The 121896-nt window shown below is 44.7% G+C and overlaps 6 protein-coding genes across 6 annotated transcripts; 4 read left to right on the forward strand and 2 right to left on the reverse strand.

Annotated features, from left to right (window-relative positions):
• Window positions 1–2615: 2615 nt before the first annotated feature.
• Window positions 2616–7641, reverse strand: zic2a (zic family member 2 (odd-paired homolog, Drosophila), a). Its single transcript, XM_061792959.1, has 3 exons — window positions 6057–7641; window positions 4823–4986; window positions 2616–3767 (listed from the first exon to the last, which is right to left on the reverse strand). Exons 1-3 carry the CDS (start codon window positions 7120–7122, stop codon window positions 3567–3569), a joined length of 1431 nt encoding a protein of 476 aa, XP_061648943.1. The 5' UTR covers window positions 7123–7641; the 3' UTR covers window positions 2616–3566.
• Window positions 7642–11729: 4088 nt separating this feature from the next.
• Window positions 11730–14135, forward strand: zic5 (zic family member 5 (odd-paired homolog, Drosophila)). Its single transcript, XM_061793190.1, has 2 exons — window positions 11730–13086; window positions 13665–14135. The coding sequence occupies exons 1-2, from the start codon at window positions 11991–11993 to the stop codon at window positions 14117–14119; spliced, it is 1551 nt and encodes a 516-aa protein (XP_061649174.1). The 5' UTR covers window positions 11730–11990; the 3' UTR covers window positions 14120–14135.
• A 12057-nt stretch (window positions 14136–26192) lies between these two features.
• On the reverse strand, window positions 26193–81683 carry clybl (citrate lyase beta like). The gene is made up of 8 exons (XM_061792786.1): window positions 81638–81683; window positions 52039–52237; window positions 42191–42379; window positions 37770–37871; window positions 36043–36136; window positions 35195–35362; window positions 30023–30147; window positions 26193–27700 (listed from the first exon to the last, which is right to left on the reverse strand). Exons 1-8 carry the CDS (start codon window positions 81679–81681, stop codon window positions 27578–27580), a joined length of 1044 nt encoding a protein of 347 aa, XP_061648770.1. The 5' UTR covers window positions 81682–81683; the 3' UTR covers window positions 26193–27577.
• Window positions 81684–99935: 18252 nt separating this feature from the next.
• On the forward strand, window positions 99936–102939 carry si:ch211-184m13.4 (uncharacterized protein LOC798560 homolog). The gene is made up of 3 exons (XM_061792578.1): window positions 99936–100377; window positions 101245–101750; window positions 102451–102939. The coding sequence occupies exons 1-3, from the start codon at window positions 100050–100052 to the stop codon at window positions 102610–102612; spliced, it is 996 nt and encodes a 331-aa protein (XP_061648562.1). The 5' UTR covers window positions 99936–100049; the 3' UTR covers window positions 102613–102939.
• A 4790-nt stretch (window positions 102940–107729) lies between these two features.
• gpr183a (G protein-coupled receptor 183a) lies at window positions 107730–113988 on the forward strand. Its single transcript, XM_061793025.1, has 2 exons — window positions 107730–109486; window positions 111655–113988. The coding sequence occupies exon 2, from the start codon at window positions 111658–111660 to the stop codon at window positions 112771–112773; it is 1116 nt and encodes a 371-aa protein (XP_061649009.1). The 5' UTR covers window positions 107730–109486; window positions 111655–111657; the 3' UTR covers window positions 112774–113988.
• Window positions 113989–117270: 3282 nt separating this feature from the next.
• On the forward strand, window positions 117271–121595 carry gpr18 (G protein-coupled receptor 18). The gene is given in 6 exon segments (XM_061793630.1): window positions 117271–117278; window positions 117395–117766; window positions 117768–117953; window positions 117955–118026; window positions 118028–118121; window positions 121491–121595. Coding segments are annotated over 6 exon segments (837 nt in total).
• Window positions 121596–121896: the final 301 nt, after the last annotated feature.

Raw genomic sequence — 121896 nt, forward strand, 5'->3', positions numbered from 1 at the left:
GACTATATTAATGTTAAGTAATTCAGTTGCACTGATAAATTGCACATTTTGTTTCACATTCGAGCCCGGGCACATTTTTACGAGTAAGCTGAATTGCGTTGAACGAACAGGTGGGAATCAACGCGCGCGCACACATGCACACACGCACGCACTCCCAAGCAAAATTATTCAAAAGTACATTTTAATAATTTTTTTTTTTTTTGTGTGTATCTAATTTTTCTGCGTCAAAGGCGATCTTTCGAGCAGTTTATTTGAACATGCACTTCGCCAATGGTGCTTTTCGGGCACGTGAGCCCGCTGCTGCACTTGAAAACATTCACGAATGAATTAAAAGAAAAAAACAAAAAAAAGCTACCTCGAACTTTTGAGCAGAACATTCGTGCTGGAATCGACACACACGCACTCACACATACGCACGCATACAATGTTGTACGTTTTCAATAAAGTTGTGCATTGTGACAAGTGGTGCAAAGAGTCAAAAGTGGCTGATTTAAAAAAAAAATAATAATAATAATAAAGTCACCTTTTACTATATCTGCATATTCAACATAAAAATGTTTCAATCGTGTGACGTCATTGAAAACAGGAAGTTGTGCCAATCTTGAAAAAAAAAAGCATTTTAATTTTTGGTTCCACATGATTCAAATGTGGTACACTTGGGTAATTTTCCCCTCTTTTCCTTGAAAATAATCAAATAATAGATGTTAGGTTAACGCATTTGAATCATGTGCAACTCATTTACATGTTTCAATTAATTCAACATGACTAATTCATTCGTTTTCAGTGGAGGGTTTTCATTCAAAGCCACTTGAACACAAGTTACCATGCACGTGGAATCTCAAGGAGAACACTTGCACTGGGACACCACCAGAGAAGACGACGAAGAAGAAGAAGCAGAAGAAGAAGGAGAAGAAGAAGAAGAAGCTGCATCTCTCCCTTTCCAGTGCGGATCGATGCGAGCGCAGCAGGAGCCCAATAGGAACCGGGCGCCATGTGGAGCCACCGAGCGCGAGCGACCTTTCCCCGCCTCCCTCCCCACCGCGCGTGCGCGCTCACTTATTATATAGAAACCTGATGCTGCTGGCGTCAGCGTCAATATCCGCTCGTCGCCCCCCCCCAAAAAAAAATCACACGTGTTGAAAGTAAAGGAGCATTAAGAAGAAGAGGTGATGCCATGCAAAACGCACATGCGCACATTACATGTGAATAACAAGTCAACATAGCCAAATAGTTCAAGCAAGTTGAAAACCCCAAAGGGCAAAAAATGCGCTCGTGGGCCTGCCGGCAAGCGCCTACGCAACTTTCACACAACAACAACAAAACGTGTCTCGGAAGTCCAGAAGTCGACAATATTGAAGTCAATATTTCGCTTGTAGAAAAGTAGACCAAGTACAGTTCAGTCAAATGCAAGACTTGATTTGATGAGTCTTCTATATTTTACGGTGCCATAAAAATGTTCAATGACAAATATTTGGTAGTTTAACAAGACGCCTGATTGCCGAACTGCACAGACAAGATGTAAGCTAACCGGCACGCGGTTAATACGTTCAAACATCTGATGTTTTTCCATCAACTACAACGTACAGCTTAACAAGCAGCCGCAATAAACCACACACGAAAATTTACTACATGATTTTCTATTGCAATATTTCTAAGTCAACTTCAAGGCTACATTTTTTTTTTTTTTTGCCATTTTCATGTTTATTAGATAAAAGTCTGCAAAATTGCCTGGTAACGTTTTGAAGGGCTCGAACCGAAATGTGCCAATGGCTTGCCTGCTCACTAGCATGCGCAGAACGCCGAGTTCGAGTCTGAAGTCCGAAAGCCGCCTGGCTTGTGGCGGACCGTCCCCCCGTCACGCACCCGAGACAGATTCTGCGGCCTCAGCGTGGAATCTTACGCATCGAGTTCAAGGCTAGCAAAGTACCGATGATACTGGAAAAAATGACCGCGACGATTGCACCAAAATGCTGTAAAATCAGGACAGAAAAAAACTCAATCGAAAAACACATTTACATGAATTATTAACCCATCCAAAAATGCTAATTTGAAAGTAGAAATATGTTTAAAAGAATCAGATTTCTCTGGAGGATTAAACAAAAATATACTATATTTTAAATTACGGCTTGACCAATATGGATTTTTTTTGAGCCCGATTCCGATATTTGGCAGAAAAGAATTCCGATAACCGATTAATCGGTCGATCAATTTAAAAAAAAAATGTAGTGAAGATAATCACGAACAGCAGCCCCGTTGTGGCCCCGAATTGCACACACAAGTTCAAGTTCAAGGCTACGAAAGTATTTTTGCACAATTATTAAAGGACACTATTATATGTTATATGCATATATTGATTGTCATTGTAGATCAATTGAGCAGACACTTAACTGGAATGTACACACAAATGATTAAACCCCCAGAAACAAACCTGGTGTTTGTTTTTTTAATTTAAAGGACATATACGTGATGAGTGTGTGTGTCTTGAAGATTTGAGGACATTTTGTATCGTTTCCAAAGTTTTAGACACCCTCCCGAATTTTCCGCTGTTGATCGCTAGTCCCAACAGGAAATAGCAGGACGCAAACAACACAGAAAGGACGCACAAGGGAGAAAAATTAGCACTTGCAACACTTTTTTTTTTTTTATTATTATATTTAGATGGAGTCAAATGTTTTATCACAGTTAGGATGAAAACACTTCTTTAAAACTTTTTTTCCCAAAACAATAAAAAAAAGCACGACGAAAAAAAAACAACTGCCTCGGGGGGTTTTAAGCTCTTAAATTTTACATATTTATAGTTCAAAACAAAAAGAAACATTCTTTTTATAAATACTGTTTCATCTGTAGTAAGTAAATACCATAATTTAATTACAAATGGATAAATATGGCAGTTGGCTATTTACACTCACACACACACACACACACACACACACAAAACTGGAAGGAGTTACAGGAAAAACAACACAATGTTTCATTTTTCCTCAACAGTCCTTCCACATACGTACGTATAGCATAATTGTTTGTTACAATTTGCAGAGCACAAAAAAAAACGGCACAAGTTCAGCCCGGCAAACTTTTTTTTCTTTTAAAAAAAAAAACAAAAACAAAAAGAAAAGAAATAAAAATGTACATTCACAGGCATGATAAACGTGGTGTGTCCGTGTATTCAAACTTTGGCACGCGTTTCAGTTTGTAGGCGTTTAAAAGTTTCCAGTATAGTACAATCAGTTTGCCCGATCGGGATCACAAAATGGAGTACAATTGTTATTGGATTATGTGCGCTAAGAGTCCAGTTCGAGTGATAGCTACCGTTGAAGAAAAACATCTAGACACCGAGAAAGACAAATCTAGCACAACCAAAGTCAGCCACTATTTACAATATTTTACACATTTTCCTCTCTTGCGGTGGACGAAGCACAACAACAACAACAAAAAGTCATGAAATAAACAATTTGTGTCCCAATCTCATTTTAGGGGGGTGTGGGGTTCCAGTGCTGTGAAATGCGTGTGTGCGTGTGTGTGTCTTCATTTGCGGGGAGGGGAGGGGGGGGGTGGGGGGTGGCGTCCTACACGTACCATTCACTGAAATTGGACGACAGGCCGCTGTGGCTGGTGCTGCTGTGCACGACCGAGGCGGGCGACAGCGTGGTGTTGCTTTGGCTCTCGGTGGCGGGCGACACCAGCCCCGGCGGGGTGGACGACTCGTAGCCCGAGCTGGCGGCCGGCGAGGAGTCGGACGCGGACGCGGGCGGGGACGACTCGTGCACCTGTGGGGTGGGGTGGGGGGTTCATATTAAAAAGTTATTACAAGGACCAAGAGGCTATTACATATATTATCAGTTTATTACACATCTATTACATGTGTAATACAGAGAATGCATTTCATTAGATGCTGACAGCAAGTGACATTGTCTACAGTGTTTTTATTAGGATGTTTTTTTTGTGTAAAATGGGAATTCAAATTTGTATTCCAAATTTGGTATATCTTACATAACCTTTTGTAGTCCGAAAAGGGCTGCATCGTCCATTCAATTTTTACCTCGGTGAAAGTGCGTACAACGTAACTGCTCATTTATTGTACTCTGATCGAATGTTTATTTCGACCTTAATTTAGCCATCGAGAGCAGACTCTCATTTGCAAGGCCGACCTGGCGCATGCATTACATGTTTATTACAGTGAGGATTATCCACTATGTGTTTGTATGCAGATTTTTTTTTTCCTTTTGTATAATGGGAATTCCAAATGTTTTTAATCCAAATTTGGCATATCTTACATAACGTTTTTATCCACTGAAAAGGTGATAGATCATGCATTTCATTTTTATGACTAACTGCGTACAATGTAATGTCTAACTTATTGCACTTTTATCACATTTACTACACATCTGTTACATATAATGCCTTCTACTAGCTGCTGTGCATGAAAGGCACATTGTCCTTTATGTGTTTGTATTAAGATTTCTTTTTCATAAAATGGTCATTTCTCATGTTTTTATTTGGAATTAGCCATATTCTTATACAGCTTTTAACATTGAAAAGGATAAAAAAAAAAAAAAAAAACTCATGTGTTACACATTCATAACACATTTATTACACAGACTGCTTATTATTGGCTATAAACTCCACACAATCACAATGAACTTGATTCTGGATGCTGTGCAAAATGATACATCATAGAGAAAATGCCCACTGTGTGTTTGATTAAGGATGAGTCCTTTTTTTTTTTCTTGTTTTTTCCTTTACAGCTTTTTACACACCGAGAAAAGTTGCAATTCATCATGTCTATTACACTGTTATTACAAGATGATCGTTATTATTTTACCTTCATGTGTTTTCGTAGGGAGCTGGGGTGCGTGTAGGACTTGTCGCACATCTTGCACAGGTAGGGCTTGTCCGAGGTGTGCACGTGCATGTGCTTCTTTCGGTCGCTGCTGTTGGCGAATCTCCTGTCGCAGCCTTCAAACTCGCACTGGAAGGGTTTCTCTCCTATTATTCATTTGAAAATAAGAATAGGAAAGGCAGTCAGGAATTGCCACAAAATGCCTCAGGCTGAAATGCATTCGAAATATTATACCCCCCCCACCCTCCAAAAAAAAAAAAAAGTCACGTAGTTAGAACAAAGATAACAGCACCTTTCCTGCATATGCAAAGCTGAATGGGGGTTAGCTTGACTGGCTAAATAATGCGCATATTGATTTAGGGGAGAGTTGTTTGGGGGGGGGGGGGGGGGGGGGCATCGTCAGTCGGCCCACAGAAGGCGCACCATTTGCTTGCAGGGGAGACAATAAAAATGTAATTAGCAGCTGGCCCTTTTTTCCATGCGAGATGGGCGGACGCGTGAAAGGCCGCCGACGCACACGCGACTCAAAATGTTTCCATTTTCGTCAAACCTCTGCCAGGTTTGCACATGGACAACTCGAAGTGCACCAATGCAAAGCTAGCTTGCGATTAACTATATTTTGTTTTATACGCCCTTGCACAACAAAAAAATAATTTAAAAAAAGAGAACATTTGAAGTATAAAAATACAAACGAGAAAACAATGTGTTTTAGTATCATTCGGCTTATTACAAAACGTTGAAATTAAATTAAGTGGGCAATTACATTTGTTTTAGGTTTGCATGATTAGGGAAAAAAGTGATGTTTTTTTTTTTTTTTTTTAAATCTATTGTTTTAAAAAAGTGAACATAAATAAAGAGTTGACCCGTTATTTTAAACGTTTAACTCAAGAAATGTCTTGAGAATTAGCTTGGGGGGGGGGGGGGGGGGGGGGGGGGGGCAAATGCAATCCATTTTACGAATAGCGAAGAAAAAAAATATGTGCGAGTTTTGTCATGATTGAAAAAGTTACAAGTATCACCGGTAATTCCAGGGGCGATTCGAACGAGAAAAAGCTCCCGCTGTGCTCAACCGTTAACACGGCAAATTGAACGCGGATGTAGAAACGGGACGAATCGGTCTCGAGTCTGAATGATGTGCAGAATATTGTAAATGGTGACTATGTCTCTTTGTTGCTCCGAAGTAAGCGAAAGGCGCATGTTTTGCGTCGCCCGTTACCTGTGTGCGTGCGCTTGTGGATCTTGAGGTTCTCGGAGCGGGCGAAGACTTTTCCGCAGCCGGGGAAGGGGCACGGGAAGGGCTTCTCGCCCGTGTGCACGCGGATGTGGTTGACCAGCTTGTACTTGGCCTTGAAGGGCTTGCTCTCGCGCGGGCACTCCTCCCAGAAGCAGATGTGGTTGGTCTGCTCGGGCCCGCCGACGTGCTCCACGGACACGTGCGTGACCAGCTCGTGCATGGTGCTGAAGGTCTTGTTGCAGCACTTCTTGGGCTCGCTCAGCTGCTCTGGTTCGAGCCACTTGCAGATGAGCTCCTGCTTGATGCACTGCTGGCGCATGTAGCGGAAGAAGGCGCCCGGGTGGTGGTGGTGGTGGTGGTGGTGGTGCGCCTGCGCCGCCGCCGCCGCCGCCGCCGCGTGCACGTTGACGTTGACGGAGCCGTACTGGTTGTGCAGCTGCGCCGCCGAGTACGCGTCGGCACGGGGGCTGGACACCTGGTGGTGGTGGTGGTGGTGGTACTGCTCGGAGCGGCCGAACACCTCCCCCGCCAAGCCCAGCCGCATCTGCCCGTTGAGCACGTTGCCGGCGGCGGAGGACGCGTGGGGGCCGTGCTGCTCGTGGATGCCCGGGAACAAGATGTGGCCCTGCGGCGCGTCCGCGTGGTGGTGGTGCGCGGGGTGCAGCGCGCCCGCCGCGGGGCCGAAGAGCGCGTGCTGGCCCCCGGCCGCCGCCGCCGCGGGGCCCTCGCCGAAGCCGCCGCGGCCGCGAAACAGGAAGTCCCGGGTGGAGTTGAACGGGGAGCCCGCGTACGGCGTGACGTGCGCGCCCAGGGCCGCCGCCGCCGCCGCCGCCGCCGGGTAGCCGCCGGGCGCCTGGCTGCTGAAGGCGGAGCTCTGGCCCGGCGGGGACAGCTCGTGGTTGAGCTTGAAGGCGCCCATGTGGGCCGCCGAGTCCACGAAGGAGTTCTGGGCCAGGCTCAGGTCTCGCTCCTGCATGTCGCCGGCCGCCGGGTGGTGGCGGCCGAACGAGCCCAGGCCGGGGAACTGGTGGCCCGCGTCCAGCAGCATCGCGGTCGAACTGGCTCTCGGGAAACGACGACGACGACGACGACGGCGGCGGCGGCGGCGGCGGCGGCGCTGCGCGGACTTGTCGGCGAGTGAGCGGCGGCGGCGGCGTGGAGGCGCGAGAGTGTCACGCGCAGGGACGCGACATCGCTGACTGCTGAGCTCCGCGCCGAAACAAACACTCACTTCTCTTCAACTTTCATGAAGATGCAACAATCCCAATGTGACGGCCTCGGCCTCCTCTCGGGCGTCCCAAGTCTCCCTGACCCTCACACTAGTTCGAACATGCGCCAAGTGGGCTTTTGTTTTGTTTGGTTTGGTTTTGTTTTGTTTTTCTTTCTGTCCTTGTTGTGCGCCGCGTCTCTCTCGCTCTCGCTCTCGCTCGCTCTCGGGGTCTCGTCTGGCGCCGAGGGTCCCAAAAGCTCCTCGGCGGACTGGCCCTTCCTCCTCTAACGCCCCCTTTAACTGGGGCCACTCGACGGGCTCCTCGCAGCCTCATTGGCCGCCGCGCCTCATCAATCCCAGGTGGCCCTCCAATGGCAGGTAACGCTAATAATTACCGCCTACTTTTTTTTTTTTTTTTTTTTTTACAAGAGGGCTTTGCCAAGAAGGCAGTCGGGTAAAAGAGAGAGAGCGAGGACGTGCGTGTTTTCTACATTTGCATCGGCATGTTGTTGTTTTTATTGCAACTCTCGTGGAGCTTGAAGCACTCATCTTGTTGTTTCCTTTTTTTTAAAAAAAAAAAAACCTGTTACGAAATGTGCACATTTTGCACATACGTGATCCGAGGAGAATTCAAAGTCCTTCAAAGGGGAAACACATCCCAGCGAGCTGCAAACAAAAAACAGAAAAAGCAGCAATCATGGCCCAAAAAGACAAATAAAGGCATTGCGAGTCAAATATTTCTTTTAAATTAGGGATTGCAAACAAATGTTTTACACTGCAAAAAAAAATCAACAACTGTAGTCTAGGCTCCAAGTGGCTGTTAAAACATTTACTACACATTTATTACACGTTTATTACACCTACTGCATCGCAGTGGCCGGGTCCTCTGCACAGTGACAATATCATGATATGTAACAGAGACATTCCGACTATGTGTCATAATAGCAAGACTCTTTAAAAAGTGTCATTTATTACACTGTTAGTACATGATTTTTAATTGTTTTTATTTTTTATTTGACCCCTTCTTGACTTTTTTCTTAGAAGCTGGGATGTGTGCTGGAGTCACACACAAAAAGAAAGAATGTTTAAATGTGTTAAATAACCCAAAATAAAATAAAAATGTCCATCTGGCATTCAGAATAAAGATGTTTTATAAGTGTAAATGTGATCAGAACTGGGGATTGCATCTAGTCATCCCATAAAAATATAGGGATTACATATTTATTGTGACATTAAGGCCTTAGTGGAAGTGAATCATAAAAACGGGATTGAATCTTTTATCTATTTCTCATTAAAAAAATAAAGAGTTCTGATGCATTGTGATTGTGTGTCTACACTGTAAATAAAATCGCAAATACGGATTGCGTGTCATCACAAAAAAATACATCGTGACAAAATGGCCGTACAATGATTACAACTTCTCGGGATTTCATACTGTATTTATATTTGCGCTGCAATAATGCGGATAAGTTCCAGGGCGTGCAAAAAAAATATTGTGGGAAAAATAACCAAAAAAAATTAAAACACTGACGACTTTTTGAAGGAACCTAAAAAAATAAATTAAAAAAAAAGAGTAAACCAAGCCCCCTGCTTCCCAGCATAAGTTCAACTCGTGCCTCATTAGTCTTGTTTTGCAAAAACTCAAGTCAGCTTGCAGTTTATTAAAAAATACAAAATCAAAGTCAAATGTACGGAGGCCAGTGGCTGCGGAGTCAACGCAACACCACACACAAAACACAACGCAAGTGTTAATGCTTGTTTCTTTGCCCCCCCCCCCCCCTCACATGTTCCACTTTGTGGTTTTCCCTTTGACCCCCAACACACACACACACACACACTCGACCGGAGGCGACATGTTGCGGTGGCGCCTCTGAACGATCTTTCAAAACAAAACCACCAGCGAGGTCGAGCACCAGATTCGCGAAGAAGAAAAGTCCAAAAAACAAGGGAGGGCAAAACACGGCCCGTGGGCTGTAAATATGACCCGCGCGAGCATTACATTGGGCCACAAAGCACATTTCAGCCACAAATTGTCAGAAGGTAGAAACATGTGTTTTTCTATACACCCGGCGTGGCCCTGGCAGCGTTTTCCAAAGCCCAAATGTGATGTCAAAGCTGCACAAGCACAAACTAATGAAAGCCATTTTGGCACTTTCCAGTGAAAACCACCAAGACACAAAAAAGTAGGTTGAAATATTGGAAAAAGGGTTCCGGGATCACCATTTGGCACGCAAACTGGCTTTTTTGGGTTTCTCGTCACGTGAACAATGGAGGACGGGAGTTGACTTGTCGATCGCTGGAAAAGAAATCAGAAGATGGGAACTTGTCGCTAGCGGGAGGAGCTGATCCAAGTTCAAAGTCCGGTCCGCCGAGCCCTCCCGGAAGAACTGGTTTCCTTCCTCTGCACGGGTGGGATGGAAAAAAAGGAGCAAGATTCCCAGCGAAGGCGGCGGGAGCGAGGTCCAAGTGTAAGTTTGGGGTCTCGCGTTCCGGCACATCATTTGATGAAAGGCCCCCGCCACGGTGACAACATCGATATGTCCAGACGGCGGGAAGGTGACCGCTGGCTCGGCGTGACCTTGTGCTATTGTGGATCTTTGAACTCTGACCCCCTTAAGACCACATATGCTGCCCTCTGGACTCCTCGCCGTAAAATGAGCCTGTTTGTCACAAAAACGCTTTTGGTTTGGTTTTTGTTTTTCTGGGGGGGGGGGGGGGGGGGTGCTGCCCCTTATGAGACACGATGATATAGATTAATATCAATGAATTTTAAATGCGCAAATTAGGAATCCCACATTTAAATATGGGCAATTAAATATAAATCATCAATAACTTTGCATAATGAATATTTAATGGGGGCCTCTTTTTTTTTTTTAATGCCTCGGAGCCCCCCTGGCAATTTCTTCGATGTCTCTCCTACAGCTAAAGACGCGTTTCCACCACATTCTTGCATGAAAATGTCCATTTCTAGCAAATCTGTGCATATTTTTGTGGCCCCTAAATTGAAATGGATGCTGACAGCAGAGGCGAGCGAAAACATTTTTTATTGACATGTACGCCATTTTTAAAATCATTTTAGGCCAAATGTTTGCAGAAATTGCTCATATTAACCAAATGTGAGCCCCCCCCCCCCAAAAAAAATGGAAGTTTCATACTTATAATTCGTCATTTGGAGGCAAAAGTGGATTGTACACCAAATCTGTGTCAATCTTTTTTGTTTTTTTAATAACAAATCTGTGCCCCCAAAACAGTTGACAGCACATTCAAGCATTTATATATATCAATATAAATATGTATAGGGCCAAATATGTTTCCCACCTGGTTTGCCATATATATATATATATATATATATATGGTGAAAATAATATATACGTGACGTGTTATTCGTACATACACAGTTTTTGGACACAAATGTTCTCTTCTGTGCCGATGGAAATATATTCCACAGTTCTTGATGAACAGAACTAAAAAAAAAAAAAAAAACATTCGTGGGGCTTCTTCGACGTGAAATTTGCAACAGGTCGACACGCGCGCGCCTTTTCTTCACAACACTTCCGGTTGAATGGGTGGCAACCAACGTGGCAAAGATGCCAATGAAGACATTTGAGTGACAGATTCTCGTCCGGCTGTCAACCGGGGACAAATCAAAGTGTGCGCGCGTGCGCAACCCGCCATCCTGATTGCAAATAAGTTGACAGGGGACACACGCACGCGCACGCATTCGCACGCACGCACACATGCTCAAGTGTCGTTTTTTCTTCTTCGCCTCATTGGACGCTGAAATGTTTGTGCCAATGAAGACAAACCCAAATTATTGTCGTTATGTTGTACAAATATTTGCATATTTCAATGACTGGAGTGGAACGAGAAAATAAATATAAATATAAATGCATGCATATGTATAAATACATTGGGTTTTTTTTTTTTTTTTTTTTTTTTTGCAACAAAATATCTGCTTGAGTCTCGATATATGTAGATCATTTACATTTGTGTGCTTACGAAGCACCGGACGTGTAGTGGTACATGCTCCTGGCTTCCGTGCAGACGGCGCAGGTTCGATTCCCCAACAAAACCTGTGACTGACGCTCCCGAGCGCGCCTATTTGAAAAAATAAAAAGGAAAAAAATCAAGGAGAATGTGTGCATTGCGTCAGGAAGGGCGTGAAAAGTGCCAGACGCGACAAGTCCAAAGTCGCACGCAGTCGTGAAGAGGAAGGGCACGGGAAGAGTTCACTGTGGCGATATTACGCGTGAAGTGTGTAAAACCGGCGTGGGGACACGATGACAAAAAGGACGAAGAAGAAATGATTGCAGCCGATCGATCAGCTGTTGATCCGTCAAGCGAAAGGCCAGCAGAGGCGCAACCTGCAACTTTGCCAACTTTTTGTAGTGCGGGGGTGGGGGTGGGGGTGGGGGGGGGGGCACCTTCCCCCCCCCCCCGCCGGGCCCCTCGGCTGAACGGCAGCCAATGGCCTCGTCCGCCGAGCTGCCACTCAGCCAAATCCGTCCAATACCCGCGGCGGCCTTTCTCGAGCGGGCGCCCCCACTGCGTGCTCCAACTGTTGTGCGTTCTGCCCATCGCCGGAGGGCAGAGCGAAGGGGGAAAAGCGGAGTTCGACGCCGGACAAAAGAACTTTCGAGCGCCTCGTAAGCATCTTTCCATGCGCGGTGCATGCGCGAGGCTGAGGGCGCGCGCATGGAGTAGTCATGGAAGCGCCTTTGAGCAAGAGGAACCCCGCGTTAAGATTAGCGGATTTGGCAGCCGCTCAAGTCGTCCCTCAGCAGAACATGACGGGCTTCCCGGGGCTGGGGGGGCATCACCCTCTCTCCCACCATGCCCACCTCCACCCTGGGGAGCTGACCAACGACCCCGGCGCGGCGCTCACTCCATTCGGACCGGAGCACATGGCCCAGAGCGGTGCGCTCAAACTTAGCCCGTCGCAGCACATCCAGAGCCACCACGAGGCGGCGGCGGCGGCGGCGGCGGCGGCGGCGGCGGCGGCGGCGGCGTCGGCGTCCTTCGCTCCGGCGCAGAGCAGCGCGGCTTTCCCCGTGGCGCACCAAACGCACCCGGGCTACTCCAGCAGCAGGGACCTGCTCCTCCGCAGAGAACTGTCAGCCTCCGCCATGCACGCGCTCGGCGATCAGTCCGCCGCCCCCCCCCACCCCCACCACCACCCTCACCACCACCACCACCCCCACCCTCACCCTCACCCTCACCACGGCGTCTTCATCTCCCCAACAGGTGCGTACGGCCACGCGGACGGCGGGGCCCACCCGCTCTTCTCGGGGCTCCACGAGCAGGCGTCCCCGGGCTCGCACCCGCACCCGCACCCGCACCACCACGCCCTCAACGGCCAGATGCGCCTGGGACTCCCGGGGGACCTCTACGGCAGGTCGGAGCACTACGGAGCCTCCGCGCTGCACGGCTACGGCGGCGCCACCGGGCCCGCGGGGGCCTTCCTGCGCTACATGCGGCAGCCCATCAAGCAGGAGCTCATCTGCAAGTGGCTCGAGCCGGAGCCGCGCAGTCCCAAGAAGCCCTGCTCCCAGACCTACGGCACCATGCACGAGCTGGTCAACCACGTGACGGTGGAGCACGTCGGCGGGCCGGAGCAGAGCTCCCACGTCTGCTTCTGGGAGGAGTGCCCGCGCGAGGGCAAGCCCTTCAAGGCCAAGTACAAGCTCATCAACCACATCCGCGTGCACACGGGCGAGAAGCCCTTCCCGTGCCCCTTCCCCGGCTGCGGAAAAGTCTTCGCCCGCTCCGAGAACCTCAAGATCCACAAGCGCACGCACACAGGTCAGTAGCGCACCCCCACCCCCCCACCCCCCCGCCACAAAACAACACGCAATTAGTGCGCGCAATTACGCAAGCTTTGTTGTGGTGTTTGTTGTTTTCCTAACTAGAGCTAATTGACTGAAACTTCAGTCAACGTGGAAAACATGACGCGAGAGCGACATTCCAGCGTTGATTCGTTTTTCGTGTTCGGGCACAAGCTGAAAAGTGAAAACAAAACAAACAACAATAATAATAATAATCATAAACACACACACACACACACACACACACGTTAAAAGCTAAAAAATAAAAAAAAACAGCTGAAAAGGAAACACAAATCTTGAAATCTGAAATGTAAAAAGTGCGCATGTGCAAGATGCGGTTTGCGGCGCATGTGTCCAAGTGTGCGTGCCTCCTCCTCCTCCTCTTCCTCCCCCCCCCCCTCCCCCTCCCCCACCCCCTCCCCGTCACCCGCACGAGGCCTTCAGGCTTTGGTTCCACGCGTTCCCGCTGCAAAACACGCCTTGCACATGTCACTCATGCGCTCGACAGTGTTTCCGAAACAAAAATGTGGTCCGCGTGTCCCTCTTGTCCTGAAGGTGAGAAGCCGTTCAAGTGCGAGTTCGAAGGCTGCGACCGGAAGTTCGCCAACAGCAGCGACCGGAAGAAGCACTCGCACGTGCACACGTCCGACAAGCCCTACTACTGCAAGGTGCGCGGCTGCGACAAGTCCTACACGCACCCGAGCTCCCTGCGCAAGCACATGAAGGTGCACTGCAAGAGCCCCCCGCCCCCGCACGACGCCACCACCTACGTCCCCGGAAACCCGCTCGGGGAGACCCTCACCCCCCCGCCGCCGGCGCAGAGGAACCGCTGCGCCGGCCTCTCCTCGCAGGTGAGCAACCTGAACGAGTGGTACGTGTGCCAAGGCAGCGGAGGGGGCGTCCACCGGCACCCGCAGCAGCACCTGCACTCCCCCTCCAGCGACGTGCCCACCTCCGAGTCTGAGGACGACCACTCGTTTAGAGACCAGGACCCCAGGACGGTGCTCTGATTGACGCAACAGCTGCTGCAAAAAAAAAAAAAAAAAGGGGACGCAGCTGCGTCCGAATTTGAAAGTTCGGGATTGGAATTCCATCATTTTTGTGCAGGCTTGGGCCAACATTTGACTGTTTTCAAAAACTCCCCGAGGGCCAAACTCAATTCATGGAAAAATGTTCATTATCGTCTTGGTTTGGACAAATGATCTTGCAGCCCCAAAACAACCCACTGGCCTTAGGTTTCCCACCCCTCATTTATTGTGTAAACGAACTACTTAAAAAAAAAAAAAAGCAATTCTGAGCTATCTTCTACTTTAAAAAAATAATGAGGTACAGATTTTGCTAACAAGAAAATACGTCTCAAGGGTTGTCATTGTGTTTTGGACGAATTGTTTTTGTAATATTTAAGAGGTATTTAAGTCTATATTTTATGCAAGAACAACAAACGTCCCTGGGGACCCTAAAAAAAAAATAAAACAGACTGACAGGCTTGTTTGGATTTGAACGTTTGTGCGCGTCCTCCTGTTTGTCAATGTTGTAGACTTGAACGAGACAAGAAACACATTTGGGCTTTTTTGTATATTGTAATTTATTTGCTGGTTTCAATGTTGTACTGAAATTACAGACGCACCAAAGAAATAATAGTAATAATAATAATACCAGTTTTTGTGGTAGTACCCTGCTGATATTTTTGTAACTTTTGTTATATATTTTTGAAAAATTATTTGCAGATTTGTTTTTATTAAAATACATTTTTTTCGTCCTGTAAAAATATTGACTTGAATAGGCTGTGTAATGTGAAACTTTCCTTTTTTTTTTTTTGTAGATATCTCTCGCATGCCTTTTTTATTTTTGGAATATTAGTGATGTGTCTCTTTTGTTGAGGTGCACGGTGCCATTTGTACATGATGAATATTTAAAAAAAAAAAAAAAACAACATGAAAAATGGGGAAAAGACGACTGTGCGACCATTGGTGTTCAAATATAAGTTTCCGACATAAAAAAAAAAAAAAAAAAACACAGTACAAAAAAACATGAATAAATTCCAGTTACGAAAGGTAACAAGTGCCACGCGTGACTTTTATTATGGAGCACATTCTTCACTTGTAGCCAAAGAAATGTGTATTATTATTTTCAGAGAGCTCGTCATCTGTAATTGGCGTGCAGGTGTTACAAAGCAGTTGCGTTTTTGTGCCGCAAAAAAAAAAAAAAAAAAATCCACATCGCGCATCGACGATCCGAGCTCGCGGTCGCGTTGAACGCGGAGAAGGCCCGACGCGGCCTTGCGCGTGCGTGGGGCCCACCTCAGCTTCAAAGCCCCTCAAGGGGGGGGGGGGGGGGGGAACTAAAATAAAATACAATAAAATTAAAATGAAATGCGTTCATATGCACGCAACGTTAAGAGTTTGGGCGAAGCAAAAGCAGCTTCCAAAACCTTTTGGCAATCTGCGCGACAAATATTCAACAGTCGACCGAAACATTTTGGAGCACAGAGCTTCAAAAAATAAATAAAAGAAAAAAGAACAAGGGGGAAAAAAAACTGCACGCGAGAGAAGGAGGATTGAGAGTCACGCTTGTTTTTCACACACACACACACACACACACACACAAACATTTGACAGTAATACAGAAAGAAAGAAAGAAAGAAATACATTGCAGACGTGCAGCTGATTGTCTTGTCATAATTTGTCGAATGCACCAGCACAAAAATCGATTTTGATGATGCAGTCCCCCCCCCAAAAAAAAGCAGAATTCACAACTTTCAAGGTGCTCGTCTGCTGTGTTTTCAATGGGATCATCATTACTAGGACATTTCTGGCGCCTGCGCGAAACACACGCACAAAAAGAAAATCACACCGTGCCTTCTGCTGCATTATGGACACGTCATCATAATTAGAAATGTAGTTCTGAAAATAGAGGATCGCAGAGAGTCGCGTGCGTCCATAATATACATTTTTTTTCTCCTTCTGATATATGGATAATCATCATCATTGTTGGTAAAAAAAAAAAGACAAAATGAAATGTAATCAAATTGCAGGGCATATTTGTCATGAAATCCGTCATTGAAAAAACATATTTCAAGATGACGCGCGTGCAGTTTTCTCGTCAATTTCGATGTTTCGTCATCATGATTACTCTCGTCCCAAGACGATTGCAATCTCATGATATGCCCCCCCCCCCCCCCACCCAAAAAAAAAAAAAAATACACGGTTTCACGCATCGTAACAAAACTGCAGAAATCGAAATTTTCCGTTCAAAAACCAAAAAAAACATTTGCGGTTGTTTGCTATACTTGTTCTTTTGGCGTTCCCTCTGAATTTGATGTTGACGCCCACCCAAATACTGATCACGACCCCCTTAAAAGCTTCTTTCTCAATGAAGAAAATAAACAGAAATAGTTGATCGTCTGTGGCGTGAAGAGGAAGGGACTTCATCAAATGGAACGACCAAAAAGAAGAAGAAGAAGAAGAAGAAGAAGAAGAAGCAGCAGCGAGGCGGCGGTCACCCTCCAGTGGGAAAGTCTTTGAAGTGGAACTTATTATCCCGGGAATACTTTTGGGGTTGTCCTAACGACGCCGCTGAATGGGAGAAGGCGCTCCTTTGTCAGCGATTTGTTCTCCTTTCGTGGAAATGTACTTACACGGCCCACCTTGACGCGCCGCCTGCAAATCAGTAACCGGCCGAGGCAGACGCGCAGACGCCACGCAAGGCAGAAGAAAGGGAAGAAAACAGCCCCCCCCCCCCCAAAAAAAAACGTGACAACGGGAAAACGCGCCGTTGTCGCAAGGTTGGGCTTGCAATTATCAATTGGAGCCCACCAGGAAAAAAAAGGAAGAAAGAAATCAATCAATCAATAAATAAAAAAGTAGGGGTCCAAGCACCTGCGCACGGTTGCCTCCTGTTTTTTGGGGGGTTGGGGGGGGGGGAAACAAACAAAGAAACAAACCTTTTTATAGTCACATAACGTCTCTTAGAATAAATATTAATATTAAAAAGATTTTATGCAAAAAAGGGACACCCCTCTTTTCCAGTGTGTGTGTGTGTGTGTTTGTGTGGGGGCGGGGGGGGGTGGTGCACCTTGCAAGGGGTGTGACTTTGTTTTTAGCAGCCTCGGGAAAAGAGGGCATACGCAAACAAAACTTTTGTGACACGTGACCTTTCAAAATTCAAGTTCTCAAGGTGTGCATTGCTAGGGGGGGGGGGAAACAACTCCCCCCGCCCCTGCTTTTTATGGGCTACTGTAAACAGGGTCGTGCACAAACAAAAACATTTGTCTAACTTTTGTGTAAGAGGGTCAACACTTTGTAAAATCTCTTTGGAAGGAGGTACATGCGTTATTGGCACCCAGGGTGGTCCACACTTCCATTTATTTTTTGGGGGAGCGGTTCAGGGGGAAAGGTCGTCTGCAGATATGATATTTCTTCCCACTAGTGTGGTAGTTACGTCATATAGCTTATTTAACTGAGATATATATATATATATATATATTTTTAAGAGTCAAACTTCATATGTGCATTAGGGGGCTTCGTCCATTTTGGGGGGCTTCGATTTGCTTAGGGTGGCCTCCTTTTTAGGGAGGGAAGGAAAACAAAGCGTGTTCAACTTTTTCCACTCTTCAAAAAAGGATTTCGTTGAAAAGAAGTCAAATTTGTCATGTGCAGGAAGGTGGGGGGCACCTTGCCATGGGTAGACATAACTCTCTTTTTTTTTGTGGGGGGGGGGGGGGGGGTGCAGCAAAAAGGGAATCGCACTTCACTTGAACGTGAGGAAATCACATTTGCTTCATTTAAAAACCAAACCAAAAATGCCATTTCTTATGTGTATTTATGGTACCTTCCTACCTGGCAAGGGGGGGCAGGGGGCACTTTCGTTTTGGGTGACAAAAAAATGGCGGCATAAACCTTTTTCCACTTTTTTGAAAGAAAGACACAACACAACACTTTGATGAAAATATGATTGAAAACAAATGTCTTGCGTGCATGAATGACACGCGGCAAGGGGTGACCTCCTCTTGTGCGAGTGGGCACATTTTAGGTGCCGAGGTCCCCGTCCGGACCAGATCGGCCCAGTTGTGAGTTGTCCTCCGAGGCTGAGAGAAGTTGAAACACGTGACACTCCCGGGGGGGGGGGTCACTCCACTGACCTGGACCCTTCCAGGCTTTTCATTGGAACTTCATTAAATCAATTACTCAGTGAGCACATCAGGATTTTTGATTCTTTTTTTTTTTTTTTTTTTTTTGAGGGGGGGGGGGGGGGGGGGGGTCAAATGAGGAAGGAAGAAAAGAAATCCGTTTTGACTTGAGACATGTTTGGTTCACTGTAAAGCAAGACTGTTGTTGAGGAGCACAAATGTATTTGAGCCCCAAACTGAAAATCCTTCCCCCTTTCCATGAGATGCATTATTCCAAATGGTTAACGAGACTTTTTTGTTTGCATCAAAAAGCACACAAAAAGTACGGCCAAAAAGTTCATCTTTGGTTTCTTGACACAAACATTTTTTTGAGAGCTTTCAGGAATATTTTTGCCAAATGTAGCTGGGCTTGGATGTTTTTTTTTTTGCTTCCGCCTTGCCACCCTTGCCTCCACAGCTCAGAGATATGAAGAAGACGGTAGATTGTTGTCACATGTACTTGCCAGAAATTCCTTCAATATTGCTGTTGACCTCCTGGCAAATTCCCGGAGCAGTTTTTTTTTTCTCGTCTTATCAATTTTGGAGGAAAGTCCAGTTTTTGGTAGTGACGCTGCTGTGTCATATTTCCTCCACAATTCCAAGAGATATTTCATGCTTTGGAAATTCTTTTGCACCGTCCTCCTGACGTCTGAACTTTATTTGGGGTCGACCGGAGGCGAGCGTGTGCCGACTCCTGTGTGACATGAGCTTCAATGTGATTCGTCAATGCTGAACACGGTCACATCCCTGGTTTTAAGAGGGGAGGGCGGGAAAAAACTAAACAAAAAAACCAAAAAACAGTCGAACAAATTATAGGCCACATGAATGGCGGAAATGTTTTTTTTCTTTTTTTTTTTAAATGATCCATCAATGCAGTGTCATAATCGGCTCGGTTAGTATACCCAAGTTGTGATCATACACAAGCGTGCAGTTCAGATCGAGTGTAGCTTAAATTTCACTCACGATATGAATCGAGTCTAACTTTCTACATTATTACGATATTACGCGTGTCTACGACTATGCATTTTGTAGGCGTAAGGACTCTCAATAAAGTATGGAAACGATCGACGTTTATGCCGCGTAGCGTGTGAATCCATCTTTCAAACCCTAAACATAAAATGCGCGATCAGTTGCTATAAACCTTATTCTAACGCTCGCCTCGGCAGTCGCGCACGGAGACAATACATCATACGCGGCGGCCGGCTAGCACGACATCTGCGGGGGTAGAGGACTTGGTGCCGGTCCAACGGGCCCCATCCCGAGGACCGGGAGCCGCTCCAAGCCAGCGGGCGAGCGGGCGGAGAGCAAGGTCGTCCGCGGACGAGCCGCGGAGTCCGTAGGAAAGCGCAGAGAGGCGTGAGCCGGCTCGGCCCAGTGGCCTGTCGCTGAATGACCGCGATCCCCTAAAAGCCTCTAAATGCAGGATGTAGGCTTCGGCATACTTGGAAAGAAAGCCAACACGGACAGGTGGAGCGAGATGGAGGGGGCGGCGGCAGAAGGAAAGAGAAGCAGATGGACTCTTTACGGGACGGACACTCTTGATTTGTGCCCAGGGATGAGAGCGGACAGTACGAGGGGGCAGATGAATCGCTCAAGTGTGAACGATATCCTGCGGTGGTCCTTTCGAAAGAAGCCTCGCGCCCGCCACCTCGCTACATCCGGCAAACCGGGAACGCAAACAAACATCGCTGAAGAGTCAACGGAAATCTCAAGAGTGGCAAATTGGCAAACTCAAGGTCCGGGGGCCACATCAGGCCCGCCGCTTCATTTGATACGGCCTGCAAAACGTCCATGATTTCTGCTCAAATATGTCTCAAAATTTCAAATCCTCAGAACGAAAACTCCGATTTTCAAATGCACTCAATGTTATACAGTACGTTTTCACAAATCCAAAGTATTGGTCTGTCCCCATGCGGCTATGTTACATTTACACTTTACTGACCAATACAAAGTGTTATAAAGCGCTCTGACACCGAACAGCACGATTGGCTCCAGAACGCCTTAATAGTCTTGAGATTTCTTTGCAGCCAGCGCAGGTTCAAGACACACCGTGCCGGATTTACCAAAGCGGCCCCACAACATAAGTGAGCCTTCTGTTTGTTTCACAGTGGTTCGTCTTCTTTGCTTTGTACAGTCATAACTACGGCGCCACATTGAAGTTTGGAAAAAGGTGGGCGTGTCCTACTGGAATGCAGCAGCCAGTCATATTGCAGCAGGGCGTGTCCCGCTTACAACAAGTAATCAGCGAGCATCTTTTTTTCTTTTATGTGGAGGGGGGGGCTCCACTTATTCCAAAAGGAACAGCCTTCATCAGTGGTCGTCAAAGAAAAATAATTATTTCCCATAAGTTCCGATGGGGGAAAAAAAAACCAAAACCTTTCAAAAGACAAACAACATTGGAAAACGACAAAATGGTTTTGAGTTAGCGTATCAAAATGATTGCTAACATGAAGCAACACGCAGGACAGAACATTTCCTGACAAAAACGAGACTTTCTAGCAACGAGAGAGCGTCGTTTTTTTTTTTTTTTTGTACACAACATTTCTCGAGCGCCTCCCATTCCCCCTTTTCCGAGCGGCCGTCGCTCCACTCCATTCTACCGGGGCCACGGATCGCTATCTGACGAGCGGCGCTATCATCAGAGGGGAGGCCTCGAATGCATCTCGTTTGCCTGCGGGAAAAGGTCGGCGTTTCCACATGACAGGGAGGACGGAGGACGCCGATGTCCACGATCATACAGAAGAGAAGCTCAGATAAAGCCGCTCGGCCTATTAACATCTCACTGGAAGTCCACCGAGGACCAGCTCCGCCGGGCTGCGAACCAATCGTCTTCGGCCTCGCCGCGGGACCGCTAATCTGTCGTGACAAACCGATGCGCCGGCAAAAAAAATCAAAAAACCTTGAGTGTAGACGCCTCGCACGACCCCCCTCGGACTTCGGCGGATCCCAAACATCACAGGTGGCGCGCGCCCGAATGGCCTGGCTTCGGCAATGACTGATATGGGCCCGGTCGGGCAGAAGAAAATGCGCCGTCTTGATGTTTGCAGCCCGCCTGGGATAAGCCAGAAAGGAAGCACAATTGGCTGGACAGGCAATGAGAGGGAGATACGGGGTCTCCATTTGTGGCTTCAAAGAGATTGAATGAGGCCACAGAAGAGGCTTAGAATAGAAACGATGGAATGGCGTGATGACCTATGGTGTCCACAAAATAGCATCCGCTGTATACTCCACTTGCTGAAAAAGCCCCCCCCAAAAAACAACGCTTGGAGTCGACGGAGCGCTCGTCTGGGACGTTTCTCGTGTGTCCCGAGGGACATTTCGCTCCGGACGGTCCCGATCGCAAGACTAATGATGTCATTAGGACGGCTCGAGCGGGGGAGACGACCACCTTTTGGCCTTCCGCGGACATATTCGCTAGTAAACGACGGCGTCCCTCGTAGACGACATCGCGTCAGATCCATCTCGGCGACGAGCTGAGTGGCGCTCAAGGCCCGAAGATTCCCCGATTTGGATCAGCACCAAAATGCGCGCACGCATTTCACGCACAGATCCGGGAAAAAAATGGCCAAATCGGCGCTGCCGATTGCCGGTCTAGACGGCGACGATTGCTTTCAAAGTAACCGGGCGGGAGAAGTGCACGTCGGGTGTTAAAGTCGACTCCGCAGCCTCGTCCCGGCACTGCAGATGTCCCCTCAACTGCGAGGAGCGTCCGACCTCTCTTACGACCCCTGAAGCCGGAAACGTCGCCTCCATCGCCACATTCTGTTCAAATCGGTGATGAACAGCCACCCTGGAAAAGTCCCGCCAAAGGGGAATCTCTCGTGACTCTGACGCGACTTACAAAGCCAGAAAATCGACGGTTTGACTTCAGCCCACCCTTTCCGTGTCGGTGCTGTTACGTAACCTTTATTTAGCCAGACACGAGCGACAGCAAAAAGTCGGAAAAATGCCAACAAGCAAAGGTGAAAGGTGCTCCTGTTGTGGGTCTGATCGAAGAAGAAGAAGAAGAAGAAGAAGAAGACTACCTCGGAATGCGGAAAATGGCCGGTGACCAAATAGCGACATTCCATAAACGCCGCGAAACGGCAGCTTTGATTCGTTTCCCGTTACGGTTGCGACGGCGGCTCCGAAGGCTAACGGATGTTTCCGATTGGCTCTCGTCAGATTGCGCGTCAAGTTACAGGCTGCGTCATGTGCCCGCCCACAAAGTCGTCAAAACAAACAAAGTCAAACTTGCCCCGCGCACAGTGTGACCACGACCCGAAAGGGCAAGTGCCACTTCATTAACCCTTAGCGCCCCATTTACTGGAGACGCTATTACCCCCCCCCAAAAAAAACGTCTAACATTAAACCTTGATTAAACGGACAGGCCGGGTTTGAGGAGACATTTTGACATCTACAACTGTCATCAATGTAGAAAGAGAACATTACAAAACATTTTGTAATAAAAGCAAAATAGTACTCATGCTTTAGTTTGATCGTAACTAGTGTGGTAAAATGGTCTATTTATGTTCTGCTTGCTAACTTTCTTTGCGTATTAGTTCATCTTATCCCTCATATGCCAATTAAAAAACTACTCCCAAATACATTGTTTTTATATCCTTCATTTGCTTTTGAGCTGCTGGAAAATTGAGGTACTCTCTATTAATGAATTAAAAAAAAAAAAAAAAAAAAAAAAAAAGCATGTATTCCTAAATGCTAAACTCAACATTTCTGTGAATCCTCTTGAATCAAAAGCTGAAAGTCTCCACTTGAATCCCATCTTGACTCTTTTATTTAAACTTCCATCATAAAGGAAAATAAAACAGCGATTGTCCAAACAGTTTTGTTTGACTTTTCCTTCAAACCAACAACGTTCGAGCCACTTAGGAGGACACTGAATACAAAGTGATTATTTAGTGATCCTCATTCAGACAAACTAATAACTGTCACCGCCATTGAATTCAACTCCCCCTCGCCTCCTATTTGCTTGAAGAGCCAAATTAACAGGCTGCCTTGCAGTGTGATGAGCAGCCCTGGAAAAAGAAAAAAAAAAGAAAAAAGAAAAAAAAAAAAGAGGGGTGGGGGTGTCGGGGGCATGATCCATACAAAGCTGGAGGACCAATGAGGGCTTTTCTTTCACCGGTGGTTCGTGGCCGGGATTAAGAGAGAGGGTTCTTGACTCCTTCCTTTCACGCTGGAGCAAATGAGTCCTTGTCAGCGACTCGGGCGAAAAAAGACGACAAGAATACCCGAGTGCGGGTTTATCGTCTTTTTAATTGGATTAACAGGGTGTCGTGTTCGAGTCCCGAGCGTGACAGACATCCACTCTGTCCTCCTCTCATACATCAAATAAAATCCCCCACCCCCTCCAAAAAATAAAAAATTAAATAAAAAAGCAGGGGTTGGAAAAATAGGGCTCGTGGGCCATCTGCAGCTCGTGAGAGCTTTTGATCCGGTCTTCCATGTAATTCTAAAAACAAATAAAATATCCAAATGCCCATTATTTATCACATTTGTTCATAGTTTTTCATACATTTACTACAGCCTTAGGAAGACTTCACCAAAACGTCTTTTTTTAAGGGATACAAACAGGCACGTGCACACATTTGGAGGGGGGGTTGCTCAAGGCCCCCCCCCCCCCCCGCTCCCCCAAAAAAGGCAAACGTTGCCAAAATTATTCATACATTTAAGAAAGAAAAAAAACTGTAGTGTATATATATATATATATATATATATATATAATATATATACAAAAATGACACCAAGCTAAATCATTTTTTAAAAAATCCACTATTAGTTAACCTATAACTTGTACAATTCAATTGAAAACAAAATAGAGAGGGGAAGTAAAAATTAATAACTGAGATAATGTGGTTACACAAGTGCACACACACACTCATAAATGTGTGCAGAATTAAGCAATCATATTCAAATTCATGTTAACCGGGGGTTAAATAATTAAATCAAATAAAATAATTGGGTGGGATTGATGACAGAGAGGGTAATTTCTTTTTTTAAAATACTGATGAATAAAGAAGAAAAAGCTGCAGCACAAAGGGCACTTTTTTTTTTTCCCATCCAAGCCAAAAGGGCAAGTGCTCGAGGACCATTTGGGGTATGTGTGTGCACATGCCTGCATCCAAAGGCAATTACTTATGATACATAAGGGATAGAAATGGCAATAGTTGTCATAAAAAGTGTTTAATTATGATGCTGCAAGTGTTAAGGTGGAGTACAGCAACCAAAAAATGTCACACTCGTGACTATTTAAAAAAAAATAAAATGTATTTCTATTTTAAATTTGACACGCTGACTTAAATGAGTATTTCTATTCAGGCAAGCCGTGCACAGCCTGTTTCGGGGGCCTTCTGCAGGGCCCCATTCAGCCTGGTCAGCAGGTGGGCTCTTTGCACACCTGCCTTATAAAGTCGCCAAAGGAAAGCTTCTTTTCATTTTGCATCCGTTCGAATTGGACAAAGACGAATAATGTTGTCAGAATTCGACATCATCGATTGGTCCACGGTCGAATTTGCGTATTATGTCAAATTATAGAGCAGGTAAAAAAAAAAGCAAAAAAAACAACAACAACTCGCATGCAATAAAAAAAAAAATGACGGACTTGTTAAAATGTCAAATTTGAATAAATGACATGTTAGAGTTTTATGTAATTAATCATATATTTCCAAACATCCAATGATTATTTGGGGCAATAAGAGCCACGCGGGCGCCATTAAGTTGAAGGGGGAAATATGGAAAAGGCGACGTTGGAATTCTCTTCCGACGTGTTTTGCATACATGCGTGCGCTCACTCGGCGCCACTCGGCCCCAGTCGGCGCCACTCGGCCCGACCCATCAGCCGACGCTGCTCGCTGCCTAATTGATTCTCGCCGCAATTTGGGCGAGCTTCTAATCGTGTTAATTGTAATTTACGCTGTCTGTCTGCAGTCTCGCGGGGAAACGTCGAAGAGGGTCGCGCGCGCGCGAGAGCGGGATGACGGCAAGATCATCATCATCATCATCATCATCACTTCCGCGCGTGATTGACACATCACGCGACATTTCCACAGGGACCCGGACAATCTGCACAAATGGAGGAATTGTTTTTGCGGGGCAAAAATACAAGTAAAAAAAGACTGCACTGCTGTGGAAATAACAACCCCCCAAAAAAAAGAAAAAAAAAAAAAAAGATCCAATAAAATGGCCCATTGTTGCCTCGCGTTCCTGCATGTGACGTCTTGCTCCTTGTCGCCATGGAGACACCTGTTGACAACTGGCAAGTTTAGCAAAGTTCAGCAAGTTTTAAATTTGGACGTTGCAATCACCGGTGTCAAAGTCGAGGCCTGGGCGCCAGAGCTGGCCCCCATGTCAATTTATGTGCCGCGCTAAAGTTTATTTCAAAAAATCTGTACCAAAATTGAAAAATTGTTGAGATTAGGGTTGCGGGTTAGGGTTTATTGTCGGAAACTGCGCAAAAAAGTTCAGCCCTGGACAAATTTTCCTTTGCTGCTCACCTCCCACGAAATCAAGCTCACAATGATCAAAACGTGTGCAATGCATTGTGGGCCGCCAAAAACGCTACATTTTGCAAACAAATAACATGAATGCTTCATTGGTCATAATCAAAGCGGTGCTAAAGGTTGAAAATATGCTGCTTTAACCTCTTTTTTTTTTCAATTTCCAAAGGTGTGAGAACATCTCTGAAACAGATTTTAAATTGCTCGAATTGATCATAGAGAAAAAGAAATCAATGGAAAGCGTCTCTTACGTTAGAAAACAAAAACTGCAACGTGCTCCAATAAAAATGCCCAAAAATGAACAAAAACAGTTTGACAAAAATATATTTTCAAAATCAAGTGATTGTCTGTTTTTGACTTTGTGAACAAAAAATAAATAATGAAATATTAAACAATGTCAAACTGAGGAAATCACACAACTTGTCATCTCAACGTCTTTATTTCATTCGAATTGTCAATTGTGATGGGTCTGTGCACTTTTTGTAAAGAATCCTACGCAAGTGCTGCGATTTCATTTCGCAATTATTACCAAAGAATTCATCTGGAAATGGCAACGAAAGTCAACCTCGACAAGCCGAGTGTTTGACATGGCGCTCGGCTTAAAATGGAGACTTCTGCGAAACAAAACTAAACAGAAAATTGCCAACAAAACAGATTACTTGAAGAGATTATGACGAAAGAAATGATTCCAAGAACTTTTTTTGTGTGTGCGCAAACTCCTGCGAGATGTACAATTGACGTGTGTACGTTTAGCTGAGTTGTAGCGTCGCGACGTGCGCGCGGATTGACTTCACGAGAGCCGCGAAGGGCGGCAGCGGTTTTGTGGCCGACCTCGGCGTGGCTCGTGAAAACAAACAAACACAAACGGCGGTGAATAGACGACAGCAAAAAGCGGAGCGGCAGCGGCAGCGGGAGGAATCGCGTGGCCCCGCGCCAGACAGACAGCTTACTGCCGGGGCCTTCGGCTCAGGCGCTGCTCAGCCTTTTTTTTTCTTTTTTTTTTTCCTCTTCTTCTTTTCGGCTGGTCCGGCGTTGGCGCGGACCCGGGCCCGTCCGCGGACACAATACATCATACGGTGGCAAGAAAGCGAGCGGGTGTGGCGGGGTGCGAAGAGAGCTTTTCATCGCCATGGTCACCGGCGACACCCCCCCTCAATTATACTCGGGAGAAGACAAAAGCCGCCATCGCCTCTGCTGGGGCAACGGCGCTCCTCCGCCGCCGAGGTTAGCCCGCGCGCGATTCCACGCCGACGTATTGTAGCGTGATCGTAGCGCACGCAGGCGGCACCGCCGGGGCCCCCCCCGAGTCCCGAGAGAGGCGCCCGCTCCCAATAAAGTGGCTTCACCTTCAACCAGAGATCAGGCAGCTTTTATTCTATTTGTCCACGTTTAAAGCCGCAGGCCGGCCGGCGAGGAGCCACACGACCTTCGCCGAAGGGACCCGCACAAAGGCGCTAAACGGCGAGTTCACGTGGTTCTGCGTGTCTGACGTCGGGGGGGCGCTGAATGGATCTCCCGCAAATCAAAATAGTTTTTGTTTACACTTTTCGTCCAGCAGCGCTGACCATCGAGGTCACCGTGAAAGCATTTTCACGGTGACCTCGAGCACGCGATGACGGAATCGATGGCGCACCACCGCCGCGGGCCCCCGCGGGGCCGGCTCGTCCCCTGGACGACGGCTCCTACCTTTTTTTCGCAAAAAAAAAAAAAAAAAAAAAAAAACAAACAAAAAAAAAAAAAAAACTGAATTGGAACAAAACAGTCCTCTTGGTGTCAGGCGAAGTCCGGTTCCGGAAGCGGCAGCTCTACGTACTTCGCCCCCGGCGGCCACCTTCTTCCTGCGGCACGGCGGCCGACAGCGTCACGATGTTCTGCGCTTGCTTCAGCGAGGGCATGTCGATCATGCTGCCGTGGAACGTGAACGCACCCTGCCGACGGGCCCAAAACAAGACCGTCGTTAAAAAAAAAACAAACAAAAAAAAAGCACACACCCGAAATACAACATCAAACTTGACTGTTTTCAACATAAGATCGTTACAATTGATTTATTTGCAGTAGCACTACACCGGGACGATTTAGGGGGATTCCATACGAAATGGGATGCAATTGAATTCGTAGGAAGGGCGCTGTTTTCAAAGTCTAAAAAAAGTCAACAAAACGTACCACAAAGCGCTTTGAAACTATGGCAAAATGTAGCATTATTCTCATACGTCAGCCGTATTTGAGGAAGGCGATCCCGAAATGGACAAAGTACTTCCAGAAAAGGGGGGGGGGGGGGGGGGGGGGGTCCATCGGGCATATTGTGGCTGACGGAATGTTTTTGTGTGAATTTGTACGAAATGATCATTGATGGAAGTTGCGTGTGAACTGCACATCATTTTGGGGCTGTTCAAAAAAAAGGATTTGTTCTCGACTCGTTTATCAGAAAATATTGGAATAACTTCGATTTCAGCAGCAAAACATGACAGGAATTGTATTTATCCTTCACCTTTTGTAGAATTCCGTGCTAAATTGTTATGAGACAACAAGTAGTTGTTGAAAGTGAGATTTACGTTACTGTGAGTGGCAAAAAAACAACAACAACAAAAAGAAAAACAACCCTGTCTAGGTTTAGTTGTGACTGCGTGTAAGAATGAAGTAAGATTCCTTAAGAAAATCATATTCTGCAATTAGTAGCAAACAAACATTTTGGGGGTGACTTCAAAAGCATATTTCGGCATATACTTGGCTTTTTGTTAGTTTTCTATCAATTGTCATGGGAACACAAAGAAATGGCGGTATCATGTCCTCCGCGGGGGCGGGCTGGTGTGGCTCGGTTAAAAACAAAAGAAAAAAAAAAAAACCCCAAAACAATCAATAGCGGGAAGCACAAAAACCAGCAAGTTCTCGCAAGGTCCTACAGTCGCGCACACAAAAAGGGCCGACCGGGGCGAGCCTACGCGAACCCCTCGGGGCACGCGGGCTGCGGGCCGTCCCGGTGGGCAGCCCGTGAGTTGCGGGCAGATTGTCTTTTACCTCAGCAGATAGCCCACCGAGCCCGACACGTCGGATCCAACCATGCACTAAATTAGGAACAATAATATTGTGCGCTTAATTGGCCTGAGGAGCCCCACGCCCCGCCCCCGCCCCCGCCTCTTCCGACGCCGTCTGAGATTCGCCCAAGGGTGGACGGGCTGCATGATGAAGAGCTCCGTCACAGAGCCGGCCGGCGCTGAGCGCTACCTAATGACATGCAGCAAGATGACATTGTCGGGTGAACATCTGTCATGAAATCACAGTTGCTTCTGGAAATTTCCACGATGACAATTTCAGTTCCGTTTGAATATCTTTTTGTTTTTCACAGCACTTCCTCCTTGTAAAACCGACGCTTGTGATTGGCTCCCTCTGGTCTTGTGCCGTAGTCTCAAACATGACCTACTTTTCCCAAATATGAGCTCAAAGCGCCACCTTGTGGTGCAATCTATTAGTTTGTCTGAGATTTTGAAAAGGTTCAACTCATAGTTCCATTTTTTGAACACATCAAAGAACATTGACTTTTGAACTGTTTTATCTTCATCATTTTGGACTTTTTTGTAACGGACCAACATTCACTTATCTGTGTTGTCATACGAAACCATATTGTCTCAAATTGTGCAAATTTGTCATTAGGTCAACATAGTATAATGTTGGTTTTCCTCATGGTGTACACATTTAATGCTACAAATATATATATATATTTTTTAAAAAGAATAATTTCAATCCCTGATGTGGAGGAAACGTCCAAGAGACCTGTTGATGCATTCATTGAAAAATGAAGAAAAGTCAACAAAATGGGATGCAGATGGAATTAGTTGTATTACTTTGAGAACCTAATTGAAATAGTTACACTATTATTAACTTGTAATTGTAACCAAGTACATTTCCAAAGTCATCTTGCCAACACTGCTCGTGTCACGCTTTTGTATGTTTATGTGGTTAATTTATGAATGCTTGATTCGTGCGAGTTTGGCACCCCCTTTTATGGCTTTGGAGAGAGCATTTCAATTGCTGTGTTTAGCAATTCAACAGAGCTTTAAATGAGGTCGCAGCTTCAGTGACTTCATGAATGTGTCGTCCGCAAAAAAAAAAAAAAAAAAAGTGCAAGAGGAGCACCGTGGCTTCTTTTTGGCCAAACCAATTATTTAAAAGTAGACAAACATGATCAAGTTGTCTAAATGATGAATAAATCCATCAGGCAAAATGATCAAATATTTGCATTTGATTTGTTTTACCTTTCCTTCTTTCTGGTGTTGCTCAAATGCAGCAATGAGCTCTTGAGCCCACCGGACCCTCTGCCGAGAGGGAGAGAATTCTTGCTGCACGGCTCCGACTTGACCGGGGTGGATGATCTGCTTACCTAAACGTACAAAAATCAGGAAAAAATTACACCCACGTTCCTAAATCATTTCACATATATATTCTATATATTTTCAAATATATTTTGACATGTAAAAAATGTATGAAGATAATTCTACAAAAAATAAAGGAGGATTAAAAAAAAAAAACAGCTTTGTTTTACAATTAAAAATGACCAATATTTTGTAAAATTATTTTCATCTATGTATAAAAAGTGCGCTAATAATTCAAATTAAAAAAGGTAAAAACAAGTGGAAGCATAATTTGTGTCAGTTTGAAAAGAAAAAAAAACCCAACATGAACAATATTCTTCACTTTTACATTTAAAGCAAATAGGGTGAGAAATCTGAAAAACAAAACAAAAACAATCCAGCTGGGGGAAAAAAAGATGTGGAAACTGAATTTGTGCCACAGTTTGAAAAGGGGACGGGGGGGGGGGCGGGGGGGGACACCCCAAAAATATTCTTTACTTACTGTCACATTTAAAACAAATGGGCTGAGAAATACGAAACAAAAAAATAAAAAAATAAAATCCAGGTAGCGGGAGAAAGATGTGGAAGCTTAGTCCCAGGAAGACAAAAAAAAAAAAAAAAAAGGGCGACAACACACAAAGAGAATAATTTGGCCGGAAGAGGCAAAGTTAATTGTGTGTGTTTATATTTGAGGCGTGTGAGGAGGACCAGCAGCAGCACGGGACCCCGCAGGACCCCGCAGGACCCCGCAGGACCCCGCAGGATGGTGCGCATCATTAATGCGCGCACCCCAGCGCCCAACACTTACAGCCAAACACTTTGCGGAAACACAACGCTTGCGTTTCAAAGGTGACAGGCAGCAGAAAATATTGACATCGGGAGCTGCAGTGTGTTTTCCTCACTGCTAAATAAGCTTCGTGGTCACGGAGAATCGGAGTGTGTTCCTGCAGAAATGCTGTCGCATTCATTCCCACATCATTTCCCTCGCATGGGGATCAATATTACACACTCGCGCCCACTTATCGCATTCAGACAGCCATGAATTTACTTGAATTGATTTGAAATCATTTGTCTTGAAATAAATACAAACGGAGAAAAGAATAATCATGAATTACAGCAACATGGGAGGAGAAGTAGGACAAGAACGAGTGTGAATTTGAAATGTTCGTCAGAGTTGGACGATATAGTAATTAAGTGCACATTATACTGACGGTAAACTGCACTGATATCGTACAAGTACGCCTGCAAAATGTAAAAAGATCCGACGCCTGACCGTTTTGTAATACTTTGACTTTATGGGAAAATTCTCCAAAATATGACGTCCGTCCGTCCATAAAATGCAACACCTACTTTTTTGCTTGTCACATTCATCTCATATTCCCCCCCCCCCCCCCCCCACCACAAGAATATGACTTTATTTGAATAAAATGCTACACCTGACCCCCTCACAATACAACTTCTTTCTCATAATGGTACGGCTTTATTCTCATAAAATTAAGACTTTATTCTCCTAAAACTACAATTTGTTATAATTACACAACTTTATTCTGGTGAAATGACAACCTGTTGTAAAAGTATGGTTTTTTTTACCTTGTCAAATTACGACTTCTCGTGTTATTATGACTTCATTCTCAGAAGAATAGTTTTTCTTGTCACGTTTTAATGAAATTACAACTGTTGACTTCTGACTTTCCTCAAATTCTTGTAAAATGATGACTTTTTACTCTGGAAATGATGACCGGTTACTCATAATAGCACAACGTTATTTTACTTTTCTCTCATGACGCTTTTACTATTCTTGCAAAAAACAAGTAACCTTCAGAATACTCCAACTTTCGTATCGTAAAAGTATGCATTTCTCCCCTCGTAATACGTTACACTACATACAACTACTGTGGTAAAACTACTACAACTTTATTCATACACGCTCTTTCAGACCTCGAACTGAACGCATTTTTCATTACTCTAAGAATGAACGACTACTTTTTGTCAGATTGATGAATATGAAAGTCGCTGCGGCATTTCAATCTTTCATAAGATCAAAAAATGACAAATCCGGCCGACGCAGACGCCAAGCTCCAACACGATCCTCCCGCCGTATTTACTACAACTCGCGCACACGCCCGCCCAAAACCCCCTCCCGGTTCAATATGGCAAACGCCACAGACATAATCCTGTGGACATTCGCAGATCAGACTTGCCTCGAGAAGTTACGGCGGTTATGAAACGTCTTTGGGCAGACGCCGAACCCATCCGAAAAGCAAGCAAACCAAACAGGAGCCGGTGGCGCAAAAAGAGAGAAAAAAAAAAAGGCCCGGGGGTGGGGGAGGGGGGCCCTCCTTCCATTCAAGCTGCTCTCACCCCGGTTAACCCCCACTAATACACACTCGTACTGTACACACGCACACACACGCACACACTGCAGTTCCAGGCTGTTGAACGTCTCCTGACATCGTTAATTAGGCTGCAACCCGTCAACGCCTTTGAGCGCTGCTCGACGTTTAATTTTAAAAACACTCATTTCACGTTTGCACCGATGTGAGGACAAGTGCATTGGAGCTGCTGTGTGTGTGTGTGTGTGTGTGTGTGTGTGCGTGCGTGCGTGCGTGAGGGACTAACCGCGCACACACTTGTTGGCTAGCTGAGGAGCCACTCACGGCGAAGGCGTATTAAGGTCATGCTGAAGAGGAAGGGAAAAATAAATAAATACATTTCGAGCGAAATTTGAAAGAGGAGTGGTGAAATTATCTTTTTTTCCCCCTCACACAATAAAACTTTATCCGCATATAATTCTAACTTTAGTTTGAGTAAAACGACAACTTTTTTTTTTAATATACTACTCCGACTTTATTCTCGGCAAATGAAAACAATAGTGTCTTTTTTTTTTTTTTTTTTTTTCTCCGCCTCCAACCTTCCTCCTAAACCAGGGGCCGACGGTTTCCGACGTTACGACATATCCAGGTTACGATCGGCGCGTGGCGTACGATTACGTCTTCGCGCAGCACAAAAAGGCACGCAAAATTGCAAAAAGACATTTTGACAGAATGTAAGAAGAGGCATTTTGTCCTGTAAAATTGTGACGATCTTTTAGAATAATGCAAGTTAATTCTTGGAAGAGAAATTTTTTATTTTTTTAACCCCCCCCCGGTGTGGTGGCAATACACCCCGAAAGCTGGAAACCCCCGTGAGAATGTTGACTCACGCTTGCGTGAGTATTTATGTACAAGAAATGTGTTACTGCCAATCATTGGAGTGTCAAATTTTGCACGCATGTCCAGCGTGTGTTTTAAGAACGTTGTGTATGTTTGACGGTGGAGACCGAAGACGAGCGTGCGTGTGTGTGGCAGCGACCGCATCGGCGGGGGCGCTCAGGTACCCTCGGCCGGCGTGCCGCCCGCCCCCACAAAACACACACACACACACACACACACACACACACACCTCCTCCCAAAATGCATCGTGCATTTTGGCGGCCAATCGCGGGCTGCCATGTGGAGCTGTCGCCTCATTGGACGATGGCTATTTGGCAAAAAGCTCTCAGGCGATGGATGGGCAGGGGGCGTGGAAGTCAAACATTCTTCTCTTAGAAGCAGAGAATTTTTCAACTCTTAACAGGCAAGAAAAACGGTTTTGAATAGAGATGACAGAGATTTGAAACATGGCGCTTAACAGTAAATAAATTGATTAAGATTAAGGCAACCTTAGAAATTCAATTCCCTCACCAATTACAGGGTTTTTTTTGGGATGCATTTTCCGTGGTCTGTGTTAATGGTGGCTTAGATTGTGCCAAGGTCAATTCCAGCTCAGGTATAAGCTTTTGGCTGCGATGCTTCATTGCTTAAAGGGACACTAATAGCTTTTCAAGAAAAGTCTGCCTTTTTGTTCCGGTTGGATTTTGAGCTTTCATTTCACATGCAAAAATCAGCCAAGTGAGAATGAAATCCGGTGCATTCTGGACAGCCACCAAATTGGAACTCTGCGATCTAACGAGAGCTATATCGAATATTCTTCGTTTCAATGACCGCTCTCAGTTTCAATCAACAGTGTGTTTATTATTATGGTGGCAGTTTGTTTTCTAGTCATATTGACAGCTGTTTCAGTTTCAATAATATCTCTCTCGCCACGTCCAAACGACGCGCTATTAATATCTTTGTGGGGACGCAATATTTGTTTTGGATCTCGAGAGTGCGCACGTGTACCTAATGAAGTGGCTGCGAGTGTCGATTGCTTCATGTGTCGTTGAGGAGAGCAAACAGCACAATCGAAAATGAAGTGCGGGAGGGGCGGGGCCACGATTGGAACGTCCCCGGAGTCGACCGGCGTGTGTGGCAAGAGCGCGCGCACACTTAAGGTGGTTGCCGAGCGACAGACACGCAGTGCGGCCTGCTAGCGTCGTCTCTGCTTTTCGCTGATAGCTCACTTTAATGGCACCTGCATTTCCGCCACAGAGATGTCAGAGCATTTAGCGACCGTGCGGCGTGGTAGATGACAAGAAAACACTGGCCACTTCTTCCCGTTTACACGGCGGGAAGATACAAGTTTAGTGAATGTCAATGGGAATGTCCTCAAAATTCTTCACCCCTCAATGTGAGTGAATATTTGGAACACACAAAATCATAATTACATCTTGAGTAAAAGGCATGACCAGATTTGGGATTGAAAGATGATTTTGGGGTAGGAGCAGGTTGCGTTGGCAGCAACCAACATTCCCAACTAGTTTGCTGCCTCAACGGACAAAGTCACACATTGAAAGAGGACGCACAAAGTACGGAACTGGCATTTTGGTGTGCTAAAAAAAACGAGTGACGATTACAATAAGACAAACGGGTGGAAAGTTGAGCGGACTGCGGGTTTGCTGTGCTTGCTTTGCATTTCTTTTTGTTTTCGTGCGTGTGGCGCAAATAAGTAGAGCAGCATTCACGTTGTGATGGTCATCAAGTTCAGTTTCGCCCCGAGCAAAGCGTTTTTTTCCAGGCGTGACACTTTTTTTGGGTGGTGCTTTCTGGAATGTAAAGATACTGCAAGTACATAACAGTAACAGAGAAGGAATTTACGTCAGCACATCAGGAGTTTTACCTGTGAAGCCCATGAGAGCGCCCTCTCGGGCCTGCCGCCTCAGCCCGCCCTCGTCTTTGTAGTCGATGTACACCAGGTCGATAGCCTGCAGCCCGAAAGCCTTGGCGGTGGTGACCACTTTCTGCCTGGCGTATAGCAGCTCCTTGGCATCGTGGGTCCGTGAGGCGCCTTTGGGCAAACGCACGCGGCATACGGGTCACGTGGCAACGTGTGAAAGGAAGCAGAGGGCCGCGCAGGAAGTGAGGACAGCGAGGGACGAAGAATGAGGACGTCTGGAACGTCACCGGTTTCGCCGCTAACAAATGCCGCTCTCGCGCAGGGGCATCATCTCGGATGTAGCACCACTTAAAGGTGGGACACTTGCTGTCTCATTCATTTTCTCCACTAGCAAGTATGACTGTTAGCAAATGTCAATGAATAATGTAATGTTATTTCTTTTTTTGCCATAATTCCTATTGGAAAATGGGTTTGAAATCTGAACAATTGGGTGGTCAACCAGCGTCCCGGGGCGGCTTTTGTTTGACACTGGAGCTTCCACTGTGTTTGATTTCATTCGACTGAGTGACTAATGTTGAGCCTTATTGAAACAACGTACTACTGTTTTTTTTTTTTTGGTTTGTTTTTTTAAATAGGCTTTCTTTATACCAGCGGGAGGTGGCATTTGATCTTACCATGTGACACACTATATCATCAGTAGGTCTCGATATCGTGATAATGAAAGTCTGAGGCCAATTGTTCACGTCATCACGATGCTGGAAAAACGAGACGTTTATTTCCACGTGTGACATTCCATCATCATTCCACCAGGTGTCCTCCCCAACCGCGATCAACGCTGGCGCAATAGCTACCTATACTGGCGCAGAAGTCATCGGAGCCGAACACCACGGCGTCGTGGTGGAGGCCGGCCTCGGGCGCGAGCCGACGGATTTCCTCGCACAGCGCCTGGAGAGAAGCGAGGCACGTTCGTCACAGGCCGCCAGTCGGCGGGCGAAACGGCGGCACAAACGCTGCCGACTTAAATCTCATTATACTCGGCTCTTCCGACTTCAAACAGTCTGCCTTTGTGATTTGCCTTCACAAGGAACACAAGAAAAATCACTCATTACAAAAGTACATTCCCTTTTAGCAAATATGCTAATGACCGCAAAGCCCTTCCTTCGCCTTTACTCTCCATCAAGGCTGAAAATTAGAATACGAGACAACTCAGTAAGCTGCCAGTGGGCACAAACAAGAAGGGACAGTGCTGAGATGTCTCCCTTTTTTAATCTTACGATTGTGTGAAATGCTGATAGACAAGCCTTCATACATTTTTTTTTTTCTTCTTATTCATCTGCTTCTTTTTAATAGCAGAATTAGGGGTGGGCACCAATCTCCTTCATCCATTATGGGGAAATGAAATGAACAATTCATAATTAAAAAACAAAACAAAAAATCCACGGGATGCAACGATGTCTGAATGTTCTGAACTTCTGTTTCCATGCCAGTGTTGTATTGAGCTGAAAAAGGCTAGGTGGATGAAAGCTTTAGCTTAAACTAGATGAGCGTAAACCAACAGCGCCTCTGCTGGTTACAGCCAAGTCGTGCACTCCATTTTGCCACAATTGCTTGAAGACACAATTAATCAACAATCCATTCCAGACAATCAGCGGCATTTTTAATCAATGAATTGGTATTGATTCATCACTTCGAAGTAGTAGCTCAAACTCAAACAACAACATATGTGCGCAAAGTTTTATATTAAAATATTTACATAAATATACATATTGAAATATTAATAAGTGTATTCTATCTATATCTATATTTTTTTTACGTTTAATTTTTCAAAAACAATTTTGTTTAAGCCAGTCTTCTTCCGGTCAGCCATTTTGGAAATGACGTCATTGTTGGGTGCTCTTCAGAAGCAAAGAGCTGTGATTACATTTCTTGCTTTGGAAAGGGGAATCTGCCACTAAACATTTTCAAAATGCGTATGAGGAAGCAATGGGCTGGAGCGCCGTCAAAACAAAAAGTGAGTGTCCAGGACCAAAGGCCAAGCACAAGAGCCTGCTTTGCGTGACCGCCGTGACAAGCAAAGAAGCAGCAGGCCGTCGTCTTCAGCGCTTAATCGTGGGAACTGTGCGAGGGAGAGTCGCCATTGATGACATCACCACCATGTGTCATCATTGACGACATCGACCGAACCTCAAACGCATTTTGCAGCCTTTTGAAAATTCAATCGCAGCTCTGCTTCTGACGGCCATCCGACATCCAAGCGTCCATCCACCCAAACCAAACTGACCTAGCTACAGAAATAAAACGAAACTTCAAGAGAGCTCAAATGCATTCTGTCGCTGTCCAATGAAAAGCATTTTCATTTACAATTTCTTCCAATTTTTTTGGTTTACCAGAAAACTTATCTGACATTAAAAACTACAATAAGGTATTTTTTAAAAAGTAAAAAAAGAAGAAAAAATGATCACAAAACTTGGCGATGCATCTTTTGAATTGTACTGTGACAAGTCATTTAACTGACCCCGAAAACGTGTTCTATAGAAATTTGGAAGGGGGGATGGTCTGGTAGTCCTTTCTAATTTACCTTAAAGTTGAGCAGGCCCACAGCAGTTTCCACAAAGGTCACCAGGCGAACGGGTTCCGTCAGCGGCCGTCCTTTCAAGCTGCGCTGAAACCTGTCAACGAACTGAACAACACAGGCGCTGCGACTCATTAGCTCGCTGTTTGCGCGAACACCAAAACAACACGGCGCCGCGCAATTACAATAAATTAATTTTGTTTGTACGGCAGACATACATCAGACATTTTGTATCCTCTGCAGAATTTAGCCGTAATAATAACAAGCCGTCCCCGCCTTTTGATGATTCCCAAATTAATTTGTAATAGATGTTTAAATGAATAAATTAGAAGATGCGTGGCGCTCCGAGGGACTGTAAAGTTGCTGCTCCTCACCGCGCAGCTGCCACCCTAAGTGCACTTAGCGCTGCATTATTAGCCCACTCCAAAGAGCTCACACTGCGCTATTGGGAGAGAATGAATTCAAGGGGAAAAAAATGGAATAGAAATGTTGGGATACCGGTAAGCGATATGACAGTTTTCAACATCCGTCACGGGGTAAAAAAAAAAAAAAAAAAAAAGAGGAAAGGCGAAGGAAAGTGTAACATTTTGATATGCATGTGGATACACCGGTAGCTACCTGCGGCACTCACTTAGCAGCCATTATGCGAAGCAACACGGCCGAGGGTTCAAACGCCAAGAGAAGCGGACACGGTGACACGTTTGACATCATCAAAGTCTTCAGAAGCTCTGCACGGCGACACAGACTTTGCATGCTCGTGCAAATACACACAGAGTTTGCATACGCATCAAGGTGAGAAGAAACAAGATTTGAAAAGACTTTTTTGGAGTGTGTTTCACACACACACGTACACATCTAGCATTTCTAGTGGGGCCACTGGAGCAACAATGCGACTCTTTTGCAGAGGTTGTTGTTTTTTTCTTCCCCCCCCTACACTAATATGCGAGCTCACCTAGGTAGATCTTAAAACCGGAGTTGAATTCTTTGAAAGCATTTTTTCGCAACAGACCGGTTCCCAGCGAGCCTCGGGACTGCCGGTGGGATAGCCCAAATTCCAAAATCTATCATCTGGAAACACACAAAAGCCCCTCCTCCCTCCATCAGATATTTCCTTCCAAAGCTAAAACCCCCCTTACTCGCAATCCGGAGGAGAAAACTTTGTGTCCCCTCGCCTTTTTCCACGATAATCTCAGGTACGCGACCCCAAACGTCCCCCGTGCTCGCTTGTCTGAAAGAACGAGGCCTCCATTGAAGGATTTCCAAAATAGGGCCAATTTTAATCATCTCTCCATTCAATCACAGCCGGGATAAATCATATCTGAAGAGATTTGCATAAATACAAACCCATCAAAGACTTCATCTTCAAAAGGGTCTTTTTTTTCCCTCCCTTTCCAAGACCCCAACAGGCTTTGTACTGTAATCATCTGAGGTCACAACCCGGTGGGAGCCTAGTTGCCATGGCAACGTGAACGCTGGGGGCTTAGTCGGGCATGGGGCGGGCGGGCGGAGGGGACGTTGGGGGGGGGGGGGGGGGGGGGGGGGGGGGGGGTTGCGGGGTTGTGTCTGAGAGTGTGAAAAGAGGGTGTAAGATAAATCTATTTTTGGGACAGAAGAAACAAGATCGAGAGACGGCGGGGCCATTGTGTGGCGATGGCGCCGATATCACACGCCGCAACGGACATTGTCGTCGGGGAGAGAAAAAAAAAAAAGCTTCTTATGAGAGCCTAAAAGCGTCTCTGATTACATGTTTCCGTCTCCGTATTCTCCTCTTCAGCTATTATGGACTTGGAGAGGCTGATTTACACGCCATAAGAGGTGCTTTCATTGTGCTTCTCTTATGTACAGCGGCCATTAGATGTCAATGGCCCTCACAACTAGGGCCCTTTAATTGAGACTCAATAGGGGTGGGTAAAAAAACAAAAAAAACAAAGAATAATTTCTTAAAAAAGGGGGGAAGAATGCCTTTTCCAAGCAGGCCCTCGGACAATTCGGCAAAGAGCAAGAGAAAGGAAGCGATAGCGGGACAAGTTTCAATTAATTTTGCTTCAAAAGGAGGCCAGATTAAATGTTTCCTGCCTGCTGAAGTGTTCATTTCACAGAGGGGAAGCGGAGAAAGGGATAAGGGGAGGTTACGGGAGGAGGCGGAGCGGGACGGGGGCGCCATTCTTTTGGCTACGCCAAATAGTGCGGCCGCGCAAAGAATGCAGCACGGCTCCGAATCTGTGTGAGAATTGTCCCGCAGACAAAAAAAAAAAGGGGGTTGCTTTGAGAGGAGGGGGTTACGCCTGTTACAGCCCAATAAGGCCCGTCAGTCACAAAAGGGGCCGTGGGGGTGCGGCCCATAGGAGGAAGGCCCCCGCTAAAGATTTTCCACACAAAAGGAAACAAGCCAGTCCATCTTTTAGCGACAAATCAGTCTGGACGCTCCTGGGCTAATATCAATAAAAAAAAAAAAAAAAAAAAAGGAGAAAAATAAACAAGTGAGGGAGGGGACACATGGGGCGGGAAGGGATTTAGTGCGCCTGCCTTACAAGAGTGGAGAGAATCAGACACATGCTTGCAACACAAGACGCCTCAAAAGCAGCTGAAAAGGCCAAGAAGACCACAATGGGAGAAAGAAAAGTTGAGCTGATCCAATAGGAAGCATCCCCGACAACACGCGTGTGCACCTGCTCCTGTGTTAACACATTGCACACAAGTCATGGCAATAAACACGTCACTTTTCTACTCCTTTAGATGGACTAACCCAACAAGCGAGCCATCGTTAGGGTTCTCAAAGTTTGGGGGGGGGGGGGGGGAAACACATCTTTGTCTTTCGGGCAGAATAAAATAAAGTATGAGGTTGAACACAAAATGATGCCTAAAAAAAAATACATATATATATACAGCCTGAGAATGAAACATGACAACAACATGAAACAGTTGTGGGCAACTTGCGTAGCAAAAAGGTCCAATGTTCCAATTAGGGCTGCAGACTGCCTGCCCGAAACGGTCCCATTTTGCCCCTAAAATTTGAGACCGTGCGAGTAAATTTGTCGGCGATTTGCACACGTTGCAGATGTTTGAATGATTATCAAATATGTTTAGTTGCTGACAAACTTGAGGCCAAGTGGTTGCACAAATGAGACGGTTTGCCGATCAACTCCAAAAGAAGAAGAAAGGACACCAAGACCAAAGAAAGATTCGGGCCAATGTGTGAAAGTGCGGCGGCCAACGACCACTGTGATTGGCTAATGTGTGAAAAGGGGCGGGACTTTGCCCGAATCTACAGGTTTCACATCACAAATGACAACGGCAAAGAGAACCATCAGTGCGCACTTTTCCCCAACAAATCTTGATAATGAGCCTGACTCGTTTTGTGACGAAACGTTGGCGGTGAGAAAAGGTAGGAAATTCCGTTTACGGGACCGGTGTCGGCACGGGTTTCACCGGGCTGACGTATTTCAGGGAGACAAATTCAATGAGCTGCAAATTCTGCACTTTAGAGGTCACGCGGTTGCAGTTTATGAATGGGCATGCTGTAGGTTGGATGAATACATTTTTTTTACCTCGCGGCTAAAACGTAGTCAGTCTTGAGTGCGCTACAGCAAAGGCGCAATTGTGAGCTCCGTTACGCTTATGAAGCAAATCCGCACAAACGTCGGCTTCTTGAGCAGCGGCCAAGAAAAACACTCCGGTCCACCCGAGTCCTGCCACAGGGATCAATTCCCACTTTTACTGTGAAATGCAAAAGCATGTTATGCTTGCTTTGAAGAGTCCCCCTAGTTTCGTCTTACTTCTCGACTTTGCGTGAGGATACGACTACGTTTCGTGGACCCAGAGGACACGGAAAGAAATATCACAGGGTTTTCATGTTATGTTCTTTGTATCCGCTGAAACTATTGAGTTTTGTTTTGCTGAAAGAGGTCACACATGGTGACAGTAGTTCACAAAGTAAACCCTTTTTATAATTCAATCAAATTTCCCTCATTGGAAGATTAATGCAGCATTGTGTGCTATTGTTATTTTGTGACAATGGGAGGAGCACTCTCTGAATGTTCTGAACTCCTGTTTGTGGAGGGGGAAATTTTATTTATTTTTTTAACAGGTGACCAAGGCACATCTGCAAAACTACAGTTGCTGGGAAGTAGAAACAACATTGAAAAAAGAAAAATATTTACTACATTTTTATATAAAAAGTAAAAACCTAGAGCCAAGAAAATGTACCAAATGTGAAACAAATTTAACCGCATGGAAAATAACTATAGGGGGAAAAAAAAAAAAACGTACAATATCAAGTTTGTATGTTTCGTAACGTCCTGCCTATAACGGTTAAGTGAAGCAGTTGAGCGTAATTCTGCTGAATGGCAAAAGAAACCTTGCTACGCTAATTTGCTTGGCTGGAGCAACAATAAAGATCTCCAAGGCACAACAATTTACCAACTTACCCACTGAACCTCTTGAGTGTCCTCCACTTTGGGCAACATCAGGGCGGGTGGCAGAACGTCGGCCTGGAGGACAACTTGCAGGTCAGCCTCAGCGAAACCACTGGACACCGAATTGACCCTCACACACTTCTCTGTTCGGCCCAAGTTCAGTTCAGCCAACATCCTGGCGATGGTTTCCCTGGCCTCCGTCTAGAACGGCGGGGGGGGGGGGGGGGGGGGGAAAGACGGAATTAGGACACGCGGCGTCGTGACCCATACGTCAAGAAGAGGAGCGACATTTGCACGTTTACACACGACACAATAAAGCACATTGTACTTTGTTCTTCCAAAATAAACATTGGGGAAAAACAGAGCAGGAGGGGAGGTGAGGGCGATAGATGGAGGAAAGAGAAAATCAAAGTGAGGGCCTGCAGTTCCAAATTCTATCAGTAACAAAGCATGTGCCACTCTATTTAAAACAGATGCCCGGGAATGAAAAAGGGGCGTCGGAATGGTGGGAATGACGTCCTGTTACTAAGAGGAGAAATGTGGTCTGAATTAAATAACACACGGAAACGGAAGCTTCAAAATTGTCAGGTTTGATCAGACACCGGAGATGTTGATGGACCATTTTGGCTTTGCAATAACACTACTCATTACATCTGAGGAAATGAGTCAGAATGCCGAGAAGCTTTTGAAAGCTAAAATCAGTTGTATGTGATCATGGGGAAGTTCGGCCGTTTACTGTATGTAACATCGAAATTAGCGCCTCCTTAAAGACAATAGCAGCGTCAACTACTAACATTTGTCCCGTCTATCCTGCTGGTAAAAGAAACGACCTTGCAAAATATCTCGTCTTATATTGCAAATGAAGAGAAACTGTAGACAAATATAACATGGAGAGCCATGCATCAAAACGTTTGTAAATCTATGTTGAGTCTATGTTGAAAATGAAGCCGTGTGAGCATTTACGGGGACCCTCTCCATCACAGGGGGGGGGGGCAGGTACCGAGTCCCAACTACCATCAACTGCAATGCAGAAGCCTACTTTGGATATTACGAAAACTCATCTAGACCAAATCAAATATGGTATGAAAATATGTATACTTATATTTCTAAAAAGGGGTCAGTGTTGGTGATCTCGGGCGGGCCTCAACAAACGACTCACATGTTAATGTTGGAACCTCTCATGGCACCGTCTTACCGTCACGCTCATGAGCCAGCCACCACCGCCGGCTTCGTCTTTGTAATTGAAAACGGAAAGGCCATAATTCATGTTTTCATAAAAGAGCCAGGACGTCTGCTGTGGAAAAGGGATTGGTGTGAACTTCTGTCTGACATCGATCACCGCACCAAATCAAACGTCGTCGGATCAAATAGAGCGAGGAGGGTCGAACGCTTTCACTGTAACCGGAGACGGATCTCGCTGCACTTCTCTTCCTGAAAGCAGAATGCCAAGAACGTCAGAAAGGATGGACAGCTAACTGAGCATTGCCTCTTTTTCCTCTCTCTGTAAAGTAAGGATTATTATTCTACAAGACACCTTGACCCCTATGGGTTGTGCTACTCAGGGCTTGAATAAAGCCCTTTGAAAAGAAGGATTTTTACATTAATGGACAGCCATCCAACAAGTTGCTTGAATGCCCCCTCCCCATATCAGCGGGTGCCCCACGGAGCGCTCTCCCCAACATCAGCTCCATCTCCTCTTTGATTCCCTCCATCATCTCCATCATTAGACGCTGACACGCAGGGAAGGCGAAGGCGGAGCCTCCCGACGCGAGCCAACGAGCGGCCCCTTAACGTGCATCCTCAACCTCGGGATCCCGTCGAGTCCGGCGTACGCTTGACGCAGCATGCGCACCGCCTTGTTGGCATCACTTCCGACTAGAAAATGAACGTGGAGTTAAAGTTCAATGAGGAGGATCTTCTCCCTCTCTCGTAGCTCTAGTGGGAATTCCCGCCTTCCGGCTCTGGCAGACTCCATCGTTTCCGCTTTGCCACACAGTCACGAGTCCGGCATCACTACAATCTGAAATCAAACGGTCAACGGCAATTTCAAGAGGCTCGTAAACTCGCGATCCTGCGGTTCAAAGCCTTGAAGTCCTTTCACACTTCAGACAATACTGCTACCCCCAAATTATTCAGAATCAGATTCAGAATCATCTTTATTTGCCAAGTATGTCCAAAACACACAAGGAATTTGTCTCCGGTAGTTGGAGTCATTTTCTCCACATTTAACTCTTGCGGAATCACAAAACTAATTGCGAAGTGTAGACTTTTGACCAGATCAAAAATAAACCAAATTTGAACCAGCAGCGCCTTAACTCCTGCAAATTCAAGTGCCACTAAGATTAATGGGATACTCACTAGGTAATCTAACAAGATGTGTGTATATGTATAAGGATTGGAAGCCAAACAAAGGGAGTTCTTGGTCCATCCCTTCACAAAACGTTCATGGAAAACAGTACCAAAAAAAATACATGAAATAAAAGTGTAATCCAGCCAAGCAGCATTGATGAAACTTATGAAATTAACTTATCTTCAGTGTCCAAACTTCAGTGTTGACTCACTGTCCTTCGACTTTAGTTAAATGTGACAGTTTCCCTTTGGTTGGTGTTCTAAATAGCCCTTTCCTATTTCTTTCATTATTACTTCCCTGCGAGTTCAGGCATCAGCTCTTCAGTCATTTCTAAACAATGAATTTGACTCCATTAGTTTGTAAACGTGTCCATACGCCACTAATGTGTTTGTGAGCACCTGAACACTGCACCTGCAGGTTGAGCCATGCAAGCTGTTCGCCCTGTAAGGCAGGTGCGATCCTTTCCAAACAAGCAATTGCCTGATCATCTCCATCGCGTGTTCATTAAAGTTAATTTGCTGACTTGGTCTGGTTTTGAATGGACATCACATTTTGAAAACACATTTCATCTTGACACAACCATTTGTGCTTTTGAGGGCTTTTATTCAGAGAGCCCTGCTGCTTCTGTCTATTGTATTTGCTCACCTTCAAAATCAATGGACATGCAATCGCACTTCCATACTTATCAGTTCTTCGAAAGGATCCAAATGTTTAACCCACTGGTGGAATCACTGAGCTCCGTAACGTAGATGATCAACTGGCATTGAGACTTAGAGCCAAGATGCTTTCCAATTTATTCCAATGACATCCTATTTAGGTTTCAACCGGTTATTTTTGTTGTTGTTGTTGTTTTTTTTTTTTGTCGCCCAGGTCCATATTTTGACGTGACAATCTGCACCCTATCCATGTCATTTTAAAGGCTGCATACAGAATGTGTATTTTTTTTTATTGTTGTTATTTTTTTAAATGGATCGTGTTCTCGTGGCACGGTGAACGACTGGTTAGCACATCTGCCTCACAGTTCTGAGGACCCCGGTTCAAATCCCAGCCCAGCCTGTGTGGAGTATGCGACAGAGGCGACACCAACCCCAGTTAAGAACCTCGAAGTGGAACGGCATAACGGGAAAGAACATTACGGCGCTAAAGTTTACAATCAATAAAGAGCTCCTGATTGATACGATCGAGCCAGGACTTCCCATTTGTGAGTCTTGGCAGCCTGATTGAGAATTTCCCTCAAGTCTCTTGGGCCTTTTTGGTGTCAAGCACACGTTTAAACCTGGAGGTAAACACACCCACATACTTAAAACGCCAAATACAAAATAGTCAGTATTCATAAGCCAACAGACTAAATCAATATTTCCCAGGAGCTTGTCAAGAGTTTAGTCATTCGAGACCACTTCAAGGCAGAGCAGATCTTCCCGTGTCCTCAGGAATAACACACCAAGTACTCAACCGGGGTCATGTAGCAGTTGACAGTTGGCCGCATAATTTATGTTAAATTGAAAATCTCTGGTGTCAGACACCAGTTCACGCATAGGCCACAGCTCGTACAGTGACGGCACTGCCAACAGCAAAAAGGTAATAGCGCGTAATAATGTCATGCACTCAACATCTAATCTGCGCTCAGCTGCTCGCGCCACAATGAGACAGATCTTCCTTTGCTTCACTGGCTCATAGGAAGACCAGCGGAAGGAAAAGCCACCAGTTTGCTGATTCAATGGCAATGTCAAGCCTGGGGCAACCAGGAAGTACAGTTTGATACATACATTTTTTTTTTTTAATTCACAGTTCCAAAGAGCAGTGGTTAGATGTTTAGAATTGCGGTTAGCACGTTGACCTCACAGTTGGGATCTGGCTTCCAAAGTCCATTGGAACGTGTGTGGAGTTTACAGTTTCTCCTTGTACTCACTGTAAATTGACCATAAGCGTGAATTTATTTATTTTTTAGCACTGCGACTGTCTGGCAACCGGTCCAGAGTGTTCCCAGCAAACGCTAATGAAGACAAGCAGTATAGAAACAAGATGGATGAATTATATAAGAGGGTACCAAATTATCCAATATCCCACTTTGTGCAAACCTCTTTTGTGGTACTGAATGCAGTAGAACTACAGTATGTGGTTATGAAGGAGGGCGGTAAATACCATGCTGTCATCATGCTGTTACATAGCAAAACCCCAAAAATGAAATCATTAAAAGAAAGACAACAGATTACACAGTAGACGACATTTACGCTGTTTGTGTTGCCTGTTTATGGACAATGTCAGCAGGCAGCAGCACTGCTGCATGTCACATATCATATCATCATCTTTATTAAATGACACAATGGCTATGATGTCATACGATGGAAACAACCTACACATGCAGAAACACAAACCTGATCAGGTTTTAACGGACTGAAAATTGCACCGTTTGGTAGAAAATAGCTGAATGGGTAGAACAGGACACATTCCTGATCATTGATTGGCCAAAGAAATGTTAGATATAGAAATGATACATAGGAACACCAAATGTGTCACTTTGTAAGAATACAGTGGCTTACAACGGAACATGAAAACCCAGAAAAAAATTGTACAAAAAAAAAAAAAAAAAAACAGTCTGCATCATGTTTTGTTTATGTTTCTCTAAATTCACTAAACTAAACTCTTGCAACTCTCGCCTTGACATTTTGCAGTGTTTGAAAACTACACATGATCGTTATTTCTTCACACAACTGAATAATGGATTGATCGGTTTCAAAGAGCATCGACAGGAGCACCAATTGAACAGCACTTCTAATATGCGTCTCACAGGAGAATTGCGCCGCTGAAAGTTGCTTTCATTGACGCAATCACAGACCATTTGAAAGTTGACTGCCAAGCAGCGTCTGCTGTAACCTTGTTGGTGGCAAGCAGCCGGTGGGCTTCCGAAGCCTTCGTTCACGTGAAAGATCCGCACAACGATGAATAAGAAGGAAACAGGAAAAGTATACTTGCATACAACAAGTTCCCAGTTTGTGTACTTGTGGTAAATTGTGTGTGTTCCTCTGCAGGCTCATGAGAGTGAGAGAGGTGCCCACCCCCGGGCCCCCACCGCCCCCGCCGAGCCACGATGCCATCTGGAGAGGAAATCGAGTGTGAAGTACAGTATAGTTTGGGAGCAAGCGCCGTAGCAGTAGCTCAGCAGTTAGTTCATTAGCTCCAAATTTCCAAGGATTAGGAGAGAATCTCGAAGGCAGGGAACGCTGAGGGGGGCAGGGGGCAGAGGATGGAGGCACCCATGTGGGGAAGGGGGGCAGAGAGACACACGCCAGGGAGGGGAAAAGTGGACCGTAGGCCAACCAAGAGACCAGGGGGGGAAGCATCTTAACCCCGAGGAGCCTGCGGCGGAGGAGGGATGAGTACAAGGGGGGGGCAAAAAAGACGGCGAGGAAAAGATGAGGACAGAGGGCAGGTGTAGCCGTCAGTTCCGCTCCAGGGTTTCAAGTCCCCCCGCTTCCTCCACCCCACTGATCATACAGATATGAAGATATGTGTACGAGTGTTCGAGCAGTCAGCCTTATCTTGGCTGCCTCCTCTCCCCTACGGCTCCGCGCTGACAGTTAGCAAGCTCTCCGCTGCTCTGACCCTTTGGTCCGTCTCTCATGCCCGCTTCCTAAGCAGCCGGCGCTACTGCCAAGATGGAGGGCGGACATTTTGGGAGTCAAAGTGGCAAGCAATTAATGGAAGCGCTCAGCAAGTTTTAAAGGTGAAGGTGGCTGGTTCAGGAAAAGAATACATTAGAAGGTATAATTACCAGACCAGAAACTAATAAAGAAAAAGAACCTATTAAGTAGGGTTGGGAATGCCTGGCACGAGGCCGATTACATACATATCTCGATACACAGGTTACGATTCGATTCAAAAACGATATCTTGAAGGGCGGAACGATACGATCGTTCGATGCGATTCCATTTGGTGCAGAAACAATGCAATGGTTAACATTTGTGGATCGAGACAATCACGAAGAGCCTTGAGTTGACTTGACTATAAAATGACATTTGTCTAACCCTTTTTTTCCCCAAACGTGTAAAAGACCACTGAGAATTGTTCCTTTATGGCACTGTAAAAAGATAAACAACAAAATATCGTATACATCCATATTTTCAAGTATTTAAATCGACCACAACCATTTATTGTGTAGCGAAAATAACCTGCACAAACAAACAATAGTTAAGAGCCAGGGTGTGGGGGTCTAGCACGCGGTGCCATTCAAGCTAGGAACACATGCAAATGTTTTTTTTGTTTGTTTTATAAACAATCCCACCGCTTGCTGAGCGCTGACTGACTTTTGGAACTTTAAGCCGTGATGACTAGCTTAGCTCGACCGGCGATTGGCTTCGGGACATAGCTGGCTGCGTGTCCTCTCGGTACTTTCTTTTTGGGGTCGCAAAGTACCAACACTGGAACGTAGGAGTGGACTGAATGGGCTCGAGAAGCAGCATTGGTTCGCCCATGGGAATTGCAGCGATGTACCCACCTTTGCCATATTGTCTGCATGTTTACAATCTGCGGCGCACATTTCGCCGCCGGCCCCGGGGTCGAAGGCGGACTTGAGATGAGGTACGTGACGTTACGTTGCATTGCATTCAATGTTTACAACTGCCGGGGGAAATGTTATAGTATTTGATGTTGACATAGTGACGCTACAGAGAAATGAAGTTAAACTCGTTGTGTCGGTAGTGCCCACCCACCACTGCGGTTTTCGGTTGTAAGCGTAACGTTACGTCCACGGCACGCAGCGCGACAGCTCTCGCGCTTGTCTTAAAAGATGACAACTGTAAAGCCTCAGGCCACCGATTCCTAGCCTCGGGATGTCCGGTCCACAGCCCTACAACCGATGTATCGGAGGATTCCTGGCAGATTTGGTTTCGATGATGGAGTCTGCTACTGACGCAGTCGTATCTCTCTGCCTTTACGAACGGATATCCGGTCGCGTCGGCTTATCGTTCCCAACGCTAATATAAAGTGTATTTGGAAATTTGCTTTTAAATATATTATACATGTTTGAACATAATTACCGAAAATGTTTGCAGAGTATGAGAACTATGTCGTAGTTCATTGTGGACCACTGCGGTTTTCCATATTTCTGGGGCGTGGCTAAAACGCAGCCCAGTTTAATACTTGGACAACGGGTCGTCCCTCGCCCACCATATTAAAACGAGTGCCCTTCGTTCGCAACAGTGGTTAACTGGCGCAACTGCGAGTTACTTGTGCCCACCGCGCCCCAGCGACGTGGCCGAGAGCCTCTTCGCCGCACACGAAGCGATTAGCACCGCTCGTCGACCGGCGTTTTGAGGCTCCACATATATATACACTGTACAGTGGACCGCCGCTATTCGTGGGGGAAAGGGACCGGGCCGGACCGTGAATAGCCAAAATCCAGACAATGGACACCCATTATAATCGCATTGAAAAAACTTTATGCCCCGTTTTTGGGGTTGGTTGCCCTGCCCAAAAAAAAGAAAGAAAAAAAAAATACTAATTTCAAAAAAAAAAAAAAGAGGGAAAAGAATTCAGCACATGGGCGAATCCGCGGGTATGCGGGGATCCACTGTACTGTACTTCAGGGGTCACCAACATGGTGCCCCCCAGAATCACATGAGCAGCCCGGAGGTCGAAAAAATAGCCCACTACTGATGGGACATTGTGATTTCCTAGGAATGTTGTCGAAGTGATCATTTGAAAATGTAAACGCTTGCAGAGATTTATAGCAATAACGTTTTGCATATTGATATTTATCGGTTTCCTATCTTGTTAGATCATTGTTGATAATTATTGCGAGAAATAATTAACATCCTTGTCACAAAAATGAATATCAATAATTATGAATAATAATATTCAATTAAAGGTAGTCTGAGCACATTTCTTATTTTAGAAGTGTGTGGCCCTTCACAATTATTAGCACTCAAGAAGGAGCTGTGGGTTTCAAAAAGGTTGCTAATCCCCGCAGCCGCCAAATCATGGCGCCACTGTCACGGAAGAAGCGGGTAAAGAACTAAGTGAGGGAACGGGAATGGCCGCATTCCTGCGGAGCAAATCTGCGACATCATCGCGGGGTCACAGCTCGGAGCTGTCAGTCACGCTGGCCGCCGTCTTATTGTCTTGGTCTAACTACAGGAACGGCCCGCAGCCATATCAATCATCTTTATTATCGTGACTTACAAACCTTTGTTAGCTGACTTTATTCTCTGTGTTTACCCGGGCCCACTCTTTATCCGGCTCTCCAATCACAATTTCACGGACAGTTCAGCCGGGCCAATGGGGAGGCGGCGTGGGCGGGAGGAGAATGCTTTTAACCTGCTGCATCTGCTGCTTTCCCGCTGCTCGCCCAGTGGGACGTGGTCACCTTGTTTTAAAGGAGGCCTGGGAGGGGGGCGCCGCTGCCTTTATGCCACCATAATAGGGAGAAATCTGCTTGTTTTAAACATCTTACTTCGGTAGTTTGCCTTTAAGGGATTAAGTGTGAAAGCACCTGTCGGCCGAAGAATTTTAATTTAGGCCAAAAGCAAAAACCCCGTTACTGAAATCCAACTTGTGCAGAGGACTGAATTCTTTTCATTCCGATTAATGCATGTCGCTATTAAGGATAACGTGAACAAACGTTCTAAAGCTGCACCTTTATCCAGATCTGTAGCAACATTTCAAGGACTTCTCCTCGGCTCATGCGCCACCTTTTCACGCATTACACATTTTGTACCGGATATTTTACGACGGTATGTTTTTATGTTTTCATTTGGGGGGAATGTTTAGCTGTCCACAAAATCATTTTCAAAGATGCCTGCCGCCTTTGAGCTGCCAGCCTGTTACAAGAACGCCAATCATTTTTCTCTTTCATTTGTACTTTTCCACCCTTTTCTGTCATTACATGTTCATTATTCGTCATGTAAATCCGTCGTGGACGAAATTCAGCGTTTTTGTCCGTGACATCGGCGAGTATCGGCGTTCGTTATTTGATGATGATTTTGCGTCAGTGTATTTTATTTCCGCGCTGTCGGGACCGGGATGTGAAATTCAATAACTGACACTCACTTCTCCCGCCCTGTTGTGTTGAAAGCAAATGTTTGGAAAACAGCACAGCAGTTGCCGGTGCCGGCGTTGTCGCGTGGGATCCTGTGTCACAAAATCCCACCTTCACTGATTTTGCTCTCCTGTAACCTTTGATGAGGCAATTTTGCTGAGTAAATGTTTGTCAACACCGTGCAAACTGGCCGGCAGTTTTTTTTTTGTGTGTAATGCTACGAAGAAACAAACTGTTGAGAACTGGTGATTTGGGATCGCTGCCATGGGCGGTGCGGGTCAGGCGGTAGAGTGGTCATCTCGCAACCCGATCGACGGTTGTGTGTTCGACCCTCGGCCCTTGTCCTTGAGCAAAATACTGAACCCCGAGTTGCTCCCGATGCTGCGTCATCAGTATGTGAACGAGGAGACTGCACAAAAGCGATCTGAGTACCTTTAAGGTAGGAAAGCGCCAGACAAGCGAAAGCCGCTTTACCTTTTTGTTGAGGGCGACGCCATCCTCGCAGTCCAGTACGGCGCAGTCGACGTCCAGGGTGGCCAGTTTCCGCAGCTTTCGCTCATCGTCGCCAGGGCAGTAGAGCACGGCTCTGCGGGGTACGTAGGGCGGCGAGGCGCCCGCGGCGTCATGGTGGTGACGCCATCCCTGGGTATACAAGCTCAGCCGGACAGCCTCCCTGTTAACACCAATATATATGAGCACACAAATACACAGTAATTCACATATTTCTCGCATAAATTACAAGACCTTATACAGTATGAATGCAGGGTTAAGGACATTGAATAATTAAAGGTTGTTGTTGCATTCATCTTCATAATATAAGCAGCTTTAATGCTAAACATGGCGACTACAGCGAAAGTCTGCAAATATATATATTTATTTATTTGAGTTCTATTTGCCCTTCAGCTGCTCATTGGAGTGGAGGGGATAAAAGCGACGATGACCTGGGCTTTAGTTTTCTTTTGTTGAAGACAAACTCACCCAAACACTCAGCCACTCATATGCTAATGAGGCCACAGGGCTGGCGGTCCGGGGGAGTTGGCGGGGGCTTGTTGTGTCACCGAGTGGAGCACAGAACGAATTGGGTGGCTACGAGTGGAAACATTTACTCTCCTATGCCACTCCACCCACAACAACAAGTGGTTTATACAAATACTTTTGGTCTGTGAAACACACTCCATTTGCACTACTAATTGAAATACAAAAAAAAAAGATAAGATAGATATAGGTAAAGTGATCATTATCTTTGTCATTATGTCAAACATACACAGATTACATACAGTACATTCTTGATTCAAGCTTTTCAATGTTTGATTAGCCAGGCGAAACACGTTCATGTACAGTATTGAATAAGCTATCTTAAGGTTTAACGATGTGAAATGTAAGACGTTATGAGGCGACTTCCATCAAATTGAAGACTTATCATTTACTCAATATGCCCAATGTGAGCAATGCAGGCTCAATCTTAAATCACTCCAAAAATAAGATTTCTTTTTTTTTATACACTACATGCAAACATTTGCAAAAGAAATATCCTGTGTGAGATGGTGCAGGAATACTGTTCTATGAGGCCATGTCCACATTACAGCTCTTAACTAAAAAAAGGATCATTTTTTTCATGCTCTCTTATCTGACATTTTTGTTTTGGATGTTTGCGTTTTGGAGTCTGAAAACGCAAACTCATAAAGTTTTTAAATCATAACGTTACCGTTTTCATGCAAACACCGAAAATGGTTGTATCTAAAATAAAAAATACACATGTACGTGCCTGGGTATTTGCATTGATATGAAAGCCAAACAATAATGGCGGAACAAGGCACTGTCGTGATTTAAAAAGTTCACATTCACTTAATAGCTAATAGTCATATTATTTCAGTTTTCACTGACATATATGAACACAGTTTTAGTATTATTACTGTATGTTAAACACGGGCGTAACGTTTCTGCAAAAGGCAAAATTGAATTCACCACAACATCACGGCCAGTCTGAAAAATCTTGGCAAATGCAGGAGGGAAAATGCTGACTTGGAAAAATAACAGTGACAATATTCAATTTGTGTTTTTCTGCTACCTTGAAAATGCTGTATTTGACATACGGCCATCCTAAAAGCTAATTGTTTAGCTCCAGATACATTTAATTACAGAGACAAACCTTATCTCTTACCGCTAAATCTGACTAAGAAGGATCATATTGTTGGTGGATTATGGCAGTGTCCTTCTGTGAGACGGCTACAAAAGGAGCTTTTCTAGTTTTCACAAAAAGGCCAGAATTATTCTCCTCATCACTTGTCTTTTGCTTTCTAAAAGGGAGATAGAATCACTTCAACAGCCACTTAATCCTATCAACAACGCATCCACGTGTCCTCCAGGTCAGATTAGAGGCAGCACTGCCTCTAATCTGCTTGTGATTTTTGTAGTAGCAGTTCCACTGAATTAGTCTGACTCTTGCATACATGACATACGCATTTGGACTGCGAATAGTGTTCAATAAACACAAAACAAAAAAAAACGGGTCAAGAGTGGGTGGGTAGATACAGTAGTGGTAGTAGATGAAATATATACAGAGGAACCTCTAAAATCAGACTACAGGATTTTAGCCCGAATATTGGCCCGATAAGATATTGAAAAATGTCATTCAAGGAAGGAAAACTTCCATCCGTATGATATGGATGTTAAGAATGTTAAACTGTAACAAACATTGTCTGTTCCGTTCATAAAGGAACTGATTGTATTCAAAGATTGAACTGTATATACACAACCCCAATTCCAATGAAGTTGGGATGTTGTGATAAACAAATAAAAACAGAATACAATGATTTGCAAATCATGTTCAGTCTATATTTAATTGAATATACTACAAAGATAAGATATATCATGTTCAAACCGATGAACTTTATTGTTTTTAACATATAATCATGAACTTACAATTTTATGGGTGCAACACGTTCCAAAAAAGCTGGGACAGCGTCATGTTTACCACTGTGTTACATCACCTTTTCTTTGAACAACATTCAATAAACGTTTGGGAACGTTAATTTTCAATGGGAGACAGGTCTGGACTGCAGGCAGGCCAGTCTAGTACCAGCACTCTTTTACTAGCAAGCCACGCTGTTGTAACACGTGCAGAATGTGGTTTGGCATTGTCTTGCTGAAATAAGCAGGGGTGTCCATGAAAATGATGTTGCTTGGATGGCAGCATATATTTCTCCAAAACCTGCATGTACCTTTCAGCCATAATGGTGCCTTCACAGATGTGTAAGTCACCCATGCCATTGGCACTAACACAGCCCCATACCATCACAGATGCTGGCTTTTGACTTATGCGTCCATAACAGTCCGGGTGGTTCTTTTCCTCTTTAGCCCGGACAACACGACGTCCACAATTTCCAAAAACAATTTGAAATGCGGACTCGTCGGACCACAGAACACTTTTCCACTTTGCGTCAGTCCACTTTTGCGTCAGTCCACTTTTTGATGCAGTGCCGCCTGAGGGATCGAAGGTCACGGGCATTCGATGTTGGTTTTCGGCCTTGCCGCTTACGTGCAGTGATTTCTCCAGATTCTCTGAACCTTTTGATGATATTATGGACCGTAGATGATGAAATCCCTAAATTCCTTGCAATTGTACGGTGAGGAACATTGTCCTTAAACTGTTGGACTATTTTCTCACGCAATTGTTCACAAAGAAGTGAACCTCACCCCATCTTTGCTTGTGAATGACTGAGCAATTCAGGGAAGCTCCTTTTCTACCCAATCATGGCACCCTCCTGTTCTCAATGAGCCTGTTCACCTGTGGGATGTTCCAAACACGTGTTTGATGAGCATTCCTCACCTTTCTCAGTCTTTTTTGCCACCCGTCCCAGCTTTTTTGGAACGTGTTGCAGCCATAAAAGTCTAATTTAATGATTATTTGCTAAAAACAATCAAGTTTATCTGTTTGAACATGAAATATCTTGTCTTTTTTAGTGTATTCAATTAAATATAGGTTGAACATGATTTGCAAATCATTGTATTCTGTTTTTATTGATGTTTAACACAACGTCCCAACTTCATTGGAATTGGGGGTTGTTGATTAAAGACAATCATGAATAGGATTATATGTTTGTTTTTAAGAAAACAAACGCACACAAAAAAAACATTCGCTTACTTCTAAATATTTAACAGAATCTCAATTACTTTTAGTTGCAATCGCCAACATCTGGCCAATGACCTTCAATTCTTATTAGCTGATCTGAACGCATCTGTTTTACATGTTAAAACCAGTCGCCAACATGCCATAGGGGACCACATTAACAATGTATTTCCCTTGCAGTCATGTTTCCGGTTTTTACATGAAAGCTTATGATAACACAGGCAGCTGTAAAGTACCGGGACACGGCCACAGCAGCGGCGTTTACTGGTCTGAGATCAGAAGTGAGTGCGTGTTTGCGGCTTTATATGGTGCTGGTTCTCATTAGCAGAGCGGCGGCGGCAGCGGCAGACGCAGGCAAGGACAGGCGCATATGTCTCCTCCTTTTTTTGTTACAAGGGTGAAATTACTGTATATCTTTTGGAAACGTGTTCGTCCTTCTTGTTAGGCGGTTAAGGGAAACAAAGCACAACAGCAGCAGACAACCAGAATCATGAATTTAAGAGACTGCTCCATAATCTTTATGGATATATTAACATTTTAGTGACTATGTCAAGATTTGGAGCAATGACTACATCAATTCAGTCAGTTCACTAATCACTCTACAAAAAAGGGGCCATAAGGATCATCCACAATATTCTCCATCTAAATCATAATCACAACTCTACTCGCAGTCAAAATTATTAAAATTGGTAGATATGGTTCAACTCCAAAAGGCACGAATCATGTACAAAGTTGAAAAACAAAACGTTCAGAAAATCTTTTGCGATAGAGAGGGGCGTTTATGAATTAAGGAGGAACATTCTGTGGAGTGAGACAGTGGAACAGTTGAGGCGAATCCATTTCAAACGCAATATGAAAATGACACTTTCTCAGGACACACACATGAAACGCGGGTGTGACAGGCAGTTCACAGGAGGCTTACTTATTATTTATGTTTTCTATTATTTGGTACTAGTCTATGTTGTGTTTTTATTATTGTTGGATCTCTCTTCTATGTGGATTTTAAATTATGGTATACTCTCTCTCTATATATATATATATCTTGTATTATTACTATTTTGTTGCGCATTGTTAACATTACTTTTAGTATTATTATCATGAAATGAGAATAGCTATATGAATGAACACAAAATGGACGAGGGGTGGGATTTTATAAATCCAGACTTCTCGCTCCTCCTTGGGCATGGACGACTGCAATTTAGTCTTTAATTGTCTTATGCTGCTTGTTTGTTGTTGTTTTATCATCACGAGTGTCTTCATGTTAAAAAATAAACATTCAAATCAAATTAAATCGAGAGAGAAATAACATCCCGCAGTGTATTGAAGATGCTCCGACAACTTACTATTTGATGTTGCTTTTCCTTTTTACGTATCACCCATGTGTTGAATTAATTAGCCTACAGCAGTTGTTTCATTATCACAATGTAATGATAAGCATTTCCTGTAACTCTGCAGACCTCCAACTGGCAGCATAATGGCCTAATTCTGGTGGTAATATTCATTGTACCACATGAATGATGGCAGATAACAAGAGGCTCCACTCTAAAACAGAGGACGACAACAGCCACGCACTCAATATGTAGATTTACACAATTACCACCAGCGTGGAGGTGCAGGCTGATGCTGTGTGGTAAATGTACAAAATTAAACATTTGGGTTTCTCCCCCCCTACAATAATCATCCAGTGATGCATATGCAAACTACATTCTAATGTCGCTGGTTCTAAGTACTGTAAAAAGGATTCAGTTTTGGGGAGAGGAAATCATTGTGTCCAAACAGTAATCATGATGACATCCTGATGCAGAAAAATGTCTACGGGTGGTGCTGGGGGAGAAAAAAAATAAAAATGTCAACCTGCCTGGAGAAGAATTCTTCGCAGGCCTCTCTCAGGTCTAAAGGACACAATGGATTCAAGCCATTATTTACATTTAGGTATTGCATTATATATACATATTATATATTACACTTACGTGTAAAAAGGAGGGCTGAAATTCTGCAAGACGCAAAATATTGGGGATCCATTCATTTGGTTCCTTCCCCAAATTTTTGATTTCAAAAAATGCTGATGATAGTCCCTCACCATGAACAACCCCCCAATCCATGTCCTGTCTCCCTTTGGGGTCTCATTAGTTTGGGTTTTATGCGTTAATCTACACAATGAGGACGAAGTCATGGCAGTTATCTTGGGCAGCCAATGCCTGTCCCACCTGTAATCCTTCTCAAAGACCCCCAGCTTTCTCCAAAGCTCCCAAAATTGGCACACAATGCTTGTTATGCAAGCTCTCTACCGTAATGCCAGGGGAACCAATGACTGTGGACTTTTCTCATCCCTGCCGTATAAAACGAGTTAAATCCCGCGGGTCTTCATCGAGGTCTCCGGAAAGGCAAACGAATGGAAAGGACAACGAGCACGACGAAAATCTGGCCGAGGGAACGTGGGGTCACCATTTCTTGAAAAGACATTCATTGTGTAAGTTTGTGGTTGCCATCCAACAAAAAGCATGCACACCAAAAGGGTTGTTAATCTGATAAAAAGGACAAAAACCAAAAGCCTTTTGCTTTGCGTCAAATATGGAGATATGAAACGAAACGGAAATACGCAGCTTTAGTCCAATTTCGCAAGATTAAAAGGGAGAACATTTGTCAATGACGCATCACCACGGACATTTTGAACGTGGCCACGTTATCGTTTCCCACTAAACCCGACGAAAAGGGATTTCCTATGGGCTACAAATCGAAGGGGCCATTTACGCTGACTGTCTCCGTCTGTTTTATAGAACATTTGTCATCAAAAGACATTCATTTTGTAAGTCTGAATGAATCAAGTATATCAACATTAACGGGGGGGGGGGTTCCATTTATATTACCGATATATATTTCCCGCATAAAAGGCCCCAAATTTGGACACACTTGCTTTTCATTGGACAGCAAATAGAATACATTCAATGGCAATGTGCAGAGTAAAACACCTTTGTTGACAGTTTAAATGAATTTATCATTAAAAGTCAATTGAGAGGGATGCTTCAAAGAGGTCAAATAAGTCATTCCATTTGAGGAGGACATAAGGGGGTTAGCTTTTAACTTAGCATTTTTATTGACTCTGGCAAAACAAAATGAGCGGCCTCTGTAGGATTGTGCCCTCTGCATTGGCCATTCAGGCCTTCTGAGCCCCATTGTACTACTTTGAAGGCAATGAAAGGAAACCCCACTGGTGGAAATGCAGTGGAACAGCCCCACAACAGGCCACAACTGTTCCCTTATGCATGAAAGGCAGCCACAGAAAAGACAAGATGGACTTCTGAGGTAGCAGCAAAAACAAAGGCAACAAAAGTGCTGATCACGAGGGGATGACACGACTTGTCTCAGCAGAAGGAGCCCAAAGAAAGGGCGGCGGGACAATAGCACTCCTGGCCGATGACACGTTGAAGAATTGAAAAATCCACACAAGAAGTGTCTTTTCAATTCACTAAACCCACAATGGCGGCTGGACGCTGGTCAGACTGAAAGGGGGGGGGGGCTAGAACCAAGCACAACAACTTTTGCTCCCTTTCCAAAATATTGCCCGGTTCTGTCAAAAACAACAACAACAACAACAACAACAAAAGTCGGCGATGGCACACTGGGGGGATGATGGCTTCAGTAAGGACACACCAAAAGCAAATCCAAGTGTGGTGACTTCCGCTCCCGCCGCTTCCCCTTCTTTTTGAAATCTCAGAAACGTTTCTCTTTGTGCCCCGCAAAATAATTATGCCAGTGCCGAAATGCCATGGTAACTGTCAGACAAACAAAAACATGTTTGCTCTCGCTGAATATGCCTCCATGTTTTGGGTGATTGACTCTGTTGGCTTTGAGAAAAAGAATTTGGACTTTTGATTTTCCCATGGGCTCGAGATCCAAGAGGCCTTTGGCGTGTGAATAAAGATTCGTTCATTTGTTTATATGATATCATCTTAGAGATTGAAAATGCTAACTTTTCACTCAAATGTTTTCAAAAGTTTCGAAAACGATCACGTGTCTGCCAAATTCGAGATAACTTGTTGGCAAAAATGTATTTCTCATGGGTACAAATGTGAGAGGCATTTGAGGCGGGAATCAAAAACAGTTTGTTCATTTACATTTATGAAAACAAGATTTGAGAGACTTCAAATGCTAACTTTCGGAAGACAGTCATGTTATCATTTCCAGAAACGCTGGTCTTTGAAAAATATTTCCCATGGACAACAAATCTCCAGTTTTCGCTGGACTATTTTTAATTTCAGGTGTTAAACCCGTAACTCCCACTGCAAACTTCGAAAAATGTTATTTTTTATGCTAACAGCTCAAAAATATGCTTTTGGAAAAAAGATGGCAAGAACGAGCATTTGACCTGATATGCACAGCACGAAGCTTTCAAAAGCTTTTGTAATTATGTCTGAACATGGAGTATTTTTGACATAAAAAAAGATTTATCAGTCAATTTTATCACACTGTTTTTATGCTAAACGTAAATTGGAAGTAATTCATTAGCGTTCCCTGATCTTTGGCAACAAATGTCATCAACATTGTAATGCATTCCAGTTGGGGCCAAGCCAATTGCTGAACGGCGCATCCACAGGTGAACCGAGGTCCTCCTCCATGATAGCCCGAGGCCGATCCCACCGTTCTTCAGACAGACCCATGGGGCCTTTCACTGGCCACCCCCCTGTCTGATTAATGGATCGATGTGGTAATTGATTAGTGAAGAGGAGGTGGGAATAAGTACATAGGTCATCCACCCCCACCCCAGCCCAAACAAAAGGGGGGAAGACGTCAAATGTAGCAGTGATAGCCTGCAGCCAGGCCGCTACCCATCAAAGCCACGGCAGAGCTGACATAAAGGCCCCGGCCCATTCTGCAGCGAGCTCTGTCCTCCCTCACCGACTCTCCTTTTCTCTTGGTAATGCTGTCTGTAAAGTGACAGGAACCATTCGGGGAGCAACCCGTCCACTCACCTTCATAAAACAAGCCGTAAAGCAGCAAATAACAGGCTTATATGGCTTCATTATGCTGCCTTTGCAGGTTCACAGCCCCGAGGCTGGAGGGGCGAGGGGGTTCGCTGTGGTCGTGCAGAGGCGGGGTTGACTGTTGGCAGGAAGGACAGCCCGCTTCTCGTGGAACGCTTGTTGTCCTAAACGCTGTCACCGTGTCCGTGTTTGCTCACGATAGAAGACTACTTGACCCTCCCTTTATCCCTGTACTCCCTTAAATCCCGAGCAGGACAAACAAAGTGGCACGGCTCACTCCAAGGCTGGAACTGCTGCCATGAGTCTGGAGACTTCATTAGCATGACAGAACACGCCAAAGCAATGTATTTAGAACCATTATCAATGTTTTTAGGCATAATTTCACAAAAGACAGTCGGGGGGGGGGTCAGGAGTCGACTCGCGTTCGGGCCCAGAAAATGGGTCAGCACCGGGAGCCGATAAACCTGGCGGAAAGGTGCAATGGAAAATGAATGGACAATAATTCAATTACATAGCTAAATTTCAACTTGAACTCTTCCATTTGTCCCTTGAGGGCAATTGGTTCTCCAAGAAAACAGAAGAAAACAGGACTGCACAGTACATGCAGAAAGGGGGACACAAGGGTAAGAGGTGAATTTTCATGTTGCGAATTCATTATGCCGAAGTTGGGTGGAAAGCATCACTCCCAGAGATTTTTCTAATTGATCAGCAACCATCATTTTATACCGGTACGACGATTTTCAATGAAGCTGACAAGATCTTCTTTTCAAACACACAAAAACAAGTTGAAGGTTTATTGTAACCCCAAAGAAGGTAACTCCTCTCATCAACAAAAAGTAGTGCTTGGTCGCATCGCTGCGGTCAGTGGCCCGTTAATCGTCACGCCCATCAGCAGGAGACGTTTTGAAGGTGCTAAACCAGAAAATGGGGGAGGGGTGGCGCAGACTGCACACGAAGCTAACACTGGAACAAGGGTCAGTTTCCAGTGTCAGGATTACGGAGAATGGATTCAAAGAAGGCAGAGGAGAGGGTGGAGTAATAATAATAATCGGTAATGACAGAGAGAAACGGACAGGCCAGAATGATCAGCGTTTACTTTGAAGCAGCCGCTCAATCAAACGGTGAAACGAAGTGGCATCAGGTCCTTAAGATTAAGATACACATACGCAAGGAAGAGGAAGATAGGCGTCGTCTTGTGTCGTTTTAATGCCGAGTACTCAATTTTAAATCAAACCTTTTGCCGGGCGATTCAATACGTTTCAAATCTTTATCTGGACATGAGTGGGTGTAACTCACGGTATGAATAATGGGGTATGAAAAAGACACCAGGGGGCCAAATAAACTACAAATATCCACAAATGACTCGCACTTTAATTGAGCTGCTGCAACCTTGGTGGTTCTTGCTACCAATTTTAAACTTACCAGAGAACAACTCTGGTTTATCTTTACGGCCCTGTTTTTACTGGGCCCGCCACTTTATACCGGAGATCAAGCTGGTGCTTTCGAAAAAGAGCCGGGCGGACACAAACGGACGGGTGCAACAGCGCAGCGCCAAAACTCTCCTGAGCTGTAACTCCCAAGACATCCAAGTCAAATCGAATGAAAGAGCTGAATCCGGATGACGCAAGATTGACTTTCAATAGGATCATTTTGACTAAATTGTTTTCTGTATTGGAAATATTTGTATTGAGTCCGTGGCATTTTAAAAATTGAACAGCAGATATAAGGATAACGTATCATTTCATGGGTAATTTGGCTTGGAGTTAAGGATCTGTAGACACCCTGCTAAAACCAAATTAACAGCACAAAAACAAAAACTCAACACATCTGATACAGAATTTGGCTTATCAGCAGTATAGCCATACTTTGCAGACTTAAAACAGAAACAAAAAAAACATGAGAGGGAGGCCTGGGTGTTCCTACCAGGGGAAAAAAATGAATATGAAAGAACATTTCAGGTGGTGAAAGAAACAATGTGAGAAGAGAAGCTTGGCCAGCCTGGGCTGCGGTGACGAGCCTCGGACGGCCGCTCAGATGGCAGATCAGACCGTCAGAAAATTTGGCCTGCGATGTGATGTGCCCCGTGTCTGATCGCTTTACCCCCTCTCCCAAGCAAAACACGGCCTCATAACGCACACTCGGACCCCGGAAAAGTCAGGCAGATGGGTGTGCATAAAAGATTCACTCGGGAGACTGAAACTTACTAAAGGCGCAGTGCATCTGATGTTCACATTTGGAACTCTAACTAGAGAAAAGCAAGCCCGGGGACATCTGTGTCTTTTTTCTCTCTCTTATTTCATCTCTTGTGGGCCGTTATGTGTCATGACTGAGGTTTTTTGGATCATGGTCTGTTTAATGAAATGGACCAGCATCACACAGGCACTGAACACTGACACCCCCAAGCTCATTGCTCCTTCTTTCTCCCTTGTAAGTTGCCTGTGCCCCCAAGTGGTCACATATGAAAATGACACCTGTTATCCAAATTAAGAGGACTAAAAATATAAGGTATAGTGTGTGTTTTTAATTCATTCTAAAATGCAAGTCAACCCCCTAAGATACGGTCAATTTGGGTATGTCACTACTGCCCAGGAGAATTTTGGAAAGTAATTTAAGTCATAAAGCTGCTGCTCCCTATAGCGTTGTAATGACAGACACTTCATTCTTTTGACCAACGGGGATGCCGCTTGCCCTCGACTTCTGCCCGGCCCCGAGCCTTTAATTAAGACTGGCTTAGGCCTGATTGATCCTGGCACACCAGGAAGTTTCTTGAAAATCTGACTGCCAAAACCATGAAAGTATTATATAGGCCACAACACCCCCCCCCCATAGGCCCCTCCTGGCACCCCGCATCAAAAAAAAAAAAGATTTGAAGCTGAAAGCTTCTACATTTTTGTGGTATGCTGTAAGAATGAACCCTTAGCTACCTTCTGTCGCTTGCACACATGAATAATTATCGGACATTTATTTGATATAAGGCCAAGACTTTCTACGCTGGAACCGTCACACATTAAAGGTACACAGGCCCAAATCCACCACAGTCGATAAATCAAACCAACATATTTCCCTCCACAAAAGAAACACAAATCGAAGCAGGATTCATCAGGTTTGTCCGAGGTGCAAGTGGCACATGTCGACAGGCACCACGCATGAGGGCACCGCTGTACCTGTTCTCACCACATCAAAGCCGCGAGTTCAAATCTGCTTCAATTTCAGTTGTTCGCAAATCCCACCGAATGACTGAATTCCATTTGTGAGAGGGAATATCTGAAAAGTTCCTAGTTAATAATTGCACATAAAAAGGCCACACCTCAATGGTAAAATAGTCTTGGAGAATAAACCTCATAATTTAATTCAAGTGTTCTGGATTGAAAACATGGCATGGCAAAATGTGTCGCTCAGAGTAGAATACACGATTAACATGGGTTTGACGTAGCCTTAGACAATACAGGCGGTTGACGTCAACTTTGGGGATATTTTTACCCAGCGAAATAATGGAAATATTTCATACTTAGAAAAAGACTTTATTGACGAGTAAAAGTTAACAAAAATATTGCTACAATATTACCAAGACAATCAAACTATGGCAAAAATAGCACATACCGTCAGCTCGTTTTGTCGGGACACACAGCAGAAAAACCCCTCAAAACTCCACGTCAGAGGTTCCTTGTGGTCTTGTACAAGAAAAACTGTCAAATGGTTGCCTGGGTAAAATGTTGATTACACTCCACTTTTTAAATAACTAACATTCTCAACTGTTATAAAGTGATGAGTTGAAGATTTTTTGGGTCACAAAAAGGCAAAAGAGTTCATCATTTCATTCTCACTGAACGGAGGTTTTGCAGGATTTGCATAATATCATGCATGACTGGATTTTGATCTAAAGGCTTATCTTTGCCCCAAATTGTTTTCATTTTATCCTACTTAACCTTTATTTAAACCGATGAAGTCAATTGAGAAGCAGTTCTCATTTACAATGAAGACCAAGAGGTAGCATAAGAAGCTAGTACATGAAAAAGTTCAAAACAAAAACAATAGAAATACACAAACACAATAAATACAGCAAGACATGTTAATAATAAGCAGCTAAAAGCCAGTGCAGTGTTCTTGAACAACTGTTTTTAAGAAGTTATATTTCGTTATATTAAAATATTTCGCTTTAATTCCAAATTTTGGGTGCATTCAAATTTACAGGTCCCACTGTATTAATATCATTACAAATAGCCAAAATGTAGCATAAACTTTTTTTTTTGCGAGACGTGTTAATGCTCTTAGTGTTTGTGTTCCCGGTTAAGGATACATGCGCATGCGGTTGTCTTCACAACACAACAACGGGGGGGGGGGGGGAAAATGACTAGGGGCAACTGTTAATGTATGTTTCCCATGTTAGTATTTGAAGCCTTCAGAAACCAAAAACAGAATGTGGAAAGTGTCAGCGAGCAGGATCCTACCTTGGCCAATCTCTCCATTAAGGGTGTGGATTGGGCAGGAGCGGGCATGAACCAAGTGCCCCGCTTCCTTCCTTTACTGGGTGGACCATGGAAAAACATTGTCTCATTTTCAACTTGACACCAACACATCTCAGGATAGGACGGAAAATAACGTAAACATATCCCAGGAAACTAAGATTATGGGAATCGAAATCTTCAAGAGGGGAATTATTATGGTTCTGTAATAAAGATGGATCTGAAATCAATGTAGTAGCCCATCCAAGAAATCGACTGCTTGCTTCAGTTGACGATAACCACTGCGGTCACTCTCCTGTCAGGCCAGATTCTGTGTTCACAGAAAATCAAATACCAATAGAGGGGCCGACCTATTGGGCTAGATTAGTCCTGCAAAAACACGATCATTTTAAGGGTTTCAAGAACAGGAATGGGAGGAAAAAAATGAACACAAAAGCCCCTTTCACACTGCCAGCAAAGAGGTGACAATTTCTGTGTCACCGTTCTGTATAGACGTCGCCGAAACAGAATGGGGCTACAAAGTCAGCTTGGTCATTTTTGGCCGGGACGCCACCTGTGTGTAGGTGGCATACAAAAACAAGTATTTTATATATGATTGCAGGGTACGGTGTTGCTTTGTGAATATGGAAATATCCTGGAATATGTGTAAAAGACAGGCAGGCACAATAAAAGCTACATCTTATGTTGCGGTTCTGATGGACCAGTTTTGATCTCATCGTAAAAAAAAGGTCAAGACAAAACCAGCATTCTTTGAGCGGCATCTTTTGCAGGTGACTCAAAACGTGAACCAATTGATACAGAAATAAACCACCAGCTGCACTGAGCAAGAATAGCTGTTAAAAAAATAAAAAAAAAGGCCCCAATTGAAATCCTAGCACATAAAAACCTGATTTATCGAGTTACAAAATACTGCTCTGTGACCATGGCTTGTTTTTAAAAAGGACAAGTATTAGCAAAACACTCAAAAAAACTAATGAATTGAAGTTGAAGTTGGCAATAGCATTTCATGTTAGCAGTGTTCACAAAATAAATCAGGAAAGCAATGCTGACGTAACAACTCGCGAGCACGGGGGAAAGAGAAGGTAGATCGTATAAAGCGGGCGTGAGGTTCAGGAAATCATCAAGAAGATTCCATTTGGAGTCAGTAATAGATTTCCTGACCATGTGTGTATTATGGGTGTCAGCATACTGCTGCTGGAAACGTCTGCTGATTGACATGGGCCACATTTGACGGGGACCTGCTGCCGACTGTTTGGACTGGAACGCTACGCTATTTTTAGAAATGATTTCAGGAAAATATCTGGAAATGGAGCCTTTTCGTAGTGACCTTTAGGCTGTTTTTAGGTATGGTGTTTTTTGGTTGTTTTGGTCATTGTTATATTCTCCCAAAAGCCTGAACAGTACAAGAGCGACGCTTTGTACGTGGTCTCGTAAAGGGAAGAAACTCCTGTGTACAGTGCCGAAGACCTCACTCCCGCTCCAATTCCTCCCTGAGCTCAACAGGACTGCCGCGTCAGGTTATCCAATTAGTTGAGTTTTCATCTTTCACTGTTCTCAGTCTCTTCCATATTTCCAGTGGAAGAGATGACATAAATAACTTCACTTTAATGGGATTTTTGCATTTCTGAGGGATGTTTGGTCACCAAAAAAAAAAAAAAAAAAATGTTGGATTAAGGCTCTTGTAAATTTAAACTTGAAGCTACATTTACACCATTTCTCCAACAGCCATAGCCGTCCCGTTTCAGGCAACCGTGGAGAGGAAAAAAGTAAAAAATGATGCCCGGCATCTCACACTCATCGCCAACAACTCTGCTTAAGCTAAGCCGCGTGTTTCATTTGCCTATAAGTGCGCCTTTGAGCCATTTGACCATTTCTAAATGGAAAGAGGAATTTCTGACTGAATTCACCTTACTGATCAGATCCAAATTTGAGCCAGCTCAGCGGGCCACTCCGATACGTCACAAATGAATCAATCAACCGAAAATGTCATTTTTCTGTTTATGAATGCAAGTCATTTCTATTTTTGTCTTGTGTGTGTGAGAGTATATTTGAAAATTCACAGATAAAACTAAGAATCCTTTGGAGCATTAAATACGTTTGGTTCAAGAACTTCTACATCCTGGGGAATGAACCATTAGAGAGAAATAATTGTTTTGGTAATCACCAATTGTGTTAAATTAGGACAGCTGTGGACAAAAGCCTGACATTGGCTGCTGGTCAATAGATTTGATAAATATGAATGTCGCTCTCCTGTGTTTACAGTTTTTATCTTATTATGCTGATTTATTCTTCCTGCTCAATAACATGGTTTTTAAGGAGTGAATATTTCACATCTGCTTCATTTCAGTCCATTTCTTATGCCCATTGCTATTCCCGTCAGTGAACTGGTGGACTCCTGCCTCCATTGAAAGGACCATTGCATTAATGAACACCGCCTGCCCTTTAGGCTCTGACACTTTAAACCCAACGTCTGATTTCGCCTTTACCTTGCCAGGCCGCGCAGAGCATCATTTAGCTGTGAATTAATTTTCATGTTTGGATCAACCCTGCTGAGGTGTGATGCCAGAGGTGCATAATTACAGAAACGCTACATAATAAAAAGGGAAGCTTTAGTCTTGCGGGTATTACTGACCAGACACTGAAATCGGAGTGAGGTGTCAGTGGAGGACAAAAGGAGAATACATCTGCGGGCTTATAAAAGGGGGTACGCGAAGGACTTGTGCAGTTGTGTGCATGTGTGTATCTGGTCTCATCATGGGATAAGACACGCACCCACGGCCACAGCTCAAACACCGGCAGCCCTTAACAAGGTGTGTCTAATGCTCCTATTTAATGTTTGGGGGTTCAGTGGCGCGTGGCCTGAGGTTTTTTCTTTTTTGGCGGGGGCGCGCCGAGAGCCCTGACAGCTGCGGCCCAAACCGCAGACAAAAGCCGAGAGGAAGTACCGCATCATCGAAGATCGGAGTAAAAAGCCGTGGCGATTTGTTTGTGGTCCGGTCTCGATGCGGACGGCTGATTCGGGGCTTCGTCTACCGTTCGTGGTGCAACACAACTAGTTGAAAGGCGATCTTTGGCAAACAAATATGGTTGTGAAAAAGCAATAACACATGGAATGTTTAGATACAAAGCGAGTTGCAAATTGACCAGAGTGTACCTCCACCGTTTGCATCATCTATTATACCTGCTCAGCGCTAGCTACATTCTGTAGTCAAGGTATCTGCAGCCTGAAAGAAGGCAAAATGTCAAACTTTTGAGAAAGCTCAACCAAAAGCACATGAACGCAATACCTGAAACTCATCTCTTTGCGCTTCACCTATTATTGATGGTTTTGGCCCACCCCAAAAATTCTACAAAAAGAAAATGTAGGATCGTCTCTGTGGCATTCTTAAGACTGCTGAATGAAGTGCAAGTTTGTAAGCATAATTATGGCATTCATTCTTACAAAAGCTTAAGACTTGCCATACTGGTATCGATCACAATTTGTTTGCGGGATGATGCAAAAACAACTAACATATCGATTAAACACTGTCTCGAGCTGGCGAAGGGAAGATCAAACCAGAAATGAATGACGCTGCGCTTCATCGCGGGTCCTTTCCTCACAGAACCAAAACGACACCGCCTGTCCAATCATAATATCATCTTGCATTACCCTCAGTCAAATAGAGAGTAGCCTGCTAATTAAGACTCATTTTAGGGATGTCTTGAGCACATATATTTGCACCCCAGCCCCTTGATTTGGAGTATCGGCCGATCTGAATCCGATACAAAATTCTATACATATAAGCTGTATGTGTGTGTGTGTGTGTGTGTGTGTGTGTGTACGTTTGCATTTCTGTAACACCGGTCATTCATTCATTGGTTTACGTTGTATCCATTCCAACCAGCCTAACCTCCGAACTCAAGTCTTAACCCCTCAAACTGACCAAACAGTCCGACGTCAACACATCCGCCAGAAGACTGAACCTAATTTTAAAAATATCAACCCGTTCAATACGAGAGCATCAAACAGACAGCTGCTGATTTGTTATTCTGTCAATGTGTGTGGCGTTTCTTGTGCGCGCGTGTGTGTGTGTGTGTGTATATTTGTACAGCTTCGCTTGTGTATTGTTCCATTTTGTCCACAGCTGCAAGTGAGGAGCGGGGTAACTCCACTGCGTTGCCTAAAGCCCTTTGGTGACACTCTTGACTAACTGCCACCTCTAGAGGAGTAACAGAGTATTACGACATGGATCAACTATACAGTAAATCTGTAAATCATCACTAAAACCACTTTGTATTTTTCTCCAAAATTACTCAGCTTACTACTTTTAACGATGCTTTTAACTATCCATTCAAATCATGTTTCAGTTGGGAACGGGTAATGTGTCTATTAAAATTTGGTGTGTGGAAAAAAAACAATGTCATGGTCAAAAGCATACAAAATTGACATCTGGTCCATGAAGGAATGAAAAGGAAGAACAAATGTCTCAAACTTAAGACTTGAGACCAAGTAGTACAATGAAATGTGTACACATGAACTTAATAAGGGATGGCCATTTAACAAAATGTTGGCCATAATCGCTCAGCTTCCCATTGCTGACATCGTGTTGTTCCCGTTCACACCTCTGGTAGTCGCAGCCATGAAATTCACGATACCGTGCCTTAAATCTGTGATTGATTACAATTCCGAACAATCAACAGAATTCTTGAGGGTTATTACTTCCATTCAATGTAGGCCGGAAATAATTGATCACGAGTAGTTTAGTTTGCGTGCAAATGGGTTATTGGAATGATGTTTATTTATTAGATAAAAACTAAAACTAAAAATCATACACCAAGGATTACAAATACGACCGAGAAACTGGGGAAACTGATTACTGTAACATAGTCCATTCGGTATTTCTACAAACGGTAAAGAGTCTGGTGTATGATGAGAAAGTTCAGGCCCTCATTAATACGAGTGGCTGTGTACTCGCAGGGCATTAGCACGGGCATTATCTTGTTGTGCCAGACAGTTCTGTAGTAAACACCCTGGCAGAGGGCCTCGTCCTCGTAGTAAACTGATGCGACTGCACAGTCGCGACAGAGTTGTGTAGCCGTCCTGGCACGGAGATATGGGTCACGCTAGGCTGTCCTCTCCCTCACCCCGACAGTAGAGCCCAAACCCTGATGAGATTAGCTCGGCCAGCCAGGAGGCTCAGCAGTTGTGAGGCCAAAAAACACCACTATTACGCGAATACTCCCGTCGGATCCCCCGCACCTCGGTTGCGTTCGGTTGTACCCTTGGCCCGAATGGATCTGAACCACGACTGAGCACATCCAACAACAACTTAACTTGATCATACACTGCGGGAAGAAGACAAATCAAAGGCTAAACTACTGCAAGTTGCCTGGAGGTTGAAGATTTTGGGGGTCGGGTCAGAGAAGTCCACCCCCTTGACCAGTCAGCGTTAAATCAATGCTAAAAACGGGATTAGGCAGCTCAGAATGCCGGGGTAATCACTCATTCAGCAATGGCCGTGAGAGAAGGGGCGGGTTTTATACAGCTGAGAGCTTTGCTTCCTGCACCGTCTTAAAAACCGCATCCGATGAGTAAAGACAAGCGCCGCTTGGTCCTCCCCTGGCTTTACTGGGTGAGTCTGCCTCCTGGGTTCCTGTAAATAAGTGACGTCACAGCGCTTAATGATGCCCAGACGAGGCTCAGCGGGACCTAGAGAGGGGAGCAAAACAGTCAACAGCGCTAGTTCTTCACATAGTCTCGAGGTACAGAGCAACGAACACGAGTATGCTCATTCACAGAGCCCTCTGGGCAAGAAACCTATTGCCTCATCCGAGGATCGCCTGAAATGAAGACGTTCAACGTGATCTTCATTGATGTACACTGCTAGTGTGAGCTAGTGACAGTTGTTTCCAGTATGAAAAGGCCCGTCATAAAGCCCGGCCGGCTAGAGGAAACAGGATAAGCGCTTGAGCCAAGGCTGTAAAAAGCTCTCTGGGAAACTTGAAAGCCACACAAATGAAGTCTGCGTCTGCCATCTGGAAACAATAAACAAACAAAAACCCAGCAGCCAAACAAACACCACGGAAGAGAGAAAGCGATCTAAAGATGGCGAGTGCAAATGAGTGACAGGGAGAGGGCGATATAAAGAGTCCCGCCTCATGAGCAGACACTCGTGGGAAGACATAGAGACAAGGCTTTGTGGAAGACAAAAAAGGAGCGACGCTAAGGAGACGACCCTGCTGTTTTGAATCTGTGCGGCACAACTGCAACCTGTTTCTAATAAAGTCGAGTGCTCACAGGAGGCTGCCTGTCTGCAAGTCATGCCAAAGATGCGATGGGACCAGCGACACAGTACCAAAGCAAAGGGAGACAATGCGTTCAAAGGGTTACCTTGTTTTGGTCACCTCATTTGGAAATATGCGTCACAATGAAATTACACATGGAGCGGTTTTAGAATTCATCGCCTTCGACGGACAGTCAAAGCTAAAGACGGGCCATTGCTATTCCACCTAAGTCCTCTAGGATTTGCTTGTTACCGCCTTCCGTGTAGTCTGAATGTTAGTGCAAATAAAAACGCGAACAAAAAGTTATCAAGCCCTCTGTCCCTCAGATCTGTATGAAAAAGTCACATGCAAGCACACTTGTCAAAATACCATGTCCAATATTGTCTATCCACTTTATGTACACGCTGCGCTTGGAGTTCAACAAATCAGGTCGGACCCCAGATTCAACTGTGCGACATCATTGTATTGACCCAAGTCGTTTTTGACATGCCAAAAATGTATAAGATTGTTGTACAACTGCTCATCGTTCGCCACAGTACGACTAACAATGACCCACTTGAAACCCTGCATGAGTTGGCCGACTCAGGAGGACAGAAAGATGGTGGGGTGGTAAAACGGTTTTGGTTTTACACCGGAAAAAACACCCAAGCAAAACAAAATGCATGAAAACATTGCTCTCTTTTCTTATTGGTCGCAATAATGTAAAAAGGAAAAAGGTTTGGTGAGCGGAATTTTGAGTGAAACAATGCCAAGGTCTTTGCTGCCAAAATTATTCCGAAAACTTAAGGACAGTAAAAAATAGGATCAGTTCAGTAATTCATGGTCTTATTTGTTTCCACGCTTCCTACGGTAACATCACCATGAAGCCTGATCGGTTGCTCTGCAAGTATGGTGTTCTCACCACAACCGAACCTTGCAAGAGCTCAACAGGAATCGTGCCGTGACCGCTTGGATTTGCTTCAATTACTGCATTCACACCTGACCAAGCAAACACACGGGATCAAAGCGCCGTTTAAAACGCGTTCACGCCAATATCCTATTGTTTGCATATTCAGCCAATAAAGTTTGTTTTAAACAGGCACAGGTCAGCCAAAACTTTTACCATTGATACGTTTAGTATAAAAATCATAATACAATCCCCAAAATGAGTATCAAAAAAATATCAGAAACTAAGTATACTAAACCTATCGATTGTTTTATGTATGCAAAATTTAAATGGTAAACAATGTTCTTTCAGTGCAAAATGTCAAAAAGGCCCAAGATAAATACCAAAATATACTACACAAAAATAAAGCACTGCCGGTAATATTTTCGTATCTATTGCCCCAACAATTGTATATATTTTGAAATATCAGTAGCCTAATAGCATAAAAAAAGTAATTTTTAACTTCATGTCAAAATATCAAAAATACCACCAGCTTGCTAAAAATTTGGGGTAATTATTATTGATTAATAGTTGAATGGACAGTCTACGTCTAACACGGCTCCCTAGAAAAACCAATAAAACCAATAAAGGCCACTGTCAATACTGACCCCTATGGGCCACAGCAAGAACAGCATCCACGTGGCCTCAGCATCTTTTCTATTCAGTGAGGTGAATATACTGTAAGCTTTAAACAAACATGAAGGTGGAACGGCCCAGAGAAGCATGTACAACCCCCCCGCTGTGCCCGCGTAACAAACACCCCTCTATAAAAAGTAAAACCCATTACACATTAGGGTGTTGCGCATCAGACAGGAGATGCTGCTAAATTACACCTCATCGTTCTGGAACTGACTTAACTGTCACCATGGCAATGAGCCAACTTCAGAGGCGTGAGAAGACCAAGAGCACCACCTCCACCACCCGGCAAGAGAAGGGGTTGGGAGGGGTTCATTGAATAGCCAAAAGAAGCCAAATATGTGCCTTTTTTTTTTTTTTTTAAATACTTTTCTAAAAATCTGGCTTACCGCAAACCTGGAACTAATATCCTGCCCACACACAAACATAACCGACTGGTAGCCAATTAATACTACACGGGATGTAGAACTATAACAGCAACAGGCTCGTAAGGAAGCCATTAGGGTTGATTACTCATACTTGGAGAGAGCAACTTGGCTATCAGCACCTAATAAGAACATTTATATTTGATGGCTGCACACTATAAATAAATTCATATATAACTTCTCGAGTGCCCTTGATGTTGTACAAGTTATATCAGAATTCAAAAGGCGCGAGACATTAGCCTATCGTGGCCGACCTCAGTGGAGTTAACTCTTACTGTACTTTTACTTTGGCTTTCTGCATCAGTTCTTTCAAAAGATCGACCATAGTCCTGCGTGACACTGGATGAGACCTCACACAAGCTAAGCATAACGCGCCAGACCACGGCATGCTTTTTTGTCCACCGCATTTCCCCTTCATATCGTGTACATAAAACATTTCAATTCAAACGCTCCGCCCCCTCCAGTGGTACAAGTTCAGAATTCCAATCTCCGCCACGCATGAACTCAAGTGAAACATGTCACTGCATTTCGTGCCAGGCGGCAGCGCACCACACAGGAGTTCTGTTCAGCAAGCGGAGATCAACTCTCGGCGTCTAACTCCAGCAACACCATTGGCACTTATTGTTGAGTGAGTGGTGAGCTAATTTTTACACTTGCGTGACAAAAACAAAGATATTAAAAAATTGAGATGGGTGAGGCAAATCTGCGAGGGAACTAAACTTTGCAGCACTTATTCATGTTTGAAGTGAGCAGTGTTTTAAATTGGTTTGCGTTAGTGTGCACACTTGTATGAAACAGCATAGATGAATCATCACTTATAAAAATGTTTTTTTTTTTTCTTACGTTTTACAGTGATTAACTTTTATATTGATAAATTATATTCACATAACTCCTACGCCATTCTTCAGTAAAGAGTTTTATTGTTTCAAAGTGATAATAACTGCTTTTTTAAACGAGTCTATTTTCCTCGGGAAAATAATGTTCGAATCTAAAAAAATAAAAAATAAAAATAAATGAATAATGTACATTTCATCTTAAAACGGTCAACACATTTTCCCATTTAACTGAAACTTAAGGTCAAAATTCCAACTGAGTTTACACATCTCGCATCTGTAAAGAGCAAAAACGTTTGTGTTATCCTTAAACCCAAAGAACATCCCCCTGCTTCTTCATTGAATACTAAACTCCAAAACATGTATTCCCTATTAGCCAAGAACAAAATTCTTTTGTTGCATTGTTCACACATTCCTCCCCGGTTGTGTTTATACAGATGTGCGCACCGAGGGTCCGAAAAGTCTTTCTTTTTTTTTTTTTTTTTTTTTTTCCCTTCCTTTTAACCCCTCGGCGGCTGAAGATGTGCTGTTGATCAAAGGCTTCTGTGCTGGAGTTGAGACACTTGCTTTGGTTGTTTTGGTTGCCTCTGGGGGATACGGGCTAACAGATCCATCTGTTGGCCGCATGGATCCACCTTTCGCCGGGACAAGTGTAACGTGGGGCCCCTTCCCGCTCGCTGTCCAGCAGCCCCGCCCCGCCCCTCCCCTCCCTCCAGCACGTTTACTCAGCTGGCCCCCCCATACCAGTCGCCACAGTTTGTTTTTGCATAGCAACATGTGTTAACTTAATGCTCTGTAACTCATTTCAAAGGCGAGCTTAGCTGGGTCAACAACAGGTAATAGAGGCATTTATTGATGCATTGCCTTGAAAACTGTGGCGTTAAAAAAGAGGCTCGGCGGGTGAGACATACGCAAATGAATAAAGAATGGTTACATTTGACTATGATGCAACAGCGAACCCCATTTTCTGAGGGAAATACATTCAAGGCCCACCCACAATAGGTGGAAATGTGTGGCATGAAGCGATCATATACTGTCATTTATAATTTAGAAATCTATTTTTTTTTATACACTTTTATTCCTCCCACACACTTTCAAACACATTTAAATGTATGTATTAATACACACTTTCTAAAGTAATACTTAGCAGCTGTTTTCTCTCGCTTGCTCACACAGCTCTCCGAATAAGAGGCAAAGTGTGCTTGCTTCAAGTTTATTTGTCCCAGTTGGAGTTTACTCTTTAAACTGACACATAAAAACAAAAGAGAACTAAACATTGTATATTTAAACACCAAAATGTTTAACCAAACATATATAATTTCCTCTAAAAAAAAAGACCGCTTGCCTAATGCTAACATATAATGCGAAACGTCTAACAAAGGGCTAAGAAAAATTAGTATAGATGTTACGGTTATTATAAACCTTCAAACAACTGCTACTTTAACACACATGGAGCAGCAACACAAACGAACAGTAAAACAACAATACTACTTACAGGCATACACATACATTCTGTCTACTCAGTAGGAAAAAATGACTATTATTGGAGCTCAGTTGGAGACCTTCTTTGCCTCGTTTTCTTGCTCGTAATTACGCTGCATCTGTCCCAGTAAATCTCAGCGCGGGGAAACACTAAGCGATACCTCTGAAGTCAAACACAATCGGTTCCCATCGGAAATAACGGCAATGGAAATAATCCGTGCCTGGGTCAAACTGTCTCCATCATAAAAATATTACTTGAGTAACAGTTCAACATAATTGACAGTTTTAAAACAAGTTAATCCATTGTTCATATCGGCGAAGGGATCCGCACATATCTTTTGGCGAATTTGCATACTGGGACGCAGGAGTTTTGCTTCGTCATAACAAAGTTCTTCTTTTTTTCCTTGCCTCCGTCACCTACTTCTTGCTCATGTGGGCTTCAGTTGGTCTTTTAATGAGTGAGGAGGGTGCTTTGTGACCTGCTCCATGACCTCAGACAACTTCTGCTGTGATTTGGCACGATATAATAATACAAAACTGAATTGAAGTGAATTCATGATATGCTCAAATTTTGTGTGGCTGTCATGCGCAACTAAGGCGGCGCAAAGAAAAATAACACGGCAGAAACTAAACTCTGGTCTGGCATGAGATGCGAATGTCTCGTGTGACGTTTGAACCGTGAGAAATCCAAAAGTTTCTGTCAAATTCCGGATCGTACGACCTCATCTTCCACCGTGCAAGGGAATAAAAAAAGGGTAAAGGTGGTGGCCAAAACAATCGGCACGTTGAGGAAATACAGCATCTTCAAGTCAACAAATATTGAAATAATACATTCAAATCTCAAGATTGAGCACAGGGTGAAGTGGCTGAAGAAGTTGGTTACACAGTCCCACTGGCTGTTTTCCCGCCTGATTGGATTATGGCCACACACACGCGCACACTCACGCTCACACACTTGGAGCTCTCGGTTACCAGCGCCAATCAATGAGGAAATGAGGTGTCAACACGCGGGTGTTTATTCAAACAGCCATTTATTTTTCTAGCGGAAGCCAAAGCCAGCTCCAGCACAGACGACACCAGATGAGTGAGGGGATTTTCAGCGAGGATTTCCCCCTCCCCGCTATACAAATAAATCCCACGCAAATGAATGTGATTGTAGTATTAGACGCATTCAAGGGTATACAGTTGGGTATACTCGGGACGTTACAGGGCTAGGACAAAATATGGATATCGTGATACATCAAATTGTTATATTTCGTGGTACAGATTACGAGTGGCTGCCATTTCCACTCTTGGGAACTCCATTGGAACCTCCAAAGTCAAACTCCTTGAAGCTGGAAAATATGGAGGCACCAATTTATTTATAGGCAAAAATATGCCTTACCTATTTTAAACATTTTGGACAGTGCAAACGCTTGAAGTGAGCATACGTCACGAGCAAAGATCTAGACGGTCACTTGTTAAAGTGTTTTGTGTTGTGTTTTACTTACATGAATTTTCAGCCGTAAATTCTTTGCTGGTTCCATGTTATACTTGTATGACATACTTTGGAGAAGGTTTTGTGGGTAAAAAAATAATTAGTGTAAATAAAAGTGTGTTTTTGTATCCACTTAATTAAATTATTGATTTTTTTGTGTGTGTAATTTGGAGCAATTCTTCAGTTACATACGTATTATAGATCCTTTGTTCCCCAACATATACAGGTGCAGCTCAATAAATTACAAATTACAATTGTGAAAAACTTCTCTCATTTCAAAAACTTAGTCATATTCTTTGGATTTACCACACAGAATAAAGTAGACTTATCTGATTTGATTTTTGTACAATTTTGATCATTATGGCTTGCAGCTAAATTAAATTTTAACGTTGCAGGAAATTTAAATATCCCTGCTTGTAAGAAAGGACAATACATATGATTTTTAATTTTAAAAAACTAGATGAGAATTGGCCTTCTTGAAAGTATTTTGCCATGTGTTTCGTAAATCTGTATGAGTTTCATTTTTCAAACTGAACTTTAAAATTTGGTGAAATGCAGCTGTAGATAATCAATACGTAATCACTGTACAGTGGACCCCCGCTATTGGCGGGGGGATAGGGATCAGGCTGGCAATAGCGAAAAGTCGTGGATAATTGACATCCATTATAATTACATTGGGGGGGGGGTTTATTTTTTGAATTCTTTTTTTTTACACCCCAAAACATTTTTTAATAAGTGGGGATAAAAAGCCAATAAGCAATTTTGTTGTTGGTTCCACCTCATAAAATAAAACATTTTTTTTTGGAATGCGGGTTTCCACTGCACTGCGATATTACTGGTGGTTAAAATATTGCAATAATACTGGATCATCAGTGACTCTGTGGAGCCCACTTGGGAAGTAGCATCAAAAAATGTCCCGCACAGTCGTGGCCACTTTAAAACTACGGCGGCAGATAAAAAAGTCCCATCGCAATTTATGCCGAACGCCACCATGGAAAAAGATTCTAGCAACCGCGTGTGCCGCTTCACGTCTCTTAACTGAAAACATTATAGGGGCGCATAACACTTGGGCTTTTTATAAGCATGGCTATATAGCCCAAGCAGGCCCCCAGAGGGGAAACTGCCCATTAACTTATAAGGTCCAGGCCTCGGCTCTCTTAATTGACAAGCTCCAGGCTACTTTCATCACTTGTCGACTTCATAGCGGCACCCGACGCTTCCTCCCAGGATGCCGTTGCATCTTTGGCGCGAGGGTGTTGGTGACAAAGAGCAGTCTGCCGCCAGTGTCGAGGCCGAGCGCGGGCGGCTCTAGGCTGTCCATAAAACAAAACAACAAGCGCGCACATTCCTCTTCGCGGTCTCGGCCGTCTGAGCATTTAACCTTGTAGACGCCGCTTCCCTCGAGTCGCAACGGATCCAATTAGCAACACATGACCCTTTGTTGAGGCTGTAAATTCTACCTATTACATTTATTACCTCCGCCAAGTGTTAAACGCAAGGGCGAGAGGCATTCTGATGCGTTATTAGTAAGCAAGATTATGCAAACACGACACAACCCATTGTATTTTGGTGAGGACACAAATAATAGTGTGGCTACCCAAAAATTGATTTGTCTAATTATGTCAGTTATTTGGAATTGGATGTTGAACAATTGCAATTGACACAAAATGGCGTGCACTACACGGCTGCAGCCAGCAGAGGCGCTGCTGAGTCATTCTCAACTAGTTTGCGGTGTAAGTCTAAGCAAGAATAGGATATTGAGCTCCATTCACACTACAGCATAACAACATGACTCCGCTCAACACGGAAACAGGAGTTGTGCCGATCAGTGGGGCCGTTGCATTTTCAACATTTTCTTACAAAGCATTTCATTGTTCGCCAAAACAGATTTCGAGGGGAAAGGGATCATTCTTGAAATAAAAATGCAAAAAACAATCTGCTTTGTATTTTCTCGTGTCTAAAAAAATAAAAAAGAGCATTCATAAATTGTTTATGACAATAGGCGATCAGACATTTAGTCTACTCCTCCCAGATTGGAGAGGTTATTTGCACCTTTTTCACAGTTACAGTCTACTTGCATCGGGACCAACTGATGAGCTGATGTGGAAGCGGATGGCCTCTCACGTCGTGATTCGTCCAACAAACAAGTCGGACAGGAGCGTTGGGCCTTGGTGGAGGTCTATGCAATGCTTAACAACTTTGTTCATTTCTACTCAGTTGCTCGAGAGGTTCTGCGTTACAATCTCAGCTGCGATTGGCTCGAGCTCACCCGCGACCTAATTAAATTCTGTAAAGAAATGGATGGATAACAGCAAAGCTTTGTAGTTTTACTTGCATTATACATATGCCTGAATATTATCAAAATCCATCTGTCACTTAATACAAAAAATGCATTTATTAACACTAGGGATAAGCCTGCATAACTATTTTATTGACTACATTATTGTTACGCAGGTGCTGTTAAAAGCAAAATATATCGGCACAAAAGAAAGGGAACGTTGAATAGAAATTCAGTATTTTTCGTCAGGGGACGTTTCAGTTTTCATGAAGGCCTCCAAGGCCCTTATTAAACATGAAAAAAAATCTATTCAATATTCTTACCATAAGAGCATTTGTGATTTACTTTTGGGGGGACTTTATTTGTTTTTAAATTTGCATGGCGGCCCAGGTCAAACGATCTCATGGGCCAGCACAAATGATCAAATGCTGCGACTCCAACCACCTGCACCCAAACGCCACCAAGACCAGGGAAATGGTGCTGAACTTTAGGAGGCCCAGACCTCACCCCTGAAAGGGTTTGCATTAACGTCGACAGTGTGGAGATTGTACAGATGTCCTAACATCTGGGTGTGCAGCTGGATGAAAAGGCTGGACTGAACTACCAAGATTGACGAAACGTGCTGAAAAGGACAGCGCCACCTGTAGTTCCTCAGAAGACTCTTTATCATGTTCTACCAGTCTGTGGTGACTACCGCCCTCATGTAGGCACTTGTGTGCTGGGGCAGCAGCGTGAGGAAAAGGGAAGCTTGTCGCCTGGAGAAACTGAGGAGGAAAGCGGGCTGCGTCATGGGCACAGAGTTGGACAGCCTGGCAACTGTGGCAGAAAGGAGGGCACCGAACAAGCTTCCCGCACAAAACGCCGCATCCGCAGATTGCAGATTGAGGAAACCCTTCCTGTGCCGTGCCATGCGGGAACGCTACTATCACGTAACCCTCAACGGCTTGCGCACGAATTGACATCACCTTATTTTACCGGACCTTTAGACCACACTGAAATTGTGCCTGTTATTTAAAATGTCTGTCCATCCATCCATTTTCTGAGCCGCTTCTCCTCACTCGGGTCGCGGGCGTGCTGGAGCCTAGCCCAGCTATCATCGGGCACCCTGAACTGGTTGCCAGCCAATCGCAAAACAATCAAATAAGGGGAAAAAAATATATAAATTTTTCATGTCTTGCTCAGGACATTGAGTTGTCTTAGAAGCCATTTTGCCTCTCATCCGAGAAGGCTTCTCTCGGCTGCGGGAGGCCAAACGTCTTCGAAAACAACCAGAACAGTCCGGCTGTGATCGATTCAATGCCCTGGAGGAATGAGAATATTACAGGCATTTGTCATCTCTCTACGATATTTGGCAATATTTGACATACCTTAAATACTATTGAGGTTGTAGTGGTCTCATTGTCTTTTTGTTAATTCAGTCTGTGTAAAACAACGAAAAAAGCAAAAATACATACTCAAGTCTAGTGGCAAGCTAAGATCTATTCTCAGTATTTTCTAGAATAATTTACAGTATATTCAAGCCTATTGACAGTATGTAGTAACATATTACTTTATATAGCACTTTTTACAGAGAGGACACACATTGCTCCACATAATTTGAGAATGCAATCATATATAAAACACAGAATCACAATGTTTTAGTGAATACAAGAAAGAGAAAAAAAAATCTAATCAAATCCAAAAAAACCCTAATCAAAACAAATGAGCTTTAACAGAATACTCGGCTGTTGCACGTGCTTTGCGAAATTGCTGAAAAGGAAGTGCACTCCACAATGCACTGCAAGGCTCCATCGCCTTGCAAGCTTCATTTCATGCGAGGCTGGTGACACCTGACAGGACAAGAAAATGACCGCACAGCCGCCATTCGGGAGCCTGACTGACCATTGAGCTTACATTTTGCACTCCATTCAGCAGCATAGCCATATTACTAGCAAAAGCAAAGGGACAAACGATCAGTTATTAGGCTAAAAACAACAACACAACAACCGTATTAAATGTCAACTGGCACAAAATGCGCGCTCTTGGTCTTTCACATAACAGGGAAAACAAACGAATGAAGCCTTCCGAGCAGTGATTTGACTCCTTGAGGCTGCCGACAGGGCTAGCAAAATGTGCCCTACGGTCAGCCGAACAAGCTCCAGCAAAGGCGTCCAAAAAAAAAGCATAAAATACGACTTACTGTTGCAGAAGTCGTCGGATAGTCCTTCTGACGGGCGCCGCCATTTTCGTGTGACGTACAAAAAGAGCTGCTGTTGATTGGCTAGTTAAGTAAATTCTGGTCCTTTGTGATTGGTCGCGGTGGTAGAGGAGGCGGGTACTGAGCGCGTACCAGTTCATTGGCCCTGACGGGAGGAGGGAGGGGCGGTGGGGGGGCCTGTGCCACGTTTGCGCGTGTGTGGGAGGGGGCAACGTTTGTGCTCAAAGGCAACGTTCGAGTTCCACAATGAACACGTGAGCCAGCTCAAAAGTCGGTAAAATGCACAAAAATAATAATGCATTCAACTCTTTAAGTATAGTTAGGATTTGTATAAACCCATGATATCATAAAATAAAAAAAATGTTAAATGTATCATGTAAAATTCTTTACTTTTCGAATATCTTTATTTTGGTTACATTTAATCCCAGTGATTCTCCAAGTGTGTTAAAAGTACCACTACTCTAGTGGTATGTGAGAATCACTGAATTAAATGTTGAAAGTTCAGAGTTTGGAGTCTTAAACTTTTTTTTTGTTAATTGAAATGCATTGCAGTACATTTGGTATGCACAGTACTGTTTACAGAAAATTATTTCGGTAATATTTTTACTTGACTTTTATGTGCAATACATTTCAGTTGAATCATTGTTTAAGTAGAGTATTTTTTAAATTTCTTATATTTAAACACTGTTAATGTGCAAACTGTGCATAATGTTAGAGTCGCCTTAAAATGAAACAAAAATACTTTTTGCGGAATAAAACCATGCCTCATTTGTGATTGCTAGTAATCACAGTGGCACTTTTTTTTACGGAGATGGAAATGATTTTGCTAATAAAAACAGCAGCACCTAGCAAAGCACATGTACAGTTTCTTGGATGAAATGAAGTGTGGTGACTTAGCACATGTAAACACGTTCTCTGTGCAGTATTGTGGAGATTGCGTCATTAACATCAATTAGTGTTCCAGCAGTCTGACGTGTGTGCTTCGTTAGCTGCCAATTTCCCAAAATGGGCCTATCAGCAAGCCAATCTCAATTTTGCCAAATTGTTTTGTGATACAATGCATGAGAACAAGTAGGTGGTCGCTTCGCCACAGTTCCTTCCAACAACTTGGAAGTCAACCGGCGTCACGAAACGTTTGAAAAGTTTTGAGGTTCCACTATATCGTATTTGTGTGACACATAAACATCCTAATGATCACGCACGTGCACACATAGACCCCAAGTGGTACTCAAGCACCTGCCCTTTTGCCCTGGATGAAAAAGTGCCCTTTTTGCTGTAGCCCATTTTTCTTCAATCATCTATAATAAACAAACAAACAAATACATAAATAAATACCACATCTGCCTCACAGTTGTGAGGTTGCGGGTTAAAATCCCAGCTTCGCCTGTGTAGAGTTTGCATACTGTCCCCGTGCCTGCGGCGGTTTTCTATAAGTGGGTGTGTGCACTTGTGCAACCATGTTATCTCAGTTGTTTATTTTTACTTCCCCTCCCTACTTTTTTCATTGAGTTGTATAGGTTAGCTTGCAGGTTAACTAATAGTGGAAAATCCAATTCAAATGATTTTTCTTGGTCTCTTTTTTGTAATCACAAAAACCTGCTGCTTGAGCAAGGGTGTGTCGACGTTTTTATATCCGCTCCCTTCACCTCCTTCCTTAATAGTTGTATTATTGACTGTGTTGTTTGTGTTCACATAAATAAATACATACGTTAAATATCGACTACTGTCTTTATTATTTATTATTTAGTCATTTTGGAGACGGGTGCCTATTTTTGTGTGTGTGCCCCCCAAAATGTCTGCGCACGTGCCTGCAAATGATGGACATTATGATTAAGCAGCTGCCTCATTGGTCGTCCGATTCTGGTTCTGTGATGCATTCAAGACCTCTTTGCGTCACTGCTGTTTGTGTTTACACCGGCTGGCTCAGCGGGACGGGAAGGCGCGGAGACAGAATGAAGCTTGTGACCTCGAGAGAGAGAGCGAGGAGACGCGTGACCCCCCCGGGAGTCCCACCTCACAGCGGTGGCGAATTACCAGGCCCGCCATCAGCCCCGGTCCGAGCGCGCCGCCCAAAATGGCACGCAATATCTGCTGTGATTAAGTCAGCAGGGAGTTTCCTCCAAATGTCAACATTGGCCGAAAAGCCATCGTGTGATTTTGAAAGTGAACGTCGTGCTCCCACATGTATTGTACTGACAACAAGAAATAGAGTAACTTAGTAATTACGCTCGTTAAATGTTCAACAATTATGTGACAAGCATTCACACTGGTGCTCTCCAATCATCGACAGTGGACCCTCGCGTACTCGCGGTTCAGCACCTGCGTATTCATCTATCGAGGATTTAAAAAAAAAAAAAGAAAAAAAGTATGTATTGCAATTTATATCAAGTGAAAGTGGACTTTGAAACAAAAACAAAAGGACAATGATGGAGAAATGCGGTGAGAAACTGGGCGGGACCCAAGTCACGGAAACATGGGCGCACGCAACATTGTGGGGTGATCAGATGGAACGCTCGTCATTAAAAGATGTCGTCTCCACATAATGTAAAAACGAGGCCTGAACGAAATAGACAAAAGTCCATATGTCGATATTCATGCCGGATATCTCGATACGATGCAATACAGCTATGGGTTCATTGAAAACTAAGCTTTTTCAGAAAAACTAATGATACAAAAGGATGTGGAAAGTGCAGTTTTATTGATAAGTCAGTCAGTAACATTAACATAATTAAGTACAACTCAAACATGTTACCCTGCTTTAACAATAAATAATTATATTATGCTGTAACTGTTTGAAGGAACACATTTCTCTTTTTGTAATGTTCTCGCTGTTAATGCAGTCAAATTTTAAATAGTGAAGTAGTGGAATACATATTTACACTTAGGTTTCACAATTTTCATCATATGTGTGTACTTGGATGTTGTCAAGCTTCACGTCCACAATCTCATGATGATGTATCAATTGATTTAAAAAAAAAATAAAAAATGGAATCGCCGGTAAACGTGTGCCAACGTGACAGCTGGAACAGCTTATCGAAAATGAACATCAGCCAAAAAAAAACATTTCCATATTTCAATTGCGAGACCTGAAACAGAACTATGTTCATAATTTCATATGAACCGTGGCTCGAAAGCAAAGCGTGGCGTGTCTCTGTCACCCAAATGTACGCCTGCAGTCAGCGATCGCTGCCGACAGCCTCTCAAAATATCGCCACCCTCACCTTTATTCTTGCCCGGTTCCTGTCTTTGTGGCACTCTGCTTCGTCCATGACAATGGCGGCATGTTTTTGTGGTTCAATAAAAAAATAATGCAGTACAGTATATTGCATATTGAGCCTCAAAACCCGATAGCGGTTTGCATTTCTCCTGTTGCAGTGTGTTGTTAGGTGTATGGTGTTCAATTGCTTAGTGTGCAGGTGTGAGTCGCCAACTGTCATTTTTTTGCCGATGGGCCACGTGAGTCACGCTCGGCCGCATCGCTGTGCGCGGCGGACCTTAGACGGATGAAAATATTTGAACACTTGCTCTATGCTGAACACATGATTTATACAATAAACACGTTGATTTTCGAGCACGTACAAAAATAGTTTCCCAGCAAATTTGCAAAACAAAAGGGAGCTCATGTGCACATCCGTTCTCATGGAATAGAAGCAGCCATGCTTTTAGAAAATTCCATCTTTGTGCTCCTTGGAAACAGCTTCTTTATCCCTCCACCCCTCACCTTCTTCTTCCGCTGATCGAACACAAATGTTGTGTGCTAATCCAGTGTTGATAGAATTTGGCACACTTTCTTTGGATCACAGCGAGATGCTCAACTTCCATTCTCCTCCCCCCCAAGGAACCTCCTGAGCCCACGAAAGCGGCCGACACTGGGTCGCACCGCAGCAACTTGGAGGGCGGGGGCGGTGGGTTTCTCTTGTGTTGTCCCAAAAAAAAAGGAAAAAAAGAAGAGAAGAAAATCATCTTTTTTGGAGTCAAGTAATAGCCTTTGCCACCTGCAAACGCACACGCACAGGAGAGCGGTAAGGAAGCTCATTGAAGACATTTCTTTCTAAATGTTGCATTCACCTAATGACCCCCTGTAAAGGTAGTAAAATATAAAACAACAATGTTAAAGGGACGTGCTTTTTTTGAGGGGGGGAGCGGAGGGGGGCAATGCTCAGAAGTCTGCCTTCATTAAAAGCCGTGCCAAAGCTGTAGTCAGCGATTAAATAATAAAAAAAAAAGGAATATGAAAGGGTAATTCACGGATGGCGAGTCGCTGCCTCGCCCTGGCATTTATAATCATAAACAAAAGCTTTTCGTTTTCCAATTTAAATTCCTCATTATACTGTGACTTCTGCCAAATGCGTTTTCATTGAAAAATAATAATAAAAGAAAGAGTGTAATTGATTAGATTTGCATGCTTTTGATTTGAATGTGCTTTTTAGCCAGTTAGCTCCTGAGGCACGTTATTAGCATCATATAAAACAAAGCAACATATCAAGCTGAATGTTTTTTCTCTCCTTCTCCGCCGATAAAATAATTGACTTTCAATTGGCGCCTTTGAAAGAAACTTCTGTGAGGGCACCTCAAAAAGAAAAACGGTGCAATAGACTTCACAGGCCGAGAGTGTAAGATGGACATCAATGATGGCTGTATTAACCCATGGCTAAATCCCATCACACAAATGTCAGTGTCTCCGTTATGAAACCGTGACATTTAGATCCAAGGTCTCCATTGTGGTTCTTTTTAAACAGGCGAGATGGCGTTTGTCCATTCTGCGTTGCATCTGTCACACAACCTGCACTCCAAGCGCCACAAAAGTCGCAAGACCACCATGTAACCCATCTGTAGAATACACCAAGTAGCTTACCCATGTATTTCTTTCTCGGAAATAAACATTTTGGTAACATCTGAATTGTTTATTTTTTTTTAACAAAGTCATAGAAAACGCAAAACCCAGGAGTGAAGTTAGTCCTTGAGAATCTGAAATGTATTTTGCTTGCTTGACGTCACACACGAAGACGGTTTGAACTCAAAGTTTTGTTCGACATTTGAGGAACAGCTCCCCAGATCATTTGAGTTTAACAGTTACCATCCATGCCGTTGTACCTGACGCTTGTGCTGGTTTCATTTTCATATGGCTCACGAGAAAATACATGTAAATAGAGGTTTCCAAAAAATACATGGGCACCAAATCTGAATTGGTCACTTCGAGGTTTCGAGTTGAAATTCAGCCAAGTGCCCCATTCCCATACACTGTCCAAACACCATACACACACAGCAGCTGTAGTACATCCTTTCTGATCACGGCTATTAGCGCAATGTAGCGCAAGGAGCCCGATGTGACGCGACCCGACCGCTCGGCAGTCTCGTGCGATGAGGACGTCTACGTTTAAGGATGGGACAGTATGTCACAGCGGCCTCATGTAACTAGCGCAACACCTACGAGCCACTTGGCCCAGCGTCACGAGATGTTTAATTATCGTCTCCTTACGTTAGCGTGACATATCTCGACGGTTGCCTCGGGCGCCATTTTGGAGTGGGGGGGGGGGGTTAGTGGATGAGAGAAGGGGGCCCGGAACAGTCGGGTGAGGAATAACGGCGTCCCATCACCAGATCTCCTTCTTCTTCCCGGACAAGGAACCAGAAATGATATCATGACAATTTTTCACGCTCTTGGGCCGAGTGATGTTTTACCGACTCATTTGCTATGATACCTTGTTACGGATCCAGCTGTGAATCAGTGACGTGTCGTGGGCTAGAAGCCGGCCTCCCGCTGGGCCTGGCCAATGACCTGGAAGGCAATAGGGGATGCCAGCGCCTGCAGCATGTGCTGCACTGACAAAGCAGCAGGGCACCGTCAAAAAGCCTCTCGTACAAACTTTGGAGATCACTCCGCTTTTAACAGATGAGTAAGCAGCGCTCTCGACTTACACTTTCCGATACAGTATAAGGTTTGCCGATTCCCTTCACGAGTCGGCGATGGTGCGGGATGCCGGGCGTAAGTAGCGTGGAGGAAGATCTGGGCTCGAAGGATGCGGATGACAAGTGGCGGGGTCACTGCGCAGGTTAAGCAACGATTCAGTTGAGTGTAAAGCAAGTTCCGCGTGCTTGGAAAAGACCAGCGCACCAGCAATACAGATTAGAGAGCACAATAGCCATACAGTATGTCTGTGAAGACAAACAGCTTTCACAATGTTCACTCTGTACTTGCAGAGTTGAGTCAAGCGACCGCTGTAACTTAACCAAAGCTTCTGTGACACAACATGGTTCCAGGGACCCGATTGATGTTTTCCCCAAAGTGGTTCAGTTCAGCTAAACGTCATCGATCATGTGTGGATGAAAATCTCTTCAAGAACTGGGTATATGCCAACGCGACTAAGCGGGAAGATCGGGTTCTGTATACATTATCTATGCAACGCGCACGTCTACCCAAAACGAGACACCAGCAATAAACAAGACTGCAGCAAAGTGCATAAAGCATTAAACCACAAAAATGACGGCCTAGCCTAAGAGTACCTGCAAGGGGAAGAGTCAGTCCAGGCCAAACTAATCAATATCACGTTTAACACAATGTTGTTGTTGTTTGTTGTCTCTTGCCACTTCTGTTTTGGTAGTGACATTTTTCACCAGCATCAGTTCTTTTCTGGATTTTAGATATCTAACAAGGAAGACCTTAAAGTAGATGTACAGTAGGTATCTTAAGAAAAAGAATTAAACATAATAGAGTACTTGCATCATTTTAGTATACTGTATAATAATACAAGAGAGTATTGAAGAGACTTGAATTATTGGCCACAAACATGACAGTATTTGTTTTGCTAAGCAATCTTTTTGAAGGCAGTTATGGTCAAGTGGCTTCTGGCACTTTACTTCTCAACCAATCTTGGTCGAGTAGCTTTTAGCTTTTAGTTGACTCCTCAACCAGTCTGGGTCTATGACTTTCTTCTGGTCTACTTCTGGACCAGTCTTATTGGCTTTTTGTAGTCTTCTTCCAAACTAATTGTAGTCTAGTGTTTTTTCTTCTTCTTCTTCTTCTTCTTTGTATACATCTGAACAAATTTTGGTTAATGGGCTTTTTGTAGTCTACTTCTGAACCAATTGCAGTCTCCGGACTTCTTGTCGTCTAATCCCAAAGCAGTCTTGGTCCGCCGGCTTCTTGCAGGCTACTCGGGAACAAATCTTGACTTGCGAGCTTCTTGCAGTCTCTTTCGGAAACACTGTTGATCAACCGGCCTGCTTATGTCGTCTACCTCGCATTTGCTTCACTGATTGCATTAGCTACGTAAGCACGCTAGCTCGACTACAATAATTGCTATACTGTTTTCAGTTAAATTAACATGTTTACCTCCATCGAAAAGGTTGTTTTTCACTCTGAGAAAACCAATAATTTCATCTCGAATTCCCAACAAGCAACACATTTTTATTTTTTTTATTCTTCCAGAGGAATTCGTCAAGGGCTGTTGCGGCTTTCCAGATGAGAGACTTCATGCAATCCCCGAGCCCTTGATGACTTCTACATTACTGGAATGATGCGGCCGGGACTGATGGGGCTGAGAGTGTCAGGAGGCATTAGCCCCCGCGGCCCGAAGCTGGTGGACAGAACCAGTCTGCGGCCCCCTGACCCGGCCCACCACAAAGCTACTGACCCAGCAATCATGAGCAAAACAGAGAGAGATGAGAAGGAGAGTGACAGATTTGGGGAGAAAAACAAGACGCTTATGTGAATATTCACTTTGAGGGAAATATCCAGGGGGAATAGTGACTTTCCCCCCCCCCCCTGAATCGCAGGAAAGTTGCTCCTCCTGTTCAGTTCACCCTCTCACTTCATTTCACTGAATTAATGAGCAGACCCAGAATATTCCGGCTTTCGGTGACCGCTATTTTGTTGATGGATAGCTTTCCTCTCGGTTGTATAACCCTGAGAATTATGTTCAAAATGTCATCTGAGTAAGTAGGAGTTTAAAAGGCCAATTTGGAGTAGCAGAATGTCTAGTTCAGCACCATTAAGCTGTGTACACGAGGTTCACTTTGGGACAAAGTGATATGTGTAGTGTAACGTCACTGTCGGCCCCCCCTCGTTGAAGGCGCGGCCTTCGGTGGGCACATGAAAGCTTCAGGCTACATCATAACGGGTGCAGCATTATTGCGTTCAAAGGAGTTTCAAACGTTATTTAATAATGAAATACTCGTGTGCTGCTGCGTATCTCGTTCAACCCAGCTCTTTCACAAAACGGCGCAAGTTCATTCATAACTCATAACGGCAGTGGATTTATTCGCCTTTCTCCCTTGCGGCGCGCCACCGACACGGTAACCGCAACGAAATCGCCGCCGCTGTGAAAAGTGCTCACAAGTGACTAGCTAGCAGCGGCGTAGCAGCACTCGGTGACCCGTGAATTACGCAAACAAATGATCTCAGGACTAAATGTTCCTGACACTCGATTCGTCTGGTACACTGCAGCGCGTGCAGAGCTGAAGACAGCGACGCTATGAATTCGTTTTTACTACTACTTTGATCGCCATATTCACCTTGATAGTAATTACATCCCCATTGCATGTCATGACCACCACCAAACATAACAGCTAAGCGATGACGATTTGTCGGTTGTTAGTTAGCAGGATGACACAAAAGCTACAAAACTCCCTCCCGTGTAACTTTGCGGAGCGGCGGCACAAGCGCCAAATCAAACCAACGTGCCGGATTGGGCTGGTCGGTTTTTGCATTGCAAGACGTTGTACAGGTACATCTCAATAAATTTGAAAATATTTACCGGGATTCGAAACCCTGAACCTCAGAACCGTGAGGCAGACATGCTAATCTGCTCCAAATTGTTAGCAGTCTTTCTGGACAAAACATTTGACACAAAAGTCACTTTTGAACCTGTAGCACTTGATAGACAAGGGGGGGGGTGCCCCGCCACCGCCCCGCCCCGCCCCTCCCCCTTAGTTCCCCCTCTAACAACTCTTGTGCCCCCCAGAGAGAATCGTCCTGTAAGAACTACTGCAAATGTGTTGGCACCTTTTCGATATAAATACTCCCCCACCCTGGGCATAAGAAAACTGTCAACAGAACGGTTGTGTTCCATTTTTGCACTTGAAGTCGAAGGGCGACGGGGATTGTTTGCCGAAGACAAGGCGTTAAAACAACTACTTCACCCTTTGCTAAAGTCTGAAACGTTAACAGATGGGGCGTTGCGGTTGGACATTCCTACCCATAATACAGTACATTCGGTAGCAGCTGCCATCCCTAAAGCCTGTTCATTACTTACTTACATTTGGCTGAGTGAAAAACACCAGCGGATGTCAAGTCAAGTGTAAGACGAGCGATGTCAGAGGTGCGTGATCTGACCCACGCGTGGAAATAAGCTGTTACCACAAACCCCCCTCGCCTCAACATCCAGCCTACCGTAAATAGATCAAAGCACATCTGTTTGGCTACCCGGCAGCCACACATCTCTAATTGCGAACTGGACCTTAATGGCTCGGAGCGAGCCGTCGGACGCTGAGCGCTTTGGACACGGCTGATGCCGAAGCATATGAGCGGCGTGTTAGCGTCCGTAATCGCGGGACAGGGAATTCTCTCCGCGGCCACGTTGGCGGGCGCCTGCTCTCCGGCAGACTGAAATAGATATCACAACTTCAGCCCGAGGACGAAGTGTCCCGAGGGCTCGATCGGTGCTGACCCCTCACTTGGGATCGTGAGGGAGTGGTTCGGGGATCCGAGGAGGACCGGGCCTGACGTCGTTTGCCTCTAAAGAGGTGTTACCGCTAAATACTTCAGGGAATGACTTTAGCAGCATTTAATCCCAAATGCTCTATTCAAGTCATTAAACAAAACAAAAAACAAAAAAAAGGCAGAACCCAAAGGTGTCAAATCGGGTCCGGCAGAGTCCAAGTTGGTCTCGGCTGGATGGATAAGCACCGCGAGTGACAGGAGAAGCCTCAAGTTGGCCGCTTGTCACCGTGTGACACTGATTCAGCCTAATGAGCGTTGAGCTGTCACCGCACATCTGGCTCGCGCTCACTTGTAGAATCTGGCAGAGTCCGAAAAAACCTGCCGCTCGATGCCGGCACTGCAGACGGCCGACACCCGGCGCCGTTTGCCAGAAAATGTCCGACAAGCCGACTTCAACGAGAAATTCCAACGACGGCGCACGCAAATAAGCTTTCGCCTAGTGTGACAAGAAAATGACAGGCTTTCCATAGTTGACAATTATCACTGGCATTTTCCCAAATTTGACTTTCATCAAATATGCTGTAAAGTTTATTTTGCCTTTGAAATAGATGGCCTGCTTTGGGAATTGTGACACCTCGGTATAAAAAGTAACTGCTCATCCGACATTACTTGCGCAAAGTGTGGAACGGGGAGGATTACAGTATGTCACTAGCATGAATACTGAAGCGACAGTATTTGTGTGGCGTGGGCCAACGAGAAAAGCGACTTTCGAGCAAGAACACCAATGCTAAGCATACATTGATTTTTAAACAATTTAACAAGCATCTTCATTGGCCGCCACCACTGTCACACCTCCGTACGCCACACCTTGCGCATTCGTTTTTTGTTGAGAAGACCAGCAAGCAACACCTCGACAAGAAACCGTTGTCGTGACTTTGTTTCAACAAACCGAGTGCCGACAACCTCAGGTAACGAACTTCAAGTTGCAAGCAGACGATTGGCAATCGAGTCCGATTGATGCGTACAAGTAACAACATTTGCAATTCGACTTTCATTGATGGAGAATTCATTCATTCATCTTGCGTACCGCTTCTCCTCACTCGGGTGGCGGGCGTGCTGGCGAGAGGCGGGCTACACCCTGAACTGGTCGCCAGCCAATCGCATGGCACGTGTGAACAAACAACCATTCGCACCTACAGGCAACTTAGAGACTTCAATGAACGTAGCATGCATGTTTTTGGGAGGAAAACCCACGCAGGCACGGGGAGAACATGCAAACTCCAAACAGGCAGGGCCGGGATTTGAACCCTGCTCCTCAGAACTGTGAGGCAGATGTGTTAACCAGTCGGCCACAGTGCCGCCAATTTATTTTATTATATTTTATTACCCATCGTAGTAAACATTTTAAAATATTAAAGGGACAGCATATGGTGATTGTTGTGAACTGATGATTTCCATTTCTGGTGCTAAAGCTACTTTTTAATGAAATTGTGTAAAACTGTTATTTTTTTTTGCACACAAAAATAATACATCTGTAATTGGCAGAGAGCAGCAACTAATTCAAGATTCTGCCACTATATTAACAATATATTGGGGCATTCTTGTTTGTTCTTTTGTGCTACCAGAGTTAGAGGGCCAAACTGAAAAGAGAAAATTATACCAGGACAACTGGGTCGCTATCTTACAAGAATGACGTCATACTTTAGTTTTTTCGAGTAACTCTTTGCATTTCAAAGTCTGTGTCGAAGTGCCAAAAAGGATTTCGAAACTTGAACTAAAATGTCTCAATTGCTCATTTTTACACTGACAACAAGGGCTCCTCTCATACTTTCCTTACTTCTCCTCATAAACGTACATCTTAATCACCTTTTTCTGGAAAATTGTACTTTTTTTGTACAAATGCAACACCTGTATCCTATTCTTAGAACCTTTGTGTTCAGAAAGATTATTTCTGGCAGGATTACAACTTTTCTCTAAAGCTTTATTGTCTTTTTTTGTTTTGTGTGTTTTTTTAGTGTGGCTGAGTGTCGTCTCGCACCAGGACCCACGACTAACTGTAACGCGACTTACAGTAGTAGCAAAGGCAGCACGATAAAGCTGTGATTTCATGGTGACAATGTTGTCAGCGTTGCCTTAACGAGCACAACTTGCTGACATGCGTGACAGGTAAATGAACTATCCTCCATTGACTTATGATAACAAGTGCCATGTTCTTTCGGAGCCCGCAGTTCAGTCAAGGAAAGGTTAGCATCCCGATGCTAGTCTGGTGCTGATGCGAGGCGACAACAAGACAATGAGCGAGACTGTCGACTGTAAGGTGATAACAACGATCTGCTCGTCACGTCTGCGATGCGACGCGCGGGTCCACCCATCTGTTTTAGACCGAGTTGGAAAATTCCTCGTGGGCATCCTCGTGGAAAATAGCACAAAGGTTTACCAAACATCATTGTGGCGGCGGCACCAATTATTCTTAATCAAATCAAACGGCCTCAGCCCAGTCCGAGAAACACGCTGATCACTCCAATGACAGCAACTGTCAGTCTGCCTCCCACCAAAGAGAAGAAGCTGTTGGAATAATTAGTCCATGCCCTGTGAATATAACAATAATACAACAGCCCAGATGACGTCCCAAATATGCACGTCGCCTTCACATGACCCGAAAAGTAGCCGCCGTTCGGCCTGTGGAGCGAGGCGGAGAATTTGGGGGTCACAAATCAATATTGGCCTTGATCAAGCTCAATAATTGTTTCAAGCAAATTTGGTGGGCCTTATTGCAATTCTCAAATTGTCATCTCATTAAACAAAGAATTGCTCTCAATTGTCAATGATGTTGGCTACGTCGCAGGGATTGGCATTTGACCACATTTCACTCATCCGTTTAGGGGGAATTTTATTATTATTATTATTTTTGGATGGAAGGATCACAACGAACGAATGAAATTTCCTTGTCAGGATCATGTGGAGAAGAAGAGAGGAGTTGTGCAACAGCGTGGATGAGAGCGGTGCGCTCTAATGACATATATTGCAGAGCCATATCAAAAAAAGTCTCCCGTAGGACCGAAGGCTCTTTCGTTTATATGCTTAATTTCCATTTCCTTGGTGCTACTGAGAGAATCCTGTAAGTTCTTTCACCCAACACGGTGTCCGTACACTTGCGCGGCCGCGAGCCAGACTGGACTTTTTTCTTCGTCTCTCTAAGCGCTCCTTCGGCATAGCGCCCCCGGTGTTGCGATTGAGAAAGCACATTCGGGTAAAGCGAGCTTTCAGAACAAGCTGGCCAAACTTGTCTTCCTCAAATGGTGCTCCATCCGTCCATCCTCAGCACCGCTGATCTCCGCTCGGTTCGCGGGTGCGCTCGAGCCAATCCCAGCTGACTTGGGGCGCGAGGCGGGTACACCCTGGTGTGGTCGCCAGCCCGTTGCAGTATTAAATAAATATATACAAAAATCATCAGGTTTAGTTGGTGGAACAGCAGATGAACAGAATCGCTCTGATTGATCATGCCTGCTTGGCAACTTGTTGCTAGGCAGGATTCACAGGGCTCAATCATAAGTAACCAGTTTCGGCCGACAGGAACCAAAAGTGCAAAAGTAACTTCAAAATCCATCCATCCATTTTCAACAGCGCTTATCCCCGGTTAGGGTCACGGGGCGCCAGAGCCTCTCCCAGCTGACTTTGGGCTACACCCCGAACTGGTCGCCGCGCAATGATCCACTTTTAGAGTTTTAGATTCGCCCGGGTGTCGATGCCAGGCCAGAGGACAGAAAGTCTGAGATTCCCATTTTGCGACGACGTCGCGTTCAAAGCAATTGCGCTGTCTGCAGTCATTTTGCACACGGCGCCAGGTGCCGCCGCTGACGTCAAGTAATTATCTGATTGCAGGATGCCGTGTCGCCGTGTGAACGCGCACAGTTGCGGCAATATCCGGATTCGGTGTCAAAGGTGCTCTTCTGTTAGGGCTCCGATGCAGCAATTTTGCGGGTTTTATTTACATCGGCACAATCAACAGAGTCAGTTTGACTGCGCCAAAGCTGGAGTTCCCGTTTGCGACTGTTGGTGCTGAAAAGACCTCCAGTTAATCCCCTCGAGCCCGGCGGCTGCTGAGCTGTCCCCGACCCGAGATGGAAGGAGGCGAGTAAGTCAATGCAACGAGCTAAGTCACAGTTACGAGGTACGTCGACAACGCGGGTTGCTCTTTTCCCAAAATTGAAATTTGGAGGGGGGGGGGGGAGGCAGACAATTTATTAGGTATAGCTGCACAATACATAAGCATTATGTCCAAACTGTGTCCCAAAAACAACACAAAGCTGCTTGAAAATGGGTCTAACAAGCAAAGTGTGAACATCGTCTACATGGGGGTGGGGGTGGGGGGCAGATGTCTGGTGTGGTGATGATGAGACCAGACACGAGCCACATGAGGCCCCCCTCGCAATGTGGCCTGCAGTATGTCCACACACACACGGCATGCTTTTCAAAATAGTTTTAAGTCAGAACTACTGCACTGTTTAATAGTAACATTTTAAATTTGAATGAAGCAATGTATCCTTAAATTAAAAACAAAAAAACAAACAAAAAAAACGTCATACTTTGCTTCTATCTTATATTGCAGCGAATTTCCCTTGTGGATGACTAAAGTGTCTGTCTATTGCGCTATAATCTACAATTCCTTGTGTTTGTCTCCCCTCTAGTGGTCTCATGTTTAATTGCACTTTCCGGCTCTCATCACAGCACACAAAAATATGTTTACGAAACAAAAATTGGAATCTCTGATTTTACATAGAAAGACGAAAAGCCGTCAATATTGCGCCGGCCATCCATCCGTCCATCCGACCACCATCTCTTCTCGCTTCACCCAAGCAGCAGCAGACGAAATGGCTTAACAGCCTCCAGTCCACCCTCAACTAGTTGCCAGCCAGTCGCAGGGCACAGCTTGAAAAACACCATTCACACATGCTTAAAAAAACAAAAACACAAACTCTCCTTCACAATTTCACTTGTTGTGGTTGACTAGTGGTTATTTTGTTTGCTCGAGGTAGTTGATGAGCTTGTTAGTTGGAATTAAAATGAGTTGGTTGGTTTGTAGTGTCAATGTTGCTCTCGTTGTTGACTGCGTGGGTTCAGTTACCACTATTATTTCGTAGATATAACGTGTTAACTGCTTTGGCCAAATGAGTTAGTCGTTTAGTTTGTCGGAATTAGTCGGTTTGTTCAAGTTAAACTTGTTGACTAGTTTGTTCAAATGAGGTTCAGTTAGTTGTTGTTTTTTTTTAGTTAGTGCGAGTTATTTTACAAGCTGGTTTGGTTAAGTTAGTAAGCAAGTTATGCTTGTCCCCCCCCCCCCTTTACGTTACTTGGTCTTAGTTTTTATTTATTCAAATGAGCTCATTATTTTTTGTTGGCGATGGCTGTTGGTAAGTTATTTTGCTAGCTTGTTTGTTCAGGTTGATTACTTGTTAGCTTGTTTGTTCAAAAGGAGTAATTTGTTAGAGTTGGTTAATTTCAGTTATTTTGCTAGTTTCTTCATTCAAGTTAGTAAATTTGATTCTTTTGATTCATTCTCGGACAGTCCAGAACTGCATACTGCACGATGTTATGCGGAATCTGTAATCTTTTGCATCCTTTCTTCCCACCAACCAACTTATCGGCATTGCACTCAGCAGCAGCAAAGCGAGATTGTTTCAATATGGCAAGCGAGAGCGTTGCTTCGCACGCGATGTACTCTGCGAGCGAACAACATCCCAAATTTGCTAAGGCGGCGTTCGTGGACCCACGCTGGCGTCCGCGCACGCGTTGCGCTTTGGGTCAGCAGCACAGCGGACTGGTCCGCCTCCACCGTCAGGGCGTCTTTTAAACCATACTCCCTCTGGGGAGGGCTTCTTTCTCGGGCCACGGTGGAAACCATTGACTATTATTGTATAATTCTCTTCAAATCACCCCCCTGACCTGACCTCAACCCCCTCCTGGAAGCCCACCCCTGACTTCGCCAGCAGACAAAGGTCACATTTCGGAGAAGTGACTTCCATACCAGTTGCACGCTGGGTCGTCACTTTCAATTTCCCAAAACCTTTCACGTCACACACTCATCAGCCTAGAAAGACAACCACACCTGCACGCACGCACAAACTAGCTTTATTACTACATTATTACTGTGTATTGACATACTGCTAACCTTACATATGTTTGCAATAATATATTACAGAAAGTACAACTTTGTTGCTAAAATGAACGAGTGTAAGCGCGCACGCGTCTACGCGAAGTGCAGCTCGTAACTTTGCGCATGACACCGTATGCCCTCGTTGTGACCGAGCGCGAGTAAATCGGGCAATAACTCCAGCTGACTGCTGACAACGTGCGTGACCTTTTGCCGATCCGGAGGCCATCTGCTTCCATTACAGCAGACGCCACAGCGCTGGACGACAGCACGCCCACTAGTACGAGAGTATCACATTGGCCAGCCCGTTTGTTTTTCGTTTGTTTGTTTGTCAGCGGGATTACGGAGAAGACAAACAAACAAACAAACAAACAAACCAAAACAAAAAGCACAGGAACCAGGAGGGCAAATTTGGATTGACCTCTGCTGGCCTTGGTCGAGGTCAGCGGAGTGATGTCAACTTCTTGAAGTCAATCTTATCTGATGACTGGTTTCTCTGTCCCAAACAAGGAAGTTGTTTGAATAAACACATTTGTGTCATCGGTTAGTGAGTTAGTTAGTTGGTAAGTTCATCTGTCCCGGTTAGTTGCTTGACTCATTTTCCAGGGAGGAAGGTAGTCTGCCACTTCTTTCAGTTGGTTGATAAATTCATTCTTTTGTGCTAGGGACTTAAGTAGTTTGTTGACTTAAGTTATTCAGTTGCCAGTTAGTTAATTGGTTGCTAAGTTTGTTTATTTGTTTGCTTCAGTTCGTTCTCTAGTTTGTTCAAAATAGTTGGCTATGTCCTTTGTTCGAGTAAGTTAATTCCTTTCTTTGTGGTATTTTGCCAATTTGGTAGTTGGAGCTATTTTATTTATTTGATTCAGTTGGCAAGTTCATTTGTTCAAGTTAGTTACTTGGTGAGTTGTTGTTTTCCCCACATGTAAACTTCTTAGTTTGAGTGAGTTAACTTTCTTTGTTCCAGTTAAGTATGTGGGCTAGTTTGTTGGCTCAAGTTAGTCAGCGGCTTGTTAGTTAATCCGTTGCGAAGTGTTTGTTTGAGTTAGTTGTCTAGTTTGTTCAAATTGTGGGAGTCGGTTCCTTTGTTTGTTTGTGGTAGTTGCTTAGTTTGGTTGTCCGAGCTATTTTATTTGTTTAGTTAGCAAGTTCATTTGTTCTAGTTATCTACTTGGCAAGTTGTCCTCCACCCCCCCCCCAAGTAAACTTGTTACTTTGAGCTAGTTGGCTTGAGTTAGTCAATAGGTTAGTTAGAGTGGTTGAGTTGGTATCTTAGTTTCTTTGTTCCACTTGCTGTGTTAAAGGCAGAGGAACATTTGCGTGAATATGCGCGTGTCCTTGACAGTCAAATCATTCTTTACAAATAGGATCTTATGGAAACAAGATCAGTTCCTTGCTCAAGGGCACCGCGGCAGTGTTCGGGCAGTGAACTGGCTTCTCTCCAACCACCGCAGCTAATTGAACGTGAGCCGAGTCACACAAGAGCAACGAGCGAGTTGTCGCCACGCGCATCTGCGGCGTTTGAAACTTCCTCCGAAATCTCAGGTTGACCTCGATGTGCGCGTGTCGATTATGGCGCGCCACAGGGCGGCGGCATGACATAGAAGTTCTTGCAAAGAATATATATCTATATTTTCCATCTACCACCTGTGAGTGTAAATGTGGGAAAGCTCAAGTTGTGCATGCATGCACTGGCACACTTTGCGCAAATGCAACTACTTCCCTTCATTGATGCTCGCGTTGTGCTCTCTTTGCTTTTATTTTTAGTTGTTAGTCAAGGGCTAGTTGCAGAGTTTGTTAACTTGAGTGGTTTCGTTGGTTTGCTTGACTTGGTTTGTTGGTTAGCTCCTTTCTTGTAATTAGGGTTAGGGGTTAGTTTGTTACACTTATTTAAAGTGACTTGGATCACTTTTTTGAATTGGTTGTTGGTTTTAGTTTTTTTGAGATTTGCATTACCAATGCAACTGTTTGAATTTGTATTTTCTTCAAATTAGTTCCAAAGAGTTCGTTGGTAGGCTCATCTGTTGGAGTTGGTGCTCATTTGTAAATTGGTTAGATAGCTTAGTCGTTCAGTTTAGTTTGTTATCATCATTTAGATACGCGTTTGCTGGACATTCATTTGTTGGCATTTGTCTTGTTGGTTTGAGTTAGCGGTTGGAATGTGGTAGTGCGATTAGATAGCCGTGACCTATAAAAGTAGAACTCCAAACAACGTACATACACTGTTGGCAACCTAAAACCAAAGAGTCAAACGTCAAAACAAACCCTCTGAAGTTGGAAGCAGAGAGACAAATGTAGATGATTATCTGGCACACCATCACTATCTTGCAATGCGGCGCAGTCAACGAGTGTTTTTGCAGCGCACGCCGCATCGAAGCGCTTGCCTGGTTCTGCGTGGTATGAAAAAGCAGAGGTGGGAAGTGAGAGCCCCACAGAAGTATTTCCAGGTATTTGCCAAAAGTGGAAGCGCACGCACGCACGCAGCAGTGAGAGCAGTCGATCAGCTCGTGTTCAGCGTAGTGCTTCCTGCATCGTTGACTTTTTGTTGTTGTTTTGTTTTGTTTTCCTGCTTACTGGGATTCTCAATGGCCGCTGACAACAGCAGCAGCAACCGGAGCGTCTGCGACGTGTTCGCCGACCAGCGAGCTGCCGTCGCGGTCTTCCCCGTTTTCTACTCTCTGGTCTTCTTGGTCAGCGCGTGCGGCAACGCGCTGGTGCTGGCGGTGATGTGCCGACGACGGCGCAAGTTCAACTCCACTGCCGTGTACCTCCTCAACTTGGCCTTGTCGGACGGCCTGTTCACGCTGACGCTGCCGGGCAGGATCGTTTACTACGTCCTGCGCTTCGATTGGCCCTTCGGTGACCTCCTCTGCAGGATGAGCACGCTCCTCTTCTTTGCCAACACGTACGCAGGTAAACAAGACGGACGAGGATATTGAATGTGGATGCGTATCTTCTCAACGTGGTGCGAACAGTTTGAGGGAGCAGGTCAAAGGTTAGCGAGTAAAATGATGACACTTCCAACCCACCTGTGTCGTCTATTAGTTCAGCGCAAGGACACGAGTCATAAGACTGGAAGCGTTGCCCGCCATCTACGTAGTTTGACGTGTAACCCCAAAGCGTGGTTCAGCGGTCAAATGTTGCCTCTCTACTACATTGGAGCCCTGCGTCACTAAACTGTACGCAGTGAACAGCTCTCCAAATCTCATTGAAAATCACTTGATAATGACTCTTTTGCATCTTTTGGATGTTCAATGTTTTGGCGAAGTGTCCGACTCATTTGAAAGTCGGAACTTCGGAAAGTTAAATGCCCCTAAAAGTCGGACAATTTGAGATCTGACCGCAATTTTTGGGAAGCGACACCGACAGACCTGCAGCACAAAATGTGCACCATTTGAAATGCAAAAAATATATATATAATAAAAACTCCCTTTGACCTTTTGCAATGGAATCTAAAATGTTTGCAAAAAAAATATGACTAACGTCGCACAAAAACTTCAGAATTGGCAGCCATCATTTGAAATGGAACGGCTAGGTTTGCTACTACTTTTAAACATGTACAGTAGACCTAAAATGAAAGTTCAAGTTAAACAATTTGTAATTTGTCCAATTTTGTTAAAACCTTGAAGCGTAATGGCTACGACTTGTTAAATTGAAGACTGCAGACGAAACTTCATGTTATCATCGGACATTTTCAATTTCAGCGGCGTCGCCGACATCGTCCTCGGTTCATTGGCTCAACCGGTTAGTGTTGTCGTATTTTTCTGTTACTTGCCGCAGGTATCGGCTTCATGACCTGCATCAGTCTGGATCGCTGGCTGGCGGTGGTGCACCCTCAGCGGCTGCGCCGCATGCGGCGGGCGAAGGCGGTTCGCCGGGTCTGCTGCTCCGTTTGGGTTCTGGTGTCCGCTCAGGTGGCTCCCGTGCTGTTGCGCAGCACGCTGCGGCACCACGAGGGCAGACGGACCTGCATGGAGTACTTCGACCTCCGCGGCTCCCGCTGGACGCCGCGCTTCCTGCTCCTGGCCTGCGTGGTCTCCTTCTGCTGCCCGCTGGCCGCCATCCTGGCCTCCTACGCCAGGATCCACTCCAAGCTGCGGGCGGGGGCCGAGCGCAAGTCTGCGTCGAGAAGGAACCGCCGAGCCAACGGCGTCATCCTCCTCATCCTCCTCACCTTCATCGTGTGCTTCGGCCCGTACCACCTCAACGTGATGCAGTTCATGTGGCGAACGATGCAGCGGGAGCTCTCCTGCGACGAGCTGAGGGGCTTCAAGGTGTCCTCCCAGGTGGGGCGGCACTCCATCGACCATCTTCTCCGTGATCGTATTCAGAAGCAGTTTCGTAACATCCGTGCGCCGTTAAGTGCGGGGAGATTTTGCAACGTTACCGGTAGCCAATCAGAGCCCAGCGTTTCCCACAAGACTGCCAAAATATATTTTTTGAACAATCATATTGACTTCTTACTGCAGTGATTTCAAAGTGTGGTCCGAGTATCCCAAGTGGCATGTGGGCTCCCTCTAGTGGTACGTCAAGGAATCACTACCAGTCTACAGTTCAGTTGTGTTTATCTTTAATGTGCAATACATTTCAACTGAATCATTACTATATTTAAGCGCATGTGTATAATGTTACAGTGGCTTACTATAATCTAGAAAACAAAAACTCAAGCTCATTTTACATTAGCCTTAAAAATGAAATGCTGTATATGTCCACGTTGAAACCTGTAAAAATACCAATTACTACTTTCCTATTAGCTAGCACATCTTTTGGCAATTTAGGGCTTTACAAAAAGAGCACAAAAATACACAGACGAGCACAATTTTTATGTTTTACTTTTTTTTTTAAATCGAATCACTGAGGTTAGGTTCCATAGGGGGAAAAAAAGCGTGACTTGGCAAATTTGTTGCGAGAAAGGAACGAGCTCTGCATGCCACGTCGCAAAATCGTTACTGCATGTTGATGATAATCATCATAATCTTGTTGCAGATTACCGTCTCGCTCATGAATTTCAACTGCTGCTTGGACCCGCTCATCTACTTCTTCGCCATCAAGACGTACAAGAAGCAAATGTTGAGCCTGTTTCCGCACGGCCTGTGCGCTTCCTCCAGCGCATCCAAGACAACGGAGAACAGCAGCAGCAACAGCTGAGAAAAGAAACGGAGCGTCGTCATCCATCCATCGAACAAAAGGCCTTTCATTTCAATTCTCTTATAGTTTTGGAGCATCCTAATACAGTGGATCCCCACTATTCGCGGGGGATAGGAACCGGGCTGGTTCCCCCACAAAAATAGAAAAATAAATAAAGTAATTAATTAAAAGAATTGTATTTTTATTTTTTTAATCTTTTAATTCCTGTTCTGCGAGGATACGGGGGTCCACTGTACTTTAATAACTCATACTTGCATGTCATTTAGAGCTGTGCAGAACTTTGCAGTTCAAGAAGCTTTTCGTGCATTTGTGACGACACTGAGCAAATTAAACGCAGTTCAACAACGTGTGTGACGCGCTTGACCTGTTTGAGCCACATCACCAGGGCAAAACATTCGGAAGACTTCTCAGGAAGCGTTCCGTGAGCGTGGGTGGCTTGACAGCACAATTGTGGCGAATACCACTTCCTCATGCACTGTTCCTGTGCCCCCTCACGTCCAAAAGTGTGTGTGTGTGTGTGTGTGTGTGTGTGTGTGTGTGTGTGTGTGTGTGGCGGCACAAGTCAAATTGTTCGTCCGCATTAACGCCACAAATTTCAATTGCCTGAACCGTTTGACACTTTGTTGCCCTCTTGTGGACTCTTGTAGTACTGCAGGCCGTTCTCTGCTCCCACTGAGCCTGTGAACGTCAACCACTAGAACTGCAATACCTCTCTTCTGCCAGCGCGTGGCACTGTTACTCCAAATACCGCCTCTCAGTAAAAACATTGTGGGCCTCTTGCGAGAGTCTTCTTAATAAATGCTGTTTTTCGAAAAGGTCAGAGTACTGCGACAGAGAAGACCCTCACAAGCACGGGCAGAGCATCAAACTCCGTAAAGAAAGGACTCCAACGCTGAAACTCAGAACTACGAGGCAAACGTGCTCACCACATTACACCATCATACTGGAAAATGACGTCATTGACGAACCAACCAACTGAATATGTGCATGTGCCCGCATGTGACTAGTGAAAAAAAAAAGAAAAACTATTTCAAAATGATTTACAGTGAGTGGCCTTAGCGTGTGTGTCTGTCGGCACTTCTAAACTGTTTGGGGGGTTGTCACTTGTGAACATTCACAGCAGGGCTCGTCGCTTCCGATTCCCAGCAAATCGCGGTCCAACATTGTACACAATCTGAGAGCTGTGACTGTGCCAACATGAAAATGGTATAACCGTGCGGAGTGGAACCCCAAAAGTTACTTTCCAACATTTCCAAGGACAAGTTGCACAAACCTTTGGAGTTTAACTGCGGTCAGATGTGACGTCACATGACCCCTCAGATCTCAAATAGCAAAGGATTCATCGTGGGTGAATGGTTTGTTTTTATTTGTATTTTTTTAGTATGCGGCCTCACATTCAAAGCAGGCAAACGACAGCAACCGTGTCAAATGTTCCGTGTAGTCGAAAGGAAGGATGGCCCTGATTTAAACCAGGCAAACCTTTTTGCAAAATGAATCAGAATCGAGAATTGAATTTTTACAGCGACATTTTGTCCGTTTTGGATTAACCTTTACATCCGCAATATTGTGATGCTGTTCGTCTGGATTTCAAATTTGCCAAATTTTGCAAAAATCGCCGCCGACGGTCGTCCACGCACGACAACGAGTTGCACATTTAGCGGTTGAAATGATGGAAAAATATGAGAAAAAGCTTTCAGAACGCAGTAAAGCGCAGCAAACTACTGGCTCAATAATTAGCATATTGCTTTCTGACAAAGTCAACAATCCACATGAATTCAATTTTACAAAAAACATTTTACATACAGCTCTTATCCTGGATCTCATTACAGTTCCATAGGTAATAATGCTAGTTTTGATGGCTGATTAAGATTGATATTTTCGTCTTCAAGTCATTATTGCTTTGTTTCTTGACTCTGAATTCATTTCTAAGTACTTAATACAAATCCCATCCGGCGCGTTGACAGCTTTTGGGGTTTCATTCTGTTCAAAATAAGGAGCAAGCCACAGTCGCTTCCTGTGCAACTACTGCAATCTTATCTCGACCGCAAGTCGAACAAATCAGCTCGGTGTCCCGCTTGTTTATCTGCGCGCTGCACTCGCCACCGCCACGGTTATATGTCGTTAATAGCACTAACTGTGACACAACCAGTGGCGACTGTGAGGTGCCGATACCGCAAACTGTAAACATTCTGTAAACTAAAAGACGGATGTAACTTCAACAATAAGAGAAGATGCCACCTTCAGCACCTTTAAAAGTGACTCATACATATCAAACCAAGTCTTTTGCACAGTTATGAGGTGCAGGTCCGTGTATATCGTACTGTACGCAAAATCAAGGTATGGAAATTTGATTGCAACTAATGCGAGGCCAACTATTCGAGGCGTGAGCAAACTTAGTCAGCTAAGTTAACGTGGCAAACACCGCGCATGCGGCAATGTTTGCGACATTTACGTGTACGTAAGCCCGTTGCTTTTCATTCATACATACTGTATGTACAAATACCGCAACGGAATCGCCCCGTCTGGATCGTCAGGTGTCGCAGTCGTTTTTACTCTGCGCTGCGGTCTGCTTTGCATTGATTGTTGTTATGGGTTTACTTTGTCACTCGGTGGATGTAACCTTGGATTTTCTCCGGGAGGCGCAGACAGAGAAAGCACGATGTTGCTTCTGAATACCTGACAGACTCAGGGGAGCCATTCGCAGGAAAAACAACAACAAAAAAGGCTTTTAACAAGCTGAAGCGAATCTTCCATTCTGGTTTTGAAAAGTAGCTAGCCGTCAAGGCCTCATCTGCCGACTTAAGAGCGAGCGCCCTCTATTGACCGGCCGGCGCCGAATACTACTGTTTGACAGTGATAACGGCCCTCTGAGGAAAAGCGTCCCAACATTGTGGCCCATGACAAAAAGGAGTTTGACACCACTGCTCTACTGTATCTATCTGGCTTGCCACAAATGTCGAACCCTGCACAGGATTTTGAGTGTGCAAATCCCTGAATGAGAGCATCTGAGGCCGAAAAGAAGCATTCAAATGAACACGTTGGCACAGGGGATTTCCTTTGACAAGTGTCTCTCTCGCAACTTCCTTTATTAAATACCGGATGTGCACGGCATTGATAAGCATCAGATGCTCAGGGGCATGTCCTCCCATTCGCTTTGTCATCACGAGCATCGGAACTTGTCGCATGTTGGAAACACCACAGGCGGGAGTCCCGTGAGAACATAGTTGGCCACTTTTCCTCGGGCATTGTTGTGTAAAAATAGCGCAGGCGGCACAGCGGGCAGCGCGCGGCCCGTCGGCGAGGGGCACGGCCGTCGGAGAGGCCCCCAGTGAGTCACGAGCCCGCGTCTCGGCCGTGAGGAAGTCGGAGCGCTTCCTCTGCCTCGCCGCCGGACTTGTTTTGAACAAACGACGGTTGCGCTCATTAGCGCAGAGAATACGACGGCTACATTTGTAAGCGCTTAACAAAACAGTCCCTCCCGTTTCCCAAATGGTACCATGTCGGATTATCTTGATTTGGCGCCGGGTGGCACCTGACACCCGCTTACGCTCACTTGCCAGTTTATTAGGTACACCTGCACAATGTACAAAGAATCAACGCAAGAACTGCAGCAAAAAGTCAGAGACTTGACAAGCACATTAATAATCAGATTAATTGTTCAACTTCAAACAATCATCACGAGTGATGTGGACGGAAAGTAGAAATTCTTATCATTTCAACCCAAAAAGATGCCAAAGTCTGCCTGCCTTTGTTCATAATCCAAAGGCGGTTCCGCGCGCCAAAGGAACGACAATTTGCTCTTGTCTCTGTCGCGACGAGCAGTAGTTAAGTAGCGTAACTACGACATCTTTTGCTGTTCTCATGTCCAACGGTCGCCTGTTGATGGCGGCATTGTATCCCGAATTTGTACATAGGGGAAATCGGAACTGTACGGCTATCGTTAACCTCCGCTAACGCCGAACTCAAGTCCTAATTCGCGTAAATTCTTCAATGAAACATTTCGATGTCAACGTTCAAGTGGAAAAACGACAGGACCTTAGCTTGCCTTCTTGTGCCGTGCGATGACGTGTTCTTCCGCCGCTTCACGATATAGCGCCGCGCATTGTTTGCAACCTCGAAAATTTGTAAACAGTTGTGCAGACATAAAACTTTGTGCGGGGTGGCCACAACCAATCTACGATGAACTTTTTTTTCACCTTGAAAAACACAGAGGGTGCAGGGGCCGGCGTGGTCGCTCCGCCCCTGGTTGGAAACAGACCATCTCAATAGGGCAACCCAAAAACACACATTGACGAAAAGCGTGAAACATAGACAACGTGCTGCTCTGCGCAGTGCCAAAAGTCATGCGAAACGGGCCGCTTTGCTTCACAGTTTGTTCTCAGCCGCAGGTCATAGTTCACTTGCTTCACACCACTACAAACCACAAGTGAAATTACAAGCGCTGCCGCTGCAGCGTTTTGTGGTTACGAATGGCATGCGATGAACTAGTTCGTGCCCTTTTCTAGTGTGCATGCCAACCACAGAAGTCAAGGTAACGATTTGTTCTCCCTTTTTCGTAATCGCTTTTTTATTTTCCATACAAATATTTACTGTATTTGTAGTGTTACAACTGCATTAGCGTAAGCCTGACTTGCGCACAAATCAGTGTTTTAGGAACGGAACTCCCTGTAAAAAAACTGAGGACTCCCTGTAAATGTTTGGCCATCATCATGTATCAAATAACATCCTGCGTGTGTGCTTGAAAGTTGGAAAGGAAGTGATTCACCGCTTGTTCTGCTGGGGAAACAGCATTTGCTGGCAAATGAAAGTGTCTCAATGAATGTCAAGGGTGCAAATCGCTTCTTCTTTGGCTTTTTCTCATTATTTTATTCTTTTTAATACATGTACTCCGAAAGGAATAGCCTCAACAAGACATGAGAGAAGAGTTGGTACATTCAGAAAGTTACATAAGGTAAATGGACTTGCATTCAAAGCAGTAAGAAAGCGTTAATTTGTTGTCAGAGTGTTAGAATAAAAAACATTAAAAAAAATTTTTTTTTCCCTTTTTCCCCCCCCCATTTTTTTGTTTTCTTTTTTTTTCCTTTTTGGGGGGAACAAACTCCAGAAATGCTCTGTTTAAAAATAATTTAAAAAAGAATATATATATATATTTTGTCCCGAACCCCACTGTATTATCGAACAGATAATCAGATATAAGTTCCTTCTTGTGAGCTCCGCACGTTACTATTGTGGCGAGGATGAGCCGCGTCGGAAAAGCTGAGAAACTTCCAAAATCTTTTCACATGAACAATCAGCAGACCGGCAACTCGCGAATGTTGCGGGTGCTATTTTCTCGATTCCCTCGCAGCTCGAAAGAGATAAGAAGTGATAAGTTAGCATATTGAGAACGAAGCAGCTATCAGTCAAGTGACGACGCTAAAAGGATTTTGAGTTTTATCTTCTCCTGAAAAGTGTACGGAAGTTCATGCCACCATTTTGCGTATGTATAATTGTTAAGTTGGCGAAGTTGAGTCCACGTACACGTCCACGGACCTCCCCGTTAATTGCTAAGTTAGCATGCTATGCTATGTTCGGTGTTACATTAGCTTAGCGAGCGCTACGATTTATGTCCGTAAGTGGCGCTCATATTGAGGTGATGTGTCTGATAATGTGCCTTATGCAGCTGCTCAATGTTACTTATAAAGTAACTTGACTTTTAACGTCAAGTCATCAGTAGTCACTAAGTTACTTTTGTTGTTGTTGCATAATCAGTCAAATAAAGAAGTCAACAGATTACGTTTTCAAGATAACGGCTGCAACAGTTCTCGAAATCCTAGCGAGGATTGGTGGGATAGAAAATGGACGGATGGAACTTTTCCTGTTAGAACTTTAAAAAAAAAACTTTTTTTAAAAAATAAAATTTCCGACTAAGTTCTTGTAACACTCAGCTATTAATGTTACAGCCTTTGCATTTAAAGGCAGTGCTCGTTCATATGTGATGACTCATAAGACATTTAACATTGCAAGTGCAGCTGTTTTTTGACAAGTGAGGAACTAAAGCAGGCGTGTCAAACACGAGGCCCGGGGGCCACATCTGGCACGCAACTTCACGTTAGGTGGCCCGCGAAGCCAAATCATTTACATCAACTTCCATGGTGCTTGCTAAAATCTGTATAAAAATGTCAAATTGTCATATATACAAGTAAATAAGGCTGAAATATTGCAAGCATTTTCTGGTTATCAAACAACTTTTGCCATTTTTTTTCAAACTATTATCCTTGACTTCTAATTTAGCCCTCAACTTGTTGCGTATACTGTATGTAATACTATGATGAGGCAGTAGATGGTTTTCGCAGTCTTAACGGCCCTCTGAGGGAATCCATACCAACAACGTGGCCCGCGACAAAAACGTGTTTGACAACCCACCACCGAAAATATGAAAAATGCGTGGCTTGGTAAAGCATAATCTTCTGTCTTCACTTTGCTCACCACTAAAAGGATTCAAAACTGAAGATTACAGAGAACTCGATTATTGAGTTGTGACTTCTTGTGAAGCTGAAACCGCTTCCTCCCAAAAACCAACTAATAATCTTTCACTGCCTTTAAGGATTAAGAATAATTATGACAAGTACAGTAGATACAAGGATGGAGTGAGAGGGTGGTAGTGAAGTGGTGGAAGGCGGGTTGGTGTGTGTGTGTGTGTGTGTGTGTGTGTGTGTGTGTGTGTGCAACAACAGGATATTTTGTCACCATGGTCCCTGGCAGAAAATCAGCACGTTGTTTTTCGAATGCGACCGGCGAAAGGCGGGCCTGCGTGAAAGGCGGGTAGCCTGGTGGGGTCTGGCGCCTGGTGGCATGTGCGGTGGAGCTAAAGCAGACTGCACGCAACTTTGAGGTAAGATCACTTCTGTTATTGGGAAATTAAATCAACAGACCCATGATATCATCTTAAATATGTCTGTATTGCATATTCAGTTATGGAAGGTATTAGAATGACATAAGTAGGGGGACTAAACTTGTTACCTGCTGTTGAAAAAACCCAAAACAAAACATTGTGATGCTTTCACACCAGTTTGGCTAGGAATTGAAATGTTGAAGGAAAAAAAAGGCACCATTCATCATTTTAATTTCTACAATTCACTGTTTTGTGTGCCAGGCGCAAACACAAACAAGCAAGAAGGGAAGCCCACTTCCTCGTGCGCGAGGCAACGTTTTCCTTTGCCAACGTCGGAGCGCCGCGTCGAAGGTCGCTCGGTATTGTTCGCGGGCTTCCGTCGGGTCCGTTTGACAGCCGACAATGTGGATGAAATTTCCTGCGAGTCCCCTCGTTAACGTTGAGCAAAGAGTACGCAGAGAATTGGGAAAAATGGCTAAAAGCAGCATAGACACGCACGTTTGTCACATTAAAGAGATGCTTCCCATTTCTGCCCTCAATTCATTTGTGATTTCACTTTGACTAAAAAAGAGACAAAAATAAATGACCTACTTCTTCACACAAACGATCATTTTATTCAATAATGACATGAAATAGGAAGAGGATATCAAGGATACACACATTTTTGTTGTTTTTCAGATCAATTGAAACATCAAATTTGGAGACATAATGAACTCCTGTTTATATTTTTAACCCACTTTATCCGACACAATTTAAACACACTTCAACATTAAAACACATTTTGAACACACTGGAAAGATAATTGAACAAAAACAATTGCGAGCATAAAGTGTATCGAAAATATGATACATATGTGTGTCATATATGCGTGTTTAAAAGGCGGGGCCTGCTGAGGGTCTGCGTGTGAGCGTGAGCTGTGGCCAACAGCATCTCTTGCAAACTGCTGAGTGGCATTGGAAACTGCGGTATGTAAGTATAGAGTACTCTAAAAACCCATTCAAAAACAAATACAGCAGGCATTTCCGCAAAGGACAAGTAGAAACCTGGACTGCCTATTTGTGTTTGTCTGTAAGTTAGCACGCTACGTTTTTGTAACAACAGAACAGTGGGCTAACGGTTAGCAAGTCTGCCTCCCAGTTCTGAAGTTTGGGATTCGATTCTCTGCTCTGGCCTTCCTGTGTGGATTTGTTCTCCCACGTTTTGCCAGATACTCAAGCTGTTTCCCACAATCCCAAAACATGCACGTGAGGTTCACTGAGGACTTGAAATCAGGGGTGTCCAGACTTCTTCCTCCGAGGGCCGCACACCGAAAAATCGAAGGACGCAAGGGCCCCTTTGAAATGATTCGCATGAATGTATCAAATACGGTAAAACGAATCAACCGACCAAGTTCAGTACCTATTGTTTATGAATTATAATTGTGCGGGCGGGTGGGCCGCAAATGGGTCCCGGGTGGTAGTTTGGACACCGCTGCCCCAAATGTTCGGCGAGTGTAAATGTGAGCATGAAGGCCGGTGTGCATGCAGCCCCTCGGCCAACGTCATCCGGGACGGGCTGCGGCTCAGCCCGAGCGGCCGACAAAACGCACAAATGACGAAATTGCAGCCGTCTTCATTTTGGTTCAATTGTTCCAGTCCAGGCGGCACGGTGGCCGACTGGTTAGAGCGTCAGCCTCACAGTTCTGAGGTGCGGGGTTCAATCCCCGTCCCCGCCTGTGTGGAGTTTGCATGTTCTCCCCGTGCCTGCGTGGGTTTTCTCCGGGAACTCCGGTTTCCTCCCACATCCCAAAAACATGCATTCATTGGAGACTCTAAATTGCCCGTAGGCATGACTGTGAGTGCGAATGGTTGTTTGTTTCTATGTGCCCTGCGATTGGCTGGCAACCAGTTCAGGGTGTGCCCCGCCTCCTGCCCGATGACAGCTGGGGTAGGCTCCAGCACGCCCGCGACCCGCGTGAGGAGAAGCAAGTGCTATGTCACAAAAACAAGCTTTTAAGGAAGCAGCTTTACTCACGGAAAAGAGCAATATTTAGCCCTACTTCCTCTTTGAAAGTACCTTCAGATCATGTGTCACCTTGTGGTTTTTACAAGGCAAAAAGGCTACAACGGCGCATGACGTTCTTGACCTTTAACCTGTACGTCTTAATCTCTTTCACTTTCAAAAATCAGAACATGGTGATGGCCGCGGCCCCTTCTCCCGTGCTCGGCGCCCGTCCGTCGGCCGACAACGACTCCGCCTGCGACACCCTGTACGCCCACAGGAGCTACGCCCGGGTTTTCATGCCGCTGGTCTACTGCGCCGTCTTCCTGGTGGGCCTGCTGGGCAACGTGCTGGCGCTGCACGTCATCCGTCCCAACCTGAAAAAGATGAACTCCACCACCTTGTACTCGCTCAACCTGGTGATTTCAGACATCCTCTTCACGCTCTCGCTGCCCTTTAGGATTAGCTACTACGCGCTAGGCTTCCACTGGCCCCTGGGCGAGGCCGCGTGCAAAATCTCGGGCCTGGTCTTCTACATCAACACCTACGCCGGCGTGAACTTCATGACCTGCCTGAGCGTGGACCGCTTCATCGCCGTCGTGCTGCCCCTGCGCTTCTCCCGGCTGCGCAACGTTAGCAACGTTCGCTACATCTGTGTCGGCGTGTGGCTGCTGGTCCTGGCGCAGACCCTCCCGCTGCTCGGCACGCCGATGACCAACGCCGAGGCGGACGGCTTCGTCACCTGCATGGAATACCCGAATTTTGAGAAGATGGACCACATCGCCGCCATTCTCATCGGTGGCGTCTTCCTGGGTTACGTCATCCCCGTCGTCACCATCCTGGTGTGCTACTCCTTCCTGTGCTCCAAACTCCGTTCCACGGCCAAGAGCAACCGCCTGACGGAAAAGTCGGGGCGCAGCCGCAAGGCCATCGGCGTCATCTGCTGCGTGTCCCTGGTCTTCGTGCTCTGCTACAGCCCCTACCACATCAACATTCTGCAGTACATGATCCGCAAGCTGGCGTCGCGCCCGGACTGCGCCGACCTCACTGCCTTCCAGGTGTCGCTGCACATCACCGTGTGTCTGATGAACCTCAACGCCTGCTTGGACCCCTTCGTCTACTTCTTCGCCTGCAAGGGCTACAAGAGGAAGCTCCTGAAGCTGCTGAGACTGGAGGTCAGCATGTCCGTCTCCAGCGTCGTCAGAACTTCACCCGAAGGCTCTTCCAAGGACTTTATTGACGGCAACAAGATCCAGCTCAGCGGCTCCGCTTCGGCCTCGGAGAGGAGATCGCGGCTGAACGTGTAAACCAGAAGAATGTTGGAGGGACCGAAGCAAAGATTTTCCAGACGACTGTGGTCCCTAGTCCACCAGGACTGCTCTCATGGACAACATCGGGGTAAACATGTTGGGGCGCGGTGGTTCCAAAAGAAAAGGCTTACAACTTTCGCCGTTTATCTCTCAAGAAGCGTGGGCCAATGACGCCACCAAGTAAAGACTCTATGACCATTGAACAACTTCAGGCTGCTATGAACTTGGACTTTAACCTCACTTCTTTGCCAGAAACTACTTCATGTTAGTGTTTTAATTCAGCTGCTTCCAGAAGTCACTGAGAACAAATCAGGTTGATGGTTCGTTCACGTGAACAGGGCGCTTTTAGAAAAAGACCGAGGGTGTTTTTAAGAATCTTTACAAATGAAAAAAAACAAAAAAAAAACAGGCCAATGGTGAAACGGTTGAGCCATAAACCGTGGTCCAAATTAATATCACTGTTTCAAATTTTAATTAGCATTAATACCATATTTACTGTCTCTGAGAGTAGTAGTTGACTCTCAGCTTATATAGTGCGTGCCTCTGCAAGAAACAAACAAAAAAAGGAAATCATATAAGAAGAAGAGGAGGAGGAGGAGGAGGAGGAGGAGGAGGAGGCTTGACAGCGAAGACGACGACATCGGACGCATGTGTTACATAATCGCTGGCGTCGGGCGAAAACCTCGCATCTCCGAAACCTTCACTTTGCAGGAAAGCAGATAAATTGCATGTCATTGACAAAGATAGCGAGCCTCTTCAGCACTTGATATTGGACAACGATTTGTAGAAATAACATATCCATGTGGGGACTGACTAAAAGTATCCATTTGCGAAAATAAATGGATATTGACCAAATTTGCACTTCGCAGGTTTTGGCCCGACGTCACAGCGCTACGAAAGATGGCGAAGTTAGCCAAAGTGACGGCGATATTCTGTCACTGTGCCGCATAGTTTGCGTTTTGTTAGACTGGCGATGGAAGAGGAATCCGAGACGCTTTGTCTGTATAAAAAAAAAAAAAAAAGGCCGATGGGAGACAACACGACTAATCTTTGGAGTCGTCTGCATTGGAGTCATTTTAATTACAACCTTTGTGGCATCCTGCATGCATGAAAATCCAAATGTCAAAAAAGTACATATGGTTGCTGAATATAGTTTTGTATTCAATATAAAATGCTTTTGAATGGGATGTAGTAAACAATTACGACAAAATATTCCAGTTGCTTCAAGATACGATTCATCGGTTCCACACATTGACCACATAATAAACAATCAAGTCATTGATTATTAGACCCAGCCCTAATTTTGACATTTATCGTTGTCGAACACATTTACAATTGTTGACATTTCTCTTCAGGTGTCGCTCGGCGCACAGCTTGAGGCAAAATACTAAAATAAAATATCAATAAAATGCTCTGACCAAGATCACTGACGTTTGAAGGTGAAATTAGCGCACTTCATTCTCTGGGATTTTCAAAAAAATCCATAAAGTTAATACGTATTTTTAGGTGCAGCATATAAATCTTACAGACTGCCTGCAAATACAGTGGTTACTCACAGTATTAGGCATAGTATCAACCATATTAATTTGGAACAATATTCAAGCCAAGAAGAAGTTAGAACTAGGCATCATTTTCCGAAAATGTTTACCGAGTGTTGCTCATATTCATTTCAAACAACACACAACAAAATGACATTTTCTCGCAGCAGTTGTCGCAATTTATGCCATCTAAAACTTTCTTTGTTTTCCTTCGACCAGAGTTGTTGCGGTTTTGAAAGTGTCAAAAAGGCAAGTGAGTCACAAGACGGAGAGGTTGGCTTGACCAACACGTTACATCATCCCATTGTGACCGAATTGCGTAGAATCATCATCATCATGTATTACAGACACCGAAGCATATTGCATTCACTTCTGGGGGAAACAAACAAAACAAAAATTCGGAAGAATTTATTTGGGATGGTTTTTTTTAAATTTTGTTTAAAAAAAAATTGTAATGTTTTTCTGAATTTGGAGTATTTGTCCTGATGACCCCCCCCCCCCCCCCCCCCTGAAATGAAGCAGATTACAAATTGTAATGTATGAATGTTTGCGGCTCTCCCGATCCAAGTCACTCGCGAGGAATCAACACACAAAAGAAGCGTCGGGAAGCCGTGCACAGCTGGGGCCTCCGGGGGACGTTTTAAAAGTCGTGCCCGCCTGGGTCAAGGTCGCAGAAGGCACGAGGGGCGCTGAGGGACGTCCTGTTGGCGTGCACAGGATGCCCCCTTTCAGCAGCAACGCCGCTTGCCTTGGCCCCCTTTTGTCTGTCTGGCTCTCATCATTTGTTTGAATAAACGTCGTGTTCGTATATACTGGTCCAAACATTTGTATGCAGTTATACTGTATGTCAAAATATTTCAATCAAATTAATTTACAAAAAAAAAACCAAACCCCAAAAACTAAAAACTACATCAATATAGCAATTATAAATTTGCTTACATTGTTATTATACATAGATCAAATAGTGGACAAAAATGGGCATTTTATAAACTCTAATTATGTTTACATTTTAATTATATAATATAGTCAGCTTATTTTAGAGTGATACAATATAAATCTTAAATGCAAATGTCAGAGTTACATTTCTTTGCCTTGATTTTTTTTCAACATTAGGTAGAAAATATCACAAAATATGAATGATATATAATAATATTCAAATTTCTGCCACCAGGAATGAATACATGTATATATATATATATATATATATATATATATATATATATATATATATATATATATATATATATATATAATACGTTGGCAGTAATGCATTTCTTATTTTTAAATGATCAGTATGTAATATTGCTGATGCTGGTTGCTTTGCAGTAATTACTTTGAGCCTCTAGAGGGGAGTATATACCAGTATATACAAATATCATGGTGCAAGTCATAATTAAAAGGCTAAATATAACACTTTGCACACATATTTAAGGAGCTATAGTGGAAGAGTAGAAATAGCAATAGCTTGATAAATCTGTAAAGGACATATATAGACTTTATAACAGCAACAATAAATATAGAGTGGAGGACTTACTAAAACAACCACATGACAAGTATCAAAGGGATTTATGTAAAAAAAAAACAAAAAAAACAGCAGAGCAGACAGGCTGTTGTCATAACAACATATTGCCGTGAACACAAAGTACCATCTGCTTGGGACCTTTTTAAGACTCATTGAGGGGACAAGTCGATAGATAATTAGGAATGAGAATGAGGCGCTCCCGTATAAATAAGAAGGCTGCTGAAAATACGCAGCAGACATTTAAATGAAGCTGCGGCATCAAAACAAGCCGAGCGCAAAACATCTGTGCCGGTCGCACCCTTCCAAAATTGGAGGCGAAACCGCACCCATTGGGCATTTCTCTTGAGACTTCAGCTCAGTGAGCATCTCCGGACGTGAAGGAAGGCCCCGATGAAAGCCAGCAAACGGATGTCTGGACACTGTGATGTGAGATGCTTTCATTTTACAACCGATTTTTCCTCTGCTGCTACTGCGACTACTACTCTTACTCTTACTTACGACTTGATTTGATTTTTCTCGCAATCTGGTTTGTCGTGTGGCACCAACTGCCTGTCGGTAGATGACAGAAATATGTTTTGAAGGGATCGGATGAAATCGGAATGCGTGTAATCCTGCTTTGAAGATGAACGCCATAAACGTCTTTTGATTTTTCATGTTTTTTGTGTGTGTCGTGACGTCGCTATAGCAAGGGTGCCGGATATATAGAACCGGAAACTGAAGTCATGTTAGCAAATTTGAAGAATGACGCTATTTACCTCACGTTGAATAGCGCGATGCATCGGCGACAATTGCGAGATGTAATGACATTATTAGGAATGGGTCATTGCTATCAGCGAGTGCCCAAGTGGAAAATTCATTTTGATGTTCAACATTACGATACTGATTGTTCGTAAACAATAACATAACACATAGTGAATAATAGCCGTTCAAAGTTGAGGTCTGAAAAGTTTGAACAGGTAAAAAGCTTGCAGTGATAATCGTGTGTGTTGACTCACTCTCACTCATTAAGGCGCCACTGAGGCTTTTTTAAACAACAACAACAACAACGGCATTTTGCAGCGTCTACTACGGCCTTCTTCGTTCCTGTTTATACGGCAACTGGCTCAACATCCTGTTTTTAATGACTTGTGCGCGGCGGCAGATGCTTCTCGCCGGCAACCTGCTGCGGATGACTCCCCCGAGAGCTAATGTGCTGTGACAGACCCCGCTTTTCCAATCAATAACTCGCCCTAAATCTGCCAAACGCAGCTCGCCCGCTTCTAATGGCGCATCATTTTCTTGAGGGGGCGAAACCGCGCACGGCCACCGCACACGCAGCGCAGGCGGAGAAGGCGCACGCGCGGGAAGTGACGTCACGAGACTATGTTGACTTTATTCGGAGTGGTCAAACCGTACTCAACGTATGAACAAAACGTATTGTTTTTCTTACATAAGATGTTAAGGTATGCTATGGACAGTATATTTAAAACAAAATAATCCATATTTTAAACTCTATATGAGCAGATCCTGCATGCCGACCTCAAATATTTTATCAGAGTTCCGTTTTTCTATTTTGTAGTTTTGATCCGGGGCTACAACTGAAATATGAAAAAGGCTTACGGTCGAGCATCGTACTCTTCTAAAGCTTCGTCTTCGTCATCGGCGTGGTCGTCAACGCGCCGGCTTTGCGGGTCTTCGCGCGGACCACCAGGAGGACGAGTTCCGTCGGCGTCCACATGAGCAACGTGGCGCTAGTGGACCTCACCCTCATCTTGCTCCTCCCCTTCTGCTCGGTCTACCTCCAAATGGACTTCTGGCCCTCCGGCGACCTTTTCTGCCGCATCGGCGCCGCCCCGTGGCTCTTTGCTCCGCTCGGCGCCGATCGCTACGTGGCCAACGTGGAGCTCGAGCACGGCAAGGAACTGAGGAACGTCCCCGAGACGGCGGTGGCGCACCGCGCCCTCGCTCTTCTCGGTCGACGATCCCGACTGCCTCAAAATGGCGGACTTTGTCCACCTGCGCCGCAACGACCCCGTCAACTTCACGCGGATGGCCTTCTTCTTCCTGCTCCCCGTCAGCGTCGTGATTGGCTCGTACGTGCTGGTCGTGGACGACCTGATCTGCATCAAGCACAAACCCAAAGTCCATCCGCATCGCGGTCACGCTGACGGCGCAGGTCCTGCTGTGTTTTGCGTCCTTTCACGTATGCTTTCAGCGTTCCGGACACGGTTCTCTACTACTTTGTCACCAGGCACTTCCGGGATCGGGTTCTTAGCGAGATCCTGTACAGCAACTATCGGCGTGCGGTCCGTGAGCGGCGACGTGATTTGAAACGACAATGACATGAAAATATGTTGAAATGTATCGGACGGGGCAGCGAGCGGTCAGCGCGTCTGCCACACAATTCTGAGGTTCGGCGTTCGAACTCCGGTTGTCGCCTTTCTGTGTGGTGCTTGTTTTTTCCGGGTACTCTGGCTTCCTCCCACAATCCAAGGATATGCCCGATATTGATCGAAGACTCCAAATTCTCCGTCGGTGCGAATTTCAGTGACATATATTTTTAGGAACAAAGTTAGTTTTTTTTGGCGGGGGGGGCGGTGACTGAGAAGTTGAAGCCCCCCTAAAATAGGCCTAGCGATGCCCCTGGTGAGCGTAAATGTTTCCTAGTCTAAATGCGCGATGGGCTGCCAACCAATCCAGGATCTCGCCCGCCGTCAGCTGGAACAGGCTCCAGCTCACCCGCGACACTAATGGCGACAAGCGGTGTCGCAAATTTATGGACGCATCGGACGGGTAAAAACGTTCAACGGGAACCGCCGACATGTCATTTCCTGTCCGTTGGCGGTCTGGGAACGAAAACATCTGCGTGCTGAACTGATGGAGCCACCCGAGAGACTTCAGAGCATCTTTGCACAAACAACCTTTTTTTTTTTTTTCGGTCTTAGCGTGCTGGTGAAAATGAGACCGACAAGTAACGTTTTGACGTTCTTTGTCATCACGCAGAATCATATCAAAATCATAAAAGACCTATAGATGTGTAAAATATACAGAAAGTTATTGGTCGTCATTTGTTTGGCTTTTCATGTTCTTCTTCAGATGGAAACCCAAGTGCTGTAGTTCCTCAAATGGTGGCTGCCCAAGTCCACTTAAGACAGATAAAACGCAAATCAAAAGGCATCAATAATATTCGATATTTGCCCCCAACTGAAAAGAGTTCGCAAGTGTCTTAACATCAAGCGCACTGTGTCAAATGAAGGATCTGGAATTACTCGACTTGTCGCCTGGCCCGCTCCATATTGTGCCAGGTCAATGGCGGATAATGATGAGATGAATTATACATCACACGTTTCAAAAAAAAATGAGAAAGAATTGTTTTGTTCTTCAAATAAACTAACATATACATTGGAACTTTTTTTTTCAACCTGATCTACAAATGACCTGGCCCATCTGTCCAATTTAATAATCAAACGACTGATATATTCAGTAGTGCAATATTTAGCCGATATTTATATATATTGATTTCTAACTCTTAAAAAATACATATATATACTTTAAGTTTTTTTTGCAAAGTCCTTTAAAGATGATCCTGATGACGATGCCAATGTTCAAATATGCATAATACCAATAAAGTACATGTATTGAAAATGAGCTGTGTGAGGCATTGTGTAGTAAATGTAATGAGCAGGCGGTGGCAGCATGGCACAGCTCGTCCTCCTATGTTGCACGTCAAGACAAAGAAAAACTTCTCTCATATCCAAGTGGAAAAAGTGGAAGGTTTGATGTATGTTTTTTTTTTTTACTACAGCAAATGGAGGTTGTTAACTCCCGCGGCCATCGCAGCAGCGATGCAGCGTGCGTGTTATTGATTGCGTGTTAAATGATTCAGACACTGGGAGTGCATTTACAGTAACATCATCAGGGGAGGTCAGCGAGGCTAAAACATGAGACATGAGAAACACGGAAACTCCTTGCAGGCTTTTCTTCTACCAAAATCGGTCACATGCCGTGGGAGTCGTCCGCAGGTGATTGGACTACAATCAGGAAGTGGTTAATGGCCTCGCACGGCAGGTTACAAAAAAAAAAAACGCATCAATCGTACTGATTGGGAACGAGAGTGTCCCTCAAAAGTCAAACTCATTTCCTTGAATTATTTTTTGCCAAGCTGCTTCAAAGTTTTGGCATGAGATAATGGCCGACTTCTTGTGTATTTTCAGGCACATATTGCAGTGGGGCGTGTCCTGCCCGGAACTCAAGTGGGATCTTCAGACGTTTTTTGGGTGGATCTACATGCATCTGTCCATCCATTTTCTTCGACAGCTTCTCCTCACACGGGTCGCGGGCGTGCTGGCGCCTATCCCGGCCGTCTTCGGGCGAGAGGCGGGGTACGCCCTGAACCCGCTCGCCGGCCAATCGCAGGGCACGTACAAACAAACGACCATTCACACCTACGGGCAGTTTAGAGTTTTCAATTTGGGATGTGGGAGAACATGTGGGGCACGGGGAGAACATGGAAACACCCCGCAAGCGGGGCCGGGATTTGAACCCGCAACCTCAGAACTGTGAGGCAGACGTGCTAACCGGCCTTTTGATACAATCGTAGGCTTCTGAGTGAAACCATTTTCCAAACCTTTCCAGTCAAATTTGGGGTGGATGTGAGACACCTGGCAAAAATGTTCCCAAGGATGAACACGCCTGCAAAATTCGGAGACTTTTTCGGTGTTAGGCCTTCTAATAATAACGACAATAACGCAAATAAAGAAAGCACCTTCAAGGCGACCTTTGCCCTGGGTCCTCGGGCCCTAAAACAGCCACCGAGCTCGTAGCAACTGGCATTATTAAACAATGAAGTTTCCTGTCAAATGGCCGTGATGAATTATCCGGAAGCTTTAACCGCCGCGGTTCTAAATCTTCCCCAGCGAGTCCCTTTGCTGTCGAGAAATGAATGGAAACAAGATGAGAGCCAGATCTGACAAACACGACAGCCGGCTGCTCTTTCTCGTACGCGACCAAAAACAGTCAGCATTAAGAAGGGGAAAAATAATAATGCTCGTGTTTTTCTTCTTTCCTACCAGTCGCGGAGAAAACAAATCAGGCGCCATCTGTTTTGTTATTTGATATGTGTGAATACCCGTTGTAATGACTTTGTTTGCGAATCAGCGCACGAGAGCTCTCTCGACGTGGCGGAGTGTTCAAAGCTAATCATATAATTGGAGACAATAGTCGATGACAAATGGAGACGCTCCAGGCCGCCAGCTGGGGAAGTGGATTTCTAATCATTGTCAAATCATATCGTTGTTTGTTTGTGTGTGCGCGCACGTGAGGACGGCCTAATAGAGTTTGCTGCGATCATCGCAGACGGAGCGTTTGCTTCCCAAAGGTCGGAAGTCTCTTTTTTTCGATCTTTCTACATGCGGTAGTGCTTGGTTAGGCATGAAGATGAGCGCAGAGAAGTTCTGCAATGCATCCATCTTGTACAGCGCTTGTCCTCGTTAGGGTCACGGGGTCAGCTGACTTGAGGAATCGAGGAATTTTTCAAATCAGATAAATCCCCATTTTGAACGTTTGATGAATCGCACATCGTAGCACATTTTGCTTCTTTCAAGCTTGTTGTGCGTCGATGAAAAGAGATTTCTGCACCGCGCTATGTGATCTGAGGAGCTTTGTTTCGCGGAAAGTCCCATCGGGGTCGACTTTTCAAGCAAAATGTACACATGGTGGGAGTCTCCTCGCTCACCTTTGCGCTGGCGCAGACGCAGACGCAGACGCAGACGCAGACCTGATCGCCGACCTTATTGCAACCTGCTCCCCATTTCAGATATCCTTCCGCTTAAGGTGACGGAGCGTGTGCGTTCAAAGTCAAATTGTGTGATTAATCCGAGTTAAGGATTAACACGATATTTTCTTTTGCGATGAATCATACGCATTAACGCTATAATTTAAATGTTTACTTCCTTAAATACCAAAGGTAGCCGCGGTGTCCGTATGACGTACAAATTGGCTTCGGAAAGACTTCACGGTAGAAGCTTTTCGTAAAGCACGCCGTCTGCCATCGACCGACTTCAGCTGACTCGCCTTTGGCGG

Source organism: Phyllopteryx taeniolatus, chromosome 12 (assembly GCF_024500385.1).
Source record: "Phyllopteryx taeniolatus isolate TA_2022b chromosome 12, UOR_Ptae_1.2, whole genome shotgun sequence".
Lineage (NCBI taxonomy): Eukaryota > Metazoa > Chordata > Actinopteri > Syngnathiformes > Syngnathidae > Phyllopteryx > Phyllopteryx taeniolatus.

Coding starts and splice junctions, on each gene's coding strand:
- zic5 (XM_061793190.1), top strand. CDS start 11,991: ATGGAAGCGCCTTTGAGCAAGAGGAACCCCGCGTTAAGATTAGCGGAT. Junction 13,087..13,664: donor CCACAAGCGCACGCACACAG/GTCAGTAGCGCA, acceptor CTTGTCCTGAAG/GTGAGAAGCCGTTCAAGTGC.
- clybl (XM_061792786.1), bottom strand. CDS start 81,681: ATGGCGGCGCCCGTCAGAAGGACTATCCGACGACTTCTGCAACA. Junction 42,380..52,038: donor GCGTCGCCCTCAACAAAAAG/GTAAAGCGGCTT, acceptor CCGCCGTTCTAG/ACGGAGGCCAGGGAAACCAT. Junction 27,701..30,022: donor AACACCAGAAAGAAGGAAAG/GTAAAACAAATC, acceptor GCCCGTCGGCAG/GGTGCGTTCACGTTCCACGG.
- zic2a (XM_061792959.1), bottom strand. CDS start 7,122: ATGCTGCTGGACGCGGGCCACCAGTTCCCCGGCCTGGGCTCGTTCGGC. Junction 4,987..6,056: donor CCACAAGCGCACGCACACAG/GTAACGGGCGAC, acceptor AATGAATAATAG/GAGAGAAACCCTTCCAGTGC. Junction 3,768..4,822: donor CCCTACGAAAACACATGAAG/GTAAAATAATAA, acceptor CCCACCCCACAG/GTGCACGAGTCGTCCCCGCC.
- gpr183a (XM_061793025.1), top strand. CDS start 111,658: ATGGTGATGGCCGCGGCCCCTTCTCCCGTGCTCGGCGCCCGTCCGTCG.
- si:ch211-184m13.4 (XM_061792578.1), top strand. CDS start 100,050: ATGGCCGCTGACAACAGCAGCAGCAACCGGAGCGTCTGCGACGTGTTC. Junction 100,378..101,244: donor CTTTGCCAACACGTACGCAG/GTAAACAAGACG, acceptor TACTTGCCGCAG/GTATCGGCTTCATGACCTGC. Junction 101,751..102,450: donor GCTTCAAGGTGTCCTCCCAG/GTGGGGCGGCAC, acceptor ATCTTGTTGCAG/ATTACCGTCTCGCTCATGAA.